General features: G+C 46.9%; 1 protein-coding gene across 4 annotated transcripts; it reads right to left on the reverse strand.

The window, feature by feature from the left end:
- Positions 1 to 20505: 20505 nt before the first annotated feature.
- LOC147628512 (histone-lysine N-methyltransferase TRX1-like) lies at positions 20506 to 113639 on the reverse strand. 4 transcript variants are annotated; one of them, XM_086813703.1, is made up of 26 exons: positions 111480 to 113639; positions 58593 to 58644; positions 58415 to 58489; positions 58005 to 58227; positions 34725 to 34845; positions 33569 to 33673; positions 33168 to 33466; positions 32978 to 33075; positions 32713 to 32883; positions 32363 to 32518; positions 32191 to 32238; positions 31955 to 32072; positions 31727 to 31792; positions 31582 to 31643; positions 30947 to 31003; positions 30740 to 30808; positions 26056 to 26260; positions 25800 to 25929; positions 25585 to 25628; positions 25433 to 25494; positions 25239 to 25316; positions 25032 to 25127; positions 24805 to 24908; positions 21269 to 21471; positions 21064 to 21168; positions 20506 to 20916 (listed from the first exon to the last, which is right to left on the reverse strand). In XM_086813703.1, the coding sequence occupies exons 1-24, from the start codon at positions 113594 to 113596 to the stop codon at positions 21324 to 21326; spliced, it is 4704 nt and encodes a 1567-aa protein (XP_086669829.1). In that variant the 5' UTR covers positions 113597 to 113639; the 3' UTR covers positions 20506 to 20916; positions 21064 to 21168; positions 21269 to 21323. The 4 variants fall into 4 exon arrangements, with proteins under 4 accessions (XP_086669829.1, XP_086669826.1, XP_086669827.1 ...); XM_086813700.1 differs by having other exon boundaries at positions 25585 to 25929; XM_086813701.1 differs by having other exon boundaries at positions 25585 to 25929; positions 58032 to 58227; positions 111480 to 113637.
- Positions 113640 to 144179: the final 30540 nt, after the last annotated feature.

A 144179-nucleotide genomic window follows, 5' to 3' on the forward strand; every position in this document is an offset into this window, starting at 1 on the left:
ATTTAGAACTAAATCAAATCTTGAAATCAAAATAACACACTTATTTCACCCAAATAACACAAAAATAACATCATAAATGAGAAATAACATTATTGAACATAACATATAGACTTCAATATATCCTAAAACTAAATCATAACTATTAATTAACAATTATATTTCACACACTTCTTTCACTAAAAAAATCACTAATAAACAATCTAAATAACACAGAAATAGCATCCTTAAACTCAACTATTATCTTCTATTTTACACGACTAAATCACATTTAGAACAATAAGATGGTCAAAACAGAAAAGAAAACAAAATAACTCAGACAATATTAAACCATAACAAAACAATCCAAATAGCACAGAAATTACATCATTAAACTCAACTATTATCTTCTATTTCACACATGAGTAAATCACATTTAGAACAATAAGATTAACATTAATAGAAAAGAAAACATAATAACTCAGACAAAGTTTAACCATAACAAAACGACATAACAGATAACAAGATGGACATACCTCCATTGCTCTCTTGTTCTTTGATTCTTTTGCAGAGATTGATGAACATAAAGATGATTGAAGGGGAAGATGAATATGTGGTTCCAACTAAATGGCACCAAATAATCAACCTACCCTTTAATTTCTCTGCCAGAAGAGAAGAAACCCCATGATTGAGAATATCTAAACTCATTAATGTGATTTAGGAGGGAAAGAAAGCTCTTAAGCATAGCTACTAAAGAAAACAAACACAGATTTAGGAGGGAAAGAAAACTCTTAAGCATAGCTACTAAAGAAAACAAACACAGATTTGAATTTTCTCTGTACAAAGGAGGGAAAGTGAAAAACCTAAAGCAATATCTCATCAAAGCAACCTAAAATCTCCCTAATTTGAAAACCCTACTTTTCTTATTCTAAAAAATTAGAGAAGTCTCTAAATGAAGAAAAAATTAATAAACCCCTGTATACTTAATGAAAAATGATGAAAATTAATAGTCACACTCTTAGAGCATAGAGGTAGGCATGGGTAAAAAGAAATTCGAAAATGTGATGTCTACATCAAGTTATTCCGTTTTTTAACTTTTTCCATTTTGAAATACGTAAATGCAATCTATTTGGAAGGATTTAGAAGCTGAAAAGTCAAGTGGGTGTTTAAGAGTGTCACATCTTAGATGCTTCATGTTTTTAGATCAAATAGAATATTATTATTTCATATTTGAGAATTTTGAGGACAGGTGGTCCTACAATAAGATAATAGGTAAATCTCTTTTAAAAATAATATAAAGAGATCTCCTTGATTCTACAAGAGCTAATATTATAACATTATTTTAGAATCTTTTTCTAGAGAGAGAGAAGTGAGAGAAACCCCTTAAGGGAAAAAATGGAGAGTCCATATTTCTCCTAATGTTGTTAAGAAAGACTCTCTCATCACACGAGAGAAGTTTGAAGCTTTTCACAAATCTTTGAACTTACTTTCCTTTGAGGATTAGTCTAGGCTATCCAAAGATCTTGGCACATCTTTCTACTTTTAGTGCCACCTCACCCCTTGTTCACATCATCACTCCCAGGGGATATTTGTAGCCATATTTGGTAGTCCTAGTGTGTGAACACACTGGGAATAGCTGGGGCACTTTTTTCCTCTTTAGGAGGTTTTTTCCCCCTTGTCCCACGATATAACCCATTGTTGGTACGTGGGGAAACCGATAGCATAACCTATGCTCCCAATGCTAAAGTAACCAGAACCACTAGACCTAGTGCCACATACTAAATTCTTCTCAACATGTGCATAATCCAATGCCCATATATCAAAGCTCTATATTGAAAGTATTTACAAATTGCCACCAATACCATACCCACCTCCGATATTATCACCCCACCTAGTTCCTCTTGGAACTATACCAATAAAATAGTACTCAATTCCTCCTAGATCTGTATTAGTACAATAGTACTTAATGACATTGCCAATCGACTCAAAGAGTCCACTACAAGAGAGCCATGAGTCATATGATATTCAAAGAAACCTCTAGCCATAGACTATACCTCTATGCTTGAAGCCATAGTGCAACAAAGACTATGAGACGTCAACAATATGGCATGTAGGCCACCAATGCAATGTTTCCATTACAAGAGTCTGCACCATGTTGCCAAGAGTCCTCATAGAACCATCGCACCTAGTACTCCAACTCCATGTGCAAATCCAATACTAAACCCCAATGCCATTCCATATAAAGGCACATATTACAATGTGGATTCAAACATGCCTTCAAGGATTATCCCAACAAAGTGATAATCACCCCAATGGCAAGAGCATCAGCCACTCTTTGGTGAGGCTTAACTTTTTAAAAGCATAAAATGATGACTTATTCATATAATCCCCCTTAATTCCATCACTAATGCCATCACAAAGTTTTAAACAAAATTGAGGGTGGTCAACATCTAGGGCAGCAAAGAAGTAGAAATCCCAAGCTTTAACCTCAAAGCCAGCAACCCAAGAGTCTCACATTAGCCTAAAAGGCTCGAGTATCCCCTAAAAAGGATAAAGGACTAGAAACAAAGCTCCAAAAAACAAAAACCTCAAAGAGCACATGAAAACGCAATGCATATATCATCTATGGCTTGAAAGTGGTTTGGATGATAGCTTCGAAATTTTCCTCCCTCATAGAGACAACATGTGATCTCTATTTCAACCTAGCTCTTCCCAAAGAGAAGAAACACTCATTAACTATGCAAACCTTATAAAGAAACTCAAAGAGTATCCCAACCCCATGTTGACTTTTAGGCTAAGCTTCCACCATACATTTGTGGTGATTAATTTTCAGAGAAGAGGGTCATACACCATGATCCTTGGAAGACTTTATGAGAGAGTTGTAAGGCTGATTCATGATTGGAAAACCAATCATATTTACATACGCTAAGGTATAACTAGTCCTTGAAAATAAACTTGAAAATAGGATAGAATTATCCCATGGGCCGAGATATTCTCGCCAATGAATATGACACAACCCGATCAAATCGCTTCAATCGATATTTGCAAAGCATGTAACATAGAAGCTCACACCATGGTAATTGATATCTATAGAGCTTGTAAACAAGATGTTGGATGGTGAAGATGAGGACCAAGAATATGAGCCCCTCTTGGAGCCTGCCGACTTCAAGGACTGGATTCACATTTTTGGCACAATGAACACTCTTCCACTGAAGATTGGGATAAGTTTTACATGATTGGATGATGCCAAAATCATATCCTTTATTGTTTTTGATGCATTTAAATCAAAACCATTGGTGGAACTAGCTTGCCTTAAATTTGAGTTTCCCCAAAAAGACCATCCAGCTGTGTGGCCCCTGCCTTGGCTGACATTTTGGCTAGCCACAATATTTTGCCTCAAGATATGTGGACCTCATTAAGCCACCTTCCCGTCGCACCATCTGCAAATTTATCACCATTAAACAATTCCCAATCCATGACTATCAATTGTTTTGAAGCTGAATCGGAACTAAACCTACATCTTGTACGTTTGATATAATCCCCATTAGCATGCATAATAAAAGAGAGTATCATTCTCATGTTGGGATGGAATGTAGCCCACTGATTATCCCAATTGGTGTGGAAAAGAACCGTAACACTTCAGCTTCCCCATGGAGTGGTTATCATACCCCTAATAGATGAGGGTACGACAAACTTATCAGCATCTCTCCCACTGTGCCTTCCTCCACTTACAAGCCAGCTTACATAACCCCTAACCCCTAACACTCCTCTTGCCTCGCTGCATCGACTACCTCCTCAACTCATTATGGAGATCCAAAACCCCGTCCGGCGTCAACAAAACAATGACCACCCCCTCAATTCATATGGAGATTCAAAACCTCGTCGATAATGTGATGAGGGCCACTCCCTAAATGATACCCCCAAGAACCCTTCATAAGGGAGGTCCCCCAGAAGGATAGAGTATCGTGGCTAGCCAAGGAAAGTGTAGATGACATGCTTGATTTTAGTATCCGACAAGGGTCCATGTGAACAAGAAAAGGATTATGTTTATGCTAAAGCGAAGGCCAAGTTGGACCAAAGGGTTAGCTATGAATTCTAAAATTATAGTAAGGATGCATTTCAAAGGCCTCGATTAAGAAGAAGTTTCAAGCTTGAAGGCCACACGTCATTTTGGCCTTCAAAAATAAGGTTAGGGGTGGCCTTTAAATTTCAGCCCTAGTGGGGGGACACGCAAGGGGGTCGCAGGCTGCTACGTGCTTTATATATATATATATATATATATATATATATATATATAAGGTTGATATATTGTTATTCTTTCTTTTCTTTTCTTTTCTTTTCTTTAAAAAAAATGTAAGCAAGAGGTTTTGTTAATTTATAAAAATAAAATAAGAAAGGGGAGGGAGGGCTTTGTGTTTGCATGGATGGGGTGTACGTGCACGTGCAAGAAGTGGGTGTGTGCACGTACCAGTGCATGTGCACATGTGCGAATGGGAATGCATGGGGTGCATGTACGTGTGCGTGTGTACATGTAAGTGTGGATATGTGTACATGTAAGTGTGGATATGTGTACACATGCATTGATGTGAATGTGTGTGTGTGTGTGTTGATATGGGTGCATGTGCACATGTGCGAATGGGAATGCATGGGGTGCATGTACGTGTGCGTGTGTACATGTAAGTGTGGATATGTGTACACATGCATTGATGCAAATGTGTGTGTGTGTGTGTGTGTGTGTGTTGATATGGGTGCATGTGCATGTGAATGTGTGTATATGTGCACACATGCATATGCATGTGGATGTGTGCATGTGCATAAATTCATGTGTGTGTGCATGAGGTGCAAAGGTGTATGCACATGCATGTATTTTAGTTGTTTTTAGTTTACGTTTTTAGTAATGTTTTTGGATTTTTATGTTTTTTATCATTCACAGTGAAGATAGTAGCTCTACACTTGAGCGGAGGAGCTACATTACATATGTACACTTGGGCTTAGGGTTTGGGTCAAGGATGGAGAATCGTTTGCCCATCCATGACAAAAGCTTGGATACCATCACAGTCGGCTTTACTACTGTGCTTGATTAAGCTTTGTTTTTTCAATTCTAGCTTGTGAGTTAGTGTTGCGGCGTGACACACATGTGTTGTGGGGTCGTGGTGGTCTTTTTAAGCCCTAGGGTTGCTCAATGGTGCCACGAAATTGCATGTATGGTTCTCTTTGGGGTTTGGCACCATGGGTGGCTCTTATTTAATGGAAACAGGGATGGGTAGGGACACCACACATGGGCAAGGCATTATCTCTTTGTTGCTTGGAGTCCATGTGGACTCTTCTAACTTCTCTGAAGGTAGTGTTGGTACATGACGTGAGCTGGAAGCCACTACCCTCCATTCTGATTAAGCTTGGAGTTGGTGGCAGAGGCATGGCTGTTGGTCTCCACTCCATCTTTGGTGGCATGGTTGTAGAGGCTTGTGGTGTATGTTTTCTCAACTTTGGAACACAAATATAGGGGTTTCCTTCATAGAAGCCATGTGCTTCTAACAGCCTAGTTGGGACCCCAAATGGACTGGGCTCGAATTGGGGTTGCCACCTCTGATGCTCTTTGATTTTAGGGATTAGGATATAGTTTGCAAGGTTTTTGGGATCCAAACGGAAGGGTTTTCATCATAAAAGCCTTGAGCTTCTAACATCTTGACACGGCTCGAGGTGTGTGTAAAACTCTCTTGCTTGGGGCTCCCTGGCAAATCTATGCTCATGGGTAGGCTTTTAGCTAAATGGTCTTTGCTTGGGAATACCCATTTAAAGAGAAACATTTTTAGGTCATCTATAGGATGGATAAGATACATCTTATGAAAATGTCTCAAATAAATATTTGAATCCTTGCTTATTTACCATCATAAGGCACAAAATCTCAAAAGGCTTATAAAATCTTAGTATAAAAACAAGCCTCAACTAGTTACAAAGATAATTTATGATAAACTACATGCATGAAAATGGGAAATATTGTGAAGCACATTGTAATGATAACTTATAAAGGGTTTGTAGAGGAGGATGGAACGAAGCTGATCCCAAACCACCACCTTGTTTGCCAATTGTGCATGAAACTTGCACATATATCGAAGTAGATTATACAATGCCTCCATGACAAACACCATATGAAAGCAAGATTTATCAACAAAATATAGACAATATTACTTTTGTAATAAAATGTAAGTTAATGTGGCATGAAGTTGATTTGCATAGTGTTTCTTACCTTTATCATGCTTTTCTTGATCTTGAAAACTATCTTTGATAATCTCCACTCGTCAAAGCAAAGAGCTAAATTGCATTGAATTTTGATAATAGTTTCACATATGCATGTATGGTAAGTGAGTTTAATAAATACAACATAAAAAATATAGCATGATCACTTTCTTACATTAAAGGAGTAACAAGTAACTCACGAGTTAAAATCACAAAATTAACATGACTTGTCATGTCTCATAGCTTCCAGACTTCCAAGCTTACAAAAAGTAATACATATAGTTTTGTTCCAAATCTAAAAACTAACATGATAAATGTTGAGTCCTATAAAACTTCATAGCTACCCATGTGTCATAAATGCATTCCTAATCCATGTCACTCAAATTATGTGGTACTGACAAAGATAGAAGCATAAGTATGTCCAATGTAGTCAAAGTAAGACTACTTCTATTATCATCATTAATCAGATTCTTCTTTGAGAACCCACGTTCACATGCACCAATGCTCATTGGAACCACAAGTAAGACTTACAAAAGCTTCATTAAATTTGAAAAGAACTCTAACCACTCATCTTAACCTCGACAATGTTCCCATCGTTTGTAAAAACCATAACTTTGATTTGGCTTTTGCAATGTTAAACAAAAGTAGTCTATTTCAAGCAGCAAAATTCAAAATCCTCCATGTGTGAGAAGCTCAAAATAGCAACATTACCTACCATTTATGCAAAGTATGACTTCTATAAGTTTTGGAATGGGGAAAACAAGCTATTATTAGCATCTATTCCACTTCTACAAGCCAAGAGAAGAAAAAATGTGAAGAGGGAAGGGCACCTACCACCTAGCTTCCATGGATTTTCTCTACATTAGACTTCAAGCATTGGCGCTTTATTTTACCATTGGTGAGTGAATTACTTCTCAATACTTGCTTGATTTAGAGTTTCTTTCATGGCTATGCTCAAGAATGGTGTAATTCCATGAAACTCTAAGATTCCGTACAAGAACCGAATGGCCATTAGTTGCATTAATGAAAGATTAATACATGCTTAAGAGCCTCTATGTGGCATTGGGGCAAGCAATGGCCTATTGCTACATCATTGTGATGGATTTCATGCCTTGTGGGCTTCATTACATGAGAGTTTAAGCATTGGAACACCACTATATGCTTATGAATGAAGATTAATGCCATTAATCATGCTTAAAGCTTGATTCTAATAACATAAGGCATGCCATATACTTATATGAAGAGGAACATGCATTGGTATTACATTCTTGTGGCTTTTTGTTCGATTCTTGTAATGTGATGGATGGAACCGAGAGAAGAGCATATGTATATGCTAAGAAGAGTTCAACAATAATGATCAAATGAACATGAGTTCATGCAAATCATGCAAGTGACTCTTACCCTATCCCATGTAATTGATCATAATATTATAATTTCATCAAGTAATTAGAATATACTATGGGAGGAGAGCATTAGGACATTTTAGAGGTCATTTGTAGGGCCTTGTAAGAAATTCATGAATTTCTAATTTCTCTCTCTAGAAAATGTGTATAAAATAAATAAAAACTAAATTTCAAGATGTAAAAGTTCTATTCTTTCATTTAAGAACATTTGGAAGCTTGTCATAAAGTCCCTGTACCTCACGTCTATACCCCACATTGTATTTATGATGTGAGAGATGTGGAATTGACGACGCAGAACACGGGCACACATCACTAGAAGAACGCAGGTATTTGATATTGGCAACATTGAACTCGGGCACGCTTAGTAAACTCCAGCTGAGCGAATGGGGCCAAGTTAAAAAATATAAAAAACACTTCTCATCCTACTTTTACTATGTAATTTTGGCTCCCTACTACTAAGTGAGTCAAGCACTCCCTAGGGAGGGTATAGCTGGTACAGCGATGTAGGTACATCACCCGGATAGTCCAATTGCTAATAAACAACTCATTGCTTGCCCAAGTCTATTTCGTGCAAAGGTAGAGAGGCCAAGAAGCTTTGTGTCACCCAATATTGAGGCCAAAACTCACGTCATCTATGGGAACCCAAGCCTTCTGTCACCTCTAGTGTGGCTAGGACGTGGAACCCACTATCATGGGTCCTAGTTAAGGCTTTTTACTGAGCAAGTTCTATTCTCGCCCTTGAAAAAACCTGTTATTTACAGGTTCCAAGAATGAGAGATATATCCATTGCATAATGCATATGTACGCATCTTTGCCTGCTTAAAACTGCTTTCGTGTGACTGCCTAGTATGACGCGTCCAGTTCACGGGCAACGGACGCCCACCCATGAACCATGTGAATGCACTGTATTTTAACATGGTTTGTGGCATGTGAATAGGTGGTAAGTATTAATCTAGACCTTTATTCTTTATTGTAAAGATTTTATAACCTTTACTGTTCACATTAATTAAAGTCGGCACTAGCCATTGGCTAGTGCTCGAGGCCCAATAGACATTTGTGTGGGCACCCTTAGCTATATAAAAGCACACATTAATGTGTAAACTATTAAAAGAGGTGCCCATCCCAGTTTGAAGTGGACTGTGCCCCTTGGCACTTGGAGTTTGGACCCTTTCCACCTCAAGCCCACCAACCTCTCCCATGATTGCTCTCTCTCCTTCTATCTCATGTTTGGCAGTTAGCGCATCTCTCCTTCTCGTTTTATCTCCAAGTCAACTAGCTCTAGATGCTTCTCTCTGCTACCATACAATGCTACCTGATGTACCCAACTGTGTCCTTGCACTGCACATGCTCTCTACCTGTTATACTTGACTATGTACTTATGATGTACCCGTTGTACCAATAGTGCCCGACTATGTACCTGTTGTATCAATAGACTTGGGACATGTTTAAAAATCCTATTGTACCAGCAAGTACATGCTAAAAACCCTACTGTACGGCAAGTACATGTTGAATATCATCCTATATCTACAATACCAAATGTACGTGCTCTGAATCGACAATAAGTGTGCATATTTGAGTACCTACTGTTGACACTATGTACCAGTACGTGTTCGTATAATTGTACATGTTTGTGTACTTGTACCTATTTGTGTACTCGTACTAGTAAGGCTTGATCCACAGTCTCTGCGAAAGTGTGAGCCAAGCTCTAGTACGAGAGTGCCTATTTGTATGTGGTCTTGGAATGTCAGTTTCACATTCACTTCCCTCCAGGTGTATGAGATTGGTCGCCACGCTAATTTGACTCATTTAACGAGTCTAGCATCGATAATGTTCTCCGACACACTTTTGTTTAGGTAACTTGTCTTCATACTTACATTGAATTGGATTATCTGGCAGACAGTCTATTCGAACACACTTTTATTTGGGTAACTTGTCTTCATACTTACATTGGATTATTTGGCAGACACGCCCTTGGAACTTTGTACATATTAAATGCTCCAATAATATACTTCAGTATTGAGGGGGAGGGAGTCAGCCCATTTGATTCTTCCCAGTGGTGGTATACTATGTAGTGCCTATCTCTTTTGTAGATTATCTCATGTAGTGATGTATCATTCAGCTGTTTTATGCAATGTGGCTTTTACATTTTAAGTGTTGATGTGGGTATTGTTCACAAGACGGTTTCCACCTAGTTGGTGTAGTTACAGTGGTGTCAGAGCATAGTTGTTTTCCTCTTCTCATCAGTGGCAGCAATGGTCGATTAGGTTCCGTGTGGACAATCGCTAAACACTCTGGATAGCCATGCACAAAGTGTTCAAGGGAGCTAGTTCACATGGCCATGCAAGTGGTACTCATGCTCTTCTGAAGCTTTGGCAATAAGCATATACATGCCGTTATATAGAGAAACAAATACATGTGGGGCAGCCTTCTCGAGGTAAAGAGAAGATGCAAGAGGATGATCCAAATGTATTGAAAGCAGAGATTATGAGTGTCAAAAGGCAGTTGTGTGCCAAGGAAGAGGAGCTCAAGATCATAGTTACCACAAAATGGGAATGGGGGAAAGTTTTGTCCCCTGGAAACAAGAACGTTTTGAGCCCTCGAAACAGGGGAACACCATGTCAGCAAATAAAAATAATGGAATTCTTAAAAATGTCATTTTAAATGATGAATTTTAAGTAGGATAGGCTAAAACTTTGAAAATTTATGTTATGTATGCATAGTTGAGTGGAAAAAATAGAGGAAAAATGATTTTTTAAAACATTTTACCCTTTTTTAAAGGGTTTATGGGCTTGTTACCAAGGGAAACATTTCAAAATGCAGGGGAAAGTTCTATAATGTTTCCCCTTGGCAGTTCCTTGTGGAGGGAACGTTCCAAAATGCTTTAGAACGTCTAGGACTAGGGAACGGCGTTCCCCCATTTCTTAGAGGGGGAACGGCGTTCCCGAGCAACTATGCTCAAGATGCTCTATGGTAACCCACAGGTTTAAAAGCTTATGGAGGCCACAAAGGTCAAGTCTATGGTGACACACAACTATGGATTCTATGGTGAAGGAATTGGGTATGAATCCGTGAGAGGTATCCCTCAACTACCTTATGCGCATGGAAGACTCGGTAAAGGGCAATGCAGGTGAACTTTCTATAAAAGAACTCTCGCATGTGGAGATAGGTAATGCTATGTCTCGCAAGATAAAGTCTTATGGGCACAAAGATGAGTCTTCTATGACTTCCAAGAAAGCCTCCACTCCACATGGGTCGAGAAAAGAAAGGGATGTACATGGCAAAGAGAGTGGCAAACACGATGCTAATGTACATGTGATGCATGCTTCCCATGGAAAAAGTGATAGGCATGTTAGCCGCCACACTTTGCCTATGGAATTGGCTAGAGATGAGCCCCGTCATGTAACATACGGAGAAGCTTACAGACAAGATTATACTTTGATAATGAATATTCATCACCTTGGTTCCTGATGATTACACAATATAGCGGAGATAAGAGTGCAAGAGAGGGAGAGAAGAAGAACAATAAAGACAAGGTACATCTGATTGGGTCCCAAATACCCTCTGAAGTGCCTCCACCAAGGATTGGTGTATTTGCTTGATTGAATGATGAGAAAAAGATTGAATTTTGTAGGCACACTTTGGCTATAAATCTACAACCTGAGATACCTGACTCTTGACCTTCAGTTCACCTTTGCTTGGAAATTCCCTTGAATGTCTTGGCCCTTGAATACCTTTAGTACTTTGTGAATAATGAGATAGATGGGTTCGCCTGCTGCTCTAGGAGGGATCGGCCTGTTAATTTAGGCTCCACGACACCTGTTTTGGTCAGTATTTAATATGCACTTTTTCCATGCTAGGCCGCCTTCAATCTACTGGCTGCCCTTGCTGTCCAAGCTGCTTGTGTGTGGCAAAATTTCCTGTATGGAAACTTGAACCTGTTGAGGAGCAGCAAGCTCTTTGTAAGATCAAAGAAAATGTCAATCTATAAAAGCAGAGGTGGCTGGACAGCCCCATGACACCCAAGACAAAGCTCGAGGAGCAGCATGGTTGCCAGATAGCTGCTCAAATGAAGGAGAAGGATCCCTACATTGTGGATGCTCACATGAATGCACAGTATGTTTCTTCTAAAGATGCTCGGATGGATGAGCAGGAAAGGTTGCAGTATGCACCCATGGATAAGGAAGAGGGAGAAGCAATGGAGGAGCCGTGTGGTGGCCGAGAGAGCCCAAAAAATACCTCACATGCTTAGATCCCTTGGATGGATAAGCAGGTGAATACCCAGAATGCAGCTTATGCTTTGTAAAAAAATTCAACCATTGCATATCAAGAAATGGCATGGTCTTGTGACATCCAATGTCTATTCCCATTGAGTATCAAATTCCACAGAATTCGCATACTTGTGTTTCATTTCATCTAGTCATGTATCAGCAAATTCCATCCATGTGGATTGGATGTGGGACACAGTTCCTTTCTTACTAAAGGCATCGGGTTGGCCTTGCTTGGAAGATACTTGATCATTTCACCAAAATGTTGGAAAATCTAGCTCCAAACGACATTAATGGTCACTCAATATGCGTTGGGCATCGTTTGAAGCCAACACATAGCTTGGTGATCTATGTGAACCTCAAAGTCTTGCCCATAAAGAAGATGTTCCTAATGCTTCAAGGCCTATATCACCGCCTACGAGGAGTTCTTGGTCATAGAACGAGTAGTTCTTTTCTACAAGTATCAACTTACGAGACATGTAAGCAACCGGATGCCCACTCTATTCCAAGACTGCTCCAATAGCAATGTTACTCGCATCGGTTGATCATCTAAAATGAGTCATTCTAGGAGACTAATGCTAAAGAACTTGGTAAATACTCTCAAATGACCAAATGTCATATGCAATTTTTGTTCAGGAATCTCCCAATTAAGGATTTTCGCCACCTTTACAAGGTCTAATTGGATTCCTTAGGCACTGATTATATATATGAGATAGTGAACCTCCTTTAAATAAAATTTTAAATTTTCCTGATTGATATAAAGGTCATTGCTTTCCAGCAACTTCATCACTTTTTCTATGTCAATGTCATGCTGCTCTTGTGTAGCTGAAAAAATCAGTATGTCATCCAAAAAGATGAAGACACACTTTCTTACTAAGTCCTTGCAAACCGCATTATCATGCACTTAAATGTAGGTGAAGGTCAAGAGTCAGGTATCTCAAGCTACAGATTTACAACCAAGGTGTGCCTACATTTTTCACTCTTTTTCTCATCATTTAATAAAGCAAATACACTAATCATTGGTGGGGGCCCTTCAAAGGGTATTTGGGACCTAATCGAGTATACCTTGTCTTTATGGTTCTTCTTCTCTCCCTCTCTCTTTCTCGCTTGCACTCTTATCTCCGCTACATTGTGCAATCGTTAGCAACTAGGGTGCTAAATATTTGTTATCAAAGTATAATCCTGTCTAGAAGCTTTTTCAGTTACACATCATGGGCTAAAAGTTGTGCATAATGTTGAGATAGCCAAAGCTGATTATGTATCACCTCACTCATGCCACCAAGTATACCCATGGTGAAGAAGTATCAATTAGGGATCCTTATGTGAATGCAAGTGTTGGTCTCCCCGTTGCATAGAGCACATGTCTTCATGCCGCATGTTTCTCGTCAGGGTCTTATGCATGCACTTTTGTTGTCACATTGGATAAGGGGAAGAGAAAGCTGGAACATAAGGGTCACCATGCCAAGATGCATAAATAATTTAAAGGAGGTGATGTTGCCTCTTCGTTGATGAGGAATTCTCTCAGAAATCCAAGATTCTCCATGTAAGCATGTCTCTAAAGGGTCCGGCTCCCCATTGGTGGATCACAGAAAAGCTCTCTACTAGACCCGTTCAGACATGGGAGGACTTTCAAGAGAGATTTTATGCACAATTCTTGCCTCCCAATGCCCTGGAGAAGATCCTAAGCAAGTGGGATAAGACTAAGCAGAAGGACAATGAGTCAGCACAGACATATGTAAACAACTTTTGGAAGATCTACTTGGAGGTCTCGCCATTCTTGTTTGTGGGTGAGCCCAAGAAGAAAAGGAAGTTCAAGTCTGGACATCAACTGGTCTATAAGTCCGGCCTTGATACTTACCACAATGCTACCTTGCAACCGCTATTACCACCGAGCTATGGGAGTATAAATTGTAACGTTCTGGCAAAGGAGACCATGTTTTCAAGGGCAGAGAGAGGGATGGTCATAACAAAAAAAAAAAAAAGCGGACAACATGCTTAACTTTTTTTGAAAGATGTAAAGAGTGGTTGAAAGGCTAAAAATATGCAGCCCAAGGATGCCTCTGAGAAAAAGTACAAGGTTACAAGTTTAGCCTCATTCCTAAGCAAAGGGAGCAATATGCCAAGGAGGGTAAATGCTTCTCATGTGGTAGCAAAGATGACATGTTTCGTGAGTGTCCTAAGCATAAGAATAAGGGGACAATGAGAAGCAACAAAAGGCAAATGTGCATGCCATTCCGATGTGTAATGGAATACAGGAAATGAAGATAAAGAAAGGATGGTTTGCAAAGTTTGGGGAGGACAGCTCAAGGAGCAACCTACACTCTTTATGTTTGATGATTCTGCCACATATAACTTCATTTTTGTGAAGATGGAATCCGCATTGAACATTGATGTAGGGGATATGGGAGCCCATATTGAGACACATGCCGCTTTTATAGCAAGACCCCTCTCTTTGGAAAGTTGCGCATACATATGTGATGTATTGCTGGGAAAGTCGTGGCATCACCGCACATAGAGCCACGCAAGGAGTATAAAACCAACAAGATTGATTTTATGCATAAGGGGCCACATGTATGTTATTGATGCTAGCCAAGAGGGAAACTCCATCCCAGTTGTATCTCATGTTTAAATTAATAAAGCAATGAAAAAGAGTGTTTCTGTGTACTTGGTCTTTATACGTGAAAATGTAAAAAATGATGATGTATAGGTAGACACACTTACGAGTGATAGGCTGAAATTTTTAGATGCACACAAAGATAGCTTTACAGATGCATTGCCAGGAGAGTTACCTCCTGAGTGACCGGAGGATCACCGCATTGTCGGGTAGCTCCCCACCAAATAGACCCACATTTAGGGTAAGTAAATCACAACGTGAGGAGATTATGCAATAGGTGACGATGCTATTGGACCAAGGTTTGGATCAGCCAAGCTCTTTGCCATATTGCTCACCGGTCTTGCTAGTGTAGAAGAAGGATGATTTCATTTGTATGTGTGTGGATTGCTAGGCTTTAAATAAGCTTACTATCAAGAACCGATTTCCATTCCCGCACATAGATGACATCCTCGATAAACTTCATGGGTCTGCATGTTTTAGCTGCATTAACCTTAAGAGTGGGTATCACTAAGTGCATGTGGCACCACAGGATGTACACAAAACAACATTTAGGACGTCATTTGGATTATATGAGTTTTTGGTTATATCATTTGGTCTCATGAATGCCTCGGCTACATTCAATAGAGTGATGATCACATTTTCCATGAACATTAGAAATTCATAAGTGTGTTTTTCGATGATATCTTGGTATTTTTCAAGCATAAGCAAGAACACTCCCAGCATTTGGCCATTGTGTTTGAAGATCTTTGTAACCACAGGCTCTTCGTCAATGTGAAAAAGAGTGAACTTTTCCTTTCCGAGATTCAGTATTTGGGGCACATTATATCAAAGGATGGCATCATGATGGATGCTACAAAGATTGAAGCCATTCAGAGTTGTCTTAAGCTATCTTCCATACATGAAGTATGAAGCTTTTTGGATTTATGGTCATATTATAGGCGTTTTATCAAGCAATTTGCATGGATTTCTTTGCCATTGCATTAGCTCACTAAGAAGAGGACAATCTTCAAATGGATAGTTGACAAGAAAGAGGCTTTCTTTCACCTCTACGAATCAATCTCTGAAAGAGAAGAGGCCCAAAAGATGGCATTATGAGTGGGCGTATGTTAGTCGTCCTAGACTTGCAAAAGCCTTTCTATGTGGAGTGTGATGCATCCGGAAGTTGCATTGGGGTTGTCCTTAATCAAGAAGGACATGTCATAGCTTATGAAAGTCGTCATTTGCATGATGCCAAGCTTTCTTTGGGCATCTGTGAGGAGGAGTTGTTGGCTGTAATTCATGCATTGACTATTTGAAAACATTGCCTTCTTGGGGATGTGGTCAAGATAGATCATCAAAGCCTAAGGTACTTCTTGACACACAAACAAAGCTTTCGGAGAACCATGTGAGGATAGCAAACTTCTTGTCTACGTTTCATTTTCAGATTATGCACTCCAAGAAAGAGGAATGTGGTGGCAGATGCATTGTTCAAGAAGCCATACGTGGCTGTAGCACTGCCGGTTGCCTCACATGGGGACTTGCCATGCATGAATTGTACCATACAAATGCTGATTATATGGACTGATTTAGTGGTTGGACATGCACATGCCTCTTATATGATCAAAGAGGGATATCTCATGAAGAATAACTACCTATGTGCTGTGTCAAACATGAGGAAAGCTTGTAATTTATTCCAATGAAGAATCTCTTGCTCTTAACCTTAGAAGATATAGGAAAATTCAGCCATCCATCTCTCTCTTGTGTCTTTCTCTCTCGTGGTGAGTGTCATGCTCCTTCGTATGCAGGACATAGAGGTATCATACCTACTACGCACATGATTGAGCGCTATTTCTTTTAGCCTATGCGCAAGGATATTGAAGCATATATACGTGCATGTATCATCATGCCGAAAGGTCAAGTTTGACAAGAAAAAGGCTCGAGGTTTACTTTAGCCATTGCCTGTTCCCTCGCAACCATGGGGGAAAGTATTGCAATGGACTTTATCATGGATTTGCCTCATACTTAGCAAGGCAATGATGCTATTTGGACCATCATTGAGACAAATTCAGTAAGCGAGCATACTTCTTTCTGGTCAAAAAGACCATTAAGCCTGAGCATATGGTCAAGAAATTTGTAGCACAAGGGTTCAAACACCATGGTATGCCTAAGTCCATTGTGGGAGATAGAGATCCCAAGACTACGGGCCTCTTTTGGAGAGCTTTGTTTGACAATATGGGCACTAAGCTGGACTTCTAGTCAACTTTTCACCCCCAAATGGATAGGAAAAGTGAGGCTGCAAATTCCTATGTTGGATCTTCTCAAATGCTATGTTGCAGACCAAAAACAGCTTGGGAAGTCATGAAAGCTCTATAATGCTTCCTTTCTTTCTGTCCATATCGCCATGCTTCAAGCAAGTAGGCTGAATAGCCACCAATGTTTCAAAAAGAGGCTCAAGAAGCACTCCGATCCATTTGGCGATGTTCGGCAAGCCACCCATACTTCGTGGTTTACCAATGTACTTGGTAGACTGGGTGTCCTTAATCCATCCATTCTCATGGACAACCCAATCTCATTCACACTCACCTTATTGGCCAGTCTTGCTATACATCAACAATTGATTCTCTATCTCAAACCATGTGTAAGATTCAAAGTAAGCATAATGAAACGTGTCGAAGAAGAAAGCATTGTGTTGGGAGTTTCCACTGGAAGAAGCTTCTACATGGACCCACCATTTTCCCAATGCCCATGCACACCACCGACAATATATACATAGATTCTACATGTATTAGACATATAAGCATTGTTATTTGATGAACGTGCATTGAGTCTCATCACTAACAACCCTCTAGGTACATTTCTGGATGGGGGGACCATGGTAGGCGCAAGCTTGGCCCTTGGTACAACCCATCGCATGGACTTGATTTGATGACCTTCTTCAAATCAATAGGAACCTTTTGTGGCTTCATCTTTGACCACACCACCCATTACTCCACACTGCCTCTATCCAAAATGCTCTCCAACACCAAATCCATCGAACCATAGAGGTCACATCGCTCCATTGTAGCTGTGAGCGTAGCCATGTGCAAAGCCTGTTTTGTCATGTCTCAAACGATGTGATAACATTAACTTTCCAAGAAAAGGGATGCCGAGAAAATGTCGTGAAAGTAGCAAAGAGAATCAAAGAAAACTGTTGAGTTGGAGAAGTCTTCATATTAGACACACAAACACATGCACATACATCTAATCTCATCATCAGCACCAGACCTCCAACTACATCTTTGGACGGGGGGACCTTGGTGGGCGCAAGCCTAGCCCATGGTACAACCCATTTCTCGGAGAACTCTTGAACTTGTAGATTCCTCCAATGCGACTGCATGCATGTAACCTCTGCTTCGACTCCAATTCACCAACACAACCTTGCCCTGGCCGATGTTTTTAGACCACAAAGAAGCCTCATCTCTTAGTGATGTGTGCGATCAAGCCATACACTCATATCGTGCGCCATAAGGATCTGGACCGCCATCTCCCCATGCATATCATTCCATGGTGGCCTTGGCACTCATTTTACCATTCATAGGGGACGAACTGCTTCTACGAACTACCTCGTGTTCAAGGGTCCATCCCACACTCCCAACAAATGGATGCTTGGCATGAAGAACTTCTACTTCGCCTATCACTTTCCATGCCGCCTATCACTTCCTCAGGCTCACTAAGGATGGATTCATCTAGCAGCCTGGGCTACTTGAGCCTTCACATTTCCCATGCCATGCAGATTGCGATTGGCCAGATGAGAATTTGATCCCACTGCCTTAGAGCGGAGACAGGGAGAGCTGAGCATGCCTTCAAAGCCAAGGAGCTCATACAGAGACCCAAGGAGGAGAGGATTTGTCGATTATGCCACAGAGAGATTGAGACAAAGGAGCATTACAGATATCAGTGCCCAATATACTTAAAGATTCGTGGGCGTTTTCACTATTTGCTCTATGAGGGGTTCGGCCCACTTTCCAGGATCATTGACTTCGCAGACCAGTGCTACCTAGGTCTCTTCCTGCTTGAGCTTTGCAGACACAGCGATACATTCTTGAGTTCGGCAGCTTCTTTCGGACCCAGGAGGAGGACACCCACATAATGGATCCCATGGACCCACCTCGAGCTATTGCAGACCCACCACGCCTGAGAGGAGTTACCTCGGACCGAGCATGCGCACTCTAGCATACACCCCTTCGGACGAGAGTGGTATACCGGGGGCTAATGCTCCTCTCATGTGTCATGTTCTTTGTATTCCATGATGAGATTTTCATGGACATTTTTGACTTGTTTTATTTTATTTTTTATGTTCCATGATAGGATATACAATGGACATTATTGTATCACTTCTCTCTCTTTCTCTCTCTCACACACACACACACACACACACACACACACACAGCCATCCCTTTGAGATACCCCATATCTTAGAGACCTTATCCCTCCACATGGTAGCTTGAGACCTTCAAGGACATGGCAAAGCTTTCATTGGAGAGGGGAGTTGTGGTGGCTGCTTTGCCCTCTATTTTTTGGAGGATGGAATCACTGTATGACCAAAATATTATCAAGTGAGAACAACTAAAATGCTTACCAACAATGTTTCCTAATTTGTTTTTGCGAATGAAAACTCTCTAGAAGGGGGGAGTAATATCACGTAACCTGTAATAACAGCATGCGTGAGTCACTTGTAGTAGCAGTGGGATAGAGCTCGACCAGACACAGAGTCTGCATGCTGGAGCATGTGTGGCGAGTCTATCTGGGGTTCAGGCATGAGGTGCTTGGGTTAGAGGATCATGGGAGGTCGCGCTAGTGTGGGCAGGTAGACCATTATATAAGCCCATTAGTGTGGACACTTATCCACATTCCTCTATGGTTAGGTGGTGACTAAGAGCTCGGAGCCCTCCTTGGCTATGGTAGCCTATGCAACGATGTAACATATCCTTAAAATGGGTGAAGTAGCTTTTGGATGGGAAAGCTCCATTGGCAATCACACAAGAGTCAATAGATATTAGCAAATCAACATACATGGATACTTTAGCTTATGTAATAGTTTCATTTAGTGTATCTTTTCCATGGCTGAACATTCCTCAAGGATACATTGTACTACCTTTTTGGTCCATTAGACCCTCTTGGTGTTTGAAGCATTAATCTCTTTTTTTTCGTAATAGAAGATATATTACCAGAATTACTTTACAAATGGCCACATGGCCACCATGTGATATACTAATTAGTGGTGGCCACATGGCCACCACTAATTACTATTAACCACAAGTGTAGCTTGGAGTACCCTCATCCAATATATAGCCATGTCATTCTCCACCAAATGAGCTGACCACAAGGAAGCGACTTGCCAGCCCTTTTATACGACCTATGCGAGCCGTAATACCAACTTTTGCATCAAATATAAAGGCATTCCTAGTTACCAGATACACCACAAACCTGTTCATCTGAAAAATATAAGCATGGTATCATTGCACTATTTATGGTCTCGTGGGCCCTTCGGGTCTTTTGTAGACGTTATTATGCCTTTATTTCTTTCTCAGTTGACCACCCTCTTCATGGCAGCTCTAGATCAGGGAGATGCTCCAACATTAGCGAGACACTTTCCCTCTAGGAGTAGACACAGCAAGCCTCTTAACAATCATTCACTACCCTGTGTTGGACATTTTCGATGGATGAGGATGGATGTACTATACACTTTCACATGTATCTAGAAATATTGCTATCATTTATGAATGTGGATAGTAGTTGTCTATGTTTCTTTCCTTTTTGACCATGTTACCTCATGGTACCATTGTAACATTTTGTTTGGTCTCATAGACCCTTTGCGTCTGTTGAAGACGTTTAATATAATTCTCTCTCTCTCTCTCTCTCCCTCTCTCTCTCTCACACACACACACACACACGCACACGCACGTGTGTGTGTGTGTGTGTGTGAGAGAGAGAGAGAGAGAGAGAGACCACATGCGTGTCTACACAAAGCTCACACAATGAACAAAGCAGAAGAAAGAAGTACAGAATTTGACTATTGTAAGGGCATTTACATATTTGATTACATTAGTCTGAAATACAGCTGCAAGCATAAAAGCTGAGGTAGTGCTCCACTACCACTTCGCACAGAGACAACAGCCTTTGACTGAACCACTTAACAGATAGTATGATATACAAAACTGCTGAGATCCTTATACTACAAAGTGCTACAGAGATACATGACTAAATCCTAAATAATATGAATTTACAACAGTACGGGGGCTTCGGATGAAGGACCCTAAATCCTGCTGAGGACATGACCAGATTTACATAGAATTCTTATCCATGTAAATCGATTGTCAAAAGAATCCACGTGAATGAACCCAGCTCCCAAGTGGGACGCTGACCGTCAAAGGCAACTGCTGTGAAGAACAAACTTTATAACCTGTAAATGGAAGGAAGAAAAGCGTCAGAAACATATGCATATGCATATGCATGCAGACATACGTGCATCCATGCATACATACATACATGCATAGTTAAGTAAGAGTACGAAATCTAGTATGTTAGCAATCTATCTCAAAAGAATTACCTGAGCCCAAACTCCAAAACAATAACGAGCATCAACTTTTTATGATTGAGGAGTTTTATTGGCCCAAGATTTAGAGTCGTAGGATCCAGCACTGTCCTTGTACGCCTGCATAGGAGGTTGCTTGGATAATTGATAGAAACAAAGAACATTCACAAGCTTTATGTTTTAGCATAAACAGAAACGAAACAGAAGCAAAGTGCCACACCTGCCAACCATCCAGTGACTTTGAAGGTTATCAATCTGCGATATCAAGTGCAGCTTTAGGAGGTTGATGGAATCCATGCAGTAATCTCACAAGAAGGAACAAGAATTCTGGTAGGCTCTTCATCAGCATCATCCACATTTACAAAACCTCGGCAAGATGGAAACCCACAAAAGCATTCCAACTGTTCACCTTTGGATGTAAACCTAATTAATGCAGGAGAGGTTAAACACAGTCTGAAGGCACGTATTTTCCCACAGTTGCTTGTAGCAGCCCTGGTACCCAAAAAAATAACTCTCTATTTTGTTTTCCAGAAAAGAAACTTCTATTAAGTAAAATAAAATCATACAAAGGGAGATCTCAATGACTTGGGGGCACTACACTACGCTGCCGTAAAAGCCATGTAGGAGTGGAGGAGAAGAAAATACCATGGTTCCACTCTCTCATAAATCTGCTGCGTTTTGTCTGCATAGCTCTAGAAGATCCATGTATGTGGGCCCATGTGGACAAAAGAGTGTGAACAATGTCACTCCATATGCTGCAAATACACTGGGTGTAATAAACATGAATACTCGCGAAGGCCTCTGAGCATCTGAGCTTCCAGATATGCCACATCATGATACTAGCAATAATCTTCCACCTGGTGTCAATACTCGGCAGAGGTGTGTATCGTGACGGGGGAATATCCTGAAGCAAACCTATGACCCTACGGACAAGTATAACAGGATCTGCTCCACTGCCCTCAAAAAGAAGCTGTGGGCCAGACTCAGTCGACCATGCAATAGCACCCCAAGTAATATAGATAGGATCACTCCTCTATCTGCCCAAGAGCTGGGCTATAGGTCCTCAGATCCTCTGTGCTCCTCTGCACTCCCATAAGCAATGATACACTGTCTCAGCTGGAGCTGGGCATAGGGGTCCAAACCAAAAATAGATCTCCACTGGTTGGTGGGCAACCCACCGTGTAGAAACAGCCAGAAGAAATAGGATATATGGCTCCTCCTCACGAGTGCTAGAGTCTCTGCCAGAATCTCCTCTCAATGGGGGGTGTAATGTCATACACCTCCCAGTGACACCTAAGAGTGGGAACTCTCTGGATCTGTCCAAGCATGCGCAACCTGGTGTTACGTACAGGGTAGCTGAAGAAAGGTATGCTCCTCATGGGGTTAGTGACATCAGTCCATTCCCACCAAGGTCCCAATGTAGATATCTGATAGGGCATCCACCATATAGTCATAGGCACCATGAAGCATGAGTAACCATCTCTTGGGAAGGGTTAGTATACCAATGCTTCTCTGAGCGACCCACTACTCTCACTGGATGGATCACCTGTACATCACATCTCTCCATCCGCCACCATCTAGACTAAACGGAATAAAAGGTAACAGCCTCCTCTTACTCTGGCTTCAGGAATCCCAACACCTAAGGGGGAAAATATACTTGTGATCCAGTGGTTGGGTATAGCTGCATCAATCCATGCACTCCGTTGGTGACTCCCTCTGAGCTGCTGGGTAGATGCCTCTCTCTAGTCATCTGGAAGACTCTTAAAATTCTTCCAGTTAAGTATTGTCGCTGCGCATTTCTCCCAGCTGCCGCACCAAGGGGTCTACCAAGACTAGTAAGGTATAACTGCATCAATCTGTGCAATCCGTCGGTGACTCCCTCTGAGCTGCTGGGTAGATGCCTCTCTCTAATCATCTAAAAGACTCTTAAAGTTCTTCTAGTTGAGTACTGTCGCTACACATTTCTCCTAGCTTGGCCACCTTGCCGCATTTCTGCCAGCCTGGCCACCTTGCCACACCGAGGGGTATACCAAGATCAAATCTGATAAGGTCATTCCACATAATGGGCTGCTTATCAACCTCATGTATTGAGCTGGGGAGCCTATCCACATGTTTCTCGAAGCCCAGATGACGGAAGAAACCAATGGGGAGGGCGGGGGCGGTAATTTTCCTCAGAGAAAATAAAACGTGTGATGTGTCTCCAGTCACCACCGCTCTCAGGTTCACATCTAAGAATATGGTGCATGAAGAGATCCTTCCAAGACTCCTTCCAAGACTCGCTACCAAGAAGGAATGCTCTAACCACCAACTTGCAAATCTCTGCTTTGCATTGGATCTCTGGATCAATGATGTTCAATCCCCCTTCGTGTTTGGGAACGATAATAGCTTCCCGCAAGAGACACCTCTGATCCAATCTTGGGAAAATCCCATGCAGGGATGATTTCTTGCCTTGGCCTGCTCTACCGTCTCCTAAAAGGAAAAGATGTTATAAGAGATGCTTCTTCCTTAGAGGAATCATTATGCGTGTCATGAATGAATATCTGTAACACTGGCTGCAATCTCATGCTCACTGCCTTGGCAATAATTTTGTATCCAGTCCCATGCAATGTGATAGGCCTCCACTATGCAATGTTAGTCTTATCACCACCCTTGGGGGCGAGGTGGATAAGACCCTCGGGGGTAAGAAAAGGAGGCATAGAGCCCGTGTTCTACATATCCTGTAATACCAGAGTGATCTCATCCCCAATGTCATCCGAAAAACTCATGAAAAACATAGGAGAGAGGCCATCATCCCTAGATCATTTACTGGGTGGTAATGCTTGAATCGCATGTATAAGCTCATCTGCCAAAGAAGGGGCATCAAGTAATGCACACATGTCATCTGAAATTAGCCTAGGTAGAGACTCCCAAACCTTCTATTGTGCCCTATCTCTTTGAGGGGTAACAAGCGGCAATGAAAATCACAAGCAAAATCCTGACCATGTCAGGCCCTCAGTGGAGCTTTCTAATGCATTCCTTGTTATGGGAGAAAATGCCTGCTACATCTACCTCCCATCTAAATCCAGAATGATTCCTGTGTATGATAATGAAACTCTGCACGCTGTTCAAAAGAGTCCTGCAACTCAACCCTAACAGTGCATAACGCATCTAAGATTCATTGGGCATCAGGATGTTTTTCAAGTATGCAAAACACACAATCTACGCCTGATGGCTCTGTCTCCATCCAAGTCTCTTACCTCCTGGCTAGGGCCACACTGTGATAAAGATCACTAACACTCTCTAAGGCAAGAGCAACTCTTTGCCTAGTGTAGCCACCAAGGGTGCCCACACGGACTGTCCACCACAACAACGGACTGTCCACCAAAACCCATCATTCACCCCCAAGCCCCCAAAAGAACATGTGCATGCACGCACACACATTCACATTTGAAAGGTACAATTTGTGCACCAAATATGGTGTATGCTCACTAATGAAACAAACAGCGTGCCACATGAGGCACACAAAACATACTTGCACATTACAAAGCTGGTTCTTCTCCAGCTTATGTTGAGATAAAAAACTAACAATCCAAAGCATGTCAAAGTCAACCAAAGAGAATTTTCCTGGTCAGGCTAGGCAATTGATAGGGTACTTAGGAGCAAACAACAAAATCACAAGGACTTGCTAGAGAGAATCTTATAATGGCAAACAAAATTAAAGTTTGTTTTGGATCAAGATAACACTAGTAAGATGAAAGAAACATCTTCCACACCAACCTGTAGTCATAGCTCAGCTCCTCTCCTTCTTCTATGTCTCTTTTTGCAAATATAATGATATGGTCTTCACCACTGACAGTCACAACCCTCGAGAAGCAATTTGGCTACGAATCAAAGCGTAAGGAACCCAATAAGCAAGCAACACATTTAATGCCACGTCACAAATTTCACTTCTTAAAAAACGGCCTCTAAATCAAAGAAAGAGAAAGGTTATTTGGATGGCATACTTCACAAGAATGATTGATCAGATGTGCAATGCTTCCTTCACGTGTTGCATCGACAACACGCTCGTCATCTATTCGAAACATGTATGTTCCTGCACCCTGCATGGGCATGAAACGATACAGTTTTATCATGCTAGCGTGATGAATAGATCCACAAATAATGATCTAATGGACACATCCTTAATTGTCTACATTAGGCAAATATCGTACCACCAATGTATTGTAGATCAATCGTTCTCGCAGGTCAGCCACTATGGGTCGGACTGTTTCTCCGGCATATTCTATAACCTGTAAAATGATCAAAAACACCACTAAAAAATGCTTGACTTATTTTCTGATACTAAAAAGCTTAAGAGTATTCAGCTTTGTGCTTACATAGCATGTCATTGACAATACAGGCATACCATGTCTCCTGCACGATGGCTTTGCTTTGTAAAGACCCCCCATCCATGAATAGCTGATTTTCCTATAGAGAACCCCAGAACAGTAGGTCAAACAAACAATCCAGTGAAGAAAGTATCCATGATGTGTGCAGAGATCTCCCAAATGAACTTACCAAAAGTGAGCCTGTGCTTTAAGGAAAAACACATCTGCTGGTACCTATCAGACATACAGAAAATATTTAAAGAGTCTTCGACTGCTACACCAATAGCATCACTCATGTTTCCTTTAGTTGTCAAAGCTTTGAAGTCCCCCTCGCTTGGTGATGATCTTTTTTGCAAGTGCCTTGCTTGCAAGGAGAAGAGAGCAAACTTGCGGGCAGTATCTGACCCAATTCGATCCCGCCTGCAAAAGCCGCTTACACGGTATGGCATTTTCTCCACATAAAGCCTCTTAGCTGATGCAGCAGCTCTCACTTCAGGCTCCTGGCGGCCACGCCTTGTGGCACCATTGTAAGGCTCTGCAGACAGGTAGAAAAATCCATCCAAGCATATAACAATATTCAGCATCTTACCATCTCCCCCTCCCCCTTCTTCCCCCTTTGAAGACAAAAAAATCTCTGTGCCCAAAGTACTGCGAGTGTTACCTGTTCGAGCACACCCAGTACTGTTTCTGGGCAGGCAATAGTTGAAACAATCACCAAGTTCCTGCTTTGATGCGGAGACTTGTTCAGCCATAGTGTCCCTGTCTTCTTTGGGTTGTCGATGCCTTCTACAATATGATAAGAGCCGTACAGGTTGGTCAAAGTCATCAAATTTCCCACTCTGCTTATGCGAAGAATCTTCCAGCACCTGTATACAATAGTTACAAAAATAGGTCTCTTTGAGGGGGTGTTTTTCAGCTCTCTCTCTCTCTCTCTCTCTCTCTCTCTCTCTCTCTGCTAGTCTCCCTGTCCGCTAGTCTCTCCCGCCTGGGCTGGCTCTGTTCGCTCTGTTCCCCGCCGCCTTCTGTTCGCTCTCTTCGCGCCTCTGTGCGTAGCCGCCGCCTTCGCCCTTGCTCGCGGCCCTCTCTCCCGCCTGGGCTGGCTCTGTTCTGTCTGGACCCGCTATGCTATTCTGTTCGCCTCTCTCTCTCTCTCTCCTCCCTGCATGTGGGAAGCGCGGTAGGGTAATCTCGAGGAATGGCTCCAAGTCTCCAAGAGAAGCTCGCGGCCCTCGAGACGGCAATGAAGGCACTAATCAAGGAGAACAAGAAGACATTCGATTCCAACCTCAATGAGGTGGAGAACAAACTACACCGGCACATCATGGCCCTCGAAGCATGGGTCACGGACCTTGAACAAGAGAACACGGCACTCAAGGAGAAGGTGAGTGCATTGAAAGTGGAACTGGTAGCAAGAAGGGGAGATCAATGACAACACTCTCACAGCCATCAAAGAAGAGATCTCCAAGGAGATCACAAAGGACATGGAGGGAAAACTCGAAGCCAAGCAGTCACGATGGGTTGAGGTGGTGAAGAAGAACATCCATAAAGAAATGAGGGAGGAGACTCAAAGGGAAGAACACCAAATCATTCACACCACCATTGAGGAGGAGAAGATGAGGCATGCCCGCCGCCTCAACATTCGAGTCACAGGTATAGCCGAGACACCCGACTCCACTCCCAAGAAAGATGGACAGCTTCTATTCATGAAGCTCAGCTACTACAGGGAAGAGGCCCCTCTCCCCTGCACCAAAGCATGGAGAGCCGGGAAAGACTCAACACGCAAAGGAGCGCTCATCCTACAGTTTGCAGGAGAGACGCAGAGGGTCACCTTCATGAGGAAGAGGGTGATTCAACGAGGATTACAGGGAGATCCCATCTATTTGGATGACGAACCTTACAAGGATGCAGATAGAACACAGGAAAACAAGCATGCCGAGAGTCCTACAGGCCAGGAAAGAGGGCAAGAGAGCATTCTATCGCGATGGCCGTGTCATCATCGATGGCAAGGCCACCGATTAGCGCCAAGCGGCCTATGGGACATCGGCTATGGAGGATCCAGATTCACAGATACACATAGCAGTTTGGAACTGCAATGGAGCACTTTGGACACATCCTGGGAGGATGGAGGAGGTCATGGAGGGACGGGACACAATACTACTTACAAAGATGCACCAGAGCCCAGAGAGGAGGCTACCCAAAGTAGAGGGCTATCAGTGGGAGTTTACATACAGGGGGACCACACGGCAGAGCACATCAAGAGGATCTGGAGGTATAGTGGTACTCTTCAAGCGAGAGCTACAAGAGCGCCTACAGGTGGTAGCACGTGACCGAGGCTAGATACATGTGGATTAGACTGCAGCTCTCAGCAGACAGGGTGTTATACATTGCTCTATGCTACTTCTCTCCTAGAGGATCGGGATATGCCATAACAGCAAAGGATGAGAGTAGAGGCGAGGAAGAGGACACAGGGCCATTGGGAGAGTCACCATATGCAGCCCTTTCAGATGAGATTATACATTGCTCCAACCTGGGGGAAGTCCTCCTTATGGGGGACTTCAATTACAGAGCCGACAGTGCGACATTTATGATTTTGAGCACCCCGAGGTGATGCACACACTAGAGGTGGAGGACACGGGAGCTTGCAGGGTGTCAGAGGACATGGGGCCGGATAACACTAGATATGGTCATCACTTACTTGAGCTGGGAGCGCGACACCATCTCGTTATTTATAACGGGATGAGACAGTGGCAGGATTCAAGAGCACTGACATGCTTTCCACGATTAGGGGGGGGTAGCACAGTGGACTACATCACGGGGTCCATGGAGACCACACAGGTAGTGACATCTTTCACCATCCCCCCCTGTCTTATTGGTGCAGATCACACGTACCTCTTACTATCACTGGCGAGCTCCACACCAACACCCACACAGCCCACACAGGCATCACATACAACTTTCTACTTCACCCATGACTTGGCAGACATATATGAACATCATGTATATGACGGGCTATTCCAGATGGATCCCTGTCACCTCTAGACACACTCACCACCCAGCTGTCATCTCTACTACATACGGCCGCCACCCGCAGCTTCCCCCATCATCATACACACATTGCACACACAGATAGATCTGGGAGCATGCCCCAGAATCGGTGGTATGATGAGTGCAGAGAGCTATATAGACACCTCCGTGCCAAGAGAGCATTGGGGACCATTACACAGAGACAGGCGAGCCGACAGATGAGGATCCTCACACGCTGTAAGAGGCGTGCATATGAGCAGGCATAGTACTGGGATATATACCACCTACTCATGAGCAGAGATGCAGCCACTGCATGGCGCAGGATGAGAGAGCCTCACCCTCGTACCCCGATTGAGGATCCACACACATGGCACACATATGCAAAGAGCCTCTATCATATCCCTCAGCAGCCGCCCATAACACAGCCACAGGGATCCCGCCCTATCACCTCTACTTTCTTTACCACCTCGATGGTAGAGAGAGCTATCCACCGGTTACAGCATGGGAGATCGGCTGACCACACAGGTATATAGAGTGAGCATCTTATTTATGCAGCTGACACACTGGGACCCTTTGTTGCTCACCTCTTTAATAGGGCACTAGTGGAGGGCCTACCAACAGCTGAGTGGACTATGCACACCATCGTGCCTCTCTACAAAGCGGGAGACATGCTAGACACCCCAGCAACTACAGGACTATCATGATTGGTCATACATTGGCCAAACTTTATGGCACAGTGCTTGAGGCAGAGTTGAGCTCATATGCAGAGAAGGAGGGACTGCGAGCACCAGGGCAAGCTGGATTCCGGCGAGCTTTCTCCACTATTGACCATATATTCACTCTGAGATGTCTGATTGACCAGGCTAGGGCGCGGGAGAAGAGATTATACTGCTACTTTGTGGATTTCCGCAAAGCATTTGACACGGTGCCACGAGAGAGACATGCCTCACAGTTCCTGAGTGGTGATTGGCCAGCTCAGAGTGTCATCACACCAGCTTGAGATTGAGGCAAGTAGGGCAGCATGGATCCCCAAAGCAGAGATGATAAGCAGACTATGCCAGGAGGAGGTTGAGAGTGAGGAACATTATGTATACAGATGCAGAGCATATAGTGTCATTAGAGAGAGATACACCACCATCTTCAATGGACATCCCTCACTCTGCCAGATCATGGAGTCTGCAGACCAACGCAAATTTGGCCAGTTCTTTCTAGAGACACAGCGCCACAAAGAGACACTGCTACACGGACTCATACCACAGGGAGAGGTGGGCGACAGCTCCAACTCACTGATTTCTTCCAGAGATCTATCCCAGTGCCTACCCTGACACAGGAGGGGGTTACACTTCAGCACGCTGCGGACCTCCGAGCCAGACGGAGACCAAGAGCACGAGGCTACTAGACTCCCAGACTACATCAGAGGGAGATCAATTGGAGAGGTTTCGAGGTTTTTAAAAACCGTTTCGAAGTTTCGAGGTTTTGAGGTTTCGAAAGCTAGAAACAGGTTTTTTTGTTACTATGGGCATGGGTGATGCAGTATGAGAACCAGAGATGTCTTGGGATGTACCTGATAGAGCTCAGATGATATAGGGACAGAGTATTGAGAAGGCATACTGAGAGACAATGCCATCCATACAAGATGATGCCCAGAGATCCATCACTGAATTCTTCACGGCACGAGCATCCACATCAGCCACCTGCGCCGAGAATTTCACATCGACATCAGCTCTTTTGGGTCACAACCATTAATTATAGTGGCCCAACAAGAGCAGCAACAGGTCCATGATGGCCTACATGGATGCATGATCCTCTGGCTCCATGTACACGGGGTGTCACTAATGAGCATGCACAATCTCTTCTCAGAGTCAGATGCCCCAGATCTCAGAGGCATCATCCCTGCACCCGGCAGCTGCAAATCCAAGATATCCTTCAACGACATGGCAAGCTCCTATCACAGAGGGAAGATGCTATGCTTTGCATTCTATTATGGAGGAGGATATATCACTGTATGACCACAAGTTGCCATCATGTAGCATCACACGGATACTTTAGCTTATGTAGCTATTTTTGCGCAGTTTCTTTAAATTTGCAATGGTTCAGATTCAGCATGGATACATTGTACTACCCTTTTGGTCTCATAGACCCTTTGGGTCCATGAAGACATTGATATATCTCTATCCACGTGCAGGCGTATACACAGGTGGAGGCACGCGCATGCATCTTGTACACACATGTGAGCGGGGCATGTGTGTCCTTAAACTAGCTAGATTCTAGCACATAGATTGATGTTGCAGATCTCTGACTTGAAAGTCTTGAATTCATACCTCCAGAACAAAACCAGAAGACCTTGCACATAGCACATGGTATGCAACATAGCAGGATGGTTCAGAGCACTGCGTTGTGTGAATAAAACAAAGTCAATGTTGTGGCTAAACAAGTGGCTGGAAACAATGCAAGGGAAATTCCCAATTTTACAAACAACATGACACAATCGAACAGAATTTAACAAATTAAGAAATTCACTAAGGTACCTGGATGCAGACTCCATACGGTACCTTGCAAATACTGCAAGTCAGCTTCCATCTTTCCTGCAAAATCATAGGAGGTTAAGAATCAATATTCTCTCCATAAGATGAATACATAGAGAGTTCATGCACACACATACACACAACTTTATAATACAAGTATATAGCGTAATAAGCAGACACGCATGCGGGCACAGGTTTTTTTTCCGCTGAGAAAGAGATCCTTCTATTAGTTAAAAATCAAACTCTCAGAGGGAAAGCTGCCTCATACAACCATGGGGGAGGGGGGGGGGGGGTGGTTGGGGGTGTGTGTGTGTGTGTGTGTGGAGTGCAAATAGGTCAACAATCAAGACTATCATCAAGATGGATATATAGACCTTATTGAATAGATACAAGCATGCCTGATTTCATAGTAAAACTATGTAGTACTATGAGCACACACATGCACACACTCATGAATCATAAGCACGCACACAGGCGAAACTCACCGAAAGATGGATACATAGACGACCTCAAATTCGTGCATGCATACATGACTACATATAGCATGATGACCGAGCGCACACATGTACATGTGCACCCACATGCACACGCATTAATAAGCACTTAAACCAGAACATCTTGACGAGAAGACCTAATACCTTATTGATTGTTTTTAGCCCGTCAATAGGCTCCATAAGTTTAACATCGACAAAGCATGTCTCTGCAGTTTTTTTAAAAATGGATATAAGCATGCTACAAGTGTGATATCTTTGAAAACTCAATTGAATGATGTATTAACAGTACCCGGAATCCACATGGCACAAGTGAGATGAGCCCATCGTCCATCAATTGTCCTTTTCATTGCTCCTCCTGCACCATGAACAAGGATACATAAACATATGGACATGTGCGCGCGCGCGCGCACACACACATATACATAAGCACATGCATACAATAGTAGCTGTGATTAAGATGAGTTGGCTATAAACAAAGAAACATTATCCCAAGCACACCTTATTACATCTCACAAACCTTGAACTGGACAAAGGCAGCAAAGTGGATTTTTTACTGGAGCTTCTGGTCGGCAGAGTTGACATAGCCATAAATGACCATTTGGCAGTTCAGATTCTCCATAGCAATGCATATGTACCTAAAAAACACAAATCTTGACTTCTAAGTTAATATTATACAAGCGCTATGAACAGATAAATGCAATCAGATCAAGATCCATTTTGGATGGCCAACACAGGCATGAACAACAGACTCACCAGAATCCAACACCTGTCACATTGCAGAAACAAATTATTCGTGTATTCCTGTAAAGCATCAAAACAGTTCAGTACAGACAACTCTGAGTTAAGAACTTTGCAGTACAAATATATGTTGTTTCTTCACTCTAAAGGGACACATACATCATGGAGTCACGAGAGAGAACTTTACCTCATCAAGATCACATACACTGCATCTATCAGCATGCTTCTTCCAGTCTAGTTCCACAGGTTTATAGCCTGCCGGTAATAGTTGTTCCAAGTACTCTGTGGCCTTTTTGTCAAACCACCCAGTGAACTTGAAGCATACCCTTGCGTTAGGTAAGGCCTGCACTGACGTATGACACAAGGAGTAAGCATATATCCTGCAGAAGAATCACTTTGCAAGAGGTTTATAAACAGCATGGAATATATTGTAGAAGATTGGACGGGAGATATCCCCTCTTTTCATGGGTGGAGGTTACGTTTGTAAAGCCCACCCACCTGTTTAATACTAACAATATTAAACATAAAGCTACATGCCTGTATGAGCTTTGATATCTGTGGGTTGGTAAACCCGAACATCAAATCCCCTGCATTGACTTGGTGTCGCTTCTTTTCCGATTGCAAGACCATTGCTCCACACTTGTCCTTGACTGTGTCCAACTTTTGGTAAATCTTTCGCCAGCACATAGATGGAGTGGATCCTTCCACCTGCATAACCCCACAAGAAAATATAAAAATTCATACATTTACTGCACCTATTTTCAAAAAAAATTGTTAAAAAAATCTTATCAAAGCACCTTACCAACTCTCCATCATATGAAGTTACACAGAAGAGTGGCCTGGTCCTATCGAGAGGATCCTTAATTACCTCCATTTTATAGTCCACTAATCTTTCAGGATCTACACAAGCAGCTTTTTTGGTTATTTTCAGCCTAAGAATGAGCCAGCAAACAGAGATGAACCTGGCAACATTAAGATGATCTCTAACCCACCTTTGATGGAAGGGAACTTGCGAACAGCAGTATACCCCTCAGTCCAGATGTGATGCTCATTATGGAAATACTCAGAGTCTCTCACAATTTTGCCTAAGCTTAGCACTTGAAGGTCCCCTAGCTTAATAGGGCAAGTGAAAAGGCTCTGAACACTCTTTTTCGTTTTGTGGGTCCGTTCGTCACCCATAAAGTCTTCGTCTTCTTCACTCATTTCCATGTGCGTGGCATTTTGAGTGGAGTCAAACACTTCATTCTGCAGCTTTGACATGATATCTGGGAGCTTCCCCTCTTTGAGATACCTGGTTAACACCATGTCAGAATTATGCTTTCCTTTTTAGACAAGGCAAAACAAAGGCATGTGACCCCACAGAGGGGTTGCTAAATCTTGTGATAATCTTTACCTTTCTGCCTCTTTAAGCCCTTGATCAAAAGTAGCTTTCTTGCATTTTGAGTATAGCTTGCGGAATAGACCCTCCGAGAAAGACACCGCTTGCTTTGAGCTTATCCTGCATGGCATGCATGGAAATATAAGTATAGCACAAAAATTAGCATTGCAATTTGACTTCGCAAAGACATGAAACAAATAACACGCCATCTCCCCACATGCAACCCTTTCCCTGGTCTGCCTCTCCTGCTTGCACATGCTGGTTACCCCAAAATCCACCCAACCCTCCCCCCACAGACAGGGTGCCCGTGAGCAGCAACCTGAGTACAGCCTCCCCTAAGTCCCCTTACCTGTTCTTACTTTCTGTCACCTCTAATTCTCCCAGCCACTGCCTCCTCTGTTTTGGCTCCTCCCGTTGCTCCTTATCCCAAATTCTTCTTGTACACACCCCTCCCTTCTCCTTCCCAGCTATCCTCCGCCCCATGCAGCATTTTCCTCTAGCCGGTTTAAGCTGTGGCAAGGAAGTGACCCACTGTGTCATGGGCAGCACGCTCCAGACTGACCTCAAGTTGGTATGTCAAGTGGAGTGCGAAGCCTGTGTCATTCTCCTCGCAGTGAGGTTTGGGGCCTGTCTCCATTGCCTAGGCGAGTGATAATGAGAGACGTCACCAAAACTCCTAGAGATGAAGGTGCTGGTCATCTCCTGTCTTCAGTTGACTTGGAATGTGGCTATGTCTAACCACAATTTCATGAACCAGTGTCTACATTGTAACACTAATATAGATGCAATAAAATTGGAAGGCAGATAAATTCTCTGTCTGCATCATATAGGCAAAACTCATATATGCCCTCTGTGGCCATTGGTGGATGCGCCTCCAAGGCAGCTCCAGGGCTATGCCAGAAGGGAAGTTTTTCTTTGCATTTGGAGCCCTAGTCTGGAGGCACTTGGCACTAAAAGCCGCGATGTGGCTCTTCCCACACCCTAACCTCCCAGCCAGCAAATATGCTCATATGGCAACAATATATATCCATGTATAACAAGACTAATACCCAAACTTAGCCAACACTTCCCTTAAGATATACCATCAACCTCATCATCATTGTCCTAGACTGACTAAGGGAAATTATCCGACATCATTTGTAATCCATAAGAAAATTGTAACGCTCCTCACCTGGCATAGTCATAGCTGCCGAAAAATTGCACTGGAAGAGTACTTTCACGAACCGGTGCATCCAGCCCACATGCATTGGCATGCTGCTCGTCCATCACAAAAGCTGGCCACATAGGATGACCTTAACAAAAAACCATGTAGACATCAGAAATGATTCAGACATTGTTTATTACAAAAGCTAACAATCATCCTATCATAGCTTATGTCATATATCGTAGAATGTAAGCAGTAATACTTAAATTTTGTGCAAATTAGGGTGGATCACAGCGATTTTGTGCAAGTGATGAATTTCATAATTGAAAGATTAGGCATATTGAATAAGGATTAACAAATGCTTGATGGAAAACTAATCAAAAAACAAAACCATAATGATTCTCATTGATCAAGCTCTCATTAGGGTTCCCAATAGAACCCTCTAAATCACAACTACCTCCTTGGCGTTCATAAATGCATCTCTATCCATACAACTCATCTACATTTTTTTGACCATTTCCTAAATTGTTTTATTTTCTTTCTTTTTACCGAAAATAGATCCTTCTTTTAGTTAAAAGAAAATGCACCAAAAGGCGTAATCCAACTCTATCTATGATAGTGAAAAAGCTGAAGAAATGAAGGGGGGGCTCCCTCCATGGCTAGCCACTCTCAAAGGGAGGCTACATCATAGGTTTTTTTTTTTTTTTTTTTTGGGGGGGGGGGGGGGGGCGCAGGCGCGCGGGGGGGGGGGGGGGGGGGGGGGGGGGGGGGTTTGTTAGAAAGTAAAACCAGTGGCCTGTAATGCCACGTAACCATGCCCTCGTCTGTGGAGAAGAAAGGTCCATGAGCAAGGACCTAGGGTTAGTAGCACAACAAGACTATGGTGGGTGGAACTCCATGGTGGAGAGTGGACGAGAGAGAGAGATGTAAACTCAATAGAGAGAAATTGATGGCACGTCAAAAATGAAGATTAGATTAATGTCTTGAACCATCACAAAGTACATGCTTTTGTAGGCTTAAGGCCTTATCTTATGACCCAATGAAATCACACACACACATACATAGAAAAGATGACACATGGCATACTTATCTTATCCAGATATAAGGCAGTGTTCACACCTAAGCAGGTGTTCACACACACATACATATGAATAAGGAGACAAACACATAGGGTGGATACATACACACATAACGGACACAAGTTCACATACACATGGGTACACACAAGAGACTCCAAAATACCCAACAAACCCCCCTTCAGGGCAAAGGTGGTGAGACTTGTACACAAAAGAAAGATACTACCTTCTAACCCCATCAAATGCTATGTAAGAGCCGGCTCATCATGCACACCTCCCATGATAGCCCTCCAATCACATAATACAATCAAGGCACCAACGCCAGTACTTTAGTCACCCTCTGCCTCCTAATTGGGATAAATAGGAGACACGAAGCCTTTTATAGCATTAAGGCGAAAAAACACACATAGATATTATAACATACCGTTTTGGAGGACATCCCAGGCAAAGGACCCTTGACACTCGCACACAAAAAATTAAACGAAAATGTCGAAGAAGAAGATTCCCCCCTCGCTACCAGTGATGTCACCCTTTTTGTGGCGTTGTTTCCAAGGCACTCAGCCCGACTCGCGACATGGATGATGACGGTGATGACATAGAAGCTTGTACTAGTGTAAAAGCATGTGCCGATGTTGCAGGGGCATTTGGTGAAGTCCAAAATAAATGCATGAACACCCTCCTATAGAGGGCTTTCACACTTAACAGAGTCTTTTTACACATTAAAAAATGATCCTAAGGGTTAATCCTTAGGGTTTTCTCAAACCACAAAAAAAAAAAAGAGAGATTACGGGAGTGGCGCATGGCCGCTGCACGAGCTCACAGATGGAGAAGCGCCAAGCGCTGTTGACCTTGGGAGAGTAGAGCCGCCCAATGTTGGAGAAGGGCAATGCGGCGCAAAGGCTTGTAGATAGAAGTGGCTGGCTTGCTGCTGCGGGCGAAGGCAATTGGCACAGTTTCTTGCTATTGGATTGGTTGTGGAGCAGCTGCGAGAGAGTGGAGCTGAGGCCAACGGAGCAATTGGATACGGAAGCACTGGATGTCCGCTGTCACGTGCACCCTGCACTAGGGTACACACTAACACACCAGCATCATTATCAATGCAACAATTGTACATAAGTAATACCTTTTCTAGGAATATTTGTCGTACACAGTGACCCCATTGTGGGCCCTCAGTCTAGGGACAGTCAAACATGAGCTACGTGGGTCAATCTCCGAGCCATAGAAGTCAATCTCAAGTCAGTCCTCTAAACCCACTTGGAGAATTCATCAGATAAGTGCATGTAGCAGTCAGCCTTAGCAGTAGGTTTGTGCATCAAAAGCATTAGCATATGAAGTAAGCACGTGGAGACTAGGAAGGCATGCCCATGGGCCATGCCCATGGGCCAGCCAAAAGGCCAGCCCATGACTGGTGGTCCAGTCAACAACCTGGTTAAGGGCTGTTTACAGCCCTGAACCTCTATTAGAGGCAGCAGCCAACAGCAAGAGGACTTGCATATGTGACCCCGAAGAGACTTCTGCAGTGCCTTGGTTTGGTGGATACTCAGCCGGCGTACGGTCTTCCTCATCCTTGTGTTGGGTAGTCATATCGCTTGTTCTCACGCATTGTACAGCATTTCTCCAAAGACATGATATAAACAAATACTCCTGCTTGCAAGAAAGAGGGGGGGGGGGGGGTGGGGTGGGGGCCGCGTTGGTGGAGCTTCAGTGTTGGGTAATTGGGACCCAATACTGTGTCGTCTCATTCTATTCTCTTCTCTCTCTATCTCTACTATGTGAATGGATGCTAAAGATCTCACCACATAAAGGTATAAAGAAGGCCTTGTTTTGTGTTACCATGATCAACCTCACTGCATGTAGCATTTGTATCAGAGCATCAGGTTGGTGACCCGTCTTGGCTACCTAAAGAAGTGAGAGCATCCAGTGAATGGTAATACTGCGGTCTGGAAAAAACACCCATGCCGGGAGAGACATCGCATCAAGAAGAAAGCTAGCAATAAGTTACGGAGGCACAACGCTTCCAAAGCGACACACCAAAAGAAAGTACGCTTCCACCAAGCACAGAAGAGCTCCTAAGAACAATGATGGAGCAAATAAATTCATTGAAGACGCAACTTGCCACAGAAAAAGAGAAGCCCAAAGGAGGCCTCTCAAATTTGGCAAAAATGTTCTTCGGTCTCGAGGAATAAAGAAGAAAAGATGACAAAAGACGTGAAGACGGAAGAAGAAAAACTGAAGAAGAAAAAAATAAAGGAAAACAAAAAAGTGTGGAGGAACAAAGGGATAAGGAAGCCACACGCAAGTATGAGGAAGACCAACGCCATCGAGAAGAAGCCGACCAAGAGTTCCAGCAGAACTCAACTGGGAGGCTATATAAATCCGGCATCAGCAAATGATGGCACAAATCCTGGCGTCCCTCCCCAAAATGGCCCCAAATACCTCGTCCTCCATCGCCCCTCATACGAACTTCTCCAAACTTTAGTAAGTATGATGGTAAGTGTGATCATGCTACTGTTACTCAATTCATTCATCAATTTGAAACAAATTTACCTTTAGCTAAAATTACAGATCCGCAAGACAAAGTCCATGTGGCAGTACCCCAACTCACTTGGGAAGCCGTTACTTGGTGGCAACACTAGTCACAACTTTACATAGATCCCTTCACAAGCTAATTCCAATTTGATTGGGCTACTTTCGTGGCTGATCTCAAGGCCCATTTTCTTCCTCCATAGTGTATGACCAATCTTCAGGATGAGTTTTACAAACTCAATAAGAATGGTTCCCCTATTTTGACCTATTCCAACAAGGTCATTACCATGGCCTAACAATTGGGTATATCGGAAGACGACAAGCTAAAACAATTCATTCGAGGTTTAGACACAAACATTAGGTACCTTGTTAGGAATTTTGAGTCTAAAACTTATGCACGGGCACTGACCCTTGCTCAGAATCAGGAACTGATGTTAAACGAAGATAAGCCCAAGCAGGTACAGTCTAATCCTAAATCCCAACAGCAATCATCTACCCAAGGTAAGAGGGCTCAGAACAACAAAGACCAAAAGGACCAAAAGAGAAATTCTCAGGGTCAATCGGGTAATAAGAAAGGTTCCACGCCCAAGAAGACTCCTAGGGAAAAAGCTAAGGAGGGCATCACACGACGTTACCTCCGGCCAGATGAATAGACACGGTACAAGGCACAGAACCATTGTTTCTTCTGCCACACTGTGGGCCGTGCACGGGAAGAAATATTGCACTAAGTTTAAGGCTGAAAAGTCTGCCAAGGCATCCGCTTCTATAGTAGCGACCATAGCATCGCCATCCACACCTCCACCGTCAGTCTCTAATGCCAAGGCATCCACTTCCACAATAGTGACCGTAGCATCCCCATCCACACCTCCACCATCAGCCACTAATGCCAGCTTTGAATTCGGTGCCACCAGTGGAATTTGATGATAAGCACAAGGGTGAGGCTGAGGGACAAAAGAAGGCTCTCATCTGTGCCTAAGGCATTGCAAGGGGATAGCAATTCATTGTCCTATTCAACATGGGCAGTTCTAAGGATGCCATCTCTGTGCAGTTGGCAAACAAGATGAGCTGATGTGGACGGGTTCACACCTCGTCTACGTACACACCTCTCTCATAAAGCTCAGCATTTTGAGTTTCAGGTTCAAAAGACAACAGTCCAACTGGATTTCATTGTCTCCCCTCTTTTAGGGTGTGGCATGATCCTCGGGATCCAGTGGTTCAAACAGTATGCACCCATTCCTGATTGGAGACAGGATACTTTCACTATTGTTGAAGGTTTTCCTGAGCCCATCATGATTCGCGGGGATTGGAGCATTCTTGGAATACCACTCATTTCCCACATTCAGGCCCAATGAGCCATAAGAAAAGGAGCAGAGTATGCGTTGATTTATGTCCGCTCTCTGTCTAATGCAGTTCAGAAAACACCCGGAGCAGAGTAGAGGATGGTTGGTCTCTTGTCTCAATACAGCAACATTATGCTTACTTGGTATACATCATTAGCTCATCAAGCATTAGCCTCGATCTTGAAAAGGTACAAGCCATACTCAGTTGGGATATTCCTGAGACAGCACAAGAAATCCGCTCATTTGTGGGTCTTTGTCGTCAGGCCTACAACATGCACATGGACAAGTTTTCTAACCTTGGAGCACCTCTCACCAACTTACTCTCAAGGGCGTAAAGACTCATCGCCAAAAAGTGTCCGTTATTACGGGTAAGGCTTTAGAAACATTCCAAGCATTGAAGAAAGTTGCCTCTAAGTCACCAATCTTAGAGTTGGCATCATGGGATGATCCTTTCGAGGTGATTACCGATGCCAGTAACCTAGCCATTGGAGCTGTGTTGCAACAAGATGATAGAGACCATTGGCTTATTATAACCGCAAGTTGAATACCGCCGAAAAGAATGATTCGGTATATGACAGAGCTTTTGGGGGTGATAACAGCGCTTAAACATTGAAAACATTTCCTTTACGGGAGAGATTTAACAATTAAGACAAATCACTGGGGACTTAAATAGTTGCAAACCAGGCCCAGTGCCCAATGGAGTGATACGCACTCCAGATGGAGTCAATTGTTCCAACAATTTGGAGGAATGATTGAATACGTCCCTAGTAAGAATAACCCTGTTGCCGATGCTCTCGGTCAAAAAGGCACGATTCAAACATTACAGGAGTCCACTATGTTGGAAATTCAAGGCAAAGACTTGGAAAGCATGAAGGCAGAGTATCCGGATTCGGAAGAATTCGGGCTCAGTATCAGTTAGCCCTCAGCTCAAAACCACGCCACTACAATATACATGATGGTTGGTTGTTTTTTAAGAACCGTCTCTGTGTACTGAAAGAAAAGTGCCAAGTCCTCCTCCACGATGCCCATGACTCTCTTATCGAAGGTCATAGAGGTATCAATAGTACCCTTGAGAAGGTCATTCTATTGGCCCAAAATGCAACGATGTCTACTAGCACGTCCGAGCATGTTAGATATGTCAAAAGGTGAAAGTTCCACATATAAAAAAGGTTACTTTAGCCTTTGCCTATTCCATAAGGATCTTTTCATGACATCAGTATGGACTTCGTAAGCCCTCTTCCCCCCTTAACTGGATCTAGAAACACAGTGTATGACTATTGTGGACAGATTCATTAAGTTATACATGCTCATTCCATGCAAGCAGACACGCGCAACTGAGAACATAGCTCGCTTGTTCATTCCATGCAAGCAGACACGCGCAACTGAGAACATAGCTCGCTTGTTCATTCATCAGACAGAGATCCTAACATCCCATTTTTGGAGAGCGTTGTTTAAGAACTTTGGGACTAAGTTACACCTGTCCAGTGCATTCCATCCTCAGACAGATGGCCAAACAAAAAATATATAATCAATTGGCCTTTGACGTTCTCAAATCATACTGCTATGACCAACAGTCGAAATGGGAACAATATCTTCCATTGGTACAAGCAATCCTAAATGATACTCACTCATCAAGTATTGGCCAGACGTCGTATGAGGCAACATTTGGTCGTCTGTTCTCATCTCTTTTGACGAGACAAGTATCACCATCTCTAGAGGCCAACAAGACTACCAAAACATTTTCGGAAATCATTGAGTCAGTTAAGCAGCGCCTTGCCAAAGCTCAAGAAGCTTATACCCGGTAAGCCAACAAATCCACACGAGATGTCAACCTCCGCATCACGAACCAACGGTTGAAGCAGGTGGGCAAGCGTTGTCCCAAGCTTTCATTCCATAGTTTCAGGCCTTTCCCAGTCATTCAAAAGTTAAGTGATGTCTCTTTAAAACCAACCTCTCCATCGGCCACCACGTGCGCTCCGTGGTGTTATCGGCCACCACGTGCGCTCCGTGGTGTTTACTATCTCTCACCTCGCAGGACCACCACTAGCACACCATTAGCAAGTGGGTGGGGTGCCCCTAATATTGGCAATCAGTGGGCAGGTTGCACTTGAATCACGCTCCTCATTCACTGCTAGGAACTTTTATGGACCAAACAGTGCACCTACTCACCATGGAAGGGACCACTCCTGGTTGGTGGCAAGGCCACCAAGAAGAGAAAGCCAAATAAAGGAGGATATCTGTGTCCTATAAGATTGCAACAACCTCCTCCAAAAAGTCCTCTGAATGTCTGGTGTGATACAGCCTCCCAATGAGGTCTAAGAGTAGGGACTCTCTGAATGTGTCCTAGAACACGATGCTTGGTGTTCCGCACAATCTAACTAAAGAAAGGCATGCTTTTCATCGGGTTGGTACGTTGGGATGTTGGAGCTTCTACATGTGAACCAGCCCTTGTAGTGTTTAGGTGAAAAATCATCTTTTATGATTCTGTGTGAACCACCTCTATAAAGGCTGAGTGTGCTACTATGTCTGAACCCACTCTTACAGTGATTCACTAAATATCTAGATATTTACAGCTCAGTAATATGTTGGCGAAGTTCGACTTCAGCGGCATGTGCCTGGGAGAGTTGTCGTTTCAGTGTTGTGACTTCCTGTTTAGCGAAGCTCGGGTCCAAAACAAGGAAAGTTCTGGAGGAGGGAGGAGCAGATGTCAGTGTTAGGAGGTGTCACAAGAGGCAAAGAAGCAAGGTTGGTGAGACCCAGGTCCCACAGTAGAGAGGACCCTAGGGGTGAAGAGGGTGGATAGCGAGGGCCATGACGGAGAGGATGATGGCTCTTGAAATAGTTGAGAAAGCTATAATGATTGGAGCTTAATGAGGGAGCTATCTGACACTGGGAGGAAGCTGCTGAACGGGTTGTGGTCCAAGATGTGGGGACCGGTGCATTAGAGGGATCATCTTCAGAGGAGCCCGAGGAGGAAGTAGAACTGGAGGAGGACATAGGGGAGCCAGACCCAGGGGAAATTGTAGTGGCCGGTTGGAGTGGCATATGAGTCCTACGAGTGGCTATCAAACGTTTGGCAGTGGCACGGAGGGAGGTAGGAGAGGAGAGCTACCAAGGGAAGCTGAAGCTGAAGAAGGGGCAAGGGTGGGAGAGCTGGAACGACGGAAGGGTGGTGCATCCATTTGGCAGTGGCACGGAGGGAGGTAGGAGAGGAGAGCTACCAAGGGAAGCTGACGATGAAGAAGGGGCAAGGGTGGGAGAGCTGGAACGACGGAAGGGCAGGTTGGTGTGGAAGCCATGTTGGTGATGCAGAATAGGTGGCATGGGGAGCCAAAGCTATTGGAGAAAAGTTATTGATGGTGAGAGAGGACACCAAGTATGCCGTCCACGTGTGCCAGACCGTGGTAATGAAAACGATCACCATAGCAGGTATTGGACACGGTCAAAGGGTAGTTGTGAGACAGCTCACGTAGAAGAGGGGATGGCTAGACAAGCACCCGATGGAGTGTCCAAGGGCAATGGCTAAGCCGCCGAAGGATGGACGCAGAAGTGCCCAAGCAAGCATGATGGAGATGGAGCGCATGATGGAGGCGGAAGTGGACTAGCCGATGGCAAACTGATGGTGGTGGTGGTATGAAGTGCTGAATTCGGGTGAGAGATGGAGGTGATGATGGCCGATGTGGTGAATCATACAAGGAAAGGGGACATTGAGGTGGACAGGGGGCATTATGAGATGAGGGCGCCGAGAGGAAGCAGATAAGAAGGCGTGTTGGCCGAGGTCATGATGTGCTGGGGGTGGCGATGATGATGGTAGGGGTGAATGGATGATGGTGAGGGAACGGATACAGAGGCGGCAATGGGTATGCAAAAGGTAAGAGTGTGCGATGGCAAAGGATGCAGCCAAGAAGTGCCCACGTGTGGTGTGGTGGGAAAAAAAGCTTGGGGGTGTGGCAGCCGTTGGAGCAGGCACCTGGAGGCTCATTTTGGAGTTGCTTGGTTGAAAAGAAGAAGAAGAAGATATCTTAACATCTTGCAAAAGACCCAATGGGCCTATGAGACAAAAGGTGTACAATGTGTCCATGGAATCTCATCATGGAAAAAAACACAACATAACAAAAGGAACCAACACTTATCCCTAGGTAAATGTAGATATGTATGGATCATCATCGTCATCCTCATCATGCAGGATCACCATCCTCATCATCGCGGATACAACGTGGGTGTAGAATATGGGGGTGTGAGTGTGGAGAGGGAGCTATCCATCGATGTGTGGTAGGGTTCCATAAAGGATGTCCAGCATCGGCGAGGGGGTGAGGAGGGCCCCTAGATCTTCAGGGCCAAGGAGAAGCTCGAACGAGGTAGTAGCTACAAATGCTCGGTGGCGGGCGAGGATCTCATCAATCTAGAACTTGTAAGCCTGGGGTGCTCGAGGTCCAAGAGGGTGAGGCCGTGGGCTCTCCGAAGGGTGGTAGCAGAGGCAAGGTAACTCCGGTCGAGGGGCGAGACGGTGGGCCCCTCGGTAATGTGGTGGCCTCATCCATCTGCGTGTCCTCCTCCCGGCGGGCGGAAAAAACTGGTGATGGTAGATTGAGATGGGTGTGCCAGGGTCGAGGATCTCTGAATAGTAACTCTTTGTGTCATCGGAACTCCAACAGGAAGCATTCAAGACAACGCTGATCTGGATACTCCATAACCCGAGATAATGGCACAAACCCCTCTCTAAATAGGCAGTGTAATCTCCCCCTAATCTCATAATACACTGGCACTGACAAATATAATGCTCCTTAGACTCTACTCCTCCATGGCACAATCTACAGAGTCTACTTTCTCTAGGGATCCCTACTTCTCTGCCAACCTCAATCTCGAGCCTATGGGATGAGACCCTGTGCTGACCAAGTGCTATCCTCATGGCATGTGACATGAAAACATCCAGGTACCCTGGCCTCTATATGAATCCATCCTTTGTAAGCATTAGAAAATGGTCATTGTAGTACCAGGTACCCTGGCCTCTATATGAATCCATCCTTTGTAAGCATTAGAAAATGGTCATTGTAGTACCGCGTCTTGGGTGGTAGGGGCTCCTCTGGGGTAATCCATGTATCTCGAATGTGTAACTATAGCTAGTCATATCGAATTACCCGGTTCCTGACCTCGTGTGAGCCTGGTGTAGGGGGAGTCTAGATCATACTAAAATGGGGGGAGTCGGCTCATTTGTAGTCCGTGTGTGGTGAACCATGTGAGGATAGAAGCATACCAGGAACGATGCACCCCTCTTTGCTCTATCGCCCGGAGAGAGAGAGTGAAGCTACTGAGGAGAGAGTGGTTGTCGAAGAGAGAGAGGAGGAGAGATGTCGCTTTGTGGAGAAGAGAGAGGGTAGATGTGCGCTTTTCTCAAGGACAGAGGGTAGAAAGAAAGATATATTAAGAATCTACTAAAGACCCAATGGGCCTATGAGACCAAAGGACAGAGGGGCCAAGAAAAAAGAGACCACTTTTTAAAAAATTCTCCCCTCTTTCTCTCTCTTTACCACCTCCATCTTCTCTCTCCTTGACACCACATGACCCACCTTTTCTCTCTATCTTCCCTTCTCTCTCTTTGAAACCCCCACATTCTCTCTCCTTGACACCATATTCTCTCTCTTCGACATGTGCACCGAGACCCAACTCACCCATTCATCCACTCTCTCTTTTCGGCAAAAAATGCATCCCTCCCTAGCACATCCTCTCTATGACAAAAAGTGATCCTCTCTCTTCGGCACATCCACTCTCTCTTCAACAAAAAGTGCTCCTCTCTCGGTGGCATTTCCACTGCTCTCTCTCTTGGACAAAAAGGGCTCCCCTCTCTCTTTGACAAAATGTACCTTTCCACGTGACATCGCTGAAGGGAGTTCTCTCGGCCATACTCATTAGCCCCATGTTTGATATTTTGGAGAGTGGTATACCATCTACTAGGGCTGATGCTGCTCTCATGTTTCTATGTTCTATGTTCCTAGCATTCCATGATGAGCTTCCACGGACAGTTTTGTATCACCCCAATGAGATAAATATGTTTATGTTTTGTTTCTGTTTTATTTTCCATTCCATGATGAGATATGCCATGGACATTATTGTATCACTTTGGTCTCATAGGCCCATTGGGTCTTTAGTAGATGCTTAATATATTTTTATTTCTTTCTTTCTCCTTGGTGCACCTACTCTCTCTTACCGTACCTGTAGCAAACGTTGCTGCCCAACACCCTAGGGTTTGTCACACTGGTCTTCGTACAGGTTCACTCTATAGTAATATGCCTCCAAGAGTTGCTAATTGACTAGGGAGAAGTGTGGCCCACCCTAGGCTGTTGTTCGGCCAGCCCAAAAATAGCTGACAACAGCAAAGCATGTCCAAAACCGGGAAAAATCCAGTCGGCCAGCACATGTACAGTCGGCCAAGGCAAAAACCTCAGTCGGCCAGCACAGAATGAGTCGGCCAGCAACAGACAGCCCCCACGACCAAAAACATGGAAAAAATGGGAAAAAATGGAGAGAACTCCTGGGCGGGCACAACCACAACAAAGGCCCTCACTGAGTAATACGTACAAACAGGAGATGACTGCTAACACCCCCTCTCAGCTCCTGGATGTGGAACCAACCCCATTGAGCTAGAGTGCTACCGGAGCCTCACTTGAGGTAGAGACTTCGTGTAGAGGTCCGCCGCATTGTCCTCCGTCGAACAATAAACAAGCAAGATGTCACCAGCCAAAATCTTCTCACGAACAAAGTGACTCTGGATGACCGTGGGTTCCTTCTGTGGAACCCCAATCTCGCCAAGCAACCTCCGCAACCACACAACCTCACAAGCAGCAACACAAGCAACCCGGTACTCTGCCTCAGTAGAAGACAAGACAATAGTTGGCTGCCTCTTGCTGCTCCATGAAATAGCTCCTGAGCCAAGGGTAAATCCGTAGCCTAATGTAGATCTCCTCATATCTGGATCTCCTCCCTAATCTGAGTCACTCCAACCTTGGAGTCTGACTCCATCTGTCGTTCCCCCTCTAGTGTCATAGAAGAGTCCAAGATCCTTCGTACCCTGCAGATACCGCAAGATCCACAATCCTGCATCCCAATGAGTCATCAAACGCATCTCCATGAATGAGCTCAACAGCCCCACTGGAAAGCTCGAGTCCAATCTGGTGTTCAGCAACCAAATCAATGAACCAACAAGCTTCCGATACAAGGAGGCATCAACCTACTCACAAGGATCATTAATTGTGACTTTGGTATGCCAAGCCCTAGGAGCCTGCTAAAGACCATACAAGGCCTTCCATAACTTGTAAACCATCCCCTTTGATTCCAGAACCTCAAAGCCTGGAAGCTGCTCAACATACACCTCCTCCTACAAGTCACCATCTACCACTTGAATGGCTTTCCTCCAAGTCTCCTGGGAAAGAGCTTCCTCTCAACTGAAGTAGGCTCTTTGTCCCGAATGATACGAGACATCAAAGCATACTTCACCCATAGTAAAGGCCCCTCTGACTAACGAGCCCAAGAATTGGTATGTCCTTGCCTGCTGCCAACATCTGGCAAGCCATCCACCATTTGGTCCCGGAAAGCCTGCCGCAGCGTATCCACATTCAAGTGGTCATGACGAAACTGCCACAAATCACCTAACTAAGAACCTGTAAGAGAGAGTGCTGAGAGTTTGTAGATCCCATTCTCCACTCTGCCTTCCCATACAACCTGGCCTGTTGCTTTGTCCCTAGAGTAACAAAATGCTCATCAAACTCCACCCGGATGCCAGCCTTGTAGACCTCATGCACTGACAAAAGATGAAAACCAAGCGCTGGGACATAAAGAACATGGGAGGAATGCTTCCCCCCCTTGCCATCAGGAATAATCTCCATCCTGCCCTCACTGTGAATAGGGATAGTAGACTTGTCACCAATAAGGATGTGACCTGTGTGCCTTTGAAGATCTTGTAATAACTCTCGGGAAGTACTCATGTGCCTGGAAGCACCACTATCTGGAATCCACTCCCGAGTATCCTTAGCGGTGAGTCCAATTGCCTCCCTGCTCGAAGAAGATGAAACTCCGGTGTCCATAATCTCCAAATGCACAAAAGCTGGAGTTTTCATGGTTATTGTTGTGAGGAATTTGCACCTTTCTCGGTGCTCCGCTGAGGACGTTTCCTCCAATAGTGGCCTTTCTCGCCATTGGGTTACAAGTCCGCTCTACCTTCAAGGCGTCACAATTCGAGTCGAGCTCCAGCTCAGAAGACTCCACCTGTGAAGACTTCCCTTTGCCCTTGTTGCGGCCCTTCGACCGCTGGCCAGTCAAGGCCTCAGAACCTCCGCCCTATGGAGGGTTCGTAAATCACTCTTCCAGGTCCGAAACTATAGGCACAAGCTCCTCCCATGTGATGGTGTTGAGCCTCCCACTGGTGATCAAAGAGGAGTAGAAAGCTGAATACTGAGAGGTGAGATGAGACAGCAAAGTGATGGCCATGTCCTCTGAAGATATCTCCTTCCCAGCCTAAAGAACCTCCTACTGAAGAGCCTGGAGTTTGTTGATGTGCTCCCGCATTGTCGAAGACTTTGCTGGATTCATCACTCACATCTGCACTTCCAAGGAAAACCACTTCATGGGTGATATCTTGTTATACAAAGAAGCCAAGTGTTGCCAAATCCCTCTGGCTAGCGTCATGTGTTTGATATGATTAATCAGCAATTAAGGAAGATGAAAGAATGCACACAGGCATTGACACGATCTTATAATTGTGCCTAAGCCTCCCGTTCTTTCCTAGTAGAGGGTAAAAGCTCGCCATCCTCCAACTCTGGCCATGGAACACCAACCACAATGAAATCAGCCAAGTCATAAGACTGGGATCTTCACGTGCTTCTCAGCCATCTCAAGCAAATCTGCCATCTCAAGGGTTCACAAGGTCTTGTGAAGGGAGGATGGGTGGGAAAAAAAATGAAGAAGAGGCTACAAACACTATGCAAAGTGGCTGTCCAACAGTGATGGCCGCCTTCTACCCGTTCTAGTCTCGAACAGCCCAAGAAATCTCCAATCAGCACCAAAAAATAGCAAACCCTCAAGCTCCCACTGTCTCCAAGCTTCAAGCCACTTGGGGCTCTGATACCATGTCGGAATGCACAGCGGAAAATGAGACAACTGCTGTGAGAAACAAAACACAGAAGTGTAGAGAGAGAGAAGCTGTATAAACTCTACTATATACACAAAGATCCAGTACAATAAGGAGTGTGGGGGGAAGAGTGGTATTTATACCACCCTAGGCTGCTGGTCGGCCAGCCCAAAAACAGCCGACAGCAGCAAAGCATGTCCACGACTGGGATAAAGCCAGTCGGCTAGGACAAAAACCTCAGTTGGCCAGTACAAAATGAGTCGGCTAGCAATAGACAACCCCCACGACCAAAATAGGGAAAAAACATGGAAAATGGAGAGAACTCTTGGGCGGGCACACCCACAACAAAGGCCCTCACTGAGTAATATGTACAGACAGGAGATGACTGCTAACACCCCCCCCGGCCGGTTCGCCATCGCTGCCCCCCCTCCCTTTTGCGTTCCCCCACCCCCTTTGTTCCGCCTTCGCTACCCTCTCCCTTCGCACTTCTACCATCATGCACCCCCCACCCCCCGAGCGCCTCCTCCTCTAATCCTACCCGCTGCCCCCTCTATTCCTCCCACCTCCCTCTCCAAAGCACCGCTCCCCCCCCCCCAAACCGCCTCTCCCGTACGGCATCTTCCGTCCCCCTCCCTCATTCCCTTTCGGCTTCACCTCTCCCTTTCTCGCATCTTCCCCTCCGTAATCAACAAGCAGTTTGTTTTCAGTTCTTGGGCATCTTTATCTTTCGGCAAGCTTCAGCCTCTTCTGGTCTTCATCCCTCAAGAGGACTCTATGGCAGCCGCTCCATCATCCCCAACCAAGGCCGCCATCCCCTTGCCTATCCTTTTAAAAAGCGGACCTCCAGCTCCTCGCTTCGGCAGTCGCATCCCTAGAGGCCTCCACTCTGGTGTACAAGATTGTTGGTTGGCCGCCCAACGCACGGACAGCTCAAGGATCTTTTACAGGCTAGCCTCCTTGGAGCACATGTAAAGATTACTGATATTCATCCTTTGGGGCGTGGCTACTACTAGGTTGAGTTTGACTTGCCACCGGCGTCAGATAGAGTCAGACAGCTAAGACTCATCGCACTGCGTACGGCCCAGGCCCTTCTTTGTGAGGTGGCAACATGGCTTCGATCTAGCATCCGACCCACTGCCTAGCGTTTCAGGCTTTCCCGTGACAATCTGCTTCCCAGGCCTCAGAAAGGAAACCTTCCTCTCCTCTCGGTGATTGGTGAAGCCATAGGGAGAGTGATGGAATCCCCCCCCCCCCACTACCGCTTCGGCCCTCACTCAGGCAACCAGGATTCCATCTCTACGCATCTGTGTTGCATCTCTGGAGATAGTGCCGCACGTCATATCTCTCCCTTGCCTCCGAGGAGACCCCATTCTCAAGAGATTAGAGTAATCTCGCCTCCCATGCCAATTCTTCATATGCACGCAGATGGGACATCTCGCTAGATCTTGTCCTCGTCGCCAGTCCAAGAGACCGCCTCCGGTGGTCCCTCGGTCCCAGCTCAAATCCTCTTAGGGGGCTAGGAGGGAGAGGCCCTCAAGAAGCAGAGCACTAGGATCCGGCTGCGGCAGACGACAATGCTGCTGGAGAGTGGCCCGTGCTAGAAGACCAGCCGACATCTAGAGCTGAGCGGCACTGTTGTGCACACCAAGCTGGCAGAGCATAGGAGGATACAGTTTTGTCAGAACCGTTTCGAGCATCATTCATCATAGCAGCAACCCGACGTCGATGCCCCCCCCCTCCTCCCCAAAAAAAAAAAAAACATGCGGTCACTTCGAAGATCCCTCCTCCGGCCCCTCCGGTTTGGAGGCGTCATCCCGCCGAGATTCCTCTTCGGATTCTTAGATTCTAATGAGGCCAATTGTTCCCATCGAGCCTTCGGCGAGCCCCTCCTAGCACCCTCCCTCTTTGGAGGATTCCTCCTTGTTGCCACTTCCCTCTCCCTCTTCCCAGCTTCCCCGTCCCCCTCCGCCTCCTCCCCCACCCTCATCCCCTCGCGATCCCCAACCCTCGTCTGGACTCTCCCCACAGCAGCCCCCCTGCCCCGTCCTCTTCAAAGCCTGCTCTCCCCCCTCCCTCCGCATCTCCTAAGCATTCCTACCACCCTCCAACTGCGCCTGACCCAGAGTGGAGGGAGCCGGCCAGTTCATTCCGGCGCTTGATTCATCACTTCTCAAAGCCGGTAGCGATGACCATCATCGCCTCCCCACTGCCAGAGTCGCCATAGGTGCACCCCCCCCCTTCCGCGGATCCTAGGGCAACCAGTGGATTACAGTTTCTTCCGATGTCTCCCTGTCAAAAGAACTGATATTTTCGAGGAGACGGTGGCTCCCATTCGGATCTGTGTGGTGTTCCATCACTCCAAGCCATCCACGCCAAAGAGTGATAATATTCTCCTTTCCTTTGAGTGCAGCCCCAAGGACAGATTGGGATTCGGAAGTGGAGCTTTCGCATCATCTACATGATCTACACATCACCAATGTGTGTACTTATCTTTGGCGCTGGGAGGCTCAGGTCATAGAGATCAGGACGGGGAGGTGGTGTCCTCCAGCTTGGAGGTGTTGCTCTTTGTGTTTCTTCATATCTCGATTGCAGTACCCCTTCCCCCCTCCTATAGGTACATGCATTGCGATAGGTGGAGTTCAGAGTATGCTTACTCCCGAGCTCGGACAGAGTGGCAACACATGGAAGACAAAATCCGCGCCCACCTGGCGTGCCTTCGTCCTAGGACTGCTGACTGTGACTACTTCTCGTCGAAACCTATGCCCAAGACTCTTCGAGTAGAGGGCAGTTCTGAAAACTCTACCTCCCATAGAGATTGATATGCGGACTGCCTCATGGAACATTCAAGGTTGGGGGGGGGGGGGGGGGGGGGGGGTTGGGGGGGGTTGGGGGGGGGGGGGGGGGGGGTTGTTTTCAGAGGTGCGGTGTCCTTAGAGGAGAGCTCCATAGAGTAGTTGGGAGACCCAATGATATTCTTTTCCTCTAGGAGCACCATCTTTCCAAGGGGCATACCCTTCGCTGTGGGAAGATTTTACCAGGAAGGAGTCACACTTTCTGGTCTCCCCCTTTTGGCCCCTCCGAGACGCAAGGGGGAGTTTGTATTTCTGTTAGTGATGAGCACATCTTGCTGGCACTAGTTGGCTCAGGCATCATAGACACTAAACGGGCTCAATGGGTTACCATGAGGATTGGCGAGGACTGTGTGTGCTTCCTTAATGTTTATGCCCTAAACGTCACAGGCAGAGCCACCTTCTGGAGTATAGTTCAACAATCCCTCCCTCAGGCCGACTTTTGGTGCATGGGTCTGAACCTCAACATGATAGAGTTAGCAGAGGATAGACTAGAGGCATGGCTACAATTTCTAGCTACTCTGCTTGGGAAGAGTTGATCCTGGCACTTAGGGGACAGGACCCTTGGCACTTGCCAGAGTCTGGACCCAACCCCATGAGTATGTGCTTCTCGCGGTCTGACAAGAGGAGCACCGACCCCAATCTTTCTCGACTTGATACATTCTATGTGGATAAGTGCGTTTGCGGTCGCGGGGGCATGCTTGGTATCTTGGCGGGCACTACTCTCTCTAATCATGCTCCGGTTATTTTGTCCTTGGAGGACCCCTAGAGGCAGGACAGGCACTTGAGCACTGGGATTTTGGACAGCCTCATAGACAACTCTAAGATCTGCAATAGGATAGATCAAATATGCGAGGGACTAGATTTTCTCTCAAGTTCTGCCGCCGCACCTATGATGTAGGCCTTGGCGAGATCAACAATTTATTGCAGGAGGCAACATAGAGCAGATTGGCGGGATTCCATGAGCGGGAGAGGAGCATTCGCCGGGGGCTTGCTTCTCTCCAGTGACCTCAAGAGAGTTCCCCACATAGCCCATGGATTGAGGAAAGGAGGGTGGACCACAAATACCATGCCAGAGCTTCCTTGTGGACCCAAGTTGGAGATAGAGTCACTGGGGATTTCTTTGAGATTGTCGGCCCCCACAGGTGGAGAGATGGTATTCATAGGCTGCGAGGCCATGATGGAGCTATTGTTTCTGACCCCCCCGCCGCCCCCCCCCCCATGTGAGAGCCATTGCCACAAATGTTTTCAAATCCCTCCTCACAGGTGGTGGATGCATGAGAAAGGGTCCAGAGGCACACGAGAGAGGTGGTTCCCCCCGCTCTTCGGACCTTCTTATTATCTCCCTTCACAGCAGAGGAGCTGGCAGAGGCCTTGACGGCTCTTCCTAGGGGCAAATGCTCGGGGGTGTATGGGCTTCCAATTTCTTTTTTTCTTCGCCACGGGGATCACATGGAAGGTGACCTTCCCGCAGTCTTCAACGAGATTATGACCACGAGTGCCATGCCAAGAAGGCTCTCAGAGGGTCTTATTCACTTGATTCCTAAGGAGGGTAGTGACAGATTGGAGATTCGGCAGTGGAGAGGCATCACCCTCCTTGGGACTGCCTACAAGATTTTAGCCAAGGCCATCAGCCGGAGACTTCAGCCTTTCCTTCCGACTTGATCCATGACACTCAAACAGGTTTTGATCAAGATTGGAGCATTCTGGACAACATGTTTACTTTCCCTAAGGCGATAGCTTCGGCCAAGATGCGGCAACATGATCTCATTGTGCTCCTTCTGGACTTCAAGAAAGCCTATGACAAAGTTGACTAGGGCTTTTTGGATGGCATAATGTACCGGATGGGTTTCCCGGTGGAGTGGATCCGTGGTGTTTTCGGACTTTACTCGGCCTCTCACAGTCAAGTTCTCATTCAGGGAGCCAAAGGTGAAAGATTTCCCCTTTCTCGCTCGGTTTGGCATGGCTTCCCACTAGCACCCTACCTCTTTCTATTTGTCATCGAGGCCATGAGCAATTTTCTCTCAGCTTTGGAGACTGGGCTCTAGAGATTGCGTCTCCCCATCTGTACTCAGGAGGAGCTACTGGACTCCTAGTTTGCAAATGACACCGCAACATACTTATTCGGAGATGTGGGGAATCTTCAAAGATTTGCAAAGGTGATAGAGATCTTCTGTCGCATATCATGAACAGAGATCAACTGGCACAAGTCATGTGGTTTTTGGGTAGGATCTTCAAACTTCACCCGCCCCGACTTGGCCTCCCAGTTGAGGTTTTCCAGTGGATCCCCACGAGCACTCCAGTCTGTTATCTTGGATGCCAGGTGGGCATCTGATATCTCCCTAGAGCAGCAACTAGCCCCTCTTCTTTTGAGCATTCTAAAAAGCTTTTGTATTGGAGTTCTGCAAGGCTTTTCTTAGTTGGCCGAGTGGTGGTGGCGAACCAGGTCCTTTCCACCATGTGGTATATTACTTCTTGCTAGGCCTTCTCTCGGGCTTGCATTGGTCACGTTCAATGGTTGATCCGCATTTTTTTGTGGGCCGACAGAATGGAGGCCTGGAGAGTGATACAGCCACGTCTCAGAGGGAGCCTAGGCATATCATCGCCTCACCATTCAGAGCAGTGCCCTGCTGGGCAAGTTGATTGTTAGAGGTGAGCCTTGGAAGGACTTCCTCTTGGCCAAGATTTCAGTGCGTACGCCGAGCCGAGGAGGGCCCTTGGCTGCGGAGCATCAGATGGATCTTCATGGAGATGCGAGCCCACAGCTTTAGCCTAGTTTTTGAGGATAGATTCGCCGCCAACCTACTACAAGCTTGGGATCACCTTAGGCCGGCCCTCCAGCAATCAGTTTTGGTAGCCTCTGAGGAGCGTCTTCGGCAACCCCTAACCTGGAACCCCTTGATCCGTTTACCTAGTGGCCACATGCTAGGGGCCCAGCCTCATGTATACTAGGGAGCGTTGGAACACAAGACCTGCTAGATTCCTTGGAGATTGGTTTGCATTCAGACAGCTTCCCCTAGAGGCTCGGGAGAGAGAGACTCACCTTCGACATCGACTCTGCTATTCCTCAAGGGTGGCTGACCCCTATCCCCCCACAGTGGCTGGGAGTGTTTACTATGCATGATATTCTCTTGGCAGTCCATTGTGCGGATGAGAGCTACACCTTGCTCACTTTTTCGATTGGACCCCATGGCAGATTAGAGAGATCAAAGCCCCCCTTTGATGACTTCAGTGGATGCACCTTGCAAAAGGTGAGGGTGATCGGATTTCATGTACATGAGTGGTACATTGACCCTGCTCCGGCCAAGGTAGCCACGGAGAGACTCTGGCGTTTATGCCCCTCACTCGCCTCCAATGGCACCCAGGAGAGTGGACTTGGCGTGATCCTGCAGACAGGGAGGAGACTCTGGGTGCCCCATTTTTTGCATACACCACACGGCTAGGCCGCAAGATCCAAATGCCTGAGGTCGAGGGCACCCCGGTAGCAGCAGGACATTGGCAGTCTCAAGGCCTCTCACCGCGTTTTCTCTCAGATTTTTGGAAGAGGCTCTGTGACAGTTTTCGACCTCGAAAGCTCACCCTCTTTTTGTGGTTGTTGGCACATAAGAGTTTGGCGGTTGGCACATGGTTGGCAGATCAGCAACTTGTCCAAGGTGTGGCCACCCTCAAAAGTCGCTGAGGTTGGCACATGGTTGGCAAATCAGCAACTTGTCCAAGGTGTGGCCACCCTCAAAAGTCTCAGCGACATTGTCTTTGGGATTGCCTGAAGACTCAGGAGCAACAGCAGGAGGACGTTTGGCAACGGGGTTGCTCTATACTAAGAGTGGATAGAGGTGCCCTTGGAATCTTCCTCTTCTTCTCTCTATGTTACAAGGCTCAAGTGTTCTCAAATTGGTGAATTAATGAACATAACACAGGTACCTCACCCACATTAAAGAAGAAGGTACCCATCCCAAAACAAATGAAAACGAAGGAGGGTACCATCCCAAAACAAATGAAAAATGTTAAAGAAATAAGTAAAAAGAGTCCAAGAAAGAAATGGGAGGAAAGCAGATATACAAGAAAGCAAACGTGATGGAGAACTATGAAGGATAGAGTCCCCATGGAAGCCAATTCTAATCATGTAAGTGATTATGCTTTCTAGGTACATCCTAGGATGGAGGGGCCATGGTGGGTGAAAACATGGTCCATGGTACAGCCCATCGTCAGGATCATTAATAATCAGAACACCGCTAATTAAGGCACTCACATAGGCATGGCCCAACACGGCACTTGCATATTCACTAATAAGCGCCTATTTGCATGCAAAATCTCTAAAAACAGTGCATGTACAAGATGCATCTGTACGTTCTCTTTTGCGCATGCATGTTCCCACATTTCATTTGTGTATGCACTTTTACTTCTGTGCATGCACATTCTCTTCTATGTATGCACATGCATGTTCTCTTCTGTACATGCACATTCACTTCTGCATACGCACATTCCCATGTTTCATGTGCACTCGCATGTTCTCTTCTGTGCACATGCACATTCACCTTTGCACTACATGCATGTTCAATGTTACGAACGTGTGTACGCCGCTCTACATATGCGTGTTCCTAGGCAAAACCTATATAAGCTAGGGACCCTCCTCTCATTTTCTACTATTCACTCTCTCGCTAGCCAAACTCTTGCCATTTTTATTCAGAAATCCTCCACACCCTCGTAGCCCTCTACAATGCTCTTCACGTTCCTCTCCCCCACCATCATCATGGGGGGGGGGCTGATTGTATGCAGAAGCGTCGGGAAGCCTTCTTGAGGATCTGGCGACCTAGCCCTTTTCTCATAGATAGACGTGGTGAGCCCACTTGGCACTAGAGACCACCTGTGTGGTTATTCCCTCCCCCACCCCTTGTATGAGATAGCCTTCTCCTCATAGAGCAGCCAGCCGGAGGAGAAGTGCATCCTTCCTCCCCTCTTGTTCTTTGGTCCTCGCCCCGCACATGGAGGCGAGTTTGTATCTAGCCCTTCAAGGCTGTTTTTGTTAACTAATAGAAGGATCTTGTTTCTGAAAAAAAAAAAAAAAAAGATGACTCAAGAGTGCAGAACATGAGAGTGAAACACTTACACTTTTATTCATTCAAAGTCCCCTCCCCCTCTGCGGCAACCCGAGAGTTACATTGGCACTGAGTAACACGTGATTACTACATGGTAACCCCTAATTTGGTGGCACCATCCACATGAGTTGCCAGAACGCACCACTGATCCAGTAAAAGTGATGTGGGTACTGAGTAAACACTAACATTGAGAGCGAAACACTAACACTTTTATTCATTCGAAGTCCCCCACCAGGGCGATCCCAGAGTTAATGTTTTTACATGTGGTCAACCCACAGTAGGTGAACCACTGGGACTAAGTAACGTGCGATTGTTGCACGGGAGCCGCTAATTGCTGATTTGGTAGCGCCATCCACACAAGTTGCCGGAATGCACCGCTGATCCAGTAAAAGTGGAGTGGGTAGCCAATAGAGATGGCAAGTAGATGTCACTTTGAGTCAGCTGGACCCTTGTCAGCCGACCACGGACACTTGTCAGGGCAGTCTGGCAGGCTACACTTATCCGGAACAACCTCTTCAAAGTAGAGACCCGTGTCCATTCCAGTTTCCCCAGAAGTTACAATCCTTTCAAGATCGTTGTCACGTGCATCACCCATATGAGTGCCATGCTTCCTACTTCAGGTGCCTTAAGGGCAAGATTCGAGGAAGAGTATGGACCGATTTGGGTAATTTTGACAGCCCTATAACCTCTCAGAGGTGCCCAGGACATCATGCACCAATGGTTGGGATGGTTATTGGGCACAATATGGACATATTTGATGACCTTTTTGATGATGTTTTATGACCTAAAAATGGATGGCCAACCTGAATCAGACTTGCCATCAGTTTCCTTATATAATAAAGACGAGTTAGAGGTAATTCTTGGGCATTCAGAGACAAAGGTTGCAAAGCCAAGACCAACGGCAAGAGAGCCAAAACCAAGGACAACAGAAGCTAAGGCATGTGGATCACCAAAGAAGCTGTGAATTCAGCAAGACACTTTTTGGTCTGCATCTATAGACCCATTGTATATATGATCATCTTTTGCCATATACAGTAGATTATGGCTATAATTCTTGTCTCTCTCTTCTCTTGTGTTTGCACTAGATCATTTGGATTAGCATTAAACTAGTTTTCTTAGTGTTAAACATGTGTTTGAGTTTTCTGTTGTTAGCATTTCATGTGACATTGGTATCAGAGCATTTAGTTTCTTCCTAGGTAGTGTTTCTTGCATTAGGGATCAATAAGCATGATAAGAGAGCTATGCACTCTACTAAACAATGAAACAAAACAACCAACAAGGTTCACTTGGCATACATACCCTTAATTTTTGCCCAAACAAGCTCACCATGCTCAAAATCTTCTTGGAAATCCTCCAAGATAGTAGCTAAGGCGGCCATTTCTTGATAGTCAAACCTCTTCAATCCCTCTGCTCCGCAGTTGGACAGTAGGTTTCGATTTATCATTTCCTCCCGAGAGAGGTAAACCTTTAACAGCTCTTTCGCAAGGAGAAGATCTTCCTCATCCCCATCATCATAATTAACCTGTGTACATTCTTCTATCAGCTACATTCTCGCACTAAAATCTTGTATTCATACAAATGCATACGCAAACACTAGTGCCATGCCACAGCCATCAGCCCACTCCCCCTCCCCCCAAAACACTGCCACCAACATAGTGAAAGAGAGAAGAATAAACAGTCCAACGTTAGATCATACAAAGAATACCTACATGATGTGTTCCAGCCTGAGTATCATAATTATTAATGACTCCAGTGTACCAAACCTTATCATCTGGCCAATAAACCTACACATCACAAAACAAGAATCTCAACAAAAAATTTACAAAGCAATGTAAAAACAACAAGAAAGTACCTCCATCAAAGAAACTGCATTTGAATGGACCCTACCTTGCATTTGCACCCAATCAGAAGAGTTGGATCTGTAGATCCGAGATTTACCCTGGAAGATGCACAGTTGCAGCCAAATCATGCATGAGCCGTGACCATAGTAATCAAGACAAACAGCAAACCAAAAATGCGAATGGCAATAAAATTTTAGAGAACAGTTTCTTAAGAACTGATGCACATGTGGAGCTCTAACAAGGCGCATAAAGTAGAAAGGAAGTACTTTTAATACACAGTGCGACCTCTAGACAAAACCTTACAATCTGCCTTCTCCTTGGGCCACTTGGCATCATCTCCTCCATCCTCTCACAGCATCATCTTTTACTTTTATGACAGCCAAGGCTCTTGCATATATACCTCACACTGCAACCTACGAGCATGGGGGCCCCTAGCACCAACATGAACTACATCTCTGAACTCTTCTGCCACTATGGCTGCCAACCTTCTCATGCATTGACACATGGATTCCAAAGTAGGCCACCAGGACAAGAGCTCCCCGTACCTGAGCTGTTGCGCGCACTTGCTCTCCTCTCCAGCTACCCTTTCTGCCACTTTGCTGCCCTCGCCACTAATGCCCACGCTTCTCCTCTGCCCCCGCCTCTGCTGCCCACGCTTTTCTGCTGCTCACGCTGCCCCCCTTGCCCTTTCCTATGCTGCCCTCCTTGCCCTTTCCATTGCTGCCCGCGCTGCCTGGCCACCTCTTCTGCCATCCGTCCTATTCTGTTGCCCGACCCCCTGCCCGCCCTTTCCTTCTTGTCTTCCCTGCTTCTATCCCTCGTCCCCTACAGTTTTCAGCACGCAACACTTTCCATCATAGTTCAAGTCAGCCTTTTCCCATCAGATTAGCATCATGGCTAATCATTCTCCCCCAGCTGGGAAAACCATTAATTTTACAAACGCTGGCCTTGCAACCCTTTTTTCTGCAATCGAAAAAGACACCAAGACGACTCTCGTCTTTGGGTAACAGTCCTCAGGCCCGTGTGACTGGGTACTTGCGGCATTGCCCTTGGACTTTGCATTCCAATTCAAAGTTGTCAAGTTGCTTGGGAGAGGTTTCTTCCAAGTATGGACTTCGATTCTGAGAAAGTAACCTCAGAGGTGTTGAAGGGCAGCCCATTCCCATTGGGCGCGAGGAAGATGTTCTTCCTACCCTATACCAGTTATTTCAACCTTGTTTAAGAAAAACGGAATCGCTTTCCTGTTATACTAGATTCCTAAGTCTTCCACGTGTATTGGCCGATGATGGAGGCCATTGGGTCAGCTTTTGGCCTGGTCCTACAGGTGCCCTTTATCCCTGTCTTGCCGACCTCTGCTGGCCAGGTGGTCACTATTTCGACAGACGCTATCCCCAAGGTTATGGTGCTTCCTAGTGACAGTGAGCTTATTGAGGACTTTGTTGCCTCTCTGGGACCTAACGGTCTGTTGAAGCAACGTATGGAGATTGCAAGTAGACCTCACCAGGGTCGGGTTTGTCACCCAGCAGGGGCACTTTGCACTAGGGCTAGGGGTCGTAGGAGATAGTGCAAATGCGCCTCTCAGGAGACACAATCTAAGGCTCCGTCTCAGCTAGCGTTCCGCCAGGATTGGCGAGTCATTTCTCATGAATGCTCTCTTGGTGAAAATGCTGGGATACAAGATCATGCATCACCCACACACAATGTATTGCAGAATGATGATGTATTGGGTCAGAGTGATGAGACTGACTTTGTTGAGTCCTCCCTCTTGGGCTTGGATAGTATGGAGGATGTACATGGCCTGGAGGATCATGTAGATGCATGTTAGAGTTGCCTTGGGATTAGCTGCAGCACACTCACACATAGTCGTGCAAGTACACAAAGCAGCGTGAAGTAGTAGTAGGTTATCAGCTCGTTGATTAGATAATGCCAAGTACAAGGAAAAAAGTATACCCAAATAAGGGGGGTTCCCATGCCCAGGGAAAAAACCTCCTAGTGAGGGAAAAAGTGCCCAACGTGCAGAAGTAAATTATAAAGCATCATGTGCCAATCTCTCATATCTATCCAGCCTGTAAAGACCATGGCATAGTGTACTCAAGGCAACAATGATGTCTCGATCACTCTGATCACAAACCGTTTTATCGACAAATATGACCTCTATACCTGCTCTAGTAATGGCAGAAATTGACAGTAAGTTCTTCTTGATGCCAAGACATCTGAGAGAGTGACTGTCCAGAACCACAATCAAAGTACCAAACATGTGACTCTATTACTGATAAGCATACATCATGTATAGAAGGGTCATAGTTACAATGCACCCTGAAAGCCCAATCATCATGTGTGTAACTAGTTGACGACTCCTCAACACTAGGTGCTAAGGCATTAGCCACAGACATGTCTCAATCTTTCTTTTTCTTCTTCTTCATGCATTCATTGATGTGATGCCCTGGCTTCTGACAAGAATTGCACTTGCCTTTCTTCGTAGGCTTCTCGCCCCCTTTCTTTGCATCCTTGCCAGAAGATTGGGCTGAATCTGCCTTTGGCTTGTAGCCACCCTATGAAGAGGCTTTGCCTTTGTCTCTTTGACTGGCAGCAAAAGCTTGATCCCCACCAACACACAAAATAGACTTGTCTCTTCTTGCAAGAGCACAAAAACCAGCTCATCAAAATTGAGGGCATTATGATTGCCCTTCATCATGAGCTTGATAGTAGATGCAAAACCCTGGTTAAAATTTGTCAGTGCATTGTGGGTAGTAGGCAACAAAGAACTATCCGGATAGATCTCATCAATGCTAGCAAGATGCTCTATGAAATCCTTAATCTTTGTAAGCACCTCATCCATAGTCTCCCTCATTCAGTGTTAATCTTGTTTAAGGTTATCGAGCGCAGAGCTGTGAGCGCCCCCCCACCCCCGCGGGACTTGTGCCCTACCATCTACGCACTGCACCTCTCCCCCCCTCTACCCGCTATCGCCCTCTCCTTGCCTTTCGCCTGGCGCTGGCCCCCTTCTACCTCCTGCCCGCCCTCCAACCCCATTCGCATCCAGCTGCATGTTCCGCTGCATGCCCACCCTTTCTCCTTTACTCTATAAAAATCAGAGAAGGAAGACCTTCCCTCACTAATGGCCACTCCAATGAAAATGGATAAGTTTGAAGGGCACAGTTTCTACACGTGGCAAACAAAAATCAAGTTCACATTAATGAGGAAGGGTTTGTGAAACATTGCTAATGGAAAGGAGAAGAAACCCAGCACCAGGGAAGGTGAAGCACTATGGGTAGCTAAAGATGAGAAAGCACTTGCCATCATAGCTTTGGGACTGAGTGATCAATACATTCACCACATAGATGGTAAGAACACAACTTGTGAGGCTTGGGATTATTTATCTACACTTTTTGGAGCACAAGCCAAAAAATTCTAAAATTCTTTGAACTCAAAATGAATCAAGAAGACTCTCTTCCTGCCCTTCTGAACTACATGAAGAGCTTAACCACACAGCTTGCAAGACTAAAAATGGATATAGAAGAAAATATCATCATTGCAATGTTACACAAGAGTCTTCTACAAGAGTCATCAAAGAAATTACCTCTGTACTTCCGATGTGGTCTAAAGATCCGATCCATCATGCGGTTGAAGGTAGCCGGAGCATCCGCGAGTTCAAAAGGCATCACCAAAAACTCATACAATCCAGAAGTGGTACATAAGGCAAAATTGTGAATATCTTGTGGTGGTTGGATCTGAATCTGATGATAGCCACCCTTTAAGTCAATCCGACTAAGGAATGTTGTGCCTTCCAGCCAATCCAATATATCATCAACCCTCGGTATAAGAAACCGATTCTTGATTGTACTCTTGTTCAAGGCTCTGTATTCCATGCACATGCGGAATGAGCAATCCTTCTTCTGCACTAGAAGCATGGAGAACAAAAGGGTGAAGAACTAGGCCGTATTAACTATTGGGAAATCGGAGTTAAGTGTGGGAACAGTCTCTTAGCCTAGGAATCTTCCCTTGAGGTAAGCAAGGATGTCACACCTCATTTAATAAGGTCAAAGAAGAGGTACTTTCAGCCCAATATACTCACAAATCAATTAATCAGCAGTGTGCTTTGTGCCCAATCTTAGTCGTGCTTTTGATACCGTCCCATGGGCCAGAATGATGAGGAGACTGCAGGATATGGGAGTGCTAGCAGAGATGCTTTGGGGGATCATTACACTCTAAGTCAGTCGTCGTCACAGGCAGAGTACTGGCTCCAGGAGGTGACTCAGTGATTATACACAGCACTATCGGGGTGAAGCAGGGCTGCCCCTTGTCTCCTACTCTATTTGGTCTATACATTGACGAGATCTTGGATTACATAGATAGACAAGGAGGACCAGAAGCACATTTAGCAGGAGTCTTGATATCGATCCTCTTGTATGCAGATGATATTGTTCTTATTTCTGATTCACCAAAGGGCCTATAGAGGCATTTGGATGTATTACGGGCCTTTTGCGAGGACCGGGACCTCACTGTGAACCTTGGAAAGACCAAGGTCATGATCTTTAACACCTCCTCACAGTGAATAAGTAGATCTGCAGTACAGATTACATATAGTGGAGAGCCTGTGGAGTATGTTACCTCATATGTATACCTTGGGATCACTTTTGTTGGACCTCAGTTCTCGATGCGGAAGGTGGCCGAAGCTAGATTGATGAGGGGATATGCAGCCCTTAGCTCGCTAGAGAGGCAATGCTCGCAGATATAGTTTTAGGAGCCGAGGACGAAGCTTTGGCTATTTGATACTCTACTTACACCTGCACTATTGTATGGTGCCCCCATCTGGGGTCCCAACTTATACCACAAGAGGAGATAGAGGAGAGAGCCGGCCGAGACAAATACAAAGGAGGTATATGTGTTAGAAGTCATCTCCTGTCTATATTTATACACCAGGGCCTCTGTTGTGGGTGTGCCCGCCCTGTATAAGTTGTTTTATCATTTTTCCACACTCCCCGTATTTTTCCCTATTTTTTCCCATTTTTCCTAGTGGTGGGGAGGGTTGCCAGAGGGTGCCAGGAGCACTCCAGTGCTGGCCGACTGCATGTTTCTCAGTCGTGGGCTACTGGACTGCTGGCCGACTGCACTTTCTCAGTCGTGGGCACTTATCTGCTGGCCGACTGCATTTATGCAGTCGTGGGACCATTTTCAGCAGTCGTGGGCACCTTTTATGCTGGCCGACTGCTCTCCCAGGGATGCATATATAGGCCCCTTGGCCCCACCACTCATTCATTCAGTTTTCTCGGGATCTTGTGTATAGAGAAGAGTTTACACACCTATCTCTCTGTGTTTCTTGTGCTGTTTATTTTCTGCAGTCTACTTGCTCTTGTCTACCCAAGTTTGGTTATCATTTCCGCTGCATATTCTGACATGGTATCAGAGCCCTAGGCTCGAGATAGATCTTGGGAGTTTTTCTGAGCAAGAGGGGGAGCGTGAGGCTGCTGATTGGTGGACTGTTTTGGGCTGTACGGGAAGAGAAGGTGCAAGAGGAAGGCGGGCTTAGGTGCTGGACAGCCACTTGCAGGTTTACAGATTTTTTTTTCCCACCCACCCACCCTTTCAGGGTACTCTCCGCGATGGCAGATTTACTAGAGATGGCTGAGAAGCACGTGAAGATTCCGACTCTCCCCACGTTCCCAGTGGATCGTCAGTTGGACGGGTCCAATTACGGCATCTGGAAGGTCATGATGGAGTCGGTGCTGGAGTCATATGACCTTGCTGATTTTATCATCATCGGGGTTCCACGGCCGGAAGTTGAGGAAGGGGAGTTACTATCGACGAGGAAGGGCCGCGAGGCACAGGCACACATGTGGGATCGTGTCAACGCCAGGGTCCGGTCGTTTATTTTCCTCAATTGCACACCACAAGTGATCAATCATGTGAAGCACATGACACTGGCGAGAGGCATATGGGAGCACTTGGCTTCTTTGTATAACAGGGTATCACCCATGAAACGGATCTCCTTGGAAGTGCAGATGCGGGATATGAACCCTGCAAAGTCTTCGACGATGCGGGAACACATCAACAAGCTGCAAGCCCTTCAGCAGGAAGTCTTACAAGCAGGGAAAGAGATATCATCTGAAGATATGGCCATCACTTTGCTTTCCCACTTGCCTGGTCAGTATTCTCCTTTCTATTCCTCGTTGATCACGAGTGGCAGGCTCAGCACCATTACTTGGGAGGAGCTTGTGCCAATGGTCTTGGACCAGGAGGAACGTTTCACGAACCCTCCTCACGGCGGAGGTTCGGAGGCCTTAACTGGCCAACGGTCGAAAGGCCGGAACAACAAGGGCAAAGGGAAGGCTTCACCGGAGAAGTCTTCTGAGAAGAAGCCTGATCCAAAACGAGAGAAGCTGAAGGCCGAAAGATCTTGTAATGATTGTGGCGAGAAAGGCCACTACTAGAGGAAGTGCCCTAAGCGGACAGGGAAGAGTGCTGATTCCTCAGCCTCAGCTGCAAAGACTCCGGCATTTGTGCACTTAGAGATGGTGGACTCCGATGCTTCATCATCTTCAAGCGAGGAGGCAGTTGGCTTCACCGCGAAGGATACTCGGGAATGGATTCTCGACAGTGGTGCTTCCAGGCACATGACTCCATACCGTGACTTCTTTCTGGATCTAAAACGGCAGTCAGGTCGTATCTTTATTGGCGATAACTCCACTATTCCGATACATAGTGAGGGCCGGATGGAGATTATTCCCGACAGCAAGGGGGGCAAGCATGCTTCCCGTGTTCTTTATGTCCCTGCTCTGGGTTTTCATCTTCTGTCAGTGCATGAGGTATGCAAGACTGGCTTTCGGGTGGAATTTGAGGAGCATTCAGTTGCTCTAAGGGACCGTGAGACAGGCAAAGTTGTTTGGGAAGGCGGTGTGGAAAATGGCGTCTACAAGCTCTCTGCACTCTCCTCATTGACAGGCTCTCAGGTCGGAGATTTGTGGCACTTTCGTTTTGGCCACTTAAATGTGGATGCTTTGAGGCCGCCTTCCGGGACCAGATGGTGGTTGGCTTGCCAGAAGTTGGTAGTAGGCAAGGACGTTGCAGTTCTTGCATACGTTTCTTGCATACGTGGTAAGCAACACAGGGAATCCTTTCCGAAGCAGGCTTCCAGGCGGGCTTCAAAACCATTGGAGTTGATTCACACTGACTTGTGTGGACCTCAGCAAATACCATCTTTGGGAGGATCTCTCTATTTCATGCTGCTTGTTGATGATTGTACCAGATTCACGTGGGTCTACTTTCTTTCCCAGAAGGACCAGGCTTTTGCTCGGTTCAAGGATTGGCCCGTGATGGTGGAGAAAGAGTCTAGATATCAGATTAAGACTCTCAGGGCTGATAAAGGAGGTGAATTCTCCTCGACTGTATTTTTCAGGTTTTGTGCAGATCATGGCATCAAAAGGGAATTGGCCAATACCGGATCGCCTTCGGAGAATGGAGTTGTTGAACGAAAGAACAGGACTGTGGTGGAGATGGCGAGGACCATGCTCGAGCATCGTGATCTTCCTCGTCCACTTTGGGGTGAGGCTGTGGCAACGGCTGTCCATACCATCAACCGCCCTCCGACATCTTCAGTACCCCATATGACTCCATTTGAAGCATATTTTGGCAGGAAACCCGATGTCTCGCACTTCCGTGTCTTTGGGAGTGATGCGTATGTACATATTCCAAGTCCTGCAAGCTGGTATTTGTGGGATATAACTCTCTTTCCAAGGGATACAGGTTGTATGATCCAGAGAGAAACGAGATTGTCATCAGCCGAGATGTGGTCTTTGACGAGCATGTTCCAGCATCCACTGTCGAGGAGCCGCCACTTCTTGGAGATCCAGAGGAGTCTGATGATGATTCCCAGTCTATTATTCCAGTTGATCCACCTCAGTCATCACAGGAGGTTGAGCCCACAGCTGGATTTGAGCCCCCGCGACCACAGGAGGCTCCACGATCTGTTCGAGTACCTAGGTGGTTGTTAGACACCCTTCGGGAGTCAGGTGTTACGGAGCTACCCTCCGAGTGGACCACAGAGGACGGCCCTCGAAGATCACATCGAGTCCGAGATAAAAGCAACACGGCGGAGCTTCTTCAGGTGAACTATGCTTTGATGTCTCGTATCATGCGGGATAAAGAGCCCACTTCCGTAAAGGAAGCCCTTTCACAGGATACTTGGAGGAAAGCCATGCAGGTGGAACTTGATGCCATCGAGAAGAACAACACTTGGGAGTTGGTACCGAGGCCGTCGAAGCGGTCAGTCATTGGTGTCAAATGGGTCTTTAAGACCAAATACGCGTCTGATGGGTCGGTGGACAAACACAAAGCCAGACTTGTGGCTAAAGGTTATGCTCAGCGGCCAGGCATCGACTACAAGGATACCTTTGCACCGACAGCGCGGATGTCCACGATTCAGACCGTTCTTGCCCTTGCTTCTTCTCAGAGGTGGCCCGTGTATCAAATGGATGTCAAATCTGCGTTCCTTAATGGTGACCTGCAGGAGGAGGTGTACGTTGAGTAGCCTCAAAGCTTTATTGTTCCAGGATCGGAAGGGATGGTTTACAGGTTACGTAAGGCCTTGTATGGTCTTAAGCAGGCTCCCAGGGCTTGGAATCAGAAGATTGATTCCTTCTTTATTCGGACTCGATTTCAGAGATCGGTTGCAGATCCGAACCTGTATCTCTTTCGGGAACGCGGCATGGTCACACTTATCATCCTTTATGTGGATGATCTCATTCTCACCGGCGGTCATGTGGAGCACATTGGAGTGACGAAGACTGCCTTGTCAAAGGAGTTTGAGATGACCGACTTAGGCTTACTCCACTTCTTCTTGGGATTAGAGATCTGGCAGACCCAGAGGGGGTTTTTTCGTCTCTCAGCAGCGGTATGTTCATGAGTTGCTTGAGGCCTTTGGGATGGAGAACTGCAAGCCTATTACTTCGCCGATGGACCCGAACACAAAGTTAACCGTTACAGATCCTTGTGAGCCAGTTGATGCCTCGCAGTACCGGAAGTTGGTTGGTTCATTGATCTGGTTGCTGAACACCAGATTGGACTTGAGCTTCTCCGTGGGGCTGTTGAGCTCTTTTATGCAGACACCATTGAAGTCTCATTGGGACGCAGGATTGCGGATCTTGCGGTATCTGCAGAGTACGAAGGATCTGGGACGAGTTGGAGCTGGAGTTGTCGCCCACTTCTTCATGTGGTATGAGTCTATAGCAGTGTCTCTCTGTGGCGCTGTGTCTCTAGCAAGAACTGGAGCTAGTGGGGGGGTGTGATGGATGGAGCACTACTACTAGAGGCTCAGTATGCAACCTATATGCGTAGGATATACAAGAATGCAATGCAGATCTGTCTAGCTCCAACCAGTACCATAATGGGGGTGTAATATGTGATACATAGGCAATGGCGAGGCAAAAATACCTCACAGCATGATCTCCGAGTGTGAGTGTAAGTGAGCTAGCCGCTCCTTGGATATGGTGCTGATGTCGAGCCCGTATCTCGGTGATCTCCCTCTGATGTAGTCTGAGAGTCTGGTAGCCTGGTGCTCTCGGTCTCCGTCTGGCTTGGAGGTCCACAGCGCGCTGAAGTGTAACCCCCTCCTGTGTCAGGGTAGGCACTGGGATAGATCTTTGGAAGAAATCAGTGAGCTGGAGCTGTCGCCCACCTCTCCCTGTGGTATGAGTCCATATCAGTGTCTCTCTATGGTATGAGTCCATATCAGTGTCTCTCTGTGGCGCTGTGTCTCTAACAACTGGCAGAGTGAGGGATGTCCACTGAAGGTGGTGGTGTATTTCTCTCTAATGACACTATATGCTCTGCATCTGCATACATAATGTTCCTCATTCTCAACCTCCTCCTGGCATAGTCTGCATATCCTCTCTGCTCTGGGGATCCGTGCTGCCCCACCTGCCTCAATCTCAAGCTGGTGTGATGACACTCTGAGCTGGCCAATCGCCACTTGGGCACTGTGAGGCATGTACACATCCATGTATCCAGGTCTCTATATGAATCCATCCGTTGAGATACGCATAAACTGATCTCTGTAGTATAGCATCTTCGGCGGTAGAGGCTAACTGGGTGTAATCCAAGTCTCTTGAGTGTATCGCTGCCATAAATCCTGCCGAAGGACTCTGTTCCTCTCACTGTGAGAGAGTTGGATGTGTGGTGCATGTATATCATACTAGAAAGGTGGCAGGTGATCTATGTGGAGACCATGCTGAGTGAGCCACTGTATCATCTGTGAATACCATGATCTCCTATCTCCACTCTCTGCGAGCTGCATGGACGCCTCAAAAGCTCTATGTGAGAGTCGATCTGATGGCATATCTCTGATCCTCTGTATGAAGCAGATCGTCTGGAAGAGGGCCTCTACTAGCATAGGAGATGCAGCAAACTCCGTCCGGACAATGTCATGTGGGACAGAGGGTTTGCTGCAGATCATCCGTGAGAGCATGAGAATCTGAGGCCTCTCTATCTGAGACAATGTGGAGGTGGCGAGCCCAGGTGCCCATACTGCTGCAACAAACATCAAAGCTGTGATATGCGGAAGCTTCGGAGAAGGATCGGTACTTCAAAACTCAGAAATCAGCACTCTTTTCGCGACGGAATTAACGCACAAACTGAAAGACGATGTGCAAAAAATAGAGAGAGAAAGGGGAGATGGAGAGGACACAGTATTGGGTCCCAATTACCCTCTGTAGGGCCCCCACCTCGGATGGTGTATTTGCTTTATTAGAATGATGTAAATCTGAAAACAAATACAGAAACTTGACCTTTTCTTGGCTGGAAAACCTGCCCTTGACCTTCAGTCCTTCACCCCTTTGCGTTAGCAACCTCTTGGCTGTCCTGGCCCTTGTTTTGCTTGATGCACTTGGTGAATTATGAGATGCCCTCATTGATTTCTTGGCTGGGCTTTTATACCCCCGTTTGCATCCAGTCGGCCAGCTTCAGGAAGCTCAACGACTGGGTCTTATTTAATAAAATGCTTTCACACTTTAATAAATGCTGGCCACTCTACGCCTGCCTGCTGGACAGTTTCCAGGCTGCTGGGCACCATGCGCATGGGTGTGGGACTGCCCCCTACACCTGGCCGACTTGCTGGGTAGGGTTTCTAACCCTGTCGGCTGCCTGTCCAGCAGCCCTAGGGCTGGCCGACAGCCCTTCCAGCCCAAGCCATGGCTGGTGGGCACAGCCTGGGCCCTCCTGGCCCCTTGGGGGTGGTTCTACACCTCCCCCATGCCCACACTAAGAGTGCAAGTGCAAATCTTCGCACTGGGGTAGCCCTATGGGCTGGCCCCATCTCTACATGCAAACCTACATGCCTACAGAGGTCTGGCATCCAGTTGCAAACCAGATACACAGAACATCTGACATCATTCCAGAGGGAGACTCACAGCGCGGACTGGCACTGCTTCATGTGCAGGGCAGTGCACACCTGACCTTGGACTCATGTGCAGGACAATGCACATCTGACCTCGGACGACTGAGATGGATCCCTGGCTGACTCGTCCCGGACTGGGCTCACATGGGACCAGTTCACCATCCCAGGTCCTGCACCTTCTGTACAGAAATGTCTACGTGGCATCCAAGTGCGGGATGCACGTGACATCCCCTTCTGCTTAACTTGACGGAAGCTGCATAGCCTCCAAATAATCCGTCAATAATGCCGGATAGTCTTCGAAAAAATCTTTGTCGAGCCATACCGCTTCATGAGTTCCTCGGTCCTGAAACTTCGTGAGAAACTGTCGTAGTCTTCGGCCTGAGCCATGCTTGAAACGGTGCAGAAGGATCTGTTCTGGAACCATTACTTCTGCTTCATCAATAATGTCTGGTTCCGCTTCGTCTTTGACCTCTTAAGGGGGTGGACCTGCATATGGCTTTAACCAACTGACATGAAATACATCGTGCATAGTCCAACTCAGAGGTAGCTTTAACTGCATAGACACCTCATTAATCTTTTTCCGGATGGGAAATGGTCCGAAGCTCCTGAAAGACAACTTTGGGCATCGCTTGCCCACCTGCTTCAATCTTTGCTTCATAATCCGAAGATAAACCCAATCCCCTTCCGAAAACTTCATGTCCCTTCGGTCTTTATTGGCCTGTCAAGTGTAGGCCTCTTGCGCTTTAGCCAATCTGTCTTTAACGGACTCTAGGATCTCTTGGTAAGACTCCGTCACTCTGTTCGCCTCCGGTAGTACTGAAGACGAAGTCCTAGTTAACAACGACTGGAAAGGCCTTCCAAACGCTGCCTCATATGGAGTCCTGCCAATAGCTGAAGAAAAAGAGTCATTCAAAACAGCTTGAACTAAAGGCAAAAACGATTCCCACTTCAGCACATCAAAGGCCAACTAGTTGTAAATCTCTGTCTGGCCATCTGTCTGTGGGTGGAATGCACTGGAAAAATTCAACTTAGTACCAAAATTATCAAACAATGCCCTCCAAAAATGACTGGTAAACTTGGCATCTCAGTCTGACACTATGGTCCTAGGAATCCCGCCAATCGGGTACCAATGCCGAATGAATAGCTGGGCAACATCCTCGGCGGTCACATTGGCCCTGTAAGGAATAAGCATAACAAATTTGCTGAACCTATCAACAATAGTTAAACACTGCGTATTACGCTTACTCGGACTGGGAGGCAGATTCGTGACAAAGTCCATCGAAATGTCCTGGAAAGGACCCTCAGGAATTGGCAAAAGCTGTAACAACCCTATCTTCTTTCCACGAGGAGCTTTCACCTTTTGACAAATGTCACAGCGTTGTACATATGTAAACACATCACGCCTCATCTTTGGCCAATAGTATTGCCGTTCTAATTTCTCCAGAGTCGAATTCATGCCCCTTTGACCACCTGTAATGGCGTCATGGGCATCATGGAGAAGAGCTGCCCGGAATGATTTAATGACACACAGTCGGCCTTTGTAGAAAAGCCAACCATCGCGTATCAAAAAATGGCATGGTCCTGTGGCATCCAATGCCTGTTCCCACTGTGTACCGAATTCCTTGGAATCCGCGTACGTGTGCTTCATGTCTTCTTGCCTTGTACCAACAAGGTCAAGTCTAGTGGTCTGAATCGCAGATACTTGTTCCTTCCTGCTCAAAGCATCGGCCACTGGATTGGCCTTTCCTGGAAGGTACTCAATCATGCCACCGAACTGCTGGAATATCTGACTCCAGCGGTGTTGTCGATCACTCCACTGTGCACTTGGCATCGTCTGAATCCAGCGCAATGCCTGATGGTCAGTGCGAACCTCGAAGTCACGGCCATACAGGAAATGTTTCCAATATTTCAAGGCCTGTATAACTGCTAGGAGTTCACGATCGTAGACTGAGTAGTTCTTTTCGGCGGGCAGTAACTTACGAGACATGTAAGCTACTGGATGACCATTCTGTTGTAATACACCTCCAATTGCGATGTTACTCGCATCGGTGATCACTTGAAATGGTTCGTCCCACGAGGCAAGGACTAAACAAGGCGCTTCTGACAAAGCCACCTTGAGGTTCTGGAATGCCTCCAACGCTCGTGGAGTCATTCGAATCTTTTGCCTTCTGGTTTTCACTCCCTTTAGCAGATCGGTGAGGTCTGCCGAGAAATCAGAAAACTTGTCAATGTGGGTGGAATATGCCTGGCATATACCCACAAATGATCTAATGTCATAGGCGGTCTGAGGTACTTCCCAGTTAACAATCTCGGCCACTTTAGCCGGATCAAGTCGAATGCCTTCGGCACTAATTATATATCCCAAGTAATGTACCTGGAACAGATAAAACTCTGACTTCTTTTCATTGACATAGAGCTCGTTGCTTTCCAGCAACTTAAGGACTTTCTCCACATCAATGTCATGCTGCTCAACTGTAGCTGAAAATATGAGTATGTCGTCCAGAAATATGAACACACACTCCAATCAACTCCCGGAAAATACGCATCATCATGCGGTTAAATGTAGCTGGGGCGTTCGTCAATCCAAATGGCATAACCACAAATTCATAGTGGGCCCATTCTGTACGGAAGGCTGTCTTGGGGATGTCCCCCTCTACAATCCGTACCCGGTGGTACCCACTCTTTAAATCCAGTTTGGAGAACACCTTAGCTCCATTCAGCCTCTCGAGAATATAGTCAATTCGAGGCATCGGGAATCTGCTCTTGATAGTCAGCTTGTTGAGTGCACGATAATCGACACACAACCGAGAAGACCCATCTTTCTTCTTGACAAATAAGATCGGTGCTGCAAATGGCGACACGCTGGGGCGGATGAAGCCAGCTTGCAACAATTCTTGGAGTTGGCGGTCCAACTCCGATTCCATTTTTTTTTTTTTTTGCTCGCTGAAGCTCCCGCCTTCACCCCTGCACTGCTCGCCCATCGCCTTCCCTCCCTCGCGTCCCCTTTCCTTCCTCCCCCCGCCTGCCATCGTTTCTGTGCCTCCCCCCTTCTTCTCGCCGCTGCGCCCCTTTGTTCTCGCCCGCTTGCGCCCCCCCCCCCTTGTTCTCGCCCGCTTGCGCCCCCCCCCCTTCCTCGCTGCTGCGCCTCCCCCCTCCTCGCCCCTCTTCGCCTGTTCGCCCCCCCCTATTCGCCTGTTCGCGCCTCCCTTCAGCAGCGCCCCGCCCCCCCTCCCCTTCGCGTTGCTGCCGCCGCCCCCCCCTAGGGCTTCTCCTTTGATTTTTCGCCCCCTCCCTCCTCTTTCGTGCTGTTTTTCACCCCCAGGGGGTTTTCTGGGCCGGGGACATTATCAGATCGAGTTCGAGGCCGCCCAGAGCGTTGCCAAGGTCCTTGCCATGAGTCCTCTGGACATCAGGGGTGCTCGGGCTTTCTTCAGACCTTGGCAGCATGGATTTGACCCAGCGGCGGCGGAGCAGGGAGAGCGCCTCTTCCATATTACAGTTTGTTTCCCTGGTCTCCACCGGGAGTATCTTCCGCTCCTCTCCAGGCTCGGAGCATTGGTGGGCTCGATACTAGAGACGGGCCCCTCAGCAGCTTCAGTGGTGGCCAGAGCAGCTGGGCTACCTTCGGTCAGAGTGTTGGTGTCTGACATCTCCTCCCTTCCTAAGGTCATTCAGCTACCTAGGATAGGGGGGGGGTGGATAGATCAGAGAGTGGAGTTCTCGGGGCTCCCGAACCAGTGCTTCATTTGCAGGCAGGTCGGTCATCTGGCCAAGGCCTGCCCTCGCAGGAGACCTCGACCCTCACCACCGCGGCGGCAGGCTACTAATGGCCCGCCCACAGATTCGGCTCGGCAGGCTGCCTCCGGGACACCTGCTCAGGCCACAGAGACCTCGGAGTGGCAGCCTGGACAGGGGCGCCGCCGAGGGAGACAACCACAGCAGCACGCCCAGAGACCGCTGTAACAGCAGCCACAGTCTCAGCCTCACTGGGTTCCCGTGAGGAACAGCTTTGCTCCCCTTCAGGAGGAGACCCCTGCGACTGAGGACCAGGAGATGCCAGCACCCCCTCCTTCACCCCCCCCACCCCCGTCCCCTCCCACCGCCTCGCTTCCACCTTCGCCTCCTCTCGTCTCCGCTCCGGTTTCGGCAGCGCGGCAGGCTCCCTCTCCACCTCCCTCGCCTCCCCCTCCTCCCCCTCCGCCCGCCTCACCTTCCCGGGAGGCCCTGGCAGTTCCCTGGCGCTCACCTGCAGTCCGGAGAGCGCTGAGCACTGACCTCGCTCGAGCATCACAGAGGAGACCTATGCCGATTAGGGCCTCACGGATTTCATCTATCCGCAGTCGGCTGAGTCGCCTTGGCATTAGACAGCGCTCGGAGGCTTTTGATTACACCTTCACACGGCTTTTTGGAGCAGAGGGGCCCCATGAGCCAGCACCCATCCGAGTTCATGTAGTGATACCTCCGGCCCGCGGGGAGGAGGCACTAGACTCAGCGGTGGCCTTCTCGTTCCCTCTATGTGGACCTTGTGACCGGGAGTGGACTCTAGAGCTCGCTCTCAGCACTTTGAAGACTCAGGCAGTTGAGTTTTCTCATCACATGAGCGATCTGGAGCTGACAGATGTGATAGGCCGACTTTGGGAGTTGGCTCATTTTTTCTTGGATCCCGGGAGTGTGGATACCTCAGGGATTCGGCATTTGGTCGTGCGCATAGTGGCAGACTTGGCACGCGACCCTGGATATGTGAGTATACACGAGGTTGCTCTGTCAGAGCAGGAGGCAGTCGCCATGGGCCACAGCCACTGGCGCCTGATCCGAGATTCTTGCAGTACACCGGGTGGGCAGATTCGCAGCCGTTCGGATGGGGACTACTCTCCATCCAAGCCGCTTGCGAAGGCCCGCCGTACGGCTGAGACAGCATCCACCTCAGCAGGACATCCATGAGGATCATCTCATGGAATGTACAGGGCCTTGGCGGAGCACACTTTATACGCTATCGAGGTTGCTTGAGGCAGGAGCTTCAGAGATGCTTGGTTGGTGGCAGCATTGATATTTTGATGATGCAGGAGCACCACTTGGGTGAGAGCAGGATCCGGAGATATGGTTCGGTGATGCCTGGTAGATGGGACACTTTTTGGTCTGCAGGGTTTGGTCCTTTGGGTGGACAGGGAGGAGTATGCATGGTTATTGCAGATGTATGGCGGCAGGCCATTGTGGATCGAGGGATCATTGTGCCTGGTAGAGCACAGTATGTCATTCTGAGGATGCATGATGAGCTATTGGGTGTGCTCAACATCTATGCGCCCAATCATGCTAGTGCCAGAGCAGAGTTCTGGACTCAGGTTACAGATGCATTGCCAGAGGCCGCACATTGGTGTGTTGGGGGAGACTTCAACATGCTTGAGGACCCGGCAGATAGGGTGGGAGGCAGTCATGTTACAGTGCACGGCACGGAGCTTGCAGCTTGGGACCGGTTTTGCATGTCACTGAGGATCACTGATGCATGGCAGCATGGGGCTTTCTCCCGGTCTCAGGACAGTCTTAGTTTCTCTTGGTCGGATCGCCGGCAAGGAGGGACTAATCTATCACGGATTGATCGCTTCTATGTGGGCGACTGGTTAGGGGAGCGAGGGGGCTCCGTCGGCATTCTCGCTGGCACCTCATTTTCAGATCATGCGCCAGTTATATTGACATTGGAGGAGGGGACACGGGAGCCCAGCTTGCAGTTGAGGATCCCAGAGAGGGTACTTACAGATCCCAGTCTCGCTGAGGACATTGAGAGGATTTGGCATGATAGTCAGTGCTCTGACCAAGATGCAGCGGGCCAGTGTGCCCAGGGACTCATTGATCTTAGCTCTTTTCTACACGCTGCAGCTTTGACACGACTGGGAGAGATTCGTGAGCGGGAGCAACGGCTGAGACGCAGCCTTGCTTCGCTACAGCGCCTTCAGGAGCAGCAGCCTGTATGTGAGTGGGTGGCGTCCCAGCTGAGCCAGGCACGCCAGGAGGTTAGAGAGGTAGAGGAGCAGAGACATGAGTTTTACTATCGTCGTCAGGCCTCTCAGTGGACGCAGCTTGGTGATAGAGTGACTGGAGAGTTTTTTGAGATCACTGGACCCCGTCATGCGCGAGCAGGAGTCCGCCAGCTTGGTAGATCGGATGGATCGGTAGCTACTGAGCTCGGGGAGATCAGAGCCATTGCTACTGCATTTTATAGAGACCTGCTTTCAGCGGAGCCAGCCACTGAGGATCGAGATGTTTGCAGACAGACTGTGTGGGCCCATGTGCAGAGGAGGGTCACAGACCATATGCGTACAGTTCTAGGTGCGCCTCTGTCAGAGATTGAGCTTGCCGAGGCCTTGAGAGTCCTGCCGCGACATAGTTGCCCAGGGGAGGACGGACTGACGCCGGCCTTTTTTATGCGCTATTGGGACCTTTTGGGACCAGGCCTCCGTAGGGGCTTTCAGCATGTTTTGGACACTGGGGTGATGCCGCAGAGCTTTTCAGAGGGCTTGATCTATCTTATCCCCAAGGGGGAGGGAGTATCAGATGACATTCGGCATTGGAGGCCTATTACGATCCTCAATACTGTCTACAAGGTCTTAGCAAAGGCCTTGAGTTTGAGGATCCAGCCCTTCCTGGGGGAGTTGATTCATGCTACTCAGACAGGATTTGTCAAGGAGCGCAGTATCCTTGACAACATCTTTACTTTCTGGGAGGCGACGGCCCGAGCTAGATTTCTTGGCGAGGACTTGGTCGTGATGCTTCTTGATTTTGAGAAGGCATACGATAGAGTTGATTGGGGTTTCTTAGAGGGCACTATGCTTCGCCTGGGCTTTGAGCCAGGATGGATCAGAGGGGTGGCAGCTCTGTATTCCACAGCTCGCAGCCAGGTGCTGATTGCAGGAGGACGGGGGCCGAGTTTTGAGCTGACCAGATCAGTCCGTCAGGGGTGTCCTCTCGCCCCTTTCCTTTTTCTCTTCTTTGCGGAGGCTATGAGTATGTATTTGACGGCAGAAGAGGTTGGTTTGAGAGGACTGCAGCTCCCAGTCCGGGGGGAGGACCTGCTTGATGCTGAGTTTGCAGACGACACAGGCTTATTTTTGCATGGCCATGAGGCCAATCTTATTCGGGCTGAGCAGTCGCTCCAGGTTTTTAGTGCAGCTTCGGGAGCACTGATCAATTGGCGCAAGACAGTGGCCTTTTGGATCAGTAGTGCTCCCACTCCGGCATGGAGCCCGGACCCCGGTTTTAGATGGATTCCTCCAGGCACAGCAGTGCGGTATTTGGGATGCCAGATTGGCCTAGATTTGTCACCTGAGCAGCAGATTGCCCCGCTTCTTCTGAGCATTCGGAAGAAGCTATTGTATTGGAGTACAGCTCGACTATCCTTGGCTGGGAGGGTGGTGGTGGCAAATCAGGTGCTATTAGCGACCATGTGGTACATTACGTCTTGCTGGATTTTCTCGAGCTCTTGCATCAGCCAGGTACAGAGGCTGATCAGGAACTTTCTGTGGTCCGGGAGGGACGGTCAGCCAGCTCGGGCAAAGGTTGCATGGGCAGTTATTACACTTCCGCTGGCTCAGGGCGGTTTGGGCATTATAGATCCAGTCGATCAGAGTAGAGCCTTATTGGGGAAGCTTATTGTTCGGGGGTTGCTTCCAGGCGCTGAGCCTTGGAAAGAGCTCCTCTTGCAGCGACTGCAGGCTCGGGCGCCCCCAGCAGGGGGTACTTGGGCACCAGAGAGTCGCTGGATCTTCATAGAGATGAGGAGGACAGGCCTCAGTAGAGGATGGGAGGACAGATTTGCTTTGAATATCCTGAGAGCTTGGGAGCTGCTGAGACCGGGGCTCTCTCAGCGGCCTCCTTCTTGTGTTGAGGAGCGGGCCAGACAGCCGCTCATCTGGAGCCCAACGGTTCGCACGGAGCAGGGTCATATGCTGGGTTCTCGGCCTCGTCTAGCCTGGGGATCTTTAGCGGCAGGCCCAGCTCGTAGTTTTGGAGACTGGCAGGCTTTCTGCAGTCTACCAGAGGAGATCCAGGTGGAGAGGCTGAGTCACTTCAGAGGGGGGTTGATTATGAGGGATGATATACAGGAGGCACTCACAGAGGAGTGGTTCACGCCTCTCGAGCCAGTGGCCCCACGGTGGATGGGAGCCTTTACACAGTTGGAGATCCTGATTGCTGTCAGAGCTAGCACTGAGGATGGCAGATGCCTCTACTATGAGATTCAGGATGAGGGCAGACTCCAGAGAGTGGAGGTGGAGTCGCCTTTGGTTGCAGAGTGCACCTTTCAGAGGATTCGGGTAGTGGCCGCCGCTTCTCGGAAGTGGCATATTGACCCCGACCCTGCTGATGTGCTCCCGGATTGGCGCATATGGGCATATGCAGCACGCCCCTTGGCCCGGCTACAGTGGGACCCCGGGGAGTACGAGTGGCATGATCCTTATGCATCCCTTGAGGCCACAGAGATCACCTTTTTCCAGTATACTGTTCGGCTGGGGCGGCAGATTTTGACGGCGAGGAGGACGGTTTCTCCAGCGGGGCAGCGGGGCATTGGCGACTACAGGGACTCTCACAGGAGTTCCTGGAGGATTTCTGGGCTCGGCTCTGGGCTAGTCGGCAGGCCCGCACGATCTCGGCTTTTCAGTGGGCTGGTCGCCCACAGGGGCTCAGCAGTTGGCACTTGGCTTGTTTACAGCGGTCTTCCAGCGGCCTGCGTCCGATGCGGCCACCCTATGGAGACACAGAGACATTGCCTTTGGGACTGCCCTCAGGCACAGCAGATTTGGCTGCGGATGCTGCGTATTCTGGCCCCCCTCTCTCCAGAGGGTATGTTTACGTGGGGTGCCGCTGCTTGGTCGACTTCGTCAGGGCCTGCTATGGGCTATGAGATGGATCAGGGCAGTCAGGCCATCAGATTTATTAGGGGCCAGCCTCGCCTGGTTCCGGCACCGGATTTCTCGTCCGCCAGCTGGACACAGGAGAGGGATTTACGATGGGAGCTCCTCAGCAGCCTCACCATCTGGTTCACCTAGAGGGCCCGGTGCTTTACGGCCTTTGAGGGGAGATTGGAGCCACCAGCAGAGACTATACGAGGGATTTGGCAGGAGTTGATCCACACCCTGCGAGGACAGTACGACCGCATCCGGGGAGACTCGGATGAGGCGATCTTACGGCGCCAGGCCTTTCACACCACTTGGCGCTGTGGCCCTTTCTACACCTTACACACGGGATCCCCCCGTTGGCACTACAGGCCACCTGTTTGGCTCTTCCCCCCCCCTATTGTATGATTTAGCCGCTCAGTTCTTTGTACTGATGCTTGTATTTTGCAGCACCTAGGGAGAGTCTCCCGGGCTGCCATGATGTATTCGCTGCTCTATCTCCCTTAGGAGCAGGAGAGATCTTTTGTAGCCCTACGGGCGTTTTTATATAACTAATGAAAGGATCTTTTCTCGGAAAAAAAAAAAAACTCCGATTCCATTGCCTTAGAAAGGCGATACGGAAACTTGCTCGGGGGTTCTGAGCCTGGGAGGAGGTCAATCTTGTGATCCTCCGGTCTGGACGGGGGGGAGCTGGGGAGGGAGACTGTCCCGAAGAAAAATCTTCTGGAACTTTTCATGGAGAACCGAGTACTTCTCGGAAGCACTGGCCACCGTTTGGGCTGTCTGGATGTAAATCATCGCACACTGTGCGCCTTTCCTGACTGCTCGCTCAGCCTGCAAGTGGCTGATGAGCGGAAAGTTGGGAATTCCTGGCTCACACTTAATGGTCACCGGGGTGTTTGACACATTCCGATCGATCTGGAACGTGTGCTTGTCCCACTTGACATCCGGAAGAAACTTGTGAAACCACTGGATACCCAAAATTATGTCTGCTCCTACAAGAGGGGCAACCATAAAGTCACGCACAAACTCTATGCCCTGAATCACTAACTTAGCACCTAGAGCTTCATACTTGACGCTCGTTGTCATACCTGTGCTAAAACCCTCAACTTGTTTGTCCACCGGAGTCAGCTCGAAACGGGCACGCCTAGCGGCCTCTTCCGTGATCACATCCTCCGTGCTGCCGCTGTCAAACAAGACGACTCCTCTCTGGCCACCTATGTAGCCAAAGGACTTGAGCAATTCGTTGCGCTCATACTCCTGGTCATGGGCGCCCTTCTGCTTATCTTCGAGCTCCCGGCTAATAATTGCTCCAACTGAAGCACCGGGGTTTGAAGAACTAGCGGTAGCCACTAGGGTCTGTGTGGGAGCTATGCTCACCACGGAAGCTGTGGAGGCGGCGGCGGCCTTTGGGGGCTTCTTCGGACAATCCCGAGAAGTATGTCCTTTTGTGTGACAAAAGAAACATCTACCCTCCTTCCTATACTGAGCAAGCTCCTCAGCACTCAACTTGCCACCTGTCTTGCCTGCCTCCGCTTTCTGGTTTGGAGTAAGCTTAGACGCATTGTTTGAGTTCTTGGAGCCAGAGGCTCCCGGGCTCTGTCCTGGGGAAGACCCCGTCTGGTTCTGGCTTTTGCCCCCCGAGGCGTTGTGCGGCGGAGGAAACAACTCAGGACTGCCTCTATAGCTTTCCTCTCACACACTCTTGGAAATACACACACATAATGGGAGGCACCACTCGGCTCTCACAACAAGCCTGGCCGAGACAGGACACACACACACACGATGAGAACAAAGAGGAGAAGACACTACGTGAGACACCACTCAACACAGATGCCAATACACACACTTGAAGGAGACCACTTAAGGCCAATTCTTTGATGGATTATCCCAAATAGTCTCAGCCCACCACACGTGGAGCAAATGAGCCAATACACACACTGAAATCTCCCACAACACTCAAGAAATGGAGCAGTAGCTTCAAACACAAGAGAAGCTTACACACAGTTGAACAGCAGACAAACGATGAGGAATTAGGCCAAACTGATTGCACCACTGCGTCCGGAGCGACCAAAAACCCCCACTTAGGATGTTCAATTGCTCAAATCCGAGGTCGTATGAGCAGATTAAGGCCAAAATAGTCTCCCAGCACACTCAAAATAGGGTAGTGGTTCTTCCTTCCCATTTCTCTCATCTTTCCACGCAGCTCTCGGGTTTTTTCTGCAATTTTTTACAGGTTTCAGACCTAGCCCTTGAAAGCGTCCATCCATGGGCACCTTAAGTGACCAAATCGGACTCCGGGAGAGCCCACACGGCTAAGATCGCCAGCTATCACTTTCCATGTGTCTGCCGCACACTTCACATGCATAAAGCTTTCACAGGAAGCTACCCAAAGCTCCATCTCTGTCACGCCACGCACACCGAATCACATGGAGTGGACCCCCTATTGTCCCAAATGATGGCCTCTCTGCATAATTGACTAACCCGACACTGGCCGTGACTTCACTGTGTACACATCATCCAAGGCACGCGTAGTGGAACCCACTGCCATCCACTTGTCTTTCCACATCGGCGGCCATTATTCTAACTTCCTCTTGACGCTACCCATAACTAGAAGCCATTTACTCATAGAGCATATGAAACTATACATTGGAAAGCAAAAGTCATGCAGTACCATAGCGTGGACCATGTGGGGCCCACAAACTCTCAAACCTTCGGAGATGAGCATGTCTTATTTTGTGATGGCCATGCATTGTATATACACATGCTCTAATACTTGCATCAAAAAAATGCCTAACATACTTTGCCCATCCCCTAGCCTGCTAGATCATTCATGATCAGCACCAGCAAACAACCTTGTGACACCTTCTGCATCAAAAAATATAGCGTTTTCCATCGGCACAACATCTTGGGGCATCTCTTCTTTTTTCACCACCATAAGTCTTGCATAGTACCTCTTTAGCCGTAACCCATTTACCTTTGAGGCGTGTAACATCCCATCAAGATCAGCCAATTGGTAAGTTCCATTTGGGAAGCAATCTACCACTTTGAAAGGACCTTCCCATTTCACTTGGAATTTCTTTTGAAAGGTCCTATCCAATTTACTGTTGTATCGCAAGACTAGATCACCCTCCTTAATACCCTTCTCTTTGATTTTCTCATTTACTTTCTCCAAAGCCTTGTCTTGCATCTGCAAATAATGATTCAAGGAGTTCATTCTGTCCAATTGAACCTCTTGTAGGTATAAAAGCCTTTCCTTGAATGCATCATTAGACTGCCCCAGTAATTTTTGTAAAAGCTTAACCGCAGGTAACTCCACCTCTATGGGCAGCAATGCTTCTTTTCCATACACAAGACGAAAAGGGGTGAATCCTGTACCTGTCTTCACTGATGTCCGATAGGCCCATAAAGCACTTGGCAATTCCAAATCCCAATTCCTGCCCTGAGACTCTGTCACTTTTGTAAGAATCTGCACCAATTCTCCATTAAACCTTTCGTTTAGGCCATTACACTGTGGGTGGTAAGGGGTGGTGAAATTTTGCTTAATCTTCATCTTGTCACACAAAAACTCCATCAAATCTGCTCTAAATCCTGGCCCTTGATCTGAAAGAAGCTCTAATGGTACCCCAAACTTGCAGCAAATGTCTTCATTTACAAACTTTGCTACATCTTTAGCTGTGATGTGTCTCACTGCTCTAGCTTCTGCCCACCTTGACAGGTAATCCACCGCTGTCAAAATATAACTTTTCCCCCTGCTGGTGATAGGTAGTGGCCCTATTGCATCGATTCCCCATTTCTCAAAAACATCAAATGCCAAAATAGTTCTGCGCAACTCCGGCTCTAGAACTCGCTTTCCAAATGTTTGGCACCTTTTGCATGACCTACACCAATGATACACATCCTTTTGTATGCTTGGCCATACATAACCCTCTTGCAAAATCTTATGCAGTGTGATCTTTAGGGCAAAATGGCCACCACACGCTCCTTCATGGTTTTCCTCCAAGACTTTGTAAAGCTCCTCCTTCCAAGGTACACGCCTTAGCACCAAATCAGCCCCTTGCGTGTACAAAACATCTCCCAATAAGGTATATTTACATGCTCTTTGTACAAATCCATATTTCTTTGACTTCTCTATGGTCGTGGGGATGATCCCTGTCAACAAAAATTCTTCTTCTTGGGCAAGTGTCTCCCTTCCAAGATAAAGAGGTGCATCAGCCCTTAAAACAAAGAGTTCTCCAATCATCCATTGTGCAGCATCATGTGCTTCCCCATTCAAAGACCGCTCTATGTGTCGAATGCTCCATGACTCAAATTGTTTCAATAACTTCTTGATCTTGAAACACATCCCTCTCAGTGAGGGATTCTTGCTCTTCCACACTCCAAGAACCTATTTCACCACCAAAAGAGCATCACCCTTGATGCATAGCCTCTTCACTCCATACTTCAAACAGATGTGTAGCCCAGTTTCTAATGTAGAATACTCTGCCGCATTATTACTATGGGCAGCCACCTTAAATCCCTGCTTACAAACAAGCTTCCCTTGGGGGTCGTAGAGGGCTATGCCACCTGATGCTGCATCATGGCTTCTCCGATATGAACCATCAAAAAATAGGACATGTGCATTGCTAACCTCTGATATACTATCAACCACCCTTTTAACCTCCTCTTCTTTCACCAAGACAAGGTTTTCCTTATAGGTCAAAAGGTCTGCCAATGTTGCCCTTGTGCTTTCTTCCACTAAGAAGGAAAACTCAAACTCCTGCAACTCAATTACCCACTTCATAACAGCCTTTGACATGTTTCTACCATTGATCAATTGGGGCAAAAAGGTATAGCTTGTCAAGAATACAAAAGGTCGCGGCAAAAGATAATGGCGAAATCTTCGGCAAGCAAACACTACACTCACCATCACCAACTCTACCTCTGACAACTTTCTCTCTGCCATGAACTTGACCCTACTTGCACAATAGACTGGCCTCATGTACTGGCTCCCTTTCCCTCTTTGTAGAAGCATGGCACCAATGGCATCTTCTCCAACTGATGGGTTCACATAGAAAACTTGTTCCCAATCTAGAGCCTGCATGGCTGGTAACCCTCCTAAAATCTCTTTCACATTCTGAAAGACAGCTTCACATTCCTCATTCCACACTAAGGGATCATGCTTAGCCACCTGTTGTAAGGGATATAAGACTTGAGAAACCAGCGGAATAAACCGTGCCATGTACTTTACTTTATGTACAAATGTGGCCACCTGTTTGGAATCCTTGGGTGAAGGGAGAAGAACAATTGCCTTTACTTTGTCGGGATCTACCTCAATGCCATTTTCCGACACCACATGACCCAATAACTTCACCCTTGGCTGTGCAAAAGAGCATTTCTTTGGGTTGAGCTGACCACCACACTCATCATAACGCTTCAAAACCATTTCAAGCTTCTCACAGTGTCCAGCTCGGGTGCTATAGACACAAAAGTCATCAATAAAGTCCTTTACAAAGCTGCCAATGAGTGGAGAAAGTGCCCAATTTGCCCTTTTCTGATAATGAGCGGGACCATTGGTCAACCCAAATGGTAGCACAGTGTAACAAAAACAGCCCCATGGCGTGATAAACGTGGTCTTCTTCTGATCTTCAGGAGCAATTTTCAACTGAAAGTAACCAGAAAATCCATCACAGACACTGTAGCGCTCATACCCTGCCACTGAATCTAAAATCTGGTCAATGAAAGGAAGAGGGTACGGGTCCTTTGTGGCTGCATTCAAGGGTTTAAAATCAACACAAACCCTCCACCTTCCATCCTTCTTTGGAGTGACCACTACCGGGCTCACCCACTCTGCTGTCTTCATTGGGATAATAAAACCTGCTGTCAACAGCTTGTCCACCTCCTCTCTCAAGGCTTCCATTTGCTCTTTACCCATTCTCCTCAACCTTTGTCGCACTGGTTTTACTCCATCCTTTAGCTCTATATGCAAATCCTCCCCCTTGAATCCTCTAATCTCCTCATAGGAAGTGATGAACAAATTTGAATACCTGGACAACATCTGCAAGAACTTCTCTCTCTCCATGGTTGAGAGATCTGTGCAAATCATTCTTGCCACTAGTTCTTGCTTCTTTGACAACTCAACCTTGGGTTGCATCAGCTCTTCAATCACCTCATATAGCCCTTCATATTCCTCTTCCACTCCACCCACAAATGCATCAGCGCTTGTCTCCTCATGCTCCTCAGCCATAAGAAGGAAAGCCACATCTACTTCATCATCGCTGCTACTAGTGCTGTCACTGTCCACCTCTAACACTGTGGAAGAATCTTCATCACTAGTCTCATCTTCATCTTCAAATCCCCCATCTAGCTGCTTCCTGCTATCCATGTCAAAAAGCTTCTTGCCACCTGTTCTTCCATAGAGGCTTATAGTACCCTTCTTCCAATCTTGGACCGCATTGACTGCTCGTAGCCATGGTCTACCAAGAATGATGGGGTACGCTCCCAAACCTGCTGGCATAACATGAAAATCACATGCAGTCTTCACTGCATATGCCTCAACTTCCAAACTTCTCACAACACCCAAGCACTTAACTTTCTCGTGGTTTGCCATGCGTATACGAAATCCAGACACACCTGCCACTGCAAGGCCCATCCTTTCAACACATGTTTGAGTGATGACACAAATCTGCGCACCACCATCCACATAGCCTTGTCCAAGGTTCTTCCTCTTATGCCACACATCCACTATGGGGCAAATATCTGGCAACTCATCCACAGCCAGCACCCTCACTGACCCTCTATCCGGCTCCTTCTCCATTGGACTAACTAGCTTCTTCCATTGTCTCTTCAACTTGGGTACCATTTCCACCAACTGGCCAAATGTCACATCAGCTTTTCGACTGGTTAAATCTTCTCTCAAGTTGTAGCTATCTTGCCCCTCCCCTAGTGGAAAGTCTGACACATGGAACTTGCGCTGAGCTCGCCTTTTCCTCTTAGCCTTCACATCCTCACCCTCATGGGCCTTCCCTTTCTTCTTGCTTGGACCTGCAGCATTCCTTCCTTCCTTTTCTTCAGTGGTCCTCTTTCCAATGGGCATCACCATTGGATCCTCAAATGACACCGTCTTCTCTAGGCCAACCACATGCAACACCTTTGTCTTTCCTTTCTCTTCTGGGGTCAAACCACTAGGCCCTGGATCTCCCTTTATCTCAATACCAAAGTCACCTGCCCTGTTCGGCAACTGTGTTGGAAGGGGATACATATCTCCTCCCATCCTCCTTGGTTTATCACACTGTGGACTAATGTGACCTAGCTCACCGCAATTGTAGCATGTAGGCACATTCTTCCACTTCTTACCGCCACCACTCTGCCCACCATCATTGTTGGGATGATGTGCATGTCTCCCATGAGCATGACTGTTCCCCACATTACTAAGCAAATTTAGGCTGAGATTCTTCATAAGATCTACAACCTGTTTCATGTCCTGCCGCAGCCCATCATCTTGCACTGCAGGAGCAACCATTGTCGGCACAACTTGCGTGGGAACTGGAATAACATGTGCATGATGCACCTCCTCCAAAACTCGATGTGGCACGGGATCTATTGGCTTCATCTCTGAGACTCCAGGTACTGTGCTTACTCCCAACTAAGTTAGCCTCTTCAACTTCCATTCTTTGTTCTTTGCTACCTCCAATGCATCCTCATATGTCCTTGGCTTCTTCAACTCTACTCTCCAACGTAAAGTTTCCTTGAGGCCAGCCAAGAACCTGTCCTTCTTCATCATATCTGGTGGAGCCCCTTGTGGCTGCAAAGCTTGACACAAGCTCTCCCATAACAATGAAAATTTCTTATTGTAGTCATCAATGGGCTCTGCTTCCCTCTGCTTCAAACCTTGGATCTCATGCCAAACCTTATCTGGATCTTCTATCTTAACAAATTCTCCTGCCAAAGCCTGTCTCAGGTTATCCCATGTCAATTGTACATGAGGATCAGCCCTCTGTAGTTCTTCTTCATAATTCCTAGACCAAGCCCTTGCATCGCCTTTCAAACAGATCTGCAGGAGACGTAACATCTGTGGAGGAGCTTGCACATGGTTGCTTATGCATGCGACCTCCATCTTCTCCAAAAAGTCTTCTATATCTTCATCCACTCTCCCATGAAACTCCGGATAAGAAAATGCCATTGCTTTCAACACTGTAGGGCTGATTTAAAACCACCTTTGTGTATGCTCGGAAATAGAGAACAATTTGCTAATCACAATGCTCTAGAAGAGGATAAACACATGGACGTCAAAAGAAGTTTCATAATTGATAAGGGGAAGTACAATAGGCAAAGGTGAATCCAACACTTCTCTTAATATCTGAGGTCCAAACATGAGTGCAATGCGTTGCATAAAGAACATCTTCCTGCTCACATGCACATTGATACGAATCCTTTGCGTATCATGGAATGGTGTAAATGGTGGCGGTCCGTGGTTATTGTCCATGAAACATAACTTTTATGGCTGCCAATGTGTAAGGCTTCCAAAATCCTCTAACTTCTAGAAAATTTTGGCAGCATAACGGCTGTAATTGGCCTAAAAACCAAAAAAACCAGCCAATGAAAAGTGTGGCAAAACACACCAAACTGATCTCTGAGAGGCTCTCTGACAACTCAAACCTGGCTCTGCCACTGTATGCGTCCCAACTGACACTGCTAGGAACCAATGCCTCAGCGGCCTGAGCAATGGATGCAACTCCCGGATCTAATCACAATATAACATGCTATGCTCGATGCCGTATGGGGTTTGTTGGAGGAACTTTCACCGCATCACGAAGTACATCTATTTTTTCAAAAGATAATTGTATGACCGCTGCGGCGGTCCTGTCCGTAGGTGTGACTCACAACCCATAGACCCTCACTTTACATACATCACAATCCTGCAATCCAAAGAGAGAAGATGTCTCTCTCACCAAGTACCTGTACCTGCACCTGTTCCTATTCCTGTTCTTGTACCTTTAACCTGTAAGCTGAAGGTACTCGTAGACGAGCTCCTCAGTGGGGGCACCAAAAGAATGTGCGGCGGAGGAAACAACTCAGGACTGCCTCTATAGCTTTCCTCTCACACACTCTTGGAAATACACACACATAATGGGAGGCACCACTCGGCTCTCACAACAAGCCTGGCCGAGACAGGACACACACACACACGATGAGAACAAAGAGGAGGACACTACGTGAGACACCACTCAACACAGATGCCAATACACACACTTGAAGGAGACCACTTAAGGCCAATTCTTTGATGGATTATCCCAAATAGTCTCAGCCCACCACACGTGGAGCAAATGAGCCAATACACACACTGAAATCTCCCACAACACTCAAGAAATGGAGCAGTAGCTTCAAACACAAGAGAAACTTACACACAGTTGAACAGCAGACAAACGATGAGGAATTAGGCCAAACTGATTGCACCACTGCGTCCGGAGCGGCCAAAAACCCCCACTTAGGATGTTCAATTGCTCAAATCCGAGGTCATATGAGCAGATTAAGGCCAAAATAGTCTCCCAGCACACTCAAAATAGGGTAGTGGTTCTTCCTTCCCATTTCTCTCGTCTTTCCACGCAGCTCTCGGGTTTTTTCTGTAATTTTTTACAGGTTTCAGACCTAGCCCTTGAAAGCGTCCATCCATGGGCACCTTAAGTGACCAAATCGGACTCCGGGAGAGCCCACACGGCTAAGATCGCCAGCTATCACTTTCCATGTGTCTGCCGCACACTTCACATGCATAAAGCTTTCACAGGAAGCTACCCAAAGCTCCGTCTCTGTCACGCCACGCACACCGAATCACATGGAGTGGACCCCCTATTGTCCCAAATGATGGCCTCTCTGCATAATTGACTAACCCGACACTGGCCGTGACTTCACTGTGTACACATCATCCAAGGCACGCGTAGTGGAACCCACTGCCATCCACTTGTCTTTCCACATCGGCGGCCATTATTCTAACTTCCTCTTGACGCTACCCATAACTAGAAGCCATTTACTCATAGAGCATATGAAACTGTACATTGGAAAGCAAAAGTCATGCAATACCATAGCGTGGACCATGTGGGGCCCACAAACTCTCAAACCTTCGGAGATGAGCACGTCTTATTTTGTGATGGCCATGCATTGTATATACACATGCTCTAATACTTGCATCAAAAAAATGCCTAACAGCGTTAGCCTTGGGAGAAGCCGGCTGGGAAGTCTTGGGCTTGCCACCATTGTGTTTCATTTCTGCACTCTGCGCAAGCGAGAGTGCGTCCTCAAAGGTGGCTGGCCTAAACATACGCACCTCCCATTGGATTTGCGTGTCCAGCCATACAAAAACTGCCCCTTCTTGTCCGTATCAGATAAGCCTAATTGCAGACACAAGGTCGAAATTTTATTGGCAAACTGAAGGACTGGTTGCGCGTTCTGACGCGCTCCCCTGAACTCGTCTTCGAGTCGCTCAAGGTAGTGGGGCGGTAGAAACGGCTACTTAAGGTCGTGGACGAACTCGTCCCACACATAAGCTGCCATACCTGCTCTGGTGTGGGCATGAGCCCACTGAGTCCACCAAGGAATGGCCTCACCTTCCAAGTACCAACTAGCTAAGATCACTTTGTCAATATCTGTTTTCCTCACTGCGGCAAAGTAAGCTTCAAATTGATGTAACCATGAATAAAGAGTAGTGGGATCGAGTTTACCATTATACTTACTGAAATTCATTTTCTCGGGAAAATGATTCGAGGGCGCCGCCGGTGTCAATCTGGCGTCCAAAGCTCTGAGGTAACGCTCGTGTTCCACTCGTCGCATGGCGTCGTCTTCTCGTTGTCGAATCTCCAATGCACGCATCTGCATCTCAAGCAAGGAGCTTGGCTGCGGCTGTGACCCCGCGAGAGGGTCCCTGTGACGAGGATCTGGTATCTGGGATACGGAAGGAGAGGGAGGAGGAGATGGAAAACGCGACGCTGGAGAGCGAGAACGCTCCTCCAGAGCCAAGATCCGCGCCTTCTGCTCATCCAACTTGGTTGTCTGGTCTGCGATTGCTCGCATCATCTGCTGGAACATGTCTGTGACACTCAAGCCGGGTGCCCTAGCTGGGCTGCCTGGTGCACTCTGGTCCCATGGTTCTGGTTCTCTCTCGTCGCCGAAACTCGCCATAGCGGGAAAATGCAATTCCTTTCCGGAACGCAATCTGACCATCCACTATCTGTGTGGGAGACTTCCGGAGGCTTCCGGAGGCTAAAAACCAACCGTCCTTCGAGGGACAGGAGTCATTCCGAAAGGGGTAGTCCACCGGCGTCTAAAACCCAACCACACGAGCGAAAAAAATTTTTGGTTTTCTTTGCTGAATCTTTGTCCTTGAAGTGAGCTCTGATACCACTGTAATATGCGAAAGCTTCGGAGAAGGATCGGTACTTCAAAACTCAGAAATCAGCACTCTTTTCGCGACGGAATTAACGCACAAACTGAAAGACGATGTGCAGAAAATAGAGAGAGAAAGGGGAGATGGAGAGGACACAGTATTGGGTCCCAATTACCCTCTGTAGGGCCCCCACCTCGGATGGTGTATTTGCTTTATTAGAATGATGTAAATCTGAAAACAAATACAGAAACTTGACCTTTTCTTGGCTGGAAAACCTGCCCTTGACCTTCAGTCCTTCACCCCTTTGCGTTAGCAACCTCTTGGCTGTCCTGGCCCTTGTTTTGCTTGATGCACTTGGTGAATTATGAGATGCCCTCATTGATTTCTTGGCTGGGCTTTTATAACCCCTTTTGCATCCAGTCGGCCAGCTTCAGGAAGGTCCACGACTGGGTCTTATTTAATAAAATGCTTTCACACTTTAATAAATGCTGGCCACTCTACGCCTGCCTGCTGGACAGTTTCCAGGCTGCTGGGCACCATGCGCATGGGTGTGGGACTGCCCCCTACACCTGGCCGACTTGCTGGGTAGGGTTTCTAACCCTGTCGGCTGCCTGTCCAGCAGCCCTAGGGCTGGCCGACAGCCCTTCCAGCCCAACCCATGGCTGGTGGGCACAGCCTGGGCCCTCCTGGCCCCTTGGGGGTGGTTCTACACCTCCCCCATGCCCACACTAAGAGTGCAAGTGCAAATCTTCGCACTGGGGTAGCCCTATGGGCTGGCCCCATCTCTACATGCAAACCTACATGCCTACAGAGGTCTGGCATCCAGTTGCAAACCAGATACACAGAACATCTGACATCATTCCAGAGGGAGACTCACAGCGCGGACTGGCACTGCTTCATGTGCAGGGCAGTGCACACCTGACCTTGGACTCATGTGCAGGACAATGCACACCTGACCTCGGACGACTGAGATGGATCCCTGGCTGACTCGTCCCGGACTGGGCTCACATGGGACCAGTTCACCATCCCAGGTCCTGCACCTTCTGTACAGAAATGTCTACGTGGCATCCAAGTGCGGGATGCACGTGACAAAAGCAAGGGTGACTACTGTGTTGAACAACCACCCCTTCGTGCAGGGCTCCTAGAAGTGTGCCTGGTGACACTGTCTCTCTAGCATGGCCAGAGCTGCATACCCTCGTGTGAGTATCCCTGGCTGCTTGTGACATAGTAAATCTTCTTGGCGGAGTCGTAAATGTAATCCCCAAGTACACATATGAGTCTTACCACCTCTACTTGTCCTCCTGCTAGTGTGAAGATGGCCTGTCATCATCGAACCGGCCAATGAACTCAGCCACCTCATCGATGTATAGCCCAAATAGTGTATTGCTTCACACCTATGGTGCTAGCAATAACATCAGATAGCCCCCCGGGGCATCGTATGCGCCGAGGACCTGCTCATATAAAGCATAGATGCCCCAAAGCATCTCTGATGTGATCCCCAATGACTACACGCTGGAAGAGTCTCTCTCGTGGCACCGTGCCAAATGCTTTGTGGAAATCCACAAAGCAGCAGTAGACAGGCGATGGTGCGGCGAGAGAGAGAGAGAGAGAGAGAGAGAGAGAGGCACCTTGCCTAAGCTGGACAGCAGACGGGCGATGGTGCGGCGTATGTATGATGCAGGTACGAAAACGCGACGGCGGCCCAAAACACGAAGGAAATTGATTTCAAAAAAGATACGGAACCCTAGGCGATGCGAAACCGACGGGTTTGGGCTTCAAAAAAAAGTCCACATGAACTGTTCCATACACCGTACGGATCCGAACTGTACGTACTATACGGACTGAACCATTCTGTACCAGTACGGAATGCAACTATGAGATGCCATGGAGGCAAGTGCCAAGGAGGCTTGAGCAATGGAGGTGAGTGTAGGAGAGAGAGATGTAGGAGAGGCTAAAGCAACTTGCAAGAGATGAGTGTGTGTGTGCGTGTGCGCACTTGCCAATGGAGAGGCTAAAGCAAGAGGTGAAAGTAGGAGAGAGAGAGTGTAGGAGAGCAAGAGAAGAGTGTGTGCATACGTGCGTGCGTGCGTGTGTGTGTGTGTGTGCGCGTGCGTGTGCGGTGTGAGCTTGCCAATGGAGAGGCTAGAGCAAGAGGCGAAGACTACAAGTGACAATTGAAATTACAACTTATCCAACGCCACTTGAGCCTTGAGGAGAGCTTGAGCCTTGCCCAATGCCCACTTGAGTCTTGAGCCTTGAGGAGTGTTGAGCCAATGAGCTTCCCACTTGAGCCTTGAAAGTTGAGGAGCCTTGAGCCTTGAGGCTTGAGCTTGAGCCTTGCTTGAGCCTTGAGGAGTGTTGCAAGTGCCAAGAGCTAAGAGGCTAGAGTAAGTGCCAAGGAGGTGTGTCTTGAATCTTCCTATAGCATGTGCCAATGGGGGCTCTTCTTATAGCCATGGGCCAAGTGGGGAGGGGCTGCTCAACGGCTAGGCGCCCAATGGCTATAGGGCACAACAGCTACGGCAAACTACAGTCAACTCTGCGCGCAACGGTCATTTGACCGTCCTGTCCCGTCCCGTCCCACATGGCCAGCTGTCCCGACGTACCCGAATCGTTGTCCCGTTGCTACAGCATGGACTCGCACGTCCCCCGGCCGACCCCATCCCGTCTCCGTTCCAGCACGTTATGTAACGGCGTTCCCACGTCCCCTGTGACTATGTCGTCTCCCCCCGTTTCAGTATAGCTTGGATTCCCCATACCTTGATCTCTCACGTCAGGAGATCAACCGGATCATCCGGTACACATACACCAGACATGGGTGTCTCCGTCAGAGATTGGTAAGAAGTGTGAGTTCTACAGACATCACTTCTTGAGACTCTTCGAGGATGGATTCTTTGAGATCCCGGGTACATGCAGATACACATGTCACATGCCATGCGTATCACGATCGGCCAGCTCAGGGTATCCTCCCACCACCTCAAAGTAGAGACTGGCAGAGCTCACGATATCCCACATGAGGAAAGGACATGCACAGTATGCATCACAGGAGCAATAGAGGATGAGACCCATTATATGCTCAGTTGCCCAGCTTACTATGAGATACAGGGGAGACTCCACAGCCTCTTCCGATAGGGATTCGGACCACTCACACGGGTGATACATTTTGAGGATCAGAGGTGCTTGGGCATGTACTTGATGGAGCTTAGACGACACAGGGATGTAGTGTTGAGGCAGCATGCTGAGAGAGCCCCGGCTCTGACAGGACACCTCACATAGAGCCATCACAGATTTCTTTGTGGTACATACATCCACATCGGAATCCACTGCCCACAACAATTCCTCTACTATGACATCAGAGCCCACCACCTGTACCCACGCTCCAGCTCCACGCCAGTTCTTATTGAGAGAGCTCGATCCATTCTACGAGCCAAACGTCTCCAACCCAGAGCATCAGGATCCTCCACCACACGGAGACAGATTCATGAGGTTCTCCACCGACATGTCATGCTCCCATCACAGACGCCTGATATTCACTCCACCATCGGATCGATTCTGGCCAAGGCAGGTATCGTCATTAGCTGATCACAGCATATCTTACTCTACACAGGATCATCTACTAATCACATGTACTGTCAGATGTCTTCATTTTACTTTTCCTTTCAGTTTTCCATGGCTCAATATATCCATGGTACCATTGTATTACTTTTGGTCTCATAGGCCCTTGGGGTCTTCCGTAGACGTTAATATAACTTTCTTTCTTTCTTTCTTTCTTTCTTTCTTTCTTTCTTTATATATATATCGTCATGATGACTGTAGTTCAGAAGCCTCCATAGCCGCTGATCCAACATTAACCCCTTTGATATAAAGTCATATACTTGTGTCATAATCTCTTCTTCTTGTACTTCACTCACACGGTAAGGAGGTCAATTCGGGGGTGAGCTCCCTAGAATCATGATCCTCTTATACAAGATCAAGTGGAAGGAGAAAGTCTTGCTCTGCTCGCTGAAGCTTCCGCTCCCCCCCCCCGCCTGCCCTGGGTTTCTGCCGCCCTCGCGTATGCTCCCCCCCTCGCCTGGTTTTCTTGCGCCCCCCTCCCTTCTTCAGCGCCCCGCCAGCCTCTGCCCTCTCTTCCCCCCACCCCCCTTTCGCGTTGCTTCCGCCCCCCCCCCCCCCCCCCCCCCCCCGGTTTTTTCTTCGCCGCCGCCTTACCCCTCCCCTTCTTTCTGTTTTATTTTTCCCGTCCCCTGGGGGTTTTTTGCCTTCCGCCTTCCCCCTCCGCCCTTTGTGTGCAGCTCGGTTCTTGCAGGACTCTCCGCATTCGCTCCGCCTTCGACATAGCTTCAGACTTTGATGGAGGCTCCTCCTGCCCCGCCTCAGAGGGACTCTTCTGCAGCCCCTGAGGATACCCCCATCAGGCTTTCTCTTTCGCCAGAAGAGGAAGCGAGCCTCGCCGCAGAGGTGGAACGCCTCCAGGCACATTCCACCATCTGCCGTATAGTCGGCACTCGCCCCAGCAGAGGGAAGATCCGAGATCTTCTCCAGGCCCACCTTCTTGCAGATGTGGGCAAGATCCTGGACGTTCAATTATTGGGCCGTGGACACTACCAGATTGAGTTCGAGACAGCCCAGAGCGTGGCCCAGGTCCTAGCCATGAGTCCCCTTGACATCAGGGGTGCTCGGGCATTCTTCAGACCTTGGCAGCATGGCTTTGACCCAGCAGGGAGAGCGCCTATTTCATGTTACAGTTTGCCTCCCTGGACTTCGCCGTGAGTACCTTCCGCTCCTTTCTAAACTAGGAGCATTGGTGGGCTCGGTGCTTGAGACTAGCCCCACAGCAGCTTCAGTGGTGGCTAGAGCAGCTGGGCTACCTTCGGTCAGAGTTTTGGTTCCTGACATGTCCTCCCTTCCAAAGGTCATTCAGCTACCTAGGATGGGGGGGGGGGGGGGGGGGATGGATTGATCAGAGAGTGGAGTTTTTGGGGCTCCCGAACCAGTGTTTTATCTGCAGGTAGATCGGCCACATGGCCAAGGCCTGCCCTCGCAGGAGACCCCGACCTTCACCGCAGCAGCAGGCCCCCGATGGCCCGCCCACAGATGCGGCTCGGCAGGCAAACTCCGGGACACCTGCTCAGCCCACAGAGACCTTGGAGTGGCAGCCTGGACAGGGGCGCTGTCGAGGGAGACAGCCACAGTAGCACGCCAAGAGACCAATGCAGCAGCAGCCACAGTCTCCGCATCACTGGGTTCTCGTGAGGAATAGCTTTGCTCCCCTCCAGTAGGAGACCCCAGCACCGACTGAGGACCAGGAGATGCCAGCACCCCCTCCTTCGCCCCCACCCCCCCTCCCCCGTCCCCCCCTCCCGCCTCGCTTCCACCTTCGCCTCCTCCCGTTCCCACTACGGATTTGGCAGCAGCTCCTTCTCCACCCCCTTCTCCCCCCCTCCTCCCCCCCCCCCCGCCTCAGCTCCCCGGGAGGCCCTGGCAGTCACCTGCAGTCCGGTGGACACTGAGCACCGACCTTGCTTGAGCACCGCAGAGGAGACTTACCATGCCGATTCAGGCTTCACGGATATCGTCTATCCGTAGTCGGCTGAGTCGTCTCGACACTAGACAGCGCTCGAAGGCTTTTGATTACTCCTTCACACGGCTTTTTGGAGCGGAGGGCCCCCATGAGCCAGCACCCATCAGAGTTCATGTAGTGATACCTCCGGCCCGAGGGGAGGAGGCACTTGATTCAGCGGTGGCCTTCTCATTCCCTCTCTGTGGCCCTAGCGACCGGGAGTGGACTCTGGATCTCGCTCTTAGCATTTTGAAGACTCAGGCAATTGAGTTTTCTCACCATGTGAGCGATCTAGAGGTGACAGACGTGATAGGCCGACTATGGGAGTTGGCTCATTTTTTCTTTGATACTGGGAGTGTGGATGCCTCCGGGATTCGACATTCGGTGGTTCGCATAGTGGCAGACTTAGCGCGCGACCCTGGATATGTATGCATACACGAGGTTGCTCTGTCTGAGCGGGAGGCAGTCGCCATGGGACACAGCCACTGGTGCCTGATCCGAGATTCTTGCAGCACACCGGGTGGGCAGATTCGTAGCCGCTCGGATGGGGACTATTCTCCATCCAAGCCGCTTGCGAAGGCCCGCCGTACGGCTGAGACAGCCTCCACCTCAGCAAGTCATCCATGAGGATCATCTCATGGAATGTACAGGGCCTTGGCGGTGCACACTATATACGTTATCGCGGTTGCTTGAGGCAGGAGCTTCAGAGATGCCTGGTTGGGGGCAGTATTGATATTCTGATGATGCAGGAGCACCATTTGGGTGAGAGCAGGTGTCACATGCACTCTGCACTCAGTGCATGGTGACAAGATGGCTCATCATCAGAAGTGCAACAGTTGTACAGTTTTAGAACCCAATAGGATGATAATTGTCGTACGCCGTGACCCCATTGTACATCCTCAGTCCAGGATAAGTCAGGCACGAGCTACATAGGTCATTCCTCAGCCTTAGCGGGTCAGTCAGTCAGTCAAGTCCCTTCAATCAGTCAGTCAAGTCCCTTAACCCACTTGGAGAGAATCATTCATGCATGTAGAGTCAGTAGAAGCCTTAGGGTTTGCATCAGAAAGCACTCTGCATCCTGCATAATATGCATTCATATGCCTGTGCATCATTTAGAACATCCCCGAAGCCTTAGGGAATTTACTGGGATTTATCTGGTATTTTTCCCATATTTAATAGTATTTATTTAGCATTATTTGCATTATTGGGCATTTATAAATATAAAACTTTATTAAATGACCAACCTCCAGTTAGTATAAATAGGCTTGCATAGAGCTTGTTTTCTCATTCAATCTTCATTGTGCTAAGAGCTCTTCTCCTCAACCCTAGGAGCATTCTTGCCTTCAGCCCTAGACTAATCCAGCCCTTGGAGCTCATAAGCTTGCTTCTCCAGCCCTTGAGAACCCCTTGCTTCATACAGCCCTAGGCGCCTGCTATCAGCCTCCAATCAGCCTGTTTTCAGTATCAAAGCAGCCCTGATTCAGTCCTCTACAGTCTCTAATTCAGCATACTGACAAGCCTCAGTTCAACGCCAGCATTCAGCCTGCAGTACCCTGCGTTTTTCTGTCCAGCAGCAGAATACCTTTGCGTTTCTGTCCATCAGCCTCAGTACCCTGCAGTTTCTGTCCAGCAGCCCCAAAACCTCTGCGTTTCAGTCCCTCAGCACCCCTTCAGGCTTGCGTTTCTGTCCACAGCAGTTTCCAGCCCTGAATCAACAGTCTACAGCAGTTTCCAGCCCTGAATCTGCAGTTTGCATCAGTATCCAGCCTTCTGTGCATCATCCATACATGCAGCAGTCATCTGGTGAAGGTAACACAGCATTCATAAGTGTTTTCAGCATTCTAACATAGTGTAGAACAGTCCACCTTCTTCTTTTCTCAACCTCAGGTGTGCAGCCCTTCCTCATGCCCTTGGGAAGAGTGCATAGGCTTGAGATCAGGTCATCGAGGTGTTTCTACAGCAGTGTACAGATCAGCCACTCTCCGATCCTCCGAGATCTTGCGTTTGGCTTATCTACAGTCCACAGTCATTCTCTCTAAAGAAATAAAGCAAATACTATCTCGTTATCGGGATAGGGGCCCCTTCAGTGGGTAATTCGGGACCCAATCTGGTGTACAGTTCTCATATCTCTCTCTCTCTCATCTCTTTAAAGTTTGAAGTATTGAAATGGATTGCTAAACTCACGAAACTCAGGATACAGAAGACGGTGTGAGCATTTGTGTGACGGGATCTTCCAATACAAAGACTTCCGCTGCATATCACAGCAGGATCCGGAGATACGGTTCGGTGATGTCTGGTAGATGGGACACATTTTGGTCTGCAGGGTTTGGCCCCTTGGGTGGGCAGGGAGGAGTATGTATGGTCATTGCGGATGTATGGCGGCAGGCCATTGTGGATCGCGGGATCATTGTGCCTGGTAGAGCACAGTATGTCATTTTGAGGATGCATGATGAGCTCTTTGGCGTGCTCAATGTCTATGTGCCCAACCATGCTAGTGCCAGAGCAGAGTTCTGGACCAGGTTACGGATGCATTGCCAGAGGCCGCACATTGGTGTGTCGGGGGAGACTTCAACATGCTTGAGGACCCGGCCGATAGGGTGGGAGGCAGTCATGTTACAGTGCACGGCACGGAGCTTGCAGCTTGGGAGCGATTTTGCATGACACTGAGGATCACTGATGCATGGCAGCGTGAGGCTTTCTCCCGCTCTCAGGACAGTCTTAGTTTCTCTCGGTCGGATTGCCGTCAGTAAGGGACTAATCTATCACGGATTTATCGCTTCTATGTGCGCGACAGGTTAGGGGAGCGTGGGGGCTCTGTCGGCATTCTCGCTGGCACCTCTTTTTCAGACCACGCGCCAGTTATTTTGACACTTGAGGAGAGGACACGGAGACCAGCGTGCAGTTGAGGATCCCAGAGAGGGTACTTACAGATCCTAGTCTCGCTGAGGACATTGAGAGGATATGGCATGATAGCCAGAGCTTTGACCAGGATGCAGCAGGCCAATGTGCCCAGGGACTCATCGAGCTCAGGCTTTTTTTGCACGCTGCAGCCTTGACACGGCTGGGAGAGACTCGCGAGCGGGAGCGTCGGTTGAGACGTAGCCTTGCTTCGCTTCAGCGCCTTCAGGAGCAACAGCCTACATGTGAGTGGTTGGCGTCCCAACTGAGCCAGGCACCCCAGGAGGTTAGAGAGGCAGAGGAGCGGAGACATGAGTTCTACTATCGTCGCCAGGCCTCTCAATGGACGCAGCTTGGTGATAGAGTGACTGGGGAGTTTTTTGAGATTACTGGACCTCGCCATGCTCGAGCAGGAGTCCGCCAGCTCAGGAGGCAGGACGGATCGGTAGCCACTGAGCCCGGGGAGATCAAAGCCATTGCCACTGAGTTCTATAGAGACCTGCTTTCAGCGGAGCCAGCCATTGAGGCTCGGGATGATTGCAGACAGACAGTGTGGGCCCATGTGCAGAGGAGGGTCACAGATCGTATGCGCACAGTTCTGGGTGAGCCTCTTTCAGAGGTTGAGCTTGCTGAGGCCTTGAGGGTCCTTCCGCGCCATAGTTGCCCTGGGGAGGACGGATTGACGCCTGCCTTTTGGGGCCAGGCCTCCGCAGGGGCTTTCAGTATGTTTTGGACACTGGGGTGATGCCACAGAGCTTTTCAGAGGGCTTGATCTTTCTTATCCCCAAGGGGGAGGGAGTATCAGATGATATCCGACATTGGAGACCTATTACGATCCTCAATACTGTCTACAAGGTCTTAGCAAAGGCCTTGAGTTTGAGGATCCAGCCCTTCCTGGGGGAGTTGATTCATGCTACCCTGACAGGATTCGTCAAGGAGCGCAGTATCCTTGACAACATTTTCACCTTCTGGGAGGCGACGGCCTGAGCTAGATTTCTCGGTGAGGACCTGGTCGTGATGCTTCTCGATTTTGAGAAGGCATACGATAGAGTCGATTGGGGTTTCTTAGAGGGCACTATGCTTCGCCTGGGCTTTGAGCCAGTTTGGATTCGAGGAGTGGCGGCTCTATATTCCACAGCTCGTAGCAAGGTGCTGATGGCAGGAGGACAGGGGCCGAGTTTTGAGTTGACCAGATCAGTCCGTCAGGAGTGTCCTCTCGCCCCTTTTCTTTTTCTCTTCTTTGCTGAGGCTATGAGCATGTATCTGACGACAGAGGAGGTTGGTTTGGGAGGACTCCAGCTCCCAGTCCGGGGGGAGGACCTGCTCGATGCTGAGTTTGCTGATGACACGGGTTTATTTTTGCATGGCCAAGAGGCCGATCTTCAGCGGGCAAAGCAGGCGCTTCAGGTTTTTAGTGCAGCTTCGGGAGCATTGATCAATTCGCGCAAGATAGTGGCCTTTTGGATCAGTAGCGCTCCCACTCCGGCATGGAGCCCAGACCCGGGTTTTAGATGGATTCCTCCTAGCACAACAGTGCGGTATTTGGGATGCCAGATTGGACTAGATTTGTCACCTGAGCAGCAGATTGCCCCGCTTCTTCTGAGCATTCGGAAGAAGCTTTTGTATTGGAGTACAGCTCGGCTATCCTTGGCTGGGAGGGTGGTGGTGGCAAATCAAGTGCTTTTAGCGACCATGTGGTACATCACATCTTGCTGGATCTTCTCAAGCTCTTGCATCAGCCAGGTACAGAGGCTGATCAGGAACTTTCTTTGATCTGGGAGGGATGGTCAGCCAGCCCGGGCTAAGGTTGCTTGGGCAGTTATTACACTTCCGCTGGCCCAGAGGGGCTTGGGCATTATAGATCCAGTTGATCAGAGTAGAGCCTTATTGGGGAAGCTTATTGTTCGGGGGCTGCTTCCAGGCGCTGAGCCTTGGAAAGAGCTTCTTTTTCAGCGGCTGCAGGCTAGGGCTCCCCCAGCAGGGGGCACTTGGGCACCAGAGATACGATGGATCTTCATAGAGATGAGGAGGACAGGCCTCAGTAGAGGATGGGAGGACAGATTTGCCTTGAGCATCCTGCGAGCTTGGGAGTTGCCGAGACCGGGACTCTCTCAGAGACCTCCTTCTTGTGATGAGGAGCGGGCCAGACAGCCGCTCATCTGGAGCCCAGCGGTACGCATAGCGCAGGGTCATATGCTGGGTTCTCGGCCTCGTCTAGCCTGGCGACCATTGGCGGCAGGCCCAGCACGTAGTTTTGGAGACTGGCAGGCCTTCTGCAGTCTCCCAGAGGAGATCCAGGTGGAGAGGCTGAGTCACTTCAAAGGGGGGACTGATTATGAGGGATGACATTCAGGAGGCACTCACAGAGGAGTGGTTCACGCCTCTCGAGCCAGTGGCCCCACGGTGGATGGGAGCCTTTACACAGTTGGAGATCCTAATTGCTGTCAGAGCTTGCACTGAGGATGGTAGATGCCTCTACTATGAGATCCAGGATGAGGGCAGACTTCAGAGAGTGGAGGCGGAGTCGCCTTTGGTTGCAGAGTGCATCTTTCAGAGGATACGGGTAGTGGCCGTCGCTTCCCGGAAGTGGCATATTGATCCAGACCCTACAGATGTGGACTCTGATTGGCGCATATGGGCATATGCAGCGTGCCCCTTGGCCAGGCTCCAGTGGGACCCTGGCGAGTACGAGTGGCATGATCCTTATGCATCCCCCGAGGCCACAGAGATCACCTTTTTCCAATACACTGTTCGGTTGGGGAGACATATTTTGACGGCGAGGAGGATGGTCTCTCCAGCTGCATCGGAGCATTGGCGGCTACAGGGACTCTCACAGGAGTTCCTGGAGGATTTTTGGACCAAGCTCTGGGCTAGTCGACAGGCACGCAGGATCTTGACTTTCCAGTGGCTGGTCGCCCACAGGGGCTCTGCAGTTGGCACCTGGCTTGTCTACAGTGGTCTTCCGGCAGCCTGCGTCCGATGCGGCCACCCTTTGGAGACACAAAGACATTGCCTATGGGACTGTCCTCAGGCGCAGCAGATTTGGCTACTGCGCATTCTGGCCCCCCTCTCTCCAGAGGGCATGTATACGTGGGGTGCCGCTGCTTGGTCGACTTTGTCAGGGCCTGCTATGGGCTATGAGACGGAGCAGGACAGCCAGGCCATCAAATTCATTAGGGGCAAGCCTCGCCTTGTTCCTTCACCGGATTTCTCGTCCGCGAGCAAGACACAGGAGAGGGATCTACGATGGGAGCTCCTCAGCAGCCTCACCATCTGGTTCACCTGGAGAGCCCGGTGTTTCAGGGCCTTTGAGGGGAGACTGGAGCCACCAGCAGAGACTGTTCGCGGGATTTGGCAGGAGTTAATCCACACCCTGCGACGAGGACAGTATGACCACATCCGGGGCGACTCGGATGAGGCGATCTTGCGGCGCCAGGCCTTTCACACCACTTGGCGCAGTGGCCCCTTCTATACCCTACACGCGGGTTCCCCCCACTGGCACTACAGGCCACCTGTTTGGCTACTCCCCCCTCCTATTGTATGATATAGCCCCTCAGTTCTTTGTACTGATATTTGTACTTTTCTGCACCTAGGGAGAGTCTCCCTAGCTGCCTTGCTTGGATCTCTGCTCTGTTTTCTTATGAACAGGAGAGGGTCTTTTGTAGCCCTACGGGCGTTTTTTATATAACTAATGAAAGGATCTTTTCTCGGAAAAAAAAAAGAATCATGATCCTCTGGTTGCTCAAGCAACTCTCCTGGAATAACATCCGTGAAGCAATCCTTGTATCCCTCTTGAAGCTGTAGTCTCTCCCTCTCAAGAGAGTTCAAATCTTTCACCAAGTCTTCACTCTTATCCTTTACAAAGATCATATACACAAAGATGGAAGACTTTACTGCTTTGGAAACACATACATGAGATACAATAGGGATGGTATCTCCCTTCTTCTTTGCTACAATAGTGATATCCTTCTTCTTATGCTTAAAAGAAATGGTCCTCTCAGGAATCTGGATAATAGCACTCTTCCTATGGAACAATGGCATCTCCAAGATGACATCCGAGTGCACCAAAGGTGAAATATAGAGCCCTAGATATGAATCCTCAACTTACAAATGATACACGTTACTGCCACTGCATCACCATGAAACACTTGCTCTACATGCAAGGCCGGTCCCATCACCTCGGTTTTGATATTCAATTGTTCCGCAAGTTGTATGGAAATGAAATTAATTGTGGCTCCCATGTCAAACAACACTAGAGCATTCTTGTCCTACACTTTGCCCCAAGAGAGGCATAACTCTCTAGCCGGGTTCTAAAGTGTTTCCCAATACATCGAGAATCCCACCAACCACTAGCTTAGACTTTTCTTTGGACTTGACCTGCTCTCGAGGTCTCTTAGGACAATCCGGACATTGGGACGACATGTGCCCCTCTTTGCCACATCTAAAGCATTTCCCTTCCTTGCGATAGACCTCTATTTGCTCATTGGTGAAGTTGTGATTTCCTTTGTATGAGTTTGGAATACCCCTCGGCTTCATAAGCTGAAACCTATTCTTGGAGTTCTCACGCTTCTCAAGTACCGAAGACTTTTGATCTCTAATACTTGTCTTTTTCTTTGGTTCATCTACCATGTAGACCCTAGCAACAACTGAAGCTGAATGCATCAAATCTTGGATGGTATCATTCGAGCATACATTCACAAAATCTCGAATGTTGTCATGCAAACCAGCCCAATACTTTCTTAACTTAGACTTCTTAGAAATCTCTTTAAAAGGAGTAATCTTGAGGTATGCATCCCAAAATTTCTTATTGTAATGATCAATTGTCTCACCTGTTTCCATCCGCAATCTTTCCCATGCAAGGTGCACATCATCTTCAAACTTCTTAGGTAAAAACTCATCATAAAATTGCTTCTTGAAGTCTTTCCGTTTCTTGGGAGATGGTCCCTCAACCATGAGTGCACCCCACCATGCATTTGTTGTCTCCGTAAGATGCAAACTAGCCATGCAAATCTTGGATGACTCTGAATAGTTTTCGGACCAAAAGCAATATCAAATTGGTGGTGGATAAACCTTTGTCTATGTAACCATAAGCTTCGTCTTATGGTGTAAACCGCACTGTCCTTCCTCCTCCTTTGAATTCCTAGCTTTGCGCTTACCTTTCTTCCCTTTCTTTCCATGCCGTGGAGAGGGTGACCTAGAAGGGGAAGAAGAAGAAGAAGATGAAGATGAAGATGAAGATGAAGATGAAGATGAGGAAGATGAAAGGCTTGATGAAGAAGATGGCCTCCTGGACCTTTTCCGACCATGTCAACTTTTTCCATGATGAGAGTGAGCTGATTTGGAATGGCTTCTCTTCCGTCCACGAGAAGGTGGAGGATTGGGTGATCTCTTTGAGGGAGATCTCTTTGATGAAGACTTTTATTTTCAGCAGCATGCTCCTTTGTTGGTTGCTCATCCCCTTTCTTCATTTTCTCAATCTTCTTAGATAGTTGCTCAAAAATTCTCATCAAGTTGGGAACTTGGAGAACAGTGTCCAAATTGTTCATAGTTTCTTTGACCATGTGGGTTTTCTTTCCACTTTTGTTGGCTTGGTCCTCTTCTTGGTGGTGAAGGCTACCCATTGCTTGAAGAAAAAGCAAAAAGCACCGCGTGAAAAAGATTGTTAACCCTCGATATAACCTTCGCTCTGATATCACTGAAACAAACCTTTGTAAGGGCTATGGTACCAGGTAAAGGTACTAAGCTTATCTTCAAGAAAACAACAATTTCATGCGTAAAACCATGAGAAAATCTGAAAATAAGCAAAAGAGAGAGAGTAGAGAGAGAAGACACCACAATAAGGCGCCAATGAGGTGATAGCTCAAGTGGTGAAGGTGTTTGCCTAGGACCAAGAGGTCCTAGATTCAAAACCCCCCTTGGTGCTTCCTCGACGGCATCGCCTACAGGTGGATAAATAAGCGCCTAAGGGCCTCTGTCTATGAATCGTGAAATTTGGTAACTATGGGAGGATCTTGGGCCAAAGGCCAGTTGAAAAAAAAAAAAAAAAAAAGGGACACCACAAGAAGGGTCAAAATAGCCTTGGGCCAACATCCCCCCCCCCTCTCCTCGTTATATTAGATACAACTAACACCAGTATGGGCCCCTAACATGATTGGCATCGGATGGAGAGACCACAGATCCTCATGATCTCCAGGATGATTCTTAGCAACCATCAGTACCACATGAGATCATCAGAGGAGAGCTCCCATGATGGTAGAGGCTCTATTTCAGACCATAGCCTACACCAGATGCATCAAAGCCATGGGTCTAGAGAGACTACCCTACCATGGAGTTGTCACAGAGTATTGCCACACAGGCTCTATTTCAAACGATAGCCTACATCAGATGCATGACAGCCATGGGTCCAGAGAGACTAACCCACTTAGCCATGGAGTTCTCATAGAGTTTTGCCACAGAGGTCCATCACCCATCATGGTATGTTGTAGTAGATGAATGGTTCTTACCACATGGGCTCAACATGGATAGATTACCGCCCTTCGATTATGATGATGACTCCCCATACTTTACACTCTCCCAAGAGGAGAGGAATAGAGTTCTGAGACAGGATTTGATCCAGATGCACACCAGGGAGACTTGGTCAGGTCTCCTTCCCACCAAGATGCAATACTACAGAGATCATTTTCTTAGATTCACAGAGGATGGATTTGTTAGACGACCAAGCTCTCCCGTATCGTCGACGACTTTGCAGGATTCATCACCCGCATCTGTACTTCCAAGGAGATCCTCTTCATGAGATTCCCTGTTATAGAGAGAAGCAAAATGTTGCCATATACCTCTGGCCAGCGTCATATGCTTGATATGATTGATTACCTGCGGTGTGCGGTTGAGAAAAATGAAAGAACGGACCCTGGCGTTGACACCATCCCACAACTGTGCGTGTGCCTCGCATTCCTTCCGAATCGAGGGTAACTCCCCTTCCTCTAACTCCGGCCATGGAACCCCAACAACAATGAAATCAGCAAGGTCGTAAGACTCCAAAACAAATTCCATCATTACCTTCCTTATGCCGTAGTTGTTCCCGTCCAACTGATGGTCCACTGGAAACGTGGGGAGTGTTGGGATCTTCACGTGCCTCTCAGCCATCTCAAGTAAATCTGCCATTGTGGGGGTGTAACTGAAAAGGGTGGGTGGGTGGCAAAAAAGAAGAACTTAAACCTGCAAGTGGCTGTCCAGCAAATCAGCCCGCTTACTCTTGCTTCTCCTCTTCCCGGACAGTCCAAAACAGTCCACCAATCAGCAACACAACAGCCCCCTCTTGCTCACACAGTTCCCAAGATTTATCAAGAGCCTAAAGCTCTAATACCATGTCAGAATATGCAGCGGAGATGAAGACAAAATCTGAAAACACAAGAGCAAGTGCACTGCAGAAAAACACAGCAAAATAGAGAAGGAGAGAGAGAGGCATGTAACTCTGCTATATACACAAGAGAAAACCCGGAATACCCAATACAAATTGTGTGGGGGCTACGGGTCATTTTATATGGCCCCTAAGAGCCAGTCGGCCAGCCCAAAAAGAAGCCGACAGGAGCAAAAAGCTCACGACCTGCTCATGTCTCCAGTCGGCCAACAAAGACTCAGTCGGCCAGCACACAGATGGAGACATGGACCAGCAGGGGCAGTCGGCCAGCATCCAGGACCCAGACCAGCAGTCGGGGGGGTGCGGTTCAGCCCATCTTCTGGCCCCTAGTGTGGTATACTGTGCAGAGTTGACAATGGTCATCCTTCTTTTATCTGGCATGCTTATGTGTATTTTCAGTTTTCATGATTGATAAGATTTCCGTGTTACAGTTGCCCTTCCGTTTACACGGGATGAACAAGGCACAAGTGCGAAGCAGCGGAACAAGGCGCACAGTGCAGAGGGGGTTGGGGGAGAGAGGAGAGTCACAATAGAGGAGTCCAGAGCATGACACCGACGGGTTTACTGTTGCTTTGTGGATTTCCACAAAGCCTTTGATACAGTGCCTCAAGCCACACTACTGTAGAGACTCCAAGATTTGGGAGACCATCATACATGATCTGTGGGGGGGGGGGGGGGGGGTGGCGGTAAGGGGATCATTGCATTTAATGAGTTGGTCATAGGGTGGGTGAGATGCCCAAGAGGATTATCAAAGAAGATCTCCAGTACCATCGGAGTGAAGCAAGGATGTCCACTATCTCCCACTCTCTTTGGCCTCTACGTCGACAAGATTTCGGCCTTCATTGATAGAGGAGGGGAAGGAGGCGAATCACTAGAGCAGGCATCGTTGTTTCCATACTGCTTTATGCGAATGACATTGTGCTTATTAGAGATTCTCCAGAGGCTCTCCAGAGGCATCTTGACACATTACAAGACATTTGTGCACAACGGGATCTCCCATTAAACCGTGGAAAAACCAAGGTTATGGTCTTCAACACATCCCCTCTTTTCACATCTCGATTGAGTTTCACCTACATGGGCAGCCCAGTGGAGATTGTACACTCATATGTGTACTTGGGAGTCACTTTTACTGGACCGGTCTTCTCGATGAGCCATGCTGCAGAGGCTAGACTTATGCAAGGGTATGTTTCTCTTGCTCTCATGGAGAGACAATGCTTCCAGGCCCATTTCCAGGAGCCGAGGACCAAGATATGGCTATTTGACACCATGGTCGGCTTGATGTACGGAGCACCCTTTTGGGCACCTGATCTTACAGAGCAGCCAAATGGCCAAAGATAGAGAGGCCTTAGGTCATGATGCTCCCATATGATATGCAGCAAACCCTCAGCCCCACATGATATTATCCTAGCAGAGTTTGCTACGGCACCCATGGTAGTAGAGGCACTCTTCATGCATTCATAGGATCAGAGCCATGGCCCCCTAGAGACTCCTAAGGCTCCCCTACAGTCCTCCCAGTAGCTAACAGCAAATGAGCATAAGTCATGGTATAGCTGAGTATGCACAAGGCAAGGACTCAAAATGGATCGCCTATCACATGCGGGCTCTGGGAGTCTTCTTTCAGCCCTAAACACCATCTAGGAACATGCTGATGCAAAACACATGCAGAAGAGAGAGAGAGATAACTCAGTATTCAGTATATTATAATGTACAAAAAGGAAGTACAAGTCCTGCAGCCCTTGGCTGCCTTGAAAAGGTAGAAAGTTCCTAATCCTACATCCTATTCTATGACCCAGTGCTTGGCTGGACTGAATGACTCAAAACGATGAGCATAGCCCCTTTTTATAACACTTCCTGGTGCATGACACCTAGTCGCCCTGCTGTTGGCCAGCATCAGCCTGAACCCGCCGACCTGAATATCATGTTGGCCAGCCCTGTAACTACAGCCAACAAGCTCTTGTTCCAATCCTGGGTTCTCCTACACACCAAAGCGCCTAGTTCATACCCACAACCTGTCTTTTCCTGCTGCCTATCAAAGATCAGCTCTTGGAATGAGCATGCACAGGTCTTGCACATCACATCCCCATCTGCTAAACTTGATGACGGGATTCCAACTTCTGCTCTTGGATGATTCTCATCATCCCATTGTCTATTCCTGGAGTCCTCCTATGATCTATCATCCCTCCCTCCCTGGCAACCTTTTCACTAAAAACCCAACCCGGTCTCCAAACCCACTCTAACTCTAATGAAGATCTGTGCATCTGTTCCATCCCCTCCCCTTTCCATTCCTGCCATGTCCCTCAACACTTTCTCTAGTCTTCTTTCCTGAGTATTGACTCTAGCACTCTCACTCCACCCCTTGGAGGATCATCCTCCCTTGGAACAATTGCCTGAAAGCCTTTCCTCATGTGCCCCAGTGGCACCCAACTCACAGGACTACCATTGGGTCTTGTGGAACGCCACCAACCAACCTCCAAGGAATTTCTTCCATGTCTTGTGTTCCTTTCCTTGGGCATTGTACCTGTGCACTTTCCTATACCTTGGACCTACGCACCTTCATTTGGGACTGAATCAGTGTTTAGCCTTGCTAAGCCTGATGCTGAAACAATGTTACCTGGTCCCCACACCACCAAAAGATCCACACGAGCGATGGTTTTATCCATGCGCGATGCAGTAAGGATGGGTGGGACATCGGTAGCGACAATATCCAGAATCAGCCTGAAGCTCTGATACCAATGTCACATGCGGAAGCTCTGGGAGTGTTCTTTCAGCCCATAACACCATCTGGGAACATGCTAATGCAAAATGCATGCAGAAGAGAGAGAAGAGAGAGAGAGAGAGAGCTGAGTATTCAGTAAATTATAATGTACAAAAAGGAAGTACAAGTCCTACAGCCCTTGGCTACCTTGAAAAGGTAGAAAGTACCTAGTCCTACATCCTATTCTCTGACCAGGTCCTTGGCTAGACTGAATGACTCAAAACAATGAGCATAGCCCCTTTTTATAGCGCTTCTTGGTGCATGACACCTGGCCGACCTGCCTATCGGCCAGCATCAGCCTAAACCCGACCTCAATATCATGTCAACCAGCCCTATAACTGCAGCCGATAGGCTCTTGTTCCAATCCTCGGTTCTCCTACACACCAAGCACCTGGTTCATGCCCACAACCTGTGTCTTTTCCTGCTGCCTATCAAAGATCAGCTCCTGGAATGAGCATTGCACATGACATGATCCATAGTCATAGGGGACGGAAGGGATGGACTATTGGAACAGAGGGACGCCGGGTCGGGACGGTTCAGCAACGGGGACGGCAGGGGACGGTCGGACGTCCCCCTGGAGGCGTCCCTCACAAGGGATGGTGAAGGGGACGGCACTAGGAACGGGGACGGCTGGGAGCCGTTGCGCGCAGTCAGACTGGTTTGCCTTGGCCGTTTCTAGCCGTTTGGCGAGGCCTTGAGCCTTTGAGGCTTGGGCCTTGGCCCTTGGCCCTTGGCCCTTGCCTCTCTCTTGCCTTGAGGCTTGGCCTTTAGGCTTGAGCCTTGGGGCCTTGGGCCTTGGCCCTTGAGGCTTGGCCCTTGCCTCTCTCTCTCTCTCTCGAGTCTTGCCCTTGCCTCTCTCTCTTGCCTATCTAATATCTATATAAGAACAAGGCTACAAGGCTACAAGCACACACACACCCCTTCAAGTTTTCAAAGTTCAAGCAACTCTCTCTCTCAACTTTCAAGCCTCAAGCCTCAAGCTACACTCTATGAGTGTATCTACTCTCTCTAGTCTCTCTCCCTCAAGTTTCTTCTAACTTAGTAACTTCCAAGCCTCTCACACAAGGCTCTACTCTCTACTATCTAGACTCTCTCTCTCTCTCTCTCTCTCTCTCTCTCTCTCAAGCCTCTTGAGTCTTCCAACTTCCAAGCCTCTAGGCCTCTAGGCCTCTAGGTTCTCTTTTTTTTTTTTTCGTTCTCTCTCTCTCTCTCTCTCATTGCTCAAGGCTCAAGCCATCTTCAACCATAGCATCCTCCTCAACCGTCAATGCCTTCACTCTTTGATTGGCGTATTTTGTTAATATGACTCAAAAGCTTACCATTTTAGTGTAAATTTGTGCTCATTTTGACGTACTTCCAAAGTAGAATAAGTGTGGAGGGAGTAGAAAAACTTTTTTTAAAAAATATTTTTTGAGTGCCGTTCCCTCCCCCGTCCCTGTTCCCTACTTATGGCCGTCCCCCATCCCGTCCCCATCCCCGTCCCCCGTTACCGTCCCCCGTCCCTTGTGACTATGATGACATCGCCTCCCGCCACTCCGGTATGACCCAGACTCCCCATTCATCAAGTTCTCTGAGGATGACAAGAACCGGGTGATCAAATATGATTTATTGGGACTAGACATACAAGATACTTGGATCACAACACGTGAGCCAGTCTCACACAAACGACAGTACTACATGGACACTTTCATGAGGCTTACGGAGGATGGTTTCGTATTCAGGGCCAGATATCTTGACATTTACATATCACATGCCATGCGGATTGCAGTGGGCCAATTGCGGGTATCATTGCACTGCTGCTTGAGGATAGAGACAGGGAAAGCCATGCACATACCTTCATGAGGAGAGGATATGGACTATGTGCGAGCGGGAGATCAAGTTAGAGGAGCACTTCATATGCAAGTGCACCATATATTATGAGATTCGAGGGAGGTTCCACTCTCTGTTCAGATAGGGGTTTGGACCCTTATCCAGGATCATGGATTACCCAGATCAACGGTACCTAGGCCCCTTCCTACTAGAGCTTCATCGCCACAGAGACTCACTAATTAGGGGGTCGAGACCCCAAGGGAGACATCCACCCCAGCCCCAAGCAACCATCACTCAGCTCTTCCGACCACGAGAGGACGCCAGACCAGCCATGGATGACATACCCACAGCCTCTTCGAGCAACACATTCTGGAGTGCCCCAGACAGTGTGACTCTAGATCGGGACATGGCACTACGGTGAGCCCAACGTCCCAAACTCCCTGGACCTTGCCGAACACAAACATCAACCCCAACTTGAGGAGATCTTGGAGAGGCACAAAGCCACCTTCCCACCCACAGCGGATCTGCAGAGATCTTCTACAGGCTAACCCCATGCTTGATATCCTTGATGGCCCCCTCCTCCTACTGGGGGGTTAGCTCCATAGGCTGTATGATGAAGATGGCCCCATTTTGTATCATCTGGCTCAGATTTGACATTCCCAATTTCCGATCTCATAGCTCTCGTCTTTGTTTTCTTTTGTACCATGATGAGATTACTTGGACACTATTGTATCACTTTTGGTCTCACAGACCCACTGGGTCTTTTGAAGACGTTTAATATAACTTTCTCTCTCTCTCACACACACACACACACAAAAAAAAGAACTTGAAACATCAATGATTCCAAAATATGGGTAGTATACTTACTCCCTCCACTTTGGATGTGCCTCTCTGTGCTGAAACCTTGCATTCTGGGTAACAAGACCCATCGCAAGAGTGCCCCCAGATGTACCCTTAGGGAGGTCAGTAAGTTTCTGCAGTTTCCTCTTCTTTCTAGCTGGAAAAGTACTGCTACTAAAATCAATCCCGTCCAGTGTCTCTGTGCTCTTTTCAGTAATAAGGTGTCCATTTGAGACAAGATTCATTAGCTCTCTAGACCAACGAAGTGAGCTTTTTGTTGGGCTGGTGGTCCTGTTTATTTGTGACGTTAACGGCAGGTCAGATTCAGCCAAGTCCGAACTCAGCTCTTTGGTGTCAACCCGTGTTATTGCAGGTGACCGATCTGGGGTCTTGTTTGCTGACAGAAATTTCTGGTTGCCCATGCCAGTACTGACAACACCAACTTCTGCTGCAGCAGATGACCCTATAGACTGCCTGTGTCTCCGCCTATAGAAATGCTTTATTTCTCCAAGTTTAATCACATCATGCTCTTCAACACATCCATCTTGAAGCCTGCTCTCTGCAACTACTCGAGTGAGCACAACAGGCTTTTTCTCTTCAACATCTTGAGTAACTAGCACTTCACATTTACTGCCTTCACACTCTGCAGATACTGTGTCCTGCTGGGCACCTAGCTCGGTCTGCTGAACCATGCAGTCACCGCCCCTTACTGCTGATAGGCTCACGGTTTTGTCAGCAAATAATGCCAAATCAAGCTTCAATTCCAACTCTACACTTTGGTTGAATCCTTCTTCCTCCTTACACACAACGTCCTGTTGAGAATCTGTGTGAAAACCGTGCCGGGCATCCTGTTTTTCCAGTGCAGGTATAAAAGCCCTTTGATTGTTTTCGATAGGATGAAGTGTGTTATCATATCCGTCTTTCTGGTTTGCCACATTTTCCTGTTGATTCGGGCCCAAAAGGCCCCTTTGATGGCTTGCTTCTTCTCCTCCTTTTTGCTCGATTGCCTGTGCAGATGCAGATTCAGGAGATTTACGACCAGCTTCCATAGCCTGCGTGTGCAACTTCGGGCTGCAAGCTTCCATATTCGGCAGCAAAGCATCCATTTTGCGAGCTTTTTTGTGCAGGCGCAGATCATCCGATGAGTACCCGAAGCTTGCTTCTGCACAATCTTCCTCGTGCTCGACAATGCGGCTGTGGCCATCTCCATCGGGCAGCCGTCTCTGTGGCAACCCCTTCTCAGAATTGGAAATTCCGCCCCTTATCCGCACTGCCATTTGATCCTTCTTCCTCTTCTTCTTCTTCGCTCTGTTGCGGAAAGGCCTTTGCTTGCCCTTTTCCTCTTCTTCTTCTTCTTCTATATCGTTGGATGAACAGTATATGAGGATTGCATCTGTTGGAGACCGACCCGGGCTCTGCGGAGGTCGAGGAGGATTCTTGCGCAGAGTGTGCTGATTATCCCAGTCGGTTCTACGCTTCTCGTTTCGCTCGTTGGCGAGCTTTAGAGGACGACGACGCCGACTGGCCTTCTGTTCCTGCACCGAAAACCCTAAAACTGCCTCCCTCTGCAATCCAACGCCATCGTCTTCGCCACATTGAGAATCCTCGAGTTCTTCTTCGTCATCATGATCTTCTCTGTGGCCATAGCTCTGCTGCTGCTGAGCAGAATCGTCGGCAATGGGGAGGGGCTGAGCAGGGATGCGACGGCGTGAATAGAATCGAGGCAAGGAGGAGAAGGGTGCGGAGGGAGGGGGAGGGGGAGGGGGAGGGGAAGGGTTTGACGAGCGTTTGGGAGAGTAAAGCTGGGAGACAGGCACGTACTTCATGGGCTCTGTAGCTAGGGCTGGATATGATGATGCACAGGGGGAGGGGGAGGGGGAGGGGGAGGGGGAGGGAGATGGCGATGGCGATGGAAGGGCAGCATCAGGCTGCACAGGTAAAGTTTTATGTAACAGTGATGATGATGAAGGTTGTGTTTCAATGGCTATATGAGGAAACTGTGAAGAGAAAGAAGGCCTTGCTGTTGTGGTTTTTGGGTGGTCTTCTCCCCCATCTTCGGAATCTGTGTTGTTGTAAACGTTATTGTTGTTGCTTTCCTGCTGCTTGTGGTACAGTCCCTGTTGTGGTTGCTCCTGTGCTTCCATCTCTCTCTCTCTCTCTCTCTCTCTCTCTCTCTTCTCAAGTCTCTCCCCTTTTGGGGACTATAAATCCAAAGAACCTGTTTATACCACCAAGCCTGCTGGACCTGCTATGTTCAGCAGCTGGCCTTTTTGGGCCCACCATGTGATCACACGCCCCGGTCCTTGGAGACCACCGAGGACAAGTAGAGCTCACGGGAACCGTGCTACCATTGTAGAGCACGCCAACATTTGGAAGGTTTTTTGTCGCCAGTTGGCCCATGGCATAATGAAGCAAACGAGAGAGATTCATTGTTTTTACTAGCCAATTCTTTTATTGAGAATCAAGGATTAGTTTTTCTGGAGTGTATATATTTGCCTTTGGCAAGCTTCAAGATCAGAGGTCCATAGTAGTTTTCTTCCTAGATCAGAGGTCCATAATAGTTTCTCAGGAGTTTTCTTCCTAGATCAGAGGTCTATAGTAGTTTTTCAAGAGTATATATTTGCCTTTGGCAAGCTTCTAAAGCATGCTTCAAAAAGAAGGTTTTCCTTGGAAGAAAACTTTGATGCACCTCGGATCTGAGAAAATTGTTAGCAAAAACGGTCTAGTAGGTTGTAATGAATATCTAACGATGCTAATTCTTTGTATGAATCAAGCCTTAGATCGATCACTCAAGCAAGTCGAGCATGTGATTCCTTTAATCCTCGTCTGATCTTTGTTCAAGGGTCTGGTTCAGGAAATCCTTAGGCCAAGAAGTTGGAGAAGCCTTAGATCCATCACTCAAGGAAGTCAAGCACCTAATTCTTTAAATCCTCATCCCATCTTTGTTCAAAGGTTTGTCTCATCAATAGATCTTCTCACTCTGTTCATAAACTAAATCAAGTTTGAAGAAGGGAGCATCTGGTAGAATCATTCTCTACTCAAATGGTTGGTTCAAGATCTAGAATTCTTGATATATGATCAGCAAGTACATGGTGTGAAGTGAAATCAAATTCCAAAAAGGTTTAAGCAACCACACGTAACGCATTGAGTTGAACAAGGTTTGTTCACAAGGTACAACAATGCTTGATGGTCAACAAAGAACACAAACTTATTAATGCCGATACTTCTAGTAAAAGGCACTTGGATAGCATAACTCAAAATAGAGGAAGCAACATTTAAATTGTGCAGAAAAAGAAGTGCATAGTTGGGTAATTATCAGGCAAAGGATAGAACCATAGTCAATGTAGCTTACATGGTAGAAATAATGCTATAAATGACACAATCTCCTAGACATACAAAAGATTTGAGTGGATACTTGCTATGTTGGAAGGTGGAGGAAAAACACAAGGCATCAAGCACAAGGGTTAGGATTTTGGTGAGCACTTGCAGACTATTGTTATAAAATCCTACAAGTGCTTACTCTCTCGAGGCCATGTCTTAAAAAAATTCATTTGAGGCCGTTAACTTCGACCCCAACATTCTTCTCGTGATTGTGAGGGTGCATTTTTGAATGTAGCCAACTTTGTTAAATAACATGTCAAAGTGTAGTTCTAAATATTAGTCAAACATGAATACAATGTTAAATAGTTGCGTGAGAAAAAAGGTGATGCATGTTGACCATGCATCAAAGAAGTAGACACAATGTTTCTAGCTTGTGAAAAGAAAACATTAGTAGCTTCCATGTGGTGTAGCTAGCTTAACTAATCACTTGGGTAGTTAAGGTCTTTGCATGTGTAAAAGGTTTTTTTTTGGTAATTTGTTTTGATGATTTGCAAATGTCAATTGATTTATATTCAATAACTAAACTAAATGAATTGCTTAAAAACAAATCCATAAAGCTATGCATATTTCAAAAGCATTCTTAGTAAGTATGCAATACTTGTTTCATGTGGATTCCTAGCTTGTTATACTAAAGGAAAAACGACAAGTTTTTAATACACTTGAACCAAACACCACACAAAGTTCTCGCCGAACAAAGCTCTCCTAAGTCACTTTACATTGAACCAAACACCACACGTTCTCAACGAACAAAGCTCTCCTAAGTCACTTTACATTGATGCATGCATCCAAGGTTAAGATTAGGTCCTTATTTATGCTGCCCTTGAGTTGGCTTTACTTATTAGTAAAGCATGCATGGTGCAAGAAAATTGTCATGTACCCTCTTATTCATTTCATTGGTAGTTTGCTTACATTGGAAGGTCGCACACATTAGAAGATTTGCCACATGGCTTATGCTAGTGAGGATAATTTCCCACTAGCCACTTATTGGTAAAGCATGCATGGTGCAAGAAAATTGTCATGTATCCTCTTATTCATTTCATTGGTAGTCTGCACACATTGGAAGGTTGCACACACTGGAAGGTTTGCCACACGCCTTATGGCTAGTGGGGATAATTTCCCATCATAATTGTTCTGCTGCACTTTAGTTACGACCTCGTAGACCTAACATGCATATAGAGCACCAAACCAATGCATAAATGCATACATAGATATAAAAAGCAATTGATAACTCACAAGCTCAATCATAGGCACAAAACACGTAAGTATAAGGCCTCAATACTATAGACAACCTTTTCCAAAGATGACTACCATTGTATCCTACACCACAACCATCATCCACTAGGAGTTTCGATAATCCACTATTAACTTTAGGGCTAGTTTAGATTCAAATCACACACTATTGGCTCCACACTCAATTATGTGCACAACCACTTACTTATATAGTCCCTAAATAACTCCCCTTTTATAGGATCATTAGCTTATTTCTAGCCATGACACACATTGCATAAGACGTAGAGTAATAACCGTACCCTCTCATAGAGGATGCACTACTTTTTGCACACGAAGAATGGAGTCTCATGTGTAGCAAAAATTTGTCAAATTTTTCAATGTTTGGTAGGAGAACTTTTGCCATGTGTCACCCATGTATGGAAGTTTAAAAAAAAGCAAGCATAGTCATGTGGTAGTGAAATACACAAGCAAGCAAGTGTGCATGCTAATGCATGAGGATGGGCATGTAAGTGTGGGATGGGCATGTAAGTGTGAATGTAAATGATGGTGAAAGTGGTAGGTATGCCACAAATTGTTGGCATGATTTTCTATAAAGATTTGATGGTAGGAGAACATCCATATTTCATTTAAAAAAATCATGTTCTCTACACCACTTTACGAGGTTCTTTAAGCAAAAGAGAACAATGACACATACTTGCAACTTTAGGAGCTCAAGTTTCTATTAATCGAAACAAAACTCTTACAAAAATACTGCAAACTCTTATAAAGATTTCATGGTAGGAGAATATCCATATTTCATAAAATTTTACACATTCTTTGCACCACTCTACAAGGCTTTTTAAGCAAAAGAGAACAATGACACATACTTGCAACTTTAGGAGCTCAAGTTTCTATTAATTGAAACAAAACTCTTACAAAGACTATTTCCTCAAGATAGAAGCATTTGAGTTTGACTTTTTAGTAGCATGTGATCCTAGAGCCAATCCAAACCCACTTTGCACCTACCACCATGGATGGTGACCTAGACCAAATGTGGTTCACACAAGCTATCTATTACATATTAACCATGGACGACTTTGAGACAAGGAGAGGAGAGAAAAGAGAAATCTTGGAACGTGGAGCAATCGGCTGGCTAATTACAATGAGTCCCCCCAAAAAAATTTCAAACCCTTCATTGCTGGCTGAAGCTTCATTGCTAGGGCCGCTTCGCCTCCCTTTTACATGCCACAGCAACACATGGGTAAGGACTAGTTGACACAGTCACACTAATTATCTATCTGACTCCATATTGTACCCTAGCTTCTATTAGCATACATAATGAGTTCTAGATCATCCATCAAAGCTCCTTTCACCCAAACACACAAATGTGGATCTTATAGTCATCTATTGTATCACATCAGTGATACAATATGCTTCTCCATCTCTATTACTAAGAAATTTGAGTTTACGTTTTCCACGGTGGAAGATCCTACTACTTACTTCTCTCACATCGTATGGAAGTCCTACCTTGGTATTGAACTTCTTGGTGGCTATCTAAGAAAAGATTACAAGAGATTCTCTTCTTCAAGGCCCTATTTACCACCATTCGGTGATGATAAAGAGCCCAAAATGTTGCACTAATTACCCTTTATGGAAGTTCAAGTTGAAGGTTGTCCTCTTCTCTTATGACCATCATCATTAATGGTCATCCTCCACCAATAAGGAATGGCCAAGGGAATCTAGAACTTAATGTCACCTGACCTTGTCTTGGCTTAGAAATTAAGGGAATCTAGAACTTAATGTCACCTGACCTTGTCTTGGCTAAATTAAGGGATGCAGATGCTCTTTGCACCATTGTTATTAATGTAGAAGATAGTGTGATGACAATGGTTTAGCATTTCTTTACAGCTGCAAAAGCCTAGGCCATAATGTACAATTGGTACAAGACTACGAATCGACTTTCAAAATATCGAGAAGGAAGGCGAAACAGTGGAGCTGTTTCTCATCAAAATCAAAGACCTTAGCGTCATGGCTAGAATCGCCATGAGCGAGGCCTCTTTAAACCCGGCCCATCATTGTTTGAAGATATCACACAACAGTGGTGGTCTTATCCACTCACACCATTAAGAAGAAGGTAAGCATTCAAGCTTTTTATACAAGAAGAATACTTAGCGATTTCGGATGCATTTTGGTAACTAATGGAAGGATATTTTCTGAGAGAAAGTGCCACTATAGGCTGCTTCTTGCTGATCCATGATATAATTCTAGATCCGATAAGAAAACAGTAAATAGAAATACATTTTCTATTATCACAATTTCTTGCCCAATCTCAATCACAAACTCTAGTCAAGGTATTGTACAATGCGTAAGTGATGACATACCCAATGGTACCTTTGATGTACTTTAACACCCGCATTAGCGCCTTCCAGTGGTTCTCTTGGGGCTGATTTGAGAACCTGCTAGGGACACCAACTCTAGAGCTGATGTTAGGCCATGCATTGCACATAAAGATCAAACTCCTCACGAACTTTGTATACTTCATATCCACAAGTGGAGAAGCATCTTCCATAGATAGCTTCGCATCAACCTCCATTGGCTGTAACCACTGACTTGCACTCAGCCATGCCAAATTCCTTCATAATTTCTCTTGCATACTTTTGCTGGGAAATAAAGATTCCATCTAACTCATGTGAGACTACAATTCCCAAACAGAAATGCATAAGCCCAAGGTCTGTCACTTCAAACTTTGAACTCGACATCTTCTGTGTCTGTTGGATCTTCATGGTTCCATGTCATAATGAGGTCGTCCACATATAGAACAATGATCATGTACCTGTCCTAAAAGGGAAAATATATTAAATTCCATGTGATGGGCTTTTAGAAAGACCAATACTTGCAAAGAAAGCATCTATCTGCCGTTGGTACCATGCCCAAGGGACTTGAATCAGCCCGTACAATGCCTTCCAGAGTCTGCACACTTCACTTTTTGAACTAGGTATCTCAAATCCGTACAATGCCTTCCAGAGTCTCCACACTTTATGTTTTGAACCGGGTATCTCAAATCCGGCTCACTACACCACATAAACCTCCTCAGATGTCCATTCAGAAATTCTAACTTCACATCCATTTGCAATACTAGTCATTTAGAATGTCTACTCAAAGTCCAACCCTGCAACCTGTGTAAAAAAAAACAAGCCTTCCCTTGTAATTATCCAATGTACCATCAAACTTGTATTTCACCTTCCAAACCCACTTGGTGCCAATTACTTTCCGTTTCGCAAGATGATCCATAAGATCCCAAAGTGTGGTTTCTCATAATTGAGTCGTACTCTAACTCCATGGCCCCTCTCTAGTTCGGATCTACTAATGCTTTCTCCAAGCTGGTTGGCTCTTGGACTTTCATTATCTCAGCCATCAAGGGTATATTGACAATGTGACCAAAGGCCCTCTTCTACTTCTCTATTCTCTTAGATCTACAAACTGTTGGCTCTTCTATGATTGCCGGTGGAGCTTTCCCATCCAAGAGCTTCTTCGTTGAAGGATAGTGTGGACCAAGCACGGTTCACAATTATTTTTTTTGCCTCTGGGTCATATAGTCAACCCTATAACTCCATGCTTTATCCCAAGAAGATACACCTCCTACTCATGGAATGCCACTTGGTTTTGGATGAGTGTAGAACATGTACAAAACAATCACAACCAAAAGTCTTGTATGCAACTTAAGTTTCTTACCAAAATAAGCTTCTTGATGTGTCATGCCCTTCACTGCCTCTGTGTAACTTGTGTTAAGGATATGCACTGCAATGTTAATTGCCTCAGCCTAAAAAGAATTATGCATTCCTTTCCCTTTGAGCATACTCCATGCATCATCTTCACAAATTAGGTGATTCTTGTGCTCTCTGCAACACCATTTTGTTGCGGAGTATGAGTAACTGTCAAATCTCTCTTGATCCCATGCTTCTTGTAATAGACATTGAATTCATTTGATGTGAATTCTCATCCTTGATCTATTCAAAACTTCTTCAGCCTCTTTCATGTCTCATTCTCTACCAAGCTATGCCATATTTTGAATTTTCCAAAAGCTTCAGCCTTATCCTCAAGAAAATACATGCACATCTTCCCACTGAAGTCATCGATTAGTAACAAAAAGTAGGAAGAACCACCCACTGCAGTGGTTGGCATTTTACCACAAAGATCTACATGGACTAGTTCTAGAGAAGCCTTTGCACAAAGATCTGTAGTGGTTGGCATTTTACCACAAAGATCTCCATGGATTGGCTCTAGAGAAGCTTTTGCATGATTCTTGCTTTCTTGTGGAAATGCATGCCAATGTTGCTTGCCTGTCATACAAGCTTCACATACATTTGAAATCTCAGAAAACACTAGATGTGCCCACAATCCCATTCCTTTGCATCTCTTTTAAGAGCACAAAGCTTAGGTGTCAAAATCTTTCATGCCATAGCTTCTTGTCCCAACATCTGCTCGGCCTGTAAAAGCCAATATCTCATACAAGTTGTTGCACCGGATTCCTCTCCCTATGACATTACCACAGGCATTTGTGATGACTACATAGCCTTATCGAAGAGAATCTTCAATCACAGTTAGCTATGTGGCTGCAACAACAGATTCCTCTTGATGTCTGGAATATAAAGGACATCAAACAACTTAGTATCACCATTGCTCGAAACAAAAGAAATGGTACCTGATCCCATGACTGGCTATTTGGCATTGTTCAGGACCGCTACCAAGATGGACTCCCCCACACGCTTGAGGAAGCTATACTAGTCCTTTTGACTAGTCATGTGTCAAGATGCTCCATTGTCAATAATCCATGAACCCTAGAGTGCTGAGGAATGTTCTGCATTTGCATAGATCTCTTTGATTGCCACAAACTACCCCAATCCTGTTTTAGCACTGTCCCCGGACTCCTCCTTCAAAGGCTTCAAAGTGAGATTCTTCTCATCTGCTTCCTTCAATCTACATCTGCCTTTACACAAGTCTCTTCAATTTCCACAAATAGCTCCAATTTTTCTTCTCATCTGCTTCCTTCAATTACATCTACCTTTATACAGGTCTCTTCAATTGACACAAATAGCTCCAATTTTTCTTCTGCACTGTTGGACAACTCCTTCAAACAAAGGCTTCAAAGTGCCATTCTTCTCATCTGCTTCCTTTATTCTACATGATTTCATCAGATGGCTAAGCTTGTCATTAGGAGAAACACTTTGCCTTTTATTTCTTCTTCTTCTCAGAAGCATTGGGGTTATTGGAGCCTTTTCCCTTGCCTTAGCATTTGTGGGGAGAATGCACGTCACTAAAATCTCTGGATTTAAAACGCATCTCCTCCACCACCATTGCACCAAACTCCTCAAAAGTACGTGGTTGGGTTGCACACTTGCGTGTTTAGTGAGGTCACCAAACTATCATACTTTGGGGGCAATGCTCTGATACACCTGCCTGCCATTTCTTCACTAATCTTGGTTATCCCCACCATCGCCATCTAATCTTGTAGATTCTTTATCCACAAAATGAATTGCTTTGCTACCACTTCTTTAGAATGCTTTTCTGTTGCAAGCTGATTCCTAAGGTTTTGAATCCTTATCTCATTCCCCTGCCATGCTTCAGAAGTTGTGGTAGTATGCTAAATCACGGTCATCACCGAATCAATGACGTTGGTGACAATGGCACATAATGTATATGCATTTCTTGGCCTCCACATCAAAGCAAGAGAAGGATCTAGCGGTACAGTCTGTAATGAATCTATTGGATACACAGCAGCACCTGGCTTTGCATCAACCCCAGTTGCAGTTTCCCACAAGTCATATGAATCAAGAATGGACCTAATCTATTCGAGAGAGTGTAATTTGTCCCATCCAACTTTCCATTGCCAAACAATCGAGGACAAGCACAAGCGGCTACTCTATTTGCATATTGGGCCATCTCGCTAAATTTGCCTTCAAATAACAAACTACCAAAAAAATCTTTGCTTAGAGTCTAAGCTCTGATACCATGCAAGAATGTCAGAGGGCTGCGTAAAGATGTAGACGAATGACAAAAACGTTGAAGCTCCAAGAGAGAGATGAGAGAAAACAGTAAAACACTAATGCAATAATCCTCTGGAAAAGATGGATAAAACCAGCCCGTAGGCAAGGAGTCGACTCCGTAGGTAGAGGGCTGAATGTGCTCACCAAAATGATCAAGAAACAATGATGAAAAGTGAGGAAGAGGGCAGCATATATATACACTCCTATATGAGCTAGCTGACTGCCTACTAGGCTCCTACATGACCTAAAACTAGGCATAAAAGCCATAATAAGGGTGAGCAACCCACATCAAAGGCCCATAAAAATATAGAAAAAATGGGGGAAAATATGGGAGTCCTGGGGGTGGCCCAAGACCCAAGGAGCTATAGCTGACTAAGATAATCCTTTGATGAACAAGTATGCAGCGTTGTCCTCGGTAGGACGATATTCAAGAATAATGTCTCCCTCCAAGATCTGCTATACCACACAAAGTGGTACTGGATCTCTATATGCTTGGCCCGCGCATGAAATATGGGATTCTTAGCAATAGCCAAGCAACTCTTGTTGCCGCATGAGATACGGGTAGGCTACTACTATCGAAAACAGATCTCCTAAAGTAGCCACTGCGACCAAATCACCTCACAAGTAGCCGAACAAGCCACTCAATACTTTGCCTCAGTCGATGAAAATGCCACCGTAGGCTGCTTTTTACTTGTCCATGAAATTGCTCCAGATCCAAGAGTAAAGCAATACCTTGTAGGGGTAGATGGTCGGGAATCCACATCTCCAGCCCAGTCGGAGTTGCTCCAGCCACATAAAGTGGGCCCCTCTCCATAGAAAATGCCAAAATCCTCGGTACCTTTCAAGTACCGCAACACGCAGAGTGCTGCCTGCCAATGACTGTCCAAAGGTGCCTACATAAAAGCACTGAGAGTTCCCACCACAAATGCACAATTAAGCCGTGTGTTGAGCAACTAAATCAAGAAACCAACCAGTTTCCTATACACAAGTATCTGCCACTGGATCGGCGGATCCAGAAGAGGAGAGTTTGATATCAAGATCCATGGGGGAAGTAATGGGCTTACAATCTGTAATCCTGAAGGCCTCTAGCAACTCTGTAACATACCGGTGCTGAGAAATGAATATGCCATCTGAGCACTTAAAAATCTCCAATCCAAGAAAGAAGTAAAGCAACCCAAGATATGTCATCTCAAATTCCTTTACTGAGGGCAACCTTTGTCTGAGCAATGCACACTGCATGGCTGCCTGTGATGATAAGAGTATACAACCCTTTCTCTGGATAGATGTAGAGATTTGGATCAGCCACTGACCGCTTGAAACCCTTCTGTTGAAAGGAAGCATCAATCTTCTCATACCAAGCCCTGGGCCCTTGTTTCAAACCATACAAGGCCTTTTTCAGCCTGTAGACCATACCTTTGGAGCTAGGAACCTCAAATCCCAAGGGCTGTTCCACATAAACTTCCTCCTTTAGATCCCCGTTGAGGAATGCCGACTTGACATCCATCTGAAAAATGGGCCGATGAGAGTGTGCAACAAGAGTAAGAATTGTCCATATGGTCGCCATCCAAGTAGTCGGTGCAAAGGTATCATCAAAATCCACGCTAGCTTTTTGAGAATAGCCTGGCCACAAGCGTGGCCTTGTGCTTATCCAGAGTCCCATCCGATTTGTACTTGGTCTAGACCCATTTGACACCAATCACCTTCCGCTTTGTCAGTCTACGAACCAGTTCCCAAGTCTGGTTCCGTTCAATAGCGTCAAGCTCTACTTCCATGGCATGCTTCCAAGTCGGTTTGGAAAGCGTCTCCCCAATATGAGTGGGCTCGGAGTCCTTCTGGATGTGTGACATCAGTGCATAATTAACACACAAGTTCTCCTGAGATGATGTCGTGGTACGCAACCGCTCCGATCGATGGGTACCCCCTGCTGGAAGTGAAGGCAACCGAGTTACCCTGAGTCCCACAATGTCTGGTACAACCAACTGGGGAGATGAGATCCCCCCTCAGAAGTCAAACTGTGCTCTTGAGGTGTAGCCTACTATGGAGCATCCACCGAAATCTCCTCCTCTTGATAAATGTCGGATGATTCCTCCGCTTGAGGTGGTTGAGGACGTGCCAGATCAAGTCGAGGAAGAGGTACAGGAGGATCTAGCGAGGAACCAAGGAGAGGCTGAGTCGAATCAACCCCTAAAGATGAAGAAACCCCTTTGCAATGGAAGATGAAGTCTCATCAACCACCACATCTCTGCTAACAATGATCTTCAAGGTTGCACGATTGTAGAGCCAATAATCATTGGATATAACCAACCAAAATATGATGCTTGGACTTAGCGTCCAACTTCCCCCTGTCACCATTAGGTACATGAACAAATGCATTTGAGCCAAAACCCAAAAGTGAGAAACCGAGGGTTTTCTTCCAAGGTAGGCCTGAAAGGGGGTCTACCCTGGAACAACAGTAGTAGGGGACCGATTGAGAATGTAATAACAATAGAGCAACTGCCTCCGCCCAAAGCTTATGAGGAAAACTCTAATGTTCCAACATTGTCTGAGTCATCTCAATCACCATTCGGTTCTTCTTCTCCACCACGCCATTCTCTGAAGGAGTACCTATACAGTGTACTCGAAAACTCCCATTGAATGCCATGTAATTCACAATACTGGTTAAACTGGCGAGACAAACTCGTGTCCTTTGTCGTCTCGTAATGTCAAGACAGAGTGTTCTGACAGTTTCTCCACCAAGGTTCTCTATGTTTGGAATCTGTCTTAAGTTTCATCTTTGGATTTTAGAAAATAGGCCCAAGTATACTTGCTAAAATCATCAACCAAAAGAAAAACATAACTGGCAGAACCAAGAGATGGAGTGCACATTAGGCTCCACAAATCCGCATGAACCAACTCCAAAGGTACCGTAGCTCGCCGTGTAGCCTTCTTTGGAAAGGCCTCCCAATGTTGTTTCCCTTTGAGACAAGAAAGAGAAGGGCCCTCACGTGTGCTAACGTCTGGTAATCCATCCACCAGCTACTCCCTAAAAGCCTTCCGCAAGGCCTCCAAATGAAGATGTCCAGCATGCCAACCTGTGTAATAGTAAAGAGGCGTGAGTTTGTAGAGGCCATGGGCCTCTATGCCTTGCCATAGGATCCTGTGAGTGAGAGGGTCCTAAATGATCACAGAGTCCTCTATACATTCCACCTTAGTGCCCAATTTGCAAATCTCAAGTACAGAAAGAAGATGAAATCTTAAATCTACCACATATAGCACTCTCGAGGTGTACTTCCCTCACTGCCATCCAAAATGAGAGGCATTGTCCCTTTGCCAAGAATAGAGTTACCTCCAATGGAAACTCTGTTGGTGGCATTGCTGCAGTTCATCAAGCCAGTCCTTGCAATAAGTCATGTGCTATGTCACACCACTGTCTAAAAATCCACTGAGGAGAGTGGAAACAAGGAGGAGAATCTGCTCTACCACTGAATGGGGAGTATCGGACTCGAGATCAATCAGGTTGATGAAAGCTTACTCCACAACTTTGGCGGATGAGCTTGCCCCTTTGTTCTTTGGCTTCCCTTCCAAATCCCAGCATGCGACTCCGGCATTGTCGCCATAAGTGCCCCTATTTGGAGGAGTAATCACAAACCTTTTGGTTGCCAAAAGAAATAGGAGTTGAATACCTCTTCAACTTTGCATCCCTGGAGTCCGAGTCCTTCGAAGGAGGTGCCCCACTTTTGCCTTTGTTAGGCTGCCTGGTTACCTTTCTTTGAAGAAGAATCCTTGAATTTTCTCTCTTGATCAAGGACCATAGGCACCTGATCATCCCAGGTAATGGTTTCCATCCGTCATGAGGTAAGAAGTGAAGAATAGCTCCTCTCATATTTTGGGGGCAACTAAGCAAGTAGTCAGATGGCCATATCCTTAGTGGAAATCTCCTTCCAACACCCAAAAATCTCAGATCGCCAGTTTGTTGATGTGATCCCGCATGGAAGTAGAATCAGTGGGGGTGAAAGCTTCAACGGATGGCCATATCCTCAATGGAAATCTCCTGCCCACACCCAAAAATCTCAGATCTCTTCCAAGCAACATGTGCATGGATATCCCGTTTGATGTGAGCGATGATCGAGGGTTGAGAGTTCAGGAGGATGAATGACCGAGCACGGGCATTAAGCCAATCCCATAGAGCAGCTTCGTGACTAAGGGCATCCCTCGTATCCTCATCCTCTATGATATCCGGGTTAGGCCAAAGGACCGGTCGAGTGATGAACTCCAGAAGATCTGCTTCCACCATGACTTCCAAATGTCGTAGTTTGTGCCATCCAACTTGGCATCTAACGGAAAGTCGGAAGAGTGGGTATCTAACCACCCAAGGTTGGATGAGTGAGTGTAACCATTTGGTCCTCCATGCTCTTTTCACATGATAGAACTCATGCCCGGACACATGGATAGGATGATGGACACATGGAAACAAGGTTCCTAAAGTTGGAATTGGAAAAAGCACTCGTTTGGGTCAAAAAGCAAGAAAAAGGAAAAGTCAAACATTGTTGACCAAAAAGCTAAGGGCACCGTCAGAAAGAGGACGTCGAATTTGATCAAAAAGCTAAAAGCCACTTTTCCAAAAAGCAGCTCCAAGGCCAAAAAGCAAGGCCCTAAAGTTGTAAAAGCATAAATCAAGAACTTTGACTATTATTAAAACAAAAGCAAGGAGGCAAAGCAAAAGCAAGAAAAATAAAACAAAAGCTAGGGGATAAAGCAAAAGCTAAGTGGTAACAGTAGGCACCCCTTCAAGTATATAAGAAGCATGCATCCTCTTGATGAGCCATAGAAGACTTGTGGAGAACTTTGAGAGAGAAGTTGTGAAGAATCATCATCAACTTCTCCTTCTTCCTCACACCACCTAACTCGGACACATCAGCCGGCGGCCACCACCCTTGCAGCGCCATCTTCTGCCCTCGAAGCCGCCACTGCTCCGCCGCCCTGTGCCTCTGCTTTGAGAAGTCAGCCGCCCCTGCCCGCCAGTTGCACCGCCTTGCTGCTTCTACCTGTCTGCCGCCACTAACTGTGCGCTGCCTCCACCTTGTTGTGTAGCCACCTGCCTCTTGCAGTTGTGCCGCCTTGTGAATCTAACTGCAGCAGCACTGCCTCTATTTGCAGCTACGCCACCACCTGCAACGCCCACCTGTGTAGCACCTGCATCGTCTCTGCCCGCCCGCAATTGCACTGCCCTGATAGCGCTCTGCTTACCTGGCTGCACCTCCCCAGCAGCACCACCTCTACTCTCACCAGCAGCGCCAGCAAACGCCAGCAACGTCGCTCCTGTCTAGCTGCGCTACCACCCTGTTTGCTGCAGATTGACTTGACTGCTGAATCCCATCGCCGCCTCCACTTGTGCTGCATGTATACAACTTTGGTATATTGTCTACTGCCTTCAGGAGTTATGCGTTCCCTAAATCTCTACATAGAAGGGGCTTGCCTTGTGAAGACATATACTCATTACCCTGGTGTGAAGTCTCTTGGATTCTACCTTTGTCTGGATTGAGTAAAGAGAACCTTGAAGATATTTTGGGGAAGATCATATTTGGATTTTTGGTGCTAGCCCGGTGTAAGACTCTTGTGGGTCATCCTCGTGGTGAGCTCGGCATGAGTTATCTTGTTCCTCGACATCGATCTCGGCCCAACCTCGACATCGACACCTTTGTGTTTGATATTGTATTTATTTGTTGTATTGGTCCTGGCTTGGAAAAGCCCCTGGATTGTTCCTGAAATAAATTCCTGAAGGTGGGCGGGGCCTGTTCCCTACTCAACCTGGTGTACCGTGTAAAACCCCTATTCCCATCTTTCTGTCCCCCTTCTCTCTCTCTCTCTATCTTTATCTCTCGTACATGTGGTTGCATCTGTCATTCCACACTCCATTGGGCTTACAGTGAGTGTCATGATGTACCTCCTCTTAAAAACGCAGCCACCAAAACAGCCCAAGAGCTGCTCTCTGCACTTGTAGGGAGGGTGGGCGTGATAGAAAGAGTGGAGAGGAGAAAAGAAACGCAAAAATGCAGATCTTCCCCTCTGGAGAAGAAAACACACGACTGAAACACTACGGACAGCCACCGAGTTCACGTGAGAACGTGGAAAAAAACAGCACCAATCAGCCTCCAATCAGCGATTCCAGGTCTAGACGCCTCTGGGCTCTAATGCCATGCAGACAGTAGCGTAAAGATGTAGACCAATGACAAAAATGCTGAAGCTCCAAGAGAAAAAGAAAGAAAGAAAAGATATATTAACGTCTACGGATGGCCAAATTATCATGCCTAGATCTGGGCAGACTGGGCCTGATGGAGTAGTGGTGGTCTGCGTCCGCATAGTCGCAGTCTCCTGGCAGCTCTAATCTCCGAGGCTCTCTGTAGTGTGAGCCCTCGTCAGGAGGTAAATGATACATGGGGAGGGGGATGTAGCTCGCTGATAGGCCTGAAGAAGCTGGTGATCTGTGGGCTGGGATCTTTGGCTCTACACTTGTAGAAGCCGCTCTCTATGTCGGTGTAGCTCAAGGAGGAAAAGGCCTAAGCATCTCTGATCAGGACACTCCATCACCCGGCTAAGAGGACCAAAACCCTCTCTGAACAAGCAATGGCATCTCCCTCTAATCTGATAATATACAGGGCATTTGCATATGTAATGCTCTTTTGTCTCTACTTCTCTATGGCAATCTGCATACTTTGTCCTCTCTAGGGGTCCGTGTTGCTCTCCGTGCCTCAATCTCCAAAGTGTGAGAGGAAATTCTAATCTGACCAATAGTCACCCTCATAGTGTGAGACATGTGTACATCCATATAGCCTAGGCATATGACAAATCCATCCTCTGTGAATCTAAGGAAATAATCTCTGCAGTACTGCATCTTGGTGCAAAGGGGACCCAACCAAGTCTCCTTGGTGTGCATCTGGATGAAATCCTGTCTCAGAACTCCTATTCCTTTTGGGAGAGTGTAAAGTATGGGGATTCATCATCATACTGAAAGGGCAGTAATCTATCCATGTCAAGCCCATGTGCTGAGAACCACTCATCTACTGCAGCATACCATGATGGGTGATGGCCCTCTGTGGAAATACTCTATGAGGACTCCATGGCCAAGCGGGGTAGTCTCTCTGGACCCATGCCTCTGATACGTCTGATGTAGGCTATAGTTTGAAATAGAGCCTCTACCATCATGGGGGGCATTGCAAGCTCTACTCTGACGATCTCATGTGGTACTGATGGTTTGCTGAGAATCATCCTAGAGATCATGAGGATTTGTGGCCTCTCCATCGAATGCCAATCATATGTGGAGAGGTTAGGGGCCCATATCGGTGCTGCATACATCATAGGTGGGGTGACTAAGGTGTCAAATAGCCATCCGTTGGTGTGAGGCTCTTGGAAGTGAGCATGATGACACTGTCGCTCCAATGCAAGGGCAGCATAACCTCGGGTGAGCCTGTCCTGTGATGCCTGCCTCAAGGAAAAACGGTTCCCATTACTAGCGAAGGAGTACACATATGATTCTGTCACCTCCACCAGGCTGCCTCTATATGTGATCATTGTATATTTCATAAACCGTCTAGAAGTGTGAAAGATCATAACCTTGGTTTTCCCAAGGTTCACTGAAAGGCCTCTCTGCGTACAAAAATCATCTAAGGCGTCCATGTGGCGCTGCAGTCCCTCCTGCGAGTCAGATATCAGAATGATGTCATCCACATAGAGTAATAAAGTGACCAAAACCCCTGAGAGTGATGCACCACTCCCTCCTCCTCTGTCTATGAAGTCTGTGACCTCATCTAGGTACAAGCCAAAGAGTGTTGGGGAGAGTGGGCAGCCCTGCTTCACCCCGATAGTGCTATGTATCTCCTCTGGCAGACCACCTGGGCATCTGGCTCGTCCCGTCACCCTATCATATAAAGCAATAATCCCCCAGATCATATCTAAAGGCACCCCAAGAGTCTGCAATCTCTGTAGGAGCCAGTCAGGAGCCAGTCCCATGCCACTATGTCGAATGCTTTACGGAAATTAACAAAGCAACAATAGAGTCTCGGCTCTCGTGACTTGGCCTCCTCAATCAGGCTCCTCAAGGTGAAGATATGATCCAGTGTGCAGGAGTTACTGTGGAACCCAACCTGTCCTAGAGCATGAAGACCCTCCCTCTCAGCTAGAGGGCTGAGTGCTGTCTCAAGTACTGATCCATATATCTTGGCCATCATATGGCCAACCATGAGAGTCCTGTAGTTCCCGGGGTCCTTCGGGTGAAAAGCAATGTGGAGATATTTATATTTGGGGCAAATCGTGGGTATTTCAACATCGTGGAGTTGATCTCTTGCCTCCCATGCTATCCCACATGTACGCCCTGATCCCGAGGCTCTACGGAAGCATCAGCATACAAGTGTATGACTAGGTGTGAGACTAGGTGTGCTGTACAGACTGTACAGATGACAATGCAGATTGGAGAGCATGGATAGATGGTGGACATGCTGGAAAATATCTTGGAGGTAAAAACAGGGAATTGTAAACATGCTTCTGGAATATGCAAGCGGTCTGTTGGGACTTTGGGGGGAAATGGGCAACAACGACGACAAGTGCTTAGATAGTTAGCAGTGGAACAGATTGCTAGGAAAATTGGACTCTGTGAAATCAGAGTTTGGACAGGCCAGACAGAAATCTGGACAAACCGGGTTGGTTGAAGGGTGTAACAGCTGGTCAAAGGGCTGGTACAGTTGGTCAAAGAGCTGGTACATCTGGTCAAAGGACTGCTACAAATGGTCAAAGGACTAGTACAATTGGGAAGATGATCGGGCTGATATGGTGTGCTGCTACAGGTACATTTGAGCAATGCACAGGTATTCAGTTTTGTGTGGGCACATCATTGCTATGCATATTCGGGCGCTATACTTCTTCTTGGAGAGCCTAGGATCATTGGTGCTAGGTATTTTGTGAGCTATTTTCGATGTGGACTGATCAGATCTTGTCAGCTACTCTGGTGTAATCTAGTTGCACCGGTGGCAAGGTCATCCTTTTTCCTTGTGTTCACCATCGAGCTGCAGCATGATTTTATTGGCTCGGGTGAGAGTTGCCCAATGAGCTTTGTATTGGTGGACTAAAAGTCCCAAGAAGGGGAGTGAGGTGTACAACGCACATGAGATAGCACACATACACAGCATCCATGAGAGCCATTTGCATCGTGTGTTTGTTTGTCATGATCGAGGAAGGTTAATATTCTATGAGTATTCCACGTAACTTGCCACGGTTGTAGGATACTGTGATATCATGGCCCATTTCACAAGACTAGAACCAATGCATACAACCAAGTTGTTTTCATTGATCAAGAGGACACTGTCCCAGATCGAGAGGCCATGCTAGGAGGTGGTGTAGTCTTCCCAGCAGATGCCGTTTGAAGCTGCCCAGACTCCACTTGCCCCGGTGCCCCAACACACCACACATCGTTGGGTTGTGGTTAGAGATGGCAAGTGCCCTCGGACCCCTTACCCGCACCCTTAGAGGAGCACCCCGACCCTTTTGCAGCTATTGCCTCATAGGATGTGGATCCTTCTTTGGAGGATGAGGCTCTGTAGGCACAGGATTTGGATCCCTCGTAGGAGGCTGTAGCATTACAGATACATACAGGATGATTGCACCCTCGAGGATGATGCTGCATAGTTGCATTATCATGTTACCTCTCCAGTTTTGAGGACCAGCCCTGGCTTTTCCCTAGAGTGGGAACGAGAGGTAGGGTTTTCATTGTCAGATTTTCCCTCCCTTACCTATGCAAGACATACCTCTTTGTTAACCACAAGATGTGGTCATTCCTACTCTGAGTCCTTATGAGGATTGTCTCATGGAACATTCAGGGTTTATCATCCGAGATGGCTGGGAGTTTGTACCTTTGCAAGTCATTGCTCTCCCCGGCTAGGAGGCTATAGATTGCATCATCTATTCTATCATGCTTGGATGGAGACTGAGGAGATGTAGCATGGAGGGGATCATCCCAGAAACTAGGCTTAGTCCAGTGAGGATTGTTGGTTGTTCGGGGGGAAGCACTCGTTCATTGATCCTTCTCCTCAGATAGTGACTCATGGCTCTTGCTATTTGTGGCTGTATGGCGGCTGTCCACCAGATATCTTCAATGGAATCCAGATGAGTGGGAGTGGATTGATGCCTATGATCCATTGAAAAGCCATCCCTTTTTCATTTTCACGGTCCGGAACGCCAGGCTTCTCATCATTCGATAGATACATAGGATCCCTACTCTCAGGCCTCATTGGGAGAGTTAAGACATCACTCTGGTGATACAACGTAGATATTGGCATAGGTGTCAAGGCAACGACGGGCAAAAAGGGGGGAATTGAGACAATTTACAAAGAAGAAGACAAGTAGACAAGGAGGAGAAGTAAGGGGAACAAGAGTGAGTGAAGTGTGAAGTACTTATAGTGAAGAAACTAGCTATAGATAGAGGGACTTCTAATTTTCAAAAATTGCAAAAGCGGGGTTCGGTGCAATTGAAGTGGAGTGGTTGAGATCACCTTACATATTGGGGTGATTCTATTCCAGCTTATAGCCGTGATTGTTGTATGATTTTCTCATGCTTAATAGAAGTCTCTTCCTTGGAAAAAAAAAAGATCCACTTCTGCCTTTTACAACTCTTGAATCTGGTCAACAGTATAAAGTCATGAGGTGATTTGAAAAATTCCTAAGTGTTTTTATGAAGGCAAATGAAACCATGGCCATACACAAGCCTAAAAAGAAGGCATGACCAAGATAGCCTCATAGCAGGATAGATCACCAAAAAACATCCCATTTTGCCTCTTGTAGCTCTTGAATCAAACCTATAGTTTTCTCAAAGACTCCCAGAAGGCCTCAATACGACTCATATCATGGAACATCCCACAAGCATGCAATCGATACACACCTGCAAAAAGACGAAAAAGCATACATGGTTGTGAAAAGAGAAGCGTGTACGTTTTTCTAGAGGTAGAAGGGTGTTGTGTCCATGTACCGGACCAAGTTGGTTCCCCTACACTACCCAAACTAAGTGAGATGTATGCATTAACCTCCAACGTTGACATCATTTTTTGTAATGTGTGGTTTGGGATTTTGTTTGTCCTTTTACAACCGTGCTAAGCACAAAGACGCGTACATTTTCCTTTAGAATTTTTGAATCTGTTAAGACTTACAAGATTTTAAAGATTTCCAAAAGGCCTCATTAGGAGCCTGGGCTATCATGGCCCATACCACAATCCCAAAGCAAGGTCATGGTTGAACGGAACTTTTTTTTTTTTTAGGAAAGAGACTTCTATTAAGTATGAAAAAACATACAACAATCACGGCTATAAGCCGGAATAGAATAGAATCACCCCAATATGTAAGATGAGTTCAACCACTAAGGAGCATCATGATGCCATAAGAGAGACCTGTGGGACTAGAGGAAAAGAAAATTCCATGGTCCCACTCCCGCATAAATACAACGCACTTTGTTTGCGCGGAACGAGAGGACCCCTAAATACAAGCCCAAGTAGCCATGAGAGTATGGATGATATCACTCCATATAGTACTAATGCACGGAGACCCAAAAATCTAGACACCATCAATAGCCTTCATGCATCTAGCTCTCCGGATCTGCCATGCTGTAATACTAGCAACAATCTCCCAACTGGTGTCAATCCTCTGTCTGGGGGTGTATAATCAGAGTGACAAACATTCTACAATAAACCATGCTCAGCAATACCTCTACGATGAAAATAGCAGAGTCTGTACCAAGCCCTCGTAGAAAAGCTACGGGCCAAACTAGGAGAGCCAAGCAACTGCCCCCCAAGTCACATACATGGCGCGGCCACTCAATTTTCCCATAAGTTGGGCTATAGAACCCCAGATATGTTGTGTAGTGCTGCATCCCCATAAACAATGATGTACAGTCGCAGAATCTGCCGCACATCTCAGGCAGGTAGGTGCTACACCGAAAACCGATCTCCACTGATCGGTGGGGAGACCACCATGTAAAAATAAACAAAAGAAATGAGAGATCTAGTTCCTTTTGTCTGAATGCCAAAGCCTATGCCAACATCTACACTGTATCACTGGAGAGATATCATAGCTCTCCCAATGAGGCCTGAGAGTAGGGATGCATCTATCGACGAGTGAAGAGAAGCTTGGCATTCCGGACCGTGAAACTGAAAAAGAGAAGGCTTTTCAATGGATTGAACGCATCAATCCCTCCTGGATCCCATTGAAGATATCTAATAGGACTGCCACCATATAGCCACAAACACCAAGAGCCCTGAGTCACTATTTGAGGAGAAGGATCAATGAACTAATGCTTCCCCGAATGACCAACAATCCTCACTGGACTAAGCCTAGTATCTGGGATGATCCCCCTCCATGCTACATCTCCTCAATCTCCCTCCAGGCATGATAGAATAGATGATGCAATCTCTAGCCTCCTGGCCTGGGAGATCAATGACCTGCAGAGGTACGCCTATCCTCGAAAAGACTCCCAACCAACTCGGATGATAGTCTCCATGAAAGGTCCCAAAGAGCCACTCAGATAAATTTAAAAAAACATACACACTACTTTTTACAGGTACTATTTATTTTTTTTCCAAAAAAGAGACTTCTATTAAGTAATATAAAATCATACAAAGGGAGATCTCAAACCAAAAGGTAGGGAGATCTAAACCAATCACGGGCACTATGCTGCCATAAAAACCCTATACAACCATAAGAAGTTGTGTATCACCCTTCGCAATTGTCTTGCGCATCTACGATCATAACACCAACAAGCAATGACATACCAAGCTGTGAGAAGCAACACGTGGTTTACCAACAAGGCTCTAGATGCCAAATCGAGCTTCCAAGAGCTCCAATGAAGGATCTTTTTCTTTATGCTCATGAGCAAACGGAAGAACTGTTGGGCAGGTGTAATGTCTATCCCGACTTGGCATCCAAGATATCTAGCACTGTGTCCTCTCTCGAAGCCAACATCTGTACCGCAATCAATCCTCTCAAGATCACTGACCCAAAATCCAACAGACTTATGCCAATTTATAAAGGCTTGCTGCTAGACAAAACTCTTCCAAGACAGTGCAAAATGAGCAAAGACATGAGTAAGATGCCTCAAAAAGCTCCCCCTCTATGTGCAGTGGCAATCTCAATCCAGATACTCCGGCACTGGAGCAAAGGAAAATGCTCACAGTCTCTGCAACAATGAGATACAACGGGTGAGCTATGGGGCAGCCCTACTGTATGGAATGAGAGATATGAAAGTGCTCACCTCGACCTCTACAAGCATGCAGAGTGTTGTGAGCCTCCTGATAAAGCCAAGAGACACCTCTGATCCAATCTTGAGAAAATCCCATGCATGCGAGAATACCCTCTTAGAAGTCCCACTCCACTCTATCATAGGCTTTCTCAAAATCAAGTAACAAGATTGCCAAGGGCTGATTACTTGCCTTGGCCCACTCTACCGCCTCCCAAAAGGAAAAGATGTTATCAAAGATTCTTCCTTGGAGGAATCCATTATGTGTCATGAATGACTATCTATAACACTGGGTGCAATCTCATGCTCACTGCTTGGGCAAGATTTTGTATGCACTCCCAAGCAATGTGATAGGCCTCCATTGGGCAATGTTAGTCTTATCACCACCCTTAGGGATGAAGTGGATAAGACCGTGTTTCACATATCCTGTAATGCCACAGTGATCTCATCCCCCATCTCATGAAAAACATGCAAGAGAGGCCATCATCCCGAGGACATTTACGTGAATCACATGTCTAAGCTCATCTGGCAAAAAAGGGGCATCAAGTAATGCACACATGTCATCTGAAATCAAGCTGGGTAGGGACTCCCAAACCTTCTGTTGTGCCCTATCCCTTTCAGGGGAGTGAGTCTCTGTAGATAACAAGCGGCACTAAAAATCAGAAGGAATCCTCCTGACCATGTTAGGCTCTCACTGGAGAACTCCCTGCGAGTCTTGGAGCTGTCTAGCGCATTCCCTATCATGGGAGAGACCATGGGCAGCAAAGAAATGCCTGTTATGCCAATGAGGTGATAGCTCAAGTGGTAAAGGTGTTTGTCTAAGACCAAGAGGTCTTGGGTTCAAAACCCCACAAGGTGCTTCCTTGGTAGCATTGCCTATGGGCGGATTTTAAAAAGTGCCTATAGGTGGGCGCCTTCTATGGGCGGTGAAAAACGGTAACTACGTCTCCAAACATCCATCACCTGCCGAGATAACTCTGCATCTGAGTAAAGAGACTCTAGAATGTGTATTCGGGGAGGAGGGTTCTCCCTCCCCAGATCTCTGATGCACAAAACTATAGGACAATGGTCTGACTTTGAGGTGCTAAGGGCAACGAAGATAGTGCCACCTCTATCAAGTGCCCAATCATCAATATAATAGCGGTCCAAACGTGCATAAATGCAATGTGCACCACTCTTGCAATTAGTCCAAGGAAAGAAGAGTGAATCTGGCTTCCTATGGAAGTCGTCCTCTAGCCAATAGCCCCTGCTATGAAAGGAAAAGATAAATCTCTCCCGAGATGTCCTCTCAAGCGAGTGAATGATGCCTTCATGTCTCCCCTTCTTATCTGCAGGTTGCTCAACCATGTTGAAGCCACCCTCCAACAATCCAATGACCTGCTTTGAGGGAGAGAGTCCATGATGGCATTCCAAAAAAGAATCCTTTCTCTTCTGATGTTAGGAGCATACACATTCAGCACACCAATTTTAAATCCATCCTGCATAAGCATAATCCACTGTGCTCTGGAAGAGATAATAACTCCATGACCAATCATATAAGGAATAATTACACATGTCACTAAAGCATATACTCCACCTTTAGTTCCATCTGCAGCAGACCAAAAAGTGTGCCCAGATAAAAGCTTGCCAAATCTAGTGCACTGGCCGGCATCAAGATTATGCTCCTGCACGAGAAAAATATCCATGGGACCATCCATAACTGCCGGGTGAATCTAGTTCCTGATGACCTGCTTCCGCGAGGAAAGACGCCAGCAAGGCCCTAAACAGTCCATGAGACAACTCTCATGGTAAAGAGGGAGAAAACATAATGGTAGATCTAGTTTGACACACCTCATAGGTGTGCACTGCCCCTATAAGGGGCGGAAAGTTATCAGGTGTGATGGCAATCAAGGAGCATAAGACATCATCGTCAACATGGACATCATCACCAAGATGCTGCAAGGCGTGTACATCTGACTCATCTGCCAGCACACTCTGTTGTACATCACCATGCAATGATTCCCTATGTAACACATCCTGCTGAGAAGGTGATGCATCAACATCCGCACGCCCACTAATATAGGATCTCACGTGATCATCAGGTGGATCAGGTGTGGGTGCATGTTTGTCAACAACTTGTCTATAAACCCAAACAAGCCTAGGTTTGGGGGCAACAGGGGCTGGAGGGTCAGTGGGTCCTGTCGCCTGGGGAACACATTTGTGCCGTCTCTTAGGACGGCCATTGGCTCCCGGATAATTTATGGCAATGTGCCCCTCCCCTGTCAGAAGACATAGCACTAGTCCCCGGTCTACAAGCAATCTCCATCCGCTGTCTAAATAAAGAGCCATCTGATCCTGGTAGCATCACAGGATCATCTGTGAGCCATCTGGTCCTAGAAGCATCACATGATCATCTATAAAATAGGGGTCGCTGATGAGAGTATCATGACTCGTGGTACCCCATCAAGTCGTGACAGCTGCTTGGAGCCATGGAAGGTGCCTCTGGAAGGGCGGGGACTTACAGAACCTGTCCAAAGGCTGACCTTTTTGGAAGCCAAAAACTTCCAATAGAGATCCATAGGAGCCAGGGGAACCTGAGAAAGATTGGACAAAAGTTGCGGTCCTCTAGCACCAGCGGGTCGAAGTTCCAACAGTATCAGAAGAAGAATAGTTTCCTCAAGTTCAAGAGGCTATGAGGTTGCCTCCATCGAATCGAAATCAGCTTGGAAGAAGCCGCTTACGCATCAGTAAAATCTTTGTTGGAAGTGCCGCCAGGATCGAATCTCTAGCTTGAGAGCGACCCGAAAACCTTCCCAATGAGTGTGGTCTTAGCTTCTTTATCAAAATCCGCCTATAAGGTCCTAAGCTCGTCTTGGGAAAAAAGGATTGTTCTCCCGGCTGGTGGGGGTGGAGGATGATTGGCTTGGGCAGAAGCCATAATGCCAATCAAAGGATGGGCAGCCGACTTGAACCAGTAAAAACGCAAAGAAACGGGAGAGGCATGAGGTGAAAGAAGTTTTATTCAAGACCAATGCAAACAATCGAATTTGGGTTTCATCAGGCTGCTCACTGTGGATCCAGCTCCTAGTTCCGTCCTGTAGTCTGGCCTGCACTCCTTCCTTGCTGGGTTAAGCGATGGCCTGTGATTTAAGCAGAACACGAGGCAGTAACTTGCTAATCTGAGCAAGCATTGCGGTAGCTTGCCTTCTGTGTGTTGGACTTCAAGATTCTTGTTTTGCAGAACTGAAGCAAAACGTTGATTACATGCGCTCCCTTGCTGAAGAAGATTGCTGAATGGCCTTCGATGATTGAGTGCGGAAGAGGAGGGGTGCAATTTTATCCTTAATTTGCGGGTCTGTGATTTTCTTCCCCTTCTGTTGCCTATGACAAGCCACCTGATGGCTGAAATGACGACCACCTGTGTAAGCGCTCCACGACCTGCCTATGTAGGAGCTCCACGACGGACGGAGCTGTGACCTGCCTCTCAGCGCCTCCAGAGGTGGCACCAGGACCTTGACTTGCTGCCGTTCGCTTTTGTTACAGGCGAGGCAGTAACATTTGTAAGCTACTATGCTCTCTGATTTTTTCGCCTTTGCCATGCCCGCATTTTTACAGCTCCTAATTTTGACATATAGTTCAAGGGTTATGCGGTTTCAAAGGTTCCATTGATGCCTCCATAGAAGCCCCCACAATCCCAAAATCAAGGCATGACCAAAGAGTCCTCATTGTTGATGAAATGGGAAAAAAAGTCCCGATTTCTCCATGACGTGCACCCGAAGTAGAAAAAAGTGCATGCTCACTCTCTCTCCAATTAGACTCTGGAAAGACTCTCTCACGTGGTAACTATGCTCTGCTTTGTGCTGCAACAGCTGCTCCTACTCTCCTCCAGCAAGGACTAGTCTCTTACAAATTTAAGGGTCTTGAGGATGTTTCTCATCCTCCCTTTGAAGCGCTGCAAGTCTACATCTGAGTTTTCCTGTTTTGTCGCATGACTTCCTGATTCTTCGCCTTTATAACAAAGTGACCATGCTCAAAAACCATCTGCAAGACAATTGAGAGTGTATCAACTCTATGCCAGGCACCGGAGGTAGTGTGTATCGTAACTGGGGGATATCCTGAAGCATCTATGAGCTATACCTCTGCCCTCAAAAAGAAGCTGTGGGCCAGACTGCGTCAACCACCCCAAGTAATATAGATAGAATCAGTCCTCAATCTGCCCAAGAGCTGGGCTATATCCTCTTCTCCTCTGCATTCCCATAAGCAATGATACACTATCTCGGATGGAGTTGGGCATCTAGGACAAGAGGCGTCCACGCCAAAAATAGATCTCCACTGGTTGGTGGTGGGCAACCCACCGTACAGAAACAGCCAGAAGAATTAGAATATCTTGCTCCTCTTGTATGAATGCCCAGAATCTCCTCTGAATGGGGGGTGTTATGTCATACGCCTCCCAGTGAGGCCGAAGAGTGGGAACTCTCTAGGTCTGTCCAAGCATGAGCAACTTGGCTTTACGCACAATGTAGTTGAAGAAAGGTATGCTCCTCATGGGTAGTCACATCACTCCATTCCCACACACCAGGGTCCCAATGTAGATATCTGATAGGGCATCCACCATATAGCCATAGGCACCACGAAGCATGAGTAACCATCACTCGGGAAGGGTCAGTATACCAACGCTTCCCTGAGAAACCCACTGCTCTCACTGGATGGATCACAGAGCCAAGTGCGATCACCTGTATATCACATCCATCCAGTAGATGGCAACAACCTCTTCCTCCTCTGGCTTCGGGAAATCCAACATCAGAAGGGGCATGCCTATCCAAGGAAAAACCCAAATCACAAGTGATGATATCCATCTAAAAATGTACCAGTGATGCAATGGTTAGGTATAGTCATCAATCTGTGCAATCCATCGGTGACTCCCTCTGAGATGCTAGGTAGATGCCTCTCTCTGATCATCTGGAAGACTCTTAAAATTCTTCCAATCAAGTCCTATCACTGCCGATCTCTCCTACCTTGGCCACTGCATATACCCTGGGGCCTGCTACACCTAGGGGTCTACCAAGATCATCTTGAGATAAGGTCATTCCACATAATGGACTGCCTGTCAACCTCATCTACTGAGCTTGGGGGCCTATGACATTAGAATATCCGCACACTGCTCCAAGCCCAGATAATGGAAGAAACCAGTGGGGAAGATGGGGGGTGGTAATCTGCCTCAAAGAAAATAAAACATGTGCTATGCCTCAAGTCACCACACCGCTCTCAAGGACACATCACATCTAAGAATATGGTATATGAAGAAATCCTTCCTCGGCTTAGTACCAGAAAGGAATGCTCTAACCACCAACTCGCGAAGCAAAGATTTACACTAAATTTCAGGATCAATGATGTTCAATCCCCCTTCATGCTTGGGAAGGATAATAGTTTCTCAAGCAACTCTGGCCCTGGTATCTGATGTGCCATCAAGCCCTGACCATAAGAAGATGTGTATCACCCTCTGCAAGTGTCTTATGCATCGACGATAATAACACCAACAAGTTATGACATACCAAGTTGTGGCAAAAGCAACACCTCGTTTACCACCAGGGCTCTAGATGCCAAATCAAGCTTCCTAGAGCTCCAATGAAGGAGCTTTTTCTTTATGCTCATGAGCACAGGGGCAAACTGCTCGGCAAGTGTAATGTCTATCCCGACCTAGCATCGAAGATATCTGGGAGTGTCCTCTCTCAATCCATGCAAAGCCAACATTTGTGCCCCAATCAATCCTCTCTAAATCCATGTGAAACCAACATCTATGCCCCAATCAATCCTCTCAAGGTCACTGACCAAAATCCAACAGACTTGTGCCAATTTATAAAGGCCCCTGCTGCCACCAGACAAAGTCTTCCAAGGCAGTGCAAAATGACCAAAGACATGAGTAAGATGCCTCAAGAAACATTGCTGTATTGTCAGCCAACTTAGAGTCCAAAATCTCCTCTATGTGCTCTCGAATTTGAGCAGATACTCTGGACTGGAGCAAAGAAAAATGCTAAAAGTTTCTGCAACAATGAGATACAACAGGTGAGCTAAGGGGCAGCCTTGCCGTACGCAGCGAGATATCTGGAAGCACTCACCTCGACTTTCCTCCATAAGCAAGCAATGTGCTGTGAGCCTCCCAATAAAGGAAAGAGACACCTCTGATCCACTCTAGAGAAAATCCCATGCCTGCGAGAGTACCCTCTAAGAAGTCCCAATCCACTCGGTCATAGGCTTCCTCAAAATCAAGTAGCAAAATTGCCAAGGGCTGATTTCTTGCCTTGGCCCACTCTACTGCCTCCCAAAAGGAAAAGATGTTATCAAAGATGCCTCTTCCTTGGAGGAATCCATTCTGTGTGTCTTTTTGGAAACTGTTATATATAAATAGATGGTGCAATAAGCATCACGATACTTTGCCTGATGGCAACATGGGTTCTCCTCCAATTCTGACCTGCTGGCTGTCACAACCAGCTTCCGGATGATAGCCAATGTCCAGAGCCTCCTCAAGGAGTACTACAGGTGACAGCCTCCACACCCGAGATCAGATTGTTGGGATCTTATCCCCAACCTCATCTAGACAGCTTCTTGTTAGAAGTCATCTCCTATCTTTATCAGACACCATGGCCTCTGTTGTGGGTGTGCCCACCTTGTATAGGTGTTTTCTCATTTTTCCTCACTCCCCATATTTTTTCCCCATTTTTCCCTATTTTTCCCTTGGTGTGGGAAGCAGTTTTCTGCACCCCGGCTGTTCCAGAGGGTGGCCGACTGCTGGTCAGTTGATCTGGATGCTGGCTGACTCCCTTGTGTGGTCCCCGACCTCTACTGCATACTGGCCGACTATGCGCTGATGGCCGACTACTGGAGTAGGGCTGGTCGTGGACTTGCAGGCCCAGTCGGCTGCTTTTGCACCAGCTGACTGCATGTATGGGGTCATATAAAATGGCCCCATGGCCCCCACATTATTGTATTTTGTTTTCCAGATTCGGGATCTTGTGTATAGAGAAGAGTTACACGCCTATCTCTCTCCTTCTCTTGACCATTTAGCAGTCAGGTGTTACGGAGTATCCCTCCGAGTGGACCACAGAGGATGGACCTCAAAGATCGCACAGAGTTCATGATGATAAAAGTCAATTAGAGGAGCTTTTACAAGTAAACTATGCATTGATGTCTCGTATCATTCAGGACAAAGAGCCTACTTTAATTAAGGAAGCTCTTTCCCAGGAGACTTGGAGGAAAGCTATGCAAGTGAAACTTGAAGCCATAGAGAAGAATAACACATGGGAGTTGGTTCCGAGGCTGTCAAAACGGTCAGTCATTGGTGTCAAGTGGGTCTACAAGACCAAGTATACATCTGATGGGTCCGTGGACAAGCAAAAGTCTAAACTTGTGGCTAAGGGCTATGCTTAGCGGCCAAGCATCGACTATGAGGACACTTTTGCACCGATAGCTAAGGATGACCACAATTCGGATAGTTCTTGCCCTTGCCTCTTCTCAGCAATGGCCGATGTATGAGATGGATGTGAAATCTGTGTTCTTGAATGGTGACTTGTAGGAGGAGGTGTATGTTGAGCAACCACTACGCTTTGAGGTTTTGGGATCAAAAGGTATGGTTTACAAGTTATGGAAGGCCTTGTATGGACTTAAGGCTTGGAACCAAAAGATTGATTCTTTCTTTCTTAGAAAGGGTTTCCAAAGATCAGTTTGCATATCCAAACTTATCCCTTTCAGAAACATGGTATGGTCACCTTGATTATCCTCTATGTGGATGATCTCATTCTCACTAGCGGTCATGTTGAGCACCTAGCTGTGACGAAGGCTGCCTTGTCAGAGGAGTTTGGGATGACGGATCTAGGCTTACTTCATTTCTTTTTGGGATTGGTGATTTGGTAGACCCAAAGAGGGTTCTTTGTTTCATAGTAGCGATATGTTCATGAGTTGCTGGAGGCCTTTGGGATGGAGAACTGCAAGCCTATTTCATCTCCGATGGACCCAAATACCAAACTTATTGTACATGATCCTTGTGAGCAGGTTGATGCCTCCTTGTATTGGAAGCTTGTTGGTTCATTGATTTGGTTGCTAAACACCAGTTGGACTTGCGTTTTCCAATGGGGTTGTTGAGCTCATTTATGCAAACGCCTTTGAAGACTCATTGGGATGCAAGATTGCAGATCTTGCAATATCTGCAGGGTACAAAGGATCTTGGACTCTTTTATAACACTGGAGGGGGGACGAAGGACCAAGTCAGTCTCCGAGGTTGGAGTGACTCTGATTGGGAAGGAGATCCAGACACGAGGAGATCTACTTTAGGATACCGCTTTAATCTTGGCTCAGGAGCAATTTCTTGGAGCAGCAAGAAGCAGCCAACTATTGCCTTGTCTTCTACTGAGGCAGAGTATCGGGCTGCTTGTGGTGCTACTTGGTTTGAGTACCAATGCATGGACAGAATTTCATTTTGCTCTTTGAATGAATAATTCTCAGCAAAGTCAACCACAGAAACCACTGTATATCAAGGGGAAACCTAAGTGCAGACTCCTTAAATTGATCAACTTACCATCTATAAATAAATTTATGCTTTATGAACTTTTCAATGTGTGCCTAGTACATTTGGAAAATTTCCTTGATCCAGGAGTTGCTTGCTTAACAAATCCTTTCTTTTTTTCTACTTCCCATGGGCCTTATTTCCATTATCTGAAGTGTTTCTCACTTCTTCAAACTTGGCGAGATTGGGTTTCCACAAAAGGAACCCACAGTCATCCAGTACGACAACCAGAGCTGGATAGCTATTGCTCAGAACCCATTCTTCCATGCCCGGACCAAGCACATAGAGATACAATATCACTTTGTTCGTGA

Source organism: Cibotium barometz, chromosome 19, assembly GCF_041138505.1.
Source record: "Cibotium barometz isolate CiBa-2024 chromosome 19, ASM4113850v1, whole genome shotgun sequence".
NCBI classification, from domain to species: domain Eukaryota; kingdom Viridiplantae; phylum Streptophyta; class Polypodiopsida; order Cyatheales; family Cibotiaceae; genus Cibotium; species Cibotium barometz.

Coding starts and splice junctions, on each gene's coding strand:
- LOC147628512 (XM_086813700.1), bottom strand. CDS start 113,596: ATGGAAGCACAGGAGCAACCACAACAGGGACTGTACCACAAGCAGCAG. Junction 58,645..111,479: donor GCACATCCAAAGTGGAGGGA/GTAAGTATACTA, acceptor TGCATCTTCCAG/GGTAAATCTCGGATCTACAG. Junction 33,467..33,568: donor GGGCTTAAAGAGGCAGAAAG/GTAAAGATTATC, acceptor GGTGTTAACCAG/GTATCTCAAAGAGGGGAAGC.